At 58.9% G+C, this 130751-nt stretch overlaps 16 protein-coding genes across 18 annotated transcripts in view; all 16 read right to left on the reverse strand.

Annotated features, from left to right (window-relative positions):
- LOC138918882 (ral guanine nucleotide dissociation stimulator-like) overlaps positions 1-1785 on the reverse strand; it is a 4016-nt gene extending 2231 nt beyond the window's left edge. Inside the window, exon 1 of one of the 2 annotated variants that reach the window (XR_011428688.1) lies at positions 1-1785. This exon is cut by the window's left edge and continues 63 nt beyond it. The gene's annotated coding sequence lies outside the window, so the exon portion shown is untranslated. The other variant, XM_070242455.1, reaches the window with a different exon arrangement.
- Positions 1786-4034: 2249 nt separating this feature from the next.
- Positions 4035-8052, reverse strand: LOC138918883 (ral guanine nucleotide dissociation stimulator-like). The gene is made up of 6 exons (XM_070242456.1): positions 7853-8052; positions 7336-7446; positions 6203-6396; positions 5497-5556; positions 4603-4796; positions 4035-4338 (listed from the first exon to the last, which is right to left on the reverse strand). Exons 1-6 carry the CDS (start codon positions 7988-7990, stop codon positions 4175-4177), a joined length of 861 nt encoding a protein of 286 aa, XP_070098557.1. The 5' UTR covers positions 7991-8052; the 3' UTR covers positions 4035-4174.
- A 2247-nt stretch (positions 8053-10299) lies between these two features.
- On the reverse strand, positions 10300-14317 carry LOC138918884 (ral guanine nucleotide dissociation stimulator-like). Its single transcript, XM_070242457.1, has 6 exons — positions 14118-14317; positions 13601-13711; positions 12468-12661; positions 11762-11821; positions 10868-11061; positions 10300-10603 (listed from the first exon to the last, which is right to left on the reverse strand). Exons 1-6 carry the CDS (start codon positions 14253-14255, stop codon positions 10440-10442), a joined length of 861 nt encoding a protein of 286 aa, XP_070098558.1. The 5' UTR covers positions 14256-14317; the 3' UTR covers positions 10300-10439.
- Positions 14318-22828: 8511 nt separating this feature from the next.
- On the reverse strand, positions 22829-26853 carry LOC138918885 (ral guanine nucleotide dissociation stimulator-like). Its single transcript, XM_070242458.1, has 6 exons — positions 26645-26853; positions 26128-26238; positions 24996-25189; positions 24290-24349; positions 23397-23590; positions 22829-23132 (listed from the first exon to the last, which is right to left on the reverse strand). Exons 1-6 carry the CDS (start codon positions 26780-26782, stop codon positions 22969-22971), a joined length of 861 nt encoding a protein of 286 aa, XP_070098559.1. The 5' UTR covers positions 26783-26853; the 3' UTR covers positions 22829-22968.
- Positions 26854-35351: 8498 nt separating this feature from the next.
- LOC138918886 (ral guanine nucleotide dissociation stimulator-like) lies at positions 35352-39388 on the reverse strand. Its single transcript, XM_070242459.1, has 5 exons — positions 39171-39388; positions 38654-38764; positions 37520-37713; positions 35920-36113; positions 35352-35655 (listed from the first exon to the last, which is right to left on the reverse strand). Exons 1-5 carry the CDS (start codon positions 39306-39308, stop codon positions 35492-35494), a joined length of 801 nt encoding a protein of 266 aa, XP_070098560.1. The 5' UTR covers positions 39309-39388; the 3' UTR covers positions 35352-35491.
- Positions 39389-41619: 2231 nt separating this feature from the next.
- LOC138918887 (ral guanine nucleotide dissociation stimulator-like) lies at positions 41620-45646 on the reverse strand. Its single transcript, XM_070242460.1, has 4 exons — positions 44921-45646; positions 43082-43981; positions 42188-42381; positions 41620-41923 (listed from the first exon to the last, which is right to left on the reverse strand). Exons 2-4 carry the CDS (start codon positions 43165-43167, stop codon positions 41760-41762), a joined length of 444 nt encoding a protein of 147 aa, XP_070098561.1. The 5' UTR covers positions 43168-43981; positions 44921-45646; the 3' UTR covers positions 41620-41759.
- Positions 45647-47882: 2236 nt separating this feature from the next.
- LOC138918888 (ral guanine nucleotide dissociation stimulator-like) lies at positions 47883-51915 on the reverse strand. The gene is made up of 6 exons (XM_070242461.1): positions 51701-51915; positions 51184-51294; positions 50051-50244; positions 49345-49404; positions 48451-48644; positions 47883-48186 (listed from the first exon to the last, which is right to left on the reverse strand). Exons 1-6 carry the CDS (start codon positions 51836-51838, stop codon positions 48023-48025), a joined length of 861 nt encoding a protein of 286 aa, XP_070098562.1. The 5' UTR covers positions 51839-51915; the 3' UTR covers positions 47883-48022.
- Positions 51916-54143: 2228 nt separating this feature from the next.
- On the reverse strand, positions 54144-58180 carry LOC138918889 (ral guanine nucleotide dissociation stimulator-like). 2 transcript variants are annotated; one of them, XM_070242462.1, is made up of 6 exons: positions 57963-58162; positions 57446-57556; positions 56312-56505; positions 55606-55665; positions 54712-54905; positions 54144-54447 (listed from the first exon to the last, which is right to left on the reverse strand). In XM_070242462.1, exons 1-6 carry the CDS (start codon positions 58098-58100, stop codon positions 54284-54286), a joined length of 861 nt encoding a protein of 286 aa, XP_070098563.1. In that variant the 5' UTR covers positions 58101-58162; the 3' UTR covers positions 54144-54283. The 2 variants fall into 2 exon arrangements, with proteins under 2 accessions (XP_070098563.1, XP_070098564.1); XM_070242463.1 differs by lacking the exon at positions 55606-55665 and having other exon boundaries at positions 57963-58180.
- A 2229-nt stretch (positions 58181-60409) lies between these two features.
- On the reverse strand, positions 60410-64438 carry LOC138918890 (ral guanine nucleotide dissociation stimulator-like). Its single transcript, XM_070242464.1, has 6 exons — positions 64230-64438; positions 63713-63823; positions 62579-62772; positions 61873-61932; positions 60979-61172; positions 60410-60713 (listed from the first exon to the last, which is right to left on the reverse strand). The coding sequence occupies exons 1-6, from the start codon at positions 64365-64367 to the stop codon at positions 60550-60552; spliced, it is 861 nt and encodes a 286-aa protein (XP_070098565.1). The 5' UTR covers positions 64368-64438; the 3' UTR covers positions 60410-60549.
- Positions 64439-66672: 2234 nt separating this feature from the next.
- Positions 66673-70691, reverse strand: LOC138918891 (ral guanine nucleotide dissociation stimulator-like). Its single transcript, XM_070242465.1, has 6 exons — positions 70492-70691; positions 69975-70085; positions 68841-69034; positions 68135-68194; positions 67241-67434; positions 66673-66976 (listed from the first exon to the last, which is right to left on the reverse strand). Exons 1-6 carry the CDS (start codon positions 70627-70629, stop codon positions 66813-66815), a joined length of 861 nt encoding a protein of 286 aa, XP_070098566.1. The 5' UTR covers positions 70630-70691; the 3' UTR covers positions 66673-66812.
- A 2247-nt stretch (positions 70692-72938) lies between these two features.
- Positions 72939-76956, reverse strand: LOC138918892 (ral guanine nucleotide dissociation stimulator-like). The gene is made up of 6 exons (XM_070242466.1): positions 76757-76956; positions 76240-76350; positions 75107-75300; positions 74401-74460; positions 73507-73700; positions 72939-73242 (listed from the first exon to the last, which is right to left on the reverse strand). The coding sequence occupies exons 1-6, from the start codon at positions 76892-76894 to the stop codon at positions 73079-73081; spliced, it is 861 nt and encodes a 286-aa protein (XP_070098567.1). The 5' UTR covers positions 76895-76956; the 3' UTR covers positions 72939-73078.
- Positions 76957-79197: 2241 nt separating this feature from the next.
- LOC138918893 (ral guanine nucleotide dissociation stimulator-like) lies at positions 79198-83234 on the reverse strand. Its single transcript, XM_070242467.1, has 6 exons — positions 83017-83234; positions 82500-82610; positions 81366-81559; positions 80660-80719; positions 79766-79959; positions 79198-79501 (listed from the first exon to the last, which is right to left on the reverse strand). Exons 1-6 carry the CDS (start codon positions 83152-83154, stop codon positions 79338-79340), a joined length of 861 nt encoding a protein of 286 aa, XP_070098568.1. The 5' UTR covers positions 83155-83234; the 3' UTR covers positions 79198-79337.
- A 2223-nt stretch (positions 83235-85457) lies between these two features.
- On the reverse strand, positions 85458-89494 carry LOC138918894 (ral guanine nucleotide dissociation stimulator-like). Its single transcript, XM_070242468.1, has 6 exons — positions 89277-89494; positions 88760-88870; positions 87626-87819; positions 86920-86979; positions 86026-86219; positions 85458-85761 (listed from the first exon to the last, which is right to left on the reverse strand). The coding sequence occupies exons 1-6, from the start codon at positions 89412-89414 to the stop codon at positions 85598-85600; spliced, it is 861 nt and encodes a 286-aa protein (XP_070098569.1). The 5' UTR covers positions 89415-89494; the 3' UTR covers positions 85458-85597.
- Positions 89495-116754: 27260 nt separating this feature from the next.
- LOC138918895 (ral guanine nucleotide dissociation stimulator-like) lies at positions 116755-120767 on the reverse strand. The gene is made up of 6 exons (XM_070242469.1): positions 120574-120767; positions 120057-120167; positions 118923-119116; positions 118217-118276; positions 117323-117516; positions 116755-117058 (listed from the first exon to the last, which is right to left on the reverse strand). Exons 1-6 carry the CDS (start codon positions 120709-120711, stop codon positions 116895-116897), a joined length of 861 nt encoding a protein of 286 aa, XP_070098570.1. The 5' UTR covers positions 120712-120767; the 3' UTR covers positions 116755-116894.
- Positions 120768-123018: 2251 nt separating this feature from the next.
- LOC138918896 (ral guanine nucleotide dissociation stimulator-like) lies at positions 123019-127062 on the reverse strand. The gene is made up of 6 exons (XM_070242470.1): positions 126838-127062; positions 126321-126431; positions 125187-125380; positions 124481-124540; positions 123587-123780; positions 123019-123322 (listed from the first exon to the last, which is right to left on the reverse strand). The coding sequence occupies exons 1-6, from the start codon at positions 126973-126975 to the stop codon at positions 123159-123161; spliced, it is 861 nt and encodes a 286-aa protein (XP_070098571.1). The 5' UTR covers positions 126976-127062; the 3' UTR covers positions 123019-123158.
- Positions 127063-129278: 2216 nt separating this feature from the next.
- The window catches only part of LOC138918935 (ral guanine nucleotide dissociation stimulator-like), a 4044-nt gene continuing 2571 nt past the window's right edge, over positions 129279-130751 (reverse strand). Inside the window, exons 4-6 of the mRNA XM_070242502.1 lie at positions 130741-130751; positions 129847-130040; positions 129279-129582 (exon numbers count right to left, since the gene is read on the reverse strand). The exon at positions 130741-130751 is cut by the window's right edge and continues 49 nt beyond it. Coding sequence (XP_070098603.1) covers positions 129419-129582; positions 129847-130040; positions 130741-130751 — 369 coding nt within the window. The 3' untranslated portion in view covers positions 129279-129418. The remainder of the gene's footprint in view (positions 129583-129846; positions 130041-130740) is intronic.

Raw genomic sequence — 130751 nt, forward strand, 5'->3', positions numbered from 1 at the left:
CTGTGGACGTAGGCGGTGTCGCCCTCCAGGAAGGCGGGCACCAGGTGCTCCACTCGCTTCTGCCGCGTTCCAGCCTGGACGGTCCACACCAGGCGGGACGCTTTGCTCTTCGCTGGGGATGGATTTTCAGCCTGGGGTCAGACAGAGGGGCCGCTTGCCATCAGAGGCCGCACCGCGGGCCCCAGGAGTGCCGGGGACTGGAGGTCGCACCGAATGCCCAAGCCCGCGGTGACTTGTGGCCGGAAGTGGGCATCATTGCCCAGGGCAGGGAAGAATTCTCGGGATTCCAAGTAGGATGTGAGGTGGAGAAGGATTAAACCTCTTGGTCTCCTAGGTCTTTGTGCTGGCAGAGGAGTGACAGCCCCTCCCTGGATGAAGAGCATCAACCCTGGGGTGGCTGACCAACTGCCCATTCGAGACAGGAGAACACAGAGGCTTTTCGTGGGCTGGGAGGGATGAGGACGGGAGGACAGGCAGGGTGATCAGGGCGGTGCTGTGGAAATGGCAACAGAAGGTGCGGGTTCAGTGAAGGGCTGAGTCACTGGGCTAATGGGTCTCCCTTCTGGAAAGTTGGGCAGCCTGCTGAGGCCCGACGCCCTGACCTCGAGAGGCCACGTGGACGTGTTCCTCTGGACAGCAAAGGCAGAGGACCAGAAAGAACCCTGTGAGCCCCATGTCCTGTTGGGCAAAAAGCATGCCTATCCATCAGGATGCTGCGTCCGACTGGGAGAAGGTGGGGAAGGATTGCCAGGCCACATGGACACGTGAGGATGGGAGTTCAAACAGGAAAATCTCTACAGAACGCAAAAGGACTCTTGAACGCCCGTGAGCTGATGGGCTAGAAATGTCTCTGCTCTGCTACACCTCTGTGGACAGGGCCGTCTCCTGTGGCCAAGACGGGGGCTGGGCCCGCAGGGCAAGGTCGGGGGAAGAGATGGGGATTCAGATTCCTTTGGGAGCAGGGCTCCAGGCAGGAGCCCCGGGGCTGTCTCAGGGCCTTCGAAGACCTGGGGGTCCTCAGTGCTGTCTTGGGGCCCTGGGGCTTGGGTCTCCCCAGCACCTGCACTCACCCTGAGCCGGCCCTGGCCTCGCTTGGCAGCGTGGGGCACCTTCCCTTCCTGCAGGGTGGTGGAGTCGAGGGCGTCGTGGCTCAGCTGCTGGCCCGTCTCCTGAGTGACGCTCTGGAAAGACAGTGCCCGGCAGCCAGGCGGCAAGCCTCAGAGACCCGACTGGCTGTCTTTGCTGGCTCTCACACCTCTGTGACTCTCTCCACTCTGGACACACATGCCCCGCCCCACGGTCCACACAGACCTCCACCGAGGAGGGAAACACACGGCAGCCTGAGGGCCTGGAATGAGGAGGCAGCTTAGGGGTCCCCTTTCAGTCCTGCCAGCCCTGTCCTGGCTTGGGAACGTGACGGGAAAAGCAGGTTATTGCCAGCCCACCAACCTTCTGCGGCCAAGGGCAGATCCTGCCCACACGTCCCTCTGGCCCCCACACTCACGAGGACGGGATGAGGGCTGCCCTGGGAGGGCTCGGGGAGCTGGTCTGGCCTCGATTGGGCTGCTCTAGGCTTCCTCATGTTACCTGAGAGGACCTCCTGCCAAAGGTCCAGCGGTGGGGGGCGTGGGAGCTGAGCCAGCGTCCACAACGTCTCCAAAGGTTCTCCCTGCGGGCTTTCTGGGAACCAGAGCCCTGGTCAGGCGGGAGAAAGCAGGAGAACATGTTTCTCTATCAAGAGTCTCCAGCCAAGTGAGCTGGCTTTGCGCACGTGGCTGCCTAGTTGCGGGGGTTCCAAGTCTGTTGGGGTCTGTTGTCAAGGAAGTGACCTCATTTCCTGCAGTGCCCTTACCTGAGTGCCCCCCTCAGATACCACCCATGCAAACAGTCCTCTGGCCATGGCCTTGCTCACCCCCCTTCTCCATGCGACGTCGTAGGCGTACCCAGGAACACCAACACACCCGTCTCACAGGCTCCCTAGAGGGTCTGGGTGCGGCCGAGGTCCCAGCTTTGAGACTGACGCAGAAACAAGTCCTCTTCCTTACCTCTTCTGGATCCTGCATAAGCCGTTGTGTCTCTCAGGGCCTGTCGGCCTCCTGTCTGCACACTGGGGAGGACCGGAGCGTGGACTTGCTAGACATGTCCTCTGGCGTGTGTCCTACCTTAGAGGACGATACCTCTCAAACTGCAGGCGGGTGTCACTTGCAGGCAATGCCTCCCACCTCGTGTTTCTTCCTCTTGCCACTTGCCCTGTGTCTGCTTCTCTTCGGATCCCACCCTAGAGTCCATCCATGCATCCAAGGTCAATGTGTGTGTGTGTGTGTGTGTGTGTGTGTTTGTGTGTGTGTGCATGCGCGTGTGTGTGTGTGTTTGTGTGCGTCCGCGTGTTGTGTGCTCAGGGTGTGGAGGCCAAGAAGAAAACAGCTCCCACAAAAGGGAGGGATTGGCAAGAGCTTCTCAAGGTCTCATGGTTCCTAATTTCAGAAGCCAAGCCTCCGCGTGGGGTCCCAGTCTTGCCCTAGAAGGTCAGAACACACACTTACCCATTGGACTCACCCTGTCGAGGGCCATTCCCTACCCCTCTAGGGGCCTCAGTTTCCCAATGTTCCAGTGAGAGATTCAATTCAGGACTGCATAGGCCTGAGCTCAACAGAAAAGTGGCCGCCACTGCCTCCACCGTGGGTGTGATGTGGGCAGGGCTACAATCCAGGGTGCCCCGGACCTGGGCTCCTCCTCAAACAAGAACTGACCAAACGCCCGTGTACACTGCCGAATACTCCCCCTCACCCCCATGCCATCTCCAGATCTGTATGCACTTCCACCAACACAGCCTTCTCCAGAGGCCCCTGGGAATGCCTGTGTGCAGCCAGAGCCCCAGCCTTGAGGACGCAGAGCTGGCTTCCTCCCTGGCTCCGCCTTCTTCCTCATCTGGGATTCTGGGCAAGGCATTGAAGTTCTGGGGTCTTCTCCTTCTCCCGTCACTGGCCACCTGGGATCAGGACTTCCTGGTCTAGACCTCCTGCTGTAATCCCCTCCTCTTGAGTGTGGACTGACTGGAGCGATTCCACAGAGGACGGCAAAGCGATGCCGTGTCACTACTGAGATTTGGATGTGGTCAGTGGTCCCTGAGAACGCGCAAGGGGATAGGTGTGACTACTCACAGCCCACTGTGGGGCATCAGGTACCAGGAAGGAACAGCCCCAGGCTCCTTCCCGCACCACACCCTCACACACCCACACACCCACACCGCCCTCACACACAAACACACACACACTCACACACACACACACACACGCCCCCGCACCAGAGCTCAATGAAGAGCTCTGAAAAGCTGGCCACCCCTTGTTCTGAGCAGTTGTTTCTTGGTAGAACGAGGGCATCGTTTCTTATGACTCACCTTTAAGTCCTTCTTTTACCAAATTAACATTAATTATCTATCTCAAACGTTAAAACTTTGGGGAATATATTTTACTCCACGATACGCTTCTTATAAACGCCAGTGTTTCATATGCGATGAGAATATTTTTGAAATTTGCACATTTTGAAAACGTTACCAGGGCCCATCCAGGAAAGCGAAAGATTTGAAAGGGGTCTCCCTGGCCCCGACATTTCCCTCGCTGTTTCCAGCTCTGGTGTCACACCTCCAATGGGTCCCCATCCCCAGGAAGTGAAAAGAGGGAATAGCGGGGCATCCTCTTTGAGACAGAATCTTTGATCTGCGGGGGATTTTTCTTCTTAATGAAAACCGCTATCTCAATTTCAAACATCCGGAGTCACTCACCTCAGACCAGACCCAGCCAGGCACAGGAGGCCACCTCTGGAAGGCTGGCACTTCCATGCAAACTCCGGAGGAGGGAAACGCACGAAGTCCGACAGAAGGAAACTCAGTGGCTACCAGGGACTTGCGGTGGGAGGAAGGGAGACTGACTGCTTCCCAGGGACAGGGTTTCTCTTGGACAAAAATGGGCGGGTACTAGATGCGGATGACGTTGGTGTGACGTTGTGAGTCTGCTTCACGCCACTTCAGCGAACAATTGAAAAGAACCCAAGAACTAAACTTTATTGAACTGACGAGATAAAATACAGGGAAAGGTTAAGTAAAGAAAAACCAACAACAAAACTTTAAAACCCACGCCATGGCTAGGGGAAGGCGAGGATTCTCTGGGGCTGCAGCTCAGGAGCTGAGGGTAGTGGCTGGGATGCTGCCAGTGCTTGCTGAAGGTCTTGAGCCGGCTGTGGCTCGCAAGATGCCTGTGCGGCTCTGAGCTGGGCTGGGCCCGAGAGGGAGAGACGGTGCCGGATCTTCAGGGTCCTCCGCGTCTTTCGGTGGAGCTGCAGCTGGAGATGGAAGAAGAGAAAACGCCACCAACATGACTGCCCGCCCAAGTCATTCCAAAGAAAGGGACCCTCTGCCGCCAATCCAGCAGTCTCAGTCCAAGCACCACGTCCCCGAAAGTCTTCCCAGACTCGAGTCCCTGGCAAGAGTGATCTGAGCCCGCCCCTTGCTCCCAGCCGAACCCCAGCCTCTGGACACTCTGCTCCGGGGGGCGCAGCGCCATCCCCTCTGCACACGCCCACGTCACACACCCGAGTCCTCCTCACCCTCAGTCTTGGCATCAGTGTGCTCAGGCTGCTCCAGCCGGGAAAGAAGAACGCGGGCGCGGTGCTCCAGCTCCGAGCCGGGCATATTGAGACCGATGTAGGCCAAGAGCAGTTCCAGGCTGGGAACATCTGGGGGCTGGATAAAATCCTCAGGGTACCATCGGAGCCAGGCGCCCAGAATGAAGGAGATGGCCCTGAGGACGGACAGGTGGGCAGCAGAGTCAGAGAAGGGTCCTTTCCTTGCACGCTGGCCTCCCGGGCATCCCTGTGCGGGCCTGGGCTCCTGGGCCTCCCGCTCCTGGCTGTCCAGGGGCCAGTCCTACTTGGCGGCCACCTCCAATCTGGCAGTCTTGGCAGAGCTAGGCCAGGGCACCAAGGAGGGGCTAGGAAAACGCCTTTGGAAGGGGGAGCCCTGTGCCGTGGTGGCGTCACCTCTCCTAGGCCTCAGGGAAGCCTGACACACTGCTTGGAGCATCTCTCCGCCCACTGCCCACTGGAACGTCAGCTGCGTGAGGGCAGCGAGCGGTGCAGTCTCCTCTTTTCATTGCCCTCCCTGGCACACAGGAGGTGCTCCCAGAACATCTGACCAGTGAGGGAACAACGGACATTGTCTCCCGCCCATGCTTCCCAGGGCCCTCCTCTTGCCTCCAACTTTCCCTCCTGGGCCTACGTGCTGCCTGATTCACCAGGTGTCCCATGAGGGTCATGCTCCCCTGCCCCGTATCTCGACCAGGGAGGGGCTTATGTGGCCCCGGAGCACTCCCTGAGCCCCCTGAGCAGGAGCTGAGCACCCGCTGGGGAGCTTCTAGCAGATGAGTGAGCGGGACGCTGCAGGCAACTGCCCTCCAAGTGTGGACGCTGGGCGCCCTCCTAGGGATTCCAAAGCCCACTCACTTTTTGAGTTGGTCTAGGGGTCCGCCGTCCTCATCGCCATAGGCAAGGACACAACCGTATCTAGAAGACACAGGAGGACGTCGCATGGACTGGACTGTGGATCAGGCCTGCATGAGAAGCCTAGCGGCGCTGTCTCACTCCCAAGGAGAATGGAGCCCTGGAGGGCATGGCTGTCGCCTGCTCTGCGCACGGGATTCTGGTCAGTGCCTAGAAAACTTTCTGCACCTAGTGGGGACCACTGTGTGTGCGTGATGAAGGAAGGAGCTCCAACCGGCCCCTCACTCCTGCTAGAGTGGGTCGGGGGCCTCGGCTCAGCCCAGGGATCGCTGCTCTGGCTTCACCCAGGTCAGAGACCTAGAAGAGCTCTGCCATCTCCTTTTCCAAAGGGAAGACAACAACTCAGTGAAGGCCACGGGCACGCTGAGGGACGAGGCGGAGGCTTCGCCTTAGGCAAGAGGAATATCCTCAATGAGCACAACCACAGCCACTCCGCTCCAGTCGACCCTCCCAGAGGGTTAGGCTTCTCGAGAAGCCTTTGCAGGCAGCACCTGCCTGAGTCCCTACAATCTCCCCTGGAGGCTGATCCTCTCTTCAGCCCGCCTTGCAAGGAGCAAACCGAGGCTCGGGGAGGTGCCGTGACATCCCCAGCCTCACAGCTAGTAGGTGGCTGAATGCCCACAGTGCTGCGGAGGGGCACGGCACGCACCTTTGAAACAGAAGCTCCAGCACCTGTCGTGTGGTGGCAAAACCTCTATACGTGCACAGGAAGCTGTGGACGTAGGCGGTGTCGCCCTCCAGGAAGGCGGGCACCAGGTGCTCCACTCGCTTCTGCCGCGTTCCAGCCTGGACGGTCCACACCAGGCGGGACGCTTTGCTCTTCGCTGGGGATGGATTTTCAGCCTGGGGTCAGACAGAGGGGCCGCTTGCCATCAGAGGCCGCACCGCGGGCCCCAGGAGTGCCGGGGACTGGAGGTCGCACCGAATGCCCAAGCCCGCGGTGACTTGTGGCCGGAAGTGGGCATCATTGCCCAGGGCAGGGAAGAATTCTCGGGATTCCAAGTAGGATGTGAGGTGGAGAAGGATTAAACCTCTTGGTCTCCTAGGTCTTTGTGCTGGCAGAGGAGTGACAGCCCCTCCCTGGATGAAGAGCATCAACCCTGGGGTGGCTGACCAACTGCCCATTCGAGACAGGAGAACACAGAGGCTTTTCGTGGGCTGGGAGGGATGAGGACGGGAGGACAGGCAGGGTGATCAGGGCGGTGCTGTGGAAATGGCAACAGAAGGTGCGGGTTCAGTGAAGGGCTGAGTCACTGGGCTAATGGGTCTCCCTTCTGGAAAGTTGGGCAGCCTGCTGAGGCCCGACGCCCTGACCTCGAGAGGCCACGTGGACGTGTTCCTCTGGACAGCAAAGGCAGAGGACCAGAAAGAACCCTGTGAGCCCCATGTCCTGTTGGGCAAAAAGCATGCCTATCCATCAGGATGCTGCGTCCGACTGGGAGAAGGTGGGGAAGGATTGCCAGGCCACATGGACACGTGAGGATGGGAGTTCAAACAGGAAAATCTCTACAGAACGCAAAAGGACTCTTGAACGCCCGTGAGCTGATGGGCTAGAAATGTCTCTGCTCTGCTACACCTCTGTGGACAGGGCCGTCTCCTGTGGCCAAGACGGGGGCTGGGCCCGCAGGGCAAGGTCGGGGGAAGAGATGGGGATTCAGATTCCTTTGGGAGCAGGGCTCCAGGCAGGAGCCCCGGGGCTGTCTCAGGGCCTTCGAAGACCTGGGGGTCCTCAGTGCTGTCTTGGGGCCCTGGGGCTTGGGTCTCCCCAGCACCTGCACTCACCCTGAGCCGGCCCTGGCCTCGCTTGGCAGCGTGGGGCACCTTCCCTTCCTGCAGGGTGGTGGAGTCGAGGGCGTCGTGGCTCAGCTGCTGGCCCGTCTCCTGAGTGACGCTCTGGAAAGACAGTGCCCGGCAGCCAGGCGGCAAGCCTCAGAGACCCGACTGGCTGTCTTTGCTGGCTCTCACACCTCTGTGACTCTCTCCACTCTGGACACACATGCCCCGCCCCACGGTCCACACAGACCTCCACCGAGGAGGGAAACACACGGCAGCCTGAGGGCCTGGAATGAGGAGGCAGCTTAGGGGTCCCCTTTCAGTCCTGCCAGCCCTGTCCTGGCTTGGGAACGTGACGGGAAAAGCAGGTTATTGCCAGCCCACCAACCTTCTGCGGCCAAGGGCAGATCCTGCCCACACGTCCCTCTGGCCCCCACACTCACGAGGACGGGATGAGGGCTGCCCTGGGAGGGCTCGGGGAGCTGGTCTGGCCTCGATTGGGCTGCTCTAGGCTTCCTCATGTTACCTGAGAGGACCTCCTGCCAAAGGTCCAGCGGTGGGGGGCGTGGGAGCTGAGCCAGCGTCCACAACGTCTCCAAAGGTTCTCCCTGCGGGCTTTCTGGGAACCAGAGCCCTGGTCAGGCGGGAGAAAGCAGGAGAACATGTTTCTCTATCAAGAGTCTCCAGCCAAGTGAGCTGGCTTTGCGCACGTGGCTGCCTAGTTGCGGGGGTTCCAAGTCTGTTGGGGTCTGTTGTCAAGGAAGTGACCTCATTTCCTGCAGTGCCCTTACCTGAGTGCCCCCCTCAGATACCACCCATGCAAACAGTCCTCTGGCCATGGCCTTGCTCACCCCCCTTCTCCATGCGACGTCGTAGGCGTACCCAGGAACACCAACACACCCGTCTCACAGGCTCCCTAGAGGGTCTGGGTGCGGCCGAGGTCCCAGCTTTGAGACTGACGCAGAAACAAGTCCTCTTCCTTACCTCTTCTGGATCCTGCATAAGCCGTTGTGTCTCTCAGGGCCTGTCGGCCTCCTGTCTGCACACTGGGGAGGACCGGAGCGTGGACTTGCTAGACATGTCCTCTGGCGTGTGTCCTACCTTAGAGGACGATACCTCTCAAACTGCAGGCGGGTGTCACTTGCAGGCAATGCCTCCCACCTCGTGTTTCTTCCTCTTGCCACTTGCCCTGTGTCTGCTTCTCTTCGGATCCCACCCTAGAGTCCATCCATGCATCCAAGGTCAATGTGTGTGTGTGTGTGTGTGTGTGTGTGTTTGTGTGTGTGTGCATGCGCGTGTGTGTGTGTGTTTGTGTGCGTCCGCGTGTTGTGTGCTCAGGGTGTGGAGGCCAAGAAGAAAACAGCTCCCACAAAAGGGAGGGATTGGCAAGAGCTTCTCAAGGTCTCATGGTTCCTAATTTCAGAAGCCAAGCCTCCGCGTGGGGTCCCAGTCTTGCCCTAGAAGGTCAGAACACACACTTACCCATTGGACTCACCCTGTCGAGGGCCATTCCCTACCCCTCTAGGGGCCTCAGTTTCCCAATGTTCCAGTGAGAGATTCAATTCAGGACTGCATAGGCCTGAGCTCAACAGAAAAGTGGCCGCCACTGCCTCCACCGTGGGTGTGATGTGGGCAGGGCTACAATCCAGGGTGCCCCGGACCTGGGCTCCTCCTCAAACAAGAACTGACCAAACGCCCGTGTACACTGCCGAATACTCCCCCTCACCCCCATGCCATCTCCAGATCTGTATGCACTTCCACCAACACAGCCTTCTCCAGAGGCCCCTGGGAATGCCTGTGTGCAGCCAGAGCCCCAGCCTTGAGGACGCAGAGCTGGCTTCCTCCCTGGCTCCGCCTTCTTCCTCATCTGGGATTCTGGGCAAGGCATTGAAGTTCTGGGGTCTTCTCCTTCTCCCGTCACTGGCCACCTGGGATCAGGACTTCCTGGTCTAGACCTCCTGCTGTAATCCCCTCCTCTTGAGTGTGGACTGACTGGAGCGATTCCACAGAGGACGGCAAAGCGATGCCGTGTCACTACTGAGATTTGGATGTGGTCAGTGGTCCCTGAGAACGCGCAAGGGGATAGGTGTGACTACTCACAGCCCACTGTGGGGCATCAGGTACCAGGAAGGAACAGCCCCAGGCTCCTTCCCGCACCACACCCTCACACACCCACACACCCACACCGCCCTCACACACAAACACACACACACTCACACACACACACACACACGCCCCCGCACCAGAGCTCAATGAAGAGCTCTGAAAAGCTGGCCACCCCTTGTTCTGAGCAGTTGTTTCTTGGTAGAACGAGGGCATCGTTTCTTATGACTCACCTTTAAGTCCTTCTTTTACCAAATTAACATTAATTATCTATCTCAAACGTTAAAACTTTGGGGAATATATTTTACTCCACGATACGCTTCTTATAAACGCCAGTGTTTCATATGCGATGAGAATATTTTTGAAATTTGCACATTTTGAAAACGTTACCAGGGCCCATCCAGGAAAGCGAAAGATTTGAAAGGGGTCTCCCTGGCCCCGACATTTCCCTCGCTGTTTCCAGCTCTGGTGTCACACCTCCAATGGGTCCCCATCCCCAGGAAGTGAAAAGAGGGAATAGCGGGGCATCCTCTTTGAGACAGAATCTTTGATCTGCGGGGGATTTTTCTTCTTAATGAAAACCGCTATCTCAATTTCAAACATCCGGAGTCACTCACCTCAGACCAGACCCAGCCAGGCACAGGAGGCCACCTCTGGAAGGCTGGCACTTCCATGCAAACTCCGGAGGAGGGAAACGCACGAAGTCCGACAGAAGGAAACTCAGTGGCTACCAGGGACTTGCGGTGGGAGGAAGGGAGACTGACTGCTTCCCAGGGACAGGGTTTCTCTTGGACAAAAATGGGCGGGTACTAGATGCGGATGACGTTGGTGTGACGTTGTGAGTCTGCTTCACGCCACTTCAGCGAACAATTGAAAAGAACCCAAGAACTAAACTTTATTGAACTGACGAGATAAAATACAGGGAAAGGTTAAGTAAAGAAAAACCAACAACAAAACTTTAAAACCCACGCCATGGCTAGGGGAAGGCGAGGATTCTCTGGGGCTGCAGCTCAGGAGCTGAGGGTAGTGGCTGGGATGCTGCCAGTGCTTGCTGAAGGTCTTGAGCCGGCTGTGGCTCGCAAGATGCCTGTGCGGCTCTGAGCTGGGCTGGGCCCGAGAGGGAGAGACGGTGCCGGATCTTCAGGGTCCTCCGCGTCTTTCGGTGGAGCTGCAGCTGGAGATGGAAGAAGAGAAAACGCCACCAACATGACTGCCCGCCCAAGTCATTCCAAAGAAAGGGACCCTCTGCCGCCAATCCAGCAGTCTCAGTCCAAGCACCACGTCCCCGAAAGTCTTCCCAGACTCGAGTCCCTGGCAAGAGTGATCTGAGCCCGCCCCTTGCTCCCAGCCGAACCCCAGCCTCTGGACACTCTGCTCCGGGGGGCGCAGCGCCATCCCCTCTGCACACGCCCACGTCACACACCCGAGTCCTCCTCACCCTCAGTCTTGGCATCAGTGTGCTCAGGCTGCTCCAGCCGGGAAAGAAGAACGCGGGCGCGGTGCTCCAGCTCCGAGCCGGGCATATTGAGACCGATGTAGGCCAAGAGCAGTTCCAGGCTGGGAACATCTGGGGGCTGGATAAAATCCTCAGGGTACCATCGGAGCCAGGCGCCCAGAATGAAGGAGATGGCCCTGAGGACGGACAGGTGGGCAGCAGAGTCAGAGAAGGGTCCTTTCCTTGCACGCTGGCCTCCCGGGCATCCCTGTGCGGGCCTGGGCTCCTGGGCCTCCCGCTCCTGGCTGTCCAGGGGCCAGTCCTACTTGGCGGCCACCTCCAATCTGGCAGTCTTGGCAGAGCTAGGCCAGGGCACCAAGGAGGGGCTAGGAAAACGCCTTTGGAAGGGGGAGCCCTGTGCCGTGGTGGCGTCACCTCTCCTAGGCCTCAGGGAAGCCTGACACACTGCTTGGAGCATCTCTCCGCCCACTGCCCACTGGAACGTCAGCTGCGTGAGGGCAGCGAGCGGTGCAGTCTCCTCTTTTCATTGCCCTCCCTGGCACACAGGAGGTGCTCCCAGAACATCTGACCAGTGAGGGAACAACGGACATTGTCTCCCGCCCATGCTTCCCAGGGCCCTCCTCTTGCCTCCAACTTTCCCTCCTGGGCCTACGTGCTGCCTGATTCACCAGGTGTCCCATGAGGGTCATGCTCCCCTGCCCCGTATCTCGACCAGGGAGGGGCTTATGTGGCCCCGGAGCACTCCCTGAGCCCCCTGAGCAGGAGCTGAGCACCCGCTGGGGAGCTTCTAGCAGATGAGTGAGCGGGACGCTGCAGGCAACTGCCCTCCAAGTGTGGACGCTGGGCGCCCTCCTAGGGATTCCAAAGCCCACTCACTTTTTGAGTTGGTCTAGGGGTCCGCCGTCCTCATCGCCATAGGCAAGGACACAACCGTATCTAGAAGACACAGGAGGACGTCGCATGGACTGGACTGTGGATCAGGCCTGCATGAGAAGCCTAGCGGCGCTGTCTCACTCCCAAGGAGAATGGAGCCCTGGAGGGCATGGCTGTCGCCTGCTCTGCGCACGGGATTCTGGTCAGTGCCTAGAAAACTTTCTGCACCTAGTGGGGACCACTGTGTGTGCGTGATGAAGGAAGGAGCTCCAACCGGCCCCTCACTCCTGCTAGAGTGGGTCGGGGGCCTCGGCTCAGCCCAGGGATCGCTGCTCTGGCTTCACCCAGGTCAGAGACCTAGAAGAGCTCTGCCATCTCCTTTTCCAAAGGGAAGACAACAACTCAGTGAAGGCCACGGGCACGCTGAGGGACGAGGCGGAGGCTTCGCCTTAGGCAAGAGGAATATCCTCAATGAGCACAACCACAGCCACTCCGCTCCAGTCGACCCTCCCAGAGGGTTAGGCTTCTCGAGAAGCCTTTGCAGGCAGCACCTGCCTGAGTCCCTACAATCTCCCCTGGAGGCTGATCCTCTCTTCAGCCCGCCTTGCAAGGAGCAAACCGAGGCTCGGGGAGGTGCCGTGACATCCCCAGCCTCACAGCTAGTAGGTGGCTGAATGCCCACAGTGCTGCGGAGGGGCACGGCACGCACCTTTGAAACAGAAGCTCCAGCACCTGTCGTGTGGTGGCAAAACCTCTATACGTGCACAGGAAGCTGTGGACGTAGGCGGTGTCGCCCTCCAGGAAGGCGGGCACCAGGTGCTCCACTCGCTTCTGCCGCGTTCCAGCCTGGACGGTCCACACCAGGCGGGACGCTTTGCTCTTCGCTGGGGATGGATTTTCAGCCTGGGGTCAGACAGAGGGGCCGCTTGCCATCAGAGGCCGCACCGCGGGCCCCAGGAGTGCCGGGGACTGGAGGTCGCACCGAATGCCCAAGCCCGCGGTGACTTGTGGCCGGAAGTGGGCATCATTGCCCAGGGCAGGGAAGAATTCTCGGGATTCCAAGTAGGATGTGAGGTGGAGAAGGATTAAACCTCTTGGTCTCCTAGGTCTTTGTGCTGGCAGAGGAGTGACAGCCCCTCCCTGGATGAAGAGCATCAACCCTGGGGTGGCTGACCAACTGCCCATTCGAGACAGGAGAACACAGAGGCTTTTCGTGGGCTGGGAGGGATGAGGACGGGAGGACAGGCAGGGTGATCAGGGCGGTGCTGTGGAAATGGCAACAGAAGGTGCGGGTTCAGTGAAGGGCTGAGTCACTGGGCTAATGGGTCTCCCTTCTGGAAAGTTGGGCAGCCTGCTGAGGCCCGACGCCCTGACCTCGAGAGGCCACATGGACGTGTTCCTCTGGACAGCAAAGGCAGAGGACCAGAAAGAACCCTGTGAGCCCCATGTCCTGTTGGGCAAAAAGCATGCCTATCCATCAGGATGCTGCGTCCGACTGGGAGAAGGTGGGGAAGGATTGCCAGGCCACATGGACACGTGAGGATGGGAGTTCAAACAGGAAAATCTCTACAGAACGCAAAAGGACTCTTGAACGCCCGTGAGCTGATGGGCTAGAAATGTCTCTGCTCTGCTACACCTCTGTGGACAGGGCCGTCTCCTCTGGCCAAGACGGGGGCTGGGCCCGCAGGGCAAGGTCGGGGGAAGAGATGGGGATTCAGATTCCTTTGGGAGCAGGGCTCCAGGCAGGAGCCCCGGGGCTGTCTCAGGGCCTTCGAAGACCTGGGGGTCCTCAGTGCTGTCTTGGGGCCCTGGGGCTTGGGTCTCCCCAGCACCTGCACTCACCCTGAGCCGGCCCTGGCCTCGCTTGGCAGCGTGGGGCACCTTCCCTTCCTGCAGGGTGGTGGAGTCGAGGGCGTCGTGGCTCAGCTGCTGGCCCGTCTCCTGAGTGACGCTCTGGAAAGACAGTGCCCGGCAGCCAGGCGGCAAGCCTCAGAGACCCGACTGGCTGTCTTTGCTGGCTCTCACACCTCTGTGACTCTCTCCACTCTGGACACACATGCCCCGCCCCACGGTCCACACAGACCTCCACCGAGGAGGGAAACACACGGCAGCCTGAGGGCCTGGAATGAGGAGGCAGCTTAGGGGTCCCCTTTCAGTCCTGCCAGCCCTGTCCTGGCTTGGGAACGTGACGGGAAAAGCAGGTTATTGCCAGCCCACCAACCTTCTGCGGCCAAGGGCAGATCCTGCCCACACGTCCCTCTGGCCCCCACACTCACGAGGACGGGATGAGGGCTGCCCTGGGAGGGCTCGGGGAGCTGGTCTGGCCTCGATTGGGCTGCTCTAGGCTTCCTCATGTTACCTGAGAGGACCTCCTGCCAAAGGTCCAGCGGTGGGGGGCGTGGGAGCTGAGCCAGCGTCCACAACGTCTCCAAAGGTTCTCCCTGCGGGCTTTCTGGGAACCAGAGCCCTGGTCAGGCGGGAGAAAGCAGGAGAACATGTTTCTCTATCAAGAGTCTCCAGCCAAGTGAGCTGGCTTTGCGCACGTGGCTGCCTAGTTGCGGGGGTTCCAAGTCTGTTGGGGTCTGTTGTCAAGGAAGTGACCTCATTTCCTGCAGTGCCCTTACCTGAGTGCCCCCCTCAGATACCACCCATGCAAACAGTCCTCTGGCCATGGCCTTGCTCACCCCCCTTCTCCATGCGACGTCGTAGGCGTACCCAGGAACACCAACACACCCGTCTCACAGGCTCCCTAGAGGGTCTGGGTGCGGCCGAGGTCCCAGCTTTGAGACTGACGCAGAAACAAGTCCTCTTCCTTACCTCTTCTGGATCCTGCATAAGCCGTTGTGTCTCTCAGGGCCTGTCGGCCTCCTGTCTGCACACTGGGGAGGACCGGAGCGTGGACTTGCTAGACATGTCCTCTGGCGTGTGTCCTACCTTAGAGGACGATACCTCTCAAACTGCAGGCGGGTGTCACTTGCAGGCAATGCCTCCCACCTCGTGTTTCTTCCTCTTGCCACTTGCCCTGTGTCTGCTTCTCTTCGGATCCCACCCTAGAGTCCATCCCTGCATCCAAGGTCAATGTGTGTGTGTGTGTGTGTGTGTGTGTGTTTGTGTGTGTGTGCATGCGCGTGTGTGTGTGTGTTTGTGTGCGTCCGCGTGTTGTGTGCTCAGGGTGTGGAGGCCAAGAAGAAAACAGCTCCCACAAAAGGGAGGGATTGGCAAGAGCTTCTCAAGGTCTCATGGTTCCTAATTTCAGAAGCCAAGCCTCCGCGTGGGGTCCCAGTCTTGCCCTAGAAGGTCAGAACACACACTTACCCATTGGACTCACCCTGTCGAGGGCCATTCCCTACCCCTCTAGGGGCCTCAGTTTCCCAATGTTCCAGTGAGAGATTCAATTCAGGACTGCATAGGCCTGAGCTCAGCAGAAAAGTGGCCGCCACTGCCTCCACCGTGGGTGTGATGTGGGCAGGGCTACAATCCAGGGTGCCCCGGACCTGGGCTCCTCCTCAAACAAGAACTGACCAAACGCCCGTGTACACTGCCGAATACTCCCCCTCACCCCCATGCCATCTCCAGATCTGTATGCACTTCCACCAACACAGCCTTCTCCAGAGGCCCCTGGGAATGCCTGTGTGCAGCCAGAGCCCCAGCCTTGAGGACGCAGAGCTGGCTTCCTCCCTGGCTCCGCCTTCTTCCTCATCTGGGATTCTGGGCAAGGCATTGAAGTTCTGGGGTCTTCTCCTTCTCCCGTCACTGGCCACCTGGGATCAGCACTTCCTGGTCTAGACCTCCTGCTGTAATCCCCTCCTCTTGAGTGTGGACTGACTGGAGCGATTCCACAGAGGACGGCAAAGCGATGCCGTGTCACTACTGAGATTTGGATGTGGTCAGTGGTCCCTGAGAACGCGCAAGGGGATAGGTGTGACTACTCACAGCCCACTGTGGGGCATCAGGTACCAGGAAGGAACAGCCCCAGGCTCCTTCCCGCACCACACCCTCACACACCCACACACCCACACCGCCCTCACACACAAACACACACACACTCACACACACACACACACACGCCCCCGCACCAGAGCTCAATGAAGAGCTCTGAAAAGCTGGCCACCCCTTGTTCTGAGCAGTTGTTTCTTGGTAGAACGAGGGCATCGTTTCTTATGACTCACCTTTAAGTCCTTCTTTTACCAAATTAACATTAATTATCTATCTCAAACGTTAAAACTTTGGGGAATATATTTTACTCCACGATACGCTTCTTATAAACGCCAGTGTTTCATATGCGATGAGAATATTTTTGAAATTTGCACATTTTGAAAACGTTACCAGGGCCCATCCAGGAAAGCGAAAGATTTGAAAGGGGTCTCCCTGGCCCCGACATTTCCCTCGCTGTTTCCAGCTCTGGTGTCACACCTCCAATGGGTCCCCATCCCCAGGAAGTGAAAAGAGGGAATAGCGGGGCATCCTCTTTGAGACAGAATCTTTGATCTGCGGGGGATTTTTCTTCTTAATGAAAACCGCTATCTCAATTTCAAACATCCGGAGTCACTCACCTCAGACCAGACCCAGCCAGGCACAGGAGGCCACCTCTGGAAGGCTGGCACTTCCATGCAAACTCCGGAGGAGGGAAACGCACGAAGTCCGACAGAAGGAAACTCAGTGGCTACCAGGGACTTGCGGTGGGAGGAAGGGAGACTGACTGCTTCCCAGGGACAGGGTTTCTCTTGGACAAAAATGGGCGGGTACTAGATGCGGATGACGTTGGTGTGACGTTGTGAGTCTGCTTCACGCCACTTCAGCGAACAATTGAAAAGAACCCAAGAACTAAACTTTATTGAACTGACGAGATAAAATACAGGGAAAGGTTAAGTAAAGAAAAACCAACAACAAAACTTTAAAACCCACGCCATGGCTAGGGGAAGGCGAGGATTCTCTGGGGCTGCAGCTCAGGAGCTGAGGGTAGTGGCTGGGATGCTGCCAGTGCTTGCTGAAGGTCTTGAGCCGGCTGTGGCTCGCAAGATGCCTGTGCGGCTCTGAGCTGGGCTGGGCCCGAGAGGGAGAGACGGTGCCGGATCTTCAGGGTCCTCCGCGTCTTTCGGTGGAGCTGCAGCTGGAGATGGAAGAAGAGAAAACGCCACCAACATGACTGCCCGCCCAAGTCATTCCAAAGAAAGGGACCCTCTGCCGCCAATCCAGCAGTCTCAGTCCAAGCACCACGTCCCCGAAAGTCTTCCCAGACTCGAGTCCCTGGCAAGAGTGATCTGAGCCCGCCCCTTGCTCCCAGCCGAACCCCAGCCTCTGGACACTCTGCTCCGGGGGGCGCAGCGCCATCCCCTCTGCACACGCCCACGTCACACACCCGAGTCCTCCTCACCCTCAGTCTTGGCATCAGTGTGCTCAGGCTGCTCCAGCCGGGAAAGAAGAACGCGGGCGCGGTGCTCCAGCTCCGAGCCGGGCATATTGAGACCGATGTAGGCCAAGAGCAGTTCCAGGCTGGGAACATCTGGGGGCTGGATAAAATCCTCAGGGTACCATCGGAGCCAGGCGCCCAGAATGAAGGAGATGGCCCTGAGGACGGACAGGTGGGCAGCAGAGTCAGAGAAGGGTCCTTTCCTTGCACGCTGGCCTCCCGGGCATCCCTGTGCGGGCCTGGGCTCCTGGGCCTCCCGCTCCTGGCTGTCCAGGGGCCAGTCCTACTTGGCGGCCACCTCCAATCTGGCAGTCTTGGCAGAGCTAGGCCAGGGCACCAAGGAGGGGCTAGGAAAACGCCTTTGGAAGGGGGAGCCCTGTGCCGTGGTGGCGTCACCTCTCCTAGGCCTCAGGGAAGCCTGACACACTGCTTGGAGCATCTCTCCGCCCACTGCCCACTGGAACGTCAGCTGCGTGAGGGCAGCGAGCGGTGCAGTCTCCTCTTTTCATTGCCCTCCCTGGCACACAGGAGGTGCTCCCAGAACATCTGACCAGTGAGGGAAGAACGGACATTGTCTCCCGCCCATGCTTCCCAGGGCCCTCCTCTTGCCTCCAACTTTCCCTCCTGGGCCAAGTGCTGCCTGATTCACCAGGTGTCCCATGAGGGTCATGCTCCCCTGCCCCGTATCTCGACCAGGGAGGGGCTTATGTGGCCCCGGAGCACTCCCTGAGCCCCCTGAGCAGGAGCTGAGCACCCGCTGGGCAGCTTCTAGCAGATGAGTGAGCGGGACGCTGCAGGCAACTGCCCTCCAAGTGTGGACGCTGGGCGCCCTTCTGGGGATTCCAAAGCCCACTCACTTTTTGAGTTGGTCTAGGGGTCCGCCGTCCTCATCGCCATAGGCAAGGACACAACCGTATCTAGAAGACACAGGAGGACGTCGCATGGACTGGACTGTGGATCAGGCCTGCGTGAGAAGCCTAGCGGCGCTGTCTCACTCCCAAGGAGAATGGAGCCCTGGAGGGCATGGCTGTCGCCTGCTCTGCGCACGGGATTCTGGTCAGTGCCTAGAAAACTTTCTGCACCTAGTGGGGACCTCTGTGTGTGCGTGATGAAGGAAGGAGCTCCAACCGGCCCCTCACTCCTGCTTGAGTGGGTCGGGGGCCTCGGCTCAGCCCAGGGATCGCTGCTCTGGCTTCACCCAGGTCAGAGACCTAGAAGAGCTCTGCCATCTCCTTTTCCAAAGGGAAGACAACAACTCAGTGAAGGCCACGGGCACGCTGAGGGACGAGGCGGAGGCTTCGCCTTAGGCAAGAGGAATATCCTCAATGAGCACAACCACAGCCCCTCCGCTCCAGTCGACCCTCCCAGAGGGTTAGGCTTCTCGAGAAGCCTTTGCAGGCAGCACCTGCCTGAGTCCCTACAATCTCCCCTGGAGGCTGATCCTCTCTTCAGCCCGCCTTGCAAGGAGCAAACCGAGGCTCGGGGAGGTGCCGTGACATCCCCAGCCTCACAGCTAGTAGGTGGCTGAATGCCCACAGTGCTGCGGAGGGGCACGGCACGCACCTTTGAAACAGAAGCTCCAGCACCTGTCGTGTGGTGGCAAAACCTCTATACGTGCACAGGAAGCTGTGGACGTAGGCGGTGTCGCCCTCCAGGAAGGCGGGCACCAGGTGCTCCACTCGCTTCTGCCGCCTTCCAGCCTGGACGGTCCACACCAGGCGGGACGCTTTGCTCTTCGCTGGGGATGGATTTTCAGCCTGGGGTCAGACAGAGGGGCCGCTTGCCATCAGAGGCCGCACCGCGGGCCCCAGGAGTGCCGGGGACTGGAGGTCGCACCGAATGCCCAAGCCCGCGGTGACTTGTGGCCGGAAGTGGGCATCATTGCCCAGGGCAGGGAAGAATTCTCGGGATTCCAAGTAGGATGTGAGGTGGAGAAGGATTAAACCTCTTGGTCTCCTAGGTCTTTGTGCTGGCAGAGGAGTGACAGCCCCTCCCTGGATGAAGAGCATCAACCCTGGGGTGGCTGACCAACTGCCCATTCGAGACAGGAGAACACAGAGGCTTTTCGTGGGCTGGGAGGGATGAGGACGGGAGGACAGGCAGGGTGATCAGGGCGGTGCTGTGGAAATGGCAACAGAAGGTGCGGGTTCAGTGAAGGGCTGAGTCACTGGGCTAATGGGTCTCCCTTCTGGAAAGTTGGGCAGCCTGCTGAGGCCCGACGCCCTGACCTCGAGAGGCCACGTGGACGTGTTCCTCTGGACAGCAAAGGCAGAGGACCAGAAAGAACCCTGTGAGCCCCATGTCCTGTTGGGCAAAAAGCATGCCTATCCATCAGGATGCTGCGTCCGACTGGGAGAAGGTGGGGAAGGATTGCCAGGCCACATGGACACGTGAGGATGGGAGTTCAAACAGGAAAATCTCTACAGAACGCAAAAGGACTCTTGAACGCCCGTGAGCTGATGGGCTAGAAATGTCTCTGCTCTGCTACACCTCTGTGGACAGGGCCGTCTCCTCTGGCCAAGACGGGGGCTGGGCCCGCAGGGCAAGGTCGGGGGAAGAGATGGGGATTCAGATTCCTTTGGGAGCAGGGCTCCAGGCAGGAGCCCCGGGGCTGTCTCAGGGCCTTCGAAGACCTGGGGGTCCTCAGTGCTGTCTTGGGGCCCTGGGGCTTGGGTCTCCCCAGCACCTGCACTCACCCTGAGCCGGCCCTGGCCTCGCTTGGCAGCGTGGGGCACCTTCCCTTCCTGCAGGGTGGTGGAGTCGAGGGCGTCGTGGCTCAGCTGCTGGCCCGTCTCCTGAGTGACGCTCTGGAAAGACAGTGCCCGGCAGCCAGGCGGCAAGCCTCAGAGACCCGACTGGCTGTCTTTGCTGGCTCTCACACCTCTGTGACTCTCTCCACTCTGGACACACATGCCCCGCCCCACGGTCCACACAGACCTCCACCGAGGAGGGAAACACACGGCAGCCTGAGGGCCTGGAATGAGGAGGCAGCTTAGGGGTCCCCTTTCAGTCCTGCCAGCCCTGTCCTGGCTTGGGAACGTGACGGGAAAAGCAGGTTATTGCCAGCCCACCAACCTTCTGCGGCCAAGGGCAGATCCTGCCCACACGTCCCTCTGGCCCCCACACTCACGAGGACGGGATGAGGGCTGCCCTGGGAGGGCTCGGGGAGCTGGTCTGGCCTCGATTGGGCTGCTCTAGGCTTCCTCATGTTACCTGAGAGGACCTCCTGCCAAAGGTCCAGCGGTGGGGGGCGTGGGAGCTGAGCCAGCGTCCACAACGTCTCCAAAGGTTCTCCCTGCGGGCTTTCTGGGAACCAGAGCCCTGGTCAGGCGGGAGAAAGCAGGAGAACATGTTTCTCTATCAAGAGTCTCCAGCCAAGTGAGCTGGCTTTGCGCACGTGGCTGCCTAGTTGCGGGGGTTCCAAGTCTGTTGGGGTCTGTTGTCAAGGAAGTGACCTCATTTCCTGCAGTGCCCTTACCTGAGTGCCCCCCTCAGATACCACCCATGCAAACAGTCCTCTGGCCATGGCCTTGCTCACCCCCCTTCTCCATGCGACGTCGTAGGCGTACCCAGGAACACCAACACACCCGTCTCACAGGCTCCCTAGAGGGTCTGGGTGCGGCCGAGGTCCCAGCTTTGAGACTGACGCAGAAACAAGTCCTCTTCCTTACCTCTTCTGGATCCTGCATAAGCCGTTGTGTCTCTCAGGGCCTGTCGGCCTCCTGTCTGCACACTGGGGAGGACCGGAGCGTGGACTTGCTAGACATGTCCTCTGGCGTGTGTCCTACCTTAGAGGACGATACCTCTCAAACTGCAGGCGGGTGTCACTTGCAGGCAATGCCTCCCACCTCGTGTTTCTTCCTCTTGCCACTTGCCCTGTGTCTGCTTCTCTTCGGATCCCACCCTAGAGTCCATCCCTGCATCCAAGGTCAATGTGTGTGTGTGTGTGTGTGTGTGTGTGTTTGTGTGTGTGTGCATGCGCGTGTGTGTGTGTGTTTGTGTGCGTCCGCGTGTTGTGTGCTCAGGGTGTGGAGGCCAAGAAGAAAACAGCTCCCACAAAAGGGAGGGATTGGCAAGAGCTTCTCAAGGTCTCATGGTTCCTAATTTCAGAAGCCAAGCCTCCGCGTGGGGTCCCAGTCTTGCCCTAGAAGGTCAGAACACACACTTACCCATTGGACTCACCCTGTCGAGGGCCATTCCCTACCCCTCTAGGGGCCTCAGTTTCCCAATGTTCCAGTGAGAGATTCAATTCAGGACTGCATAGGCCTGAGCTCAGCAGAAAAGTGGCCGCCACTGCCTCCACCGTGGGTGTGATGTGGGAAGGGCTACAATCCAGGGTGCCCCGGACCTGGGCTCCTCCTCAAACAAGAACTGACCAAACGCCCGTGTACACTGCCGAATACTCCCCCTCACCCCCATGCCATCTCCAGATCTGTATGCACTTCCACCAACACAGCCTTCTCCAGAGGCCCCTGGGAATGCCTGTGTGCAGCCAGAGCCCCAGCCTTGAGGACGCAGAGCTGGCTTCCTCCCTGGCTCCGCCTTCTTCCTCATCTGGGATTCTGGGCAAGGCATTGAAGTTCTGGGGTCTTCTCCTTCTCCCGTCACTGGCCACCTGGGATCAGGACTTCCTGGTCTAGACCTCCTGCTGTAATCCCCTCCTCTTGAGTGTGGACTGACTGGAGCGATTCCACAGAGGACGGCAAAGCGATGCCGTGTCACTACTGAGATTTGGATGTGGTCAGTGGTCCCTGAGAACGCGCAAGGGGATAGGTGTGACTACTCACAGCCCACTGTGGGGCATCAGGTACCAGGAAGGAACAGCCCCAGGCTCCTTCCCGCACCACACCCTCACACACCCACACACCCACACCGCCCTCACACACAAACACACACACACTCACACACACACACACACACGCCCCCGCACCAGAGCTCAATGAAGAGCTCTGAAAAGCTGGCCACCCCTTGTTCTGAGCAGTTGTTTCTTGGTAGAACGAGGGCATCGTTTCTTATGACTCACCTTTAAGTCCTTCTTTTACCAAATTAACATTAATTATCTATCTCAAACGTTAAAACTTTGGGGAATATATTTTACTCCACGATACGCTTCTTATAAACGCCAGTGTTTCATATGCGATGAGAATATTTTTGAAATTTGCACATTTTGAAAACGTTACCAGGGCCCATCCAGGAAAGCGAAAGATTTGAAAGGGGTCTCCCTGGCCCCGACATTTCCCTCGCTGTTTCCAGCTCTGGTGTCACACCTCCAATGGGTCCCCATCCCCAGGAAGTGAAAAGAGGGAATAGCGGGGCATCCTCTTTGAGACAGAATCTTTGATCTCCGGGGGATTTTTCTTCTTAATGAAAACCGCTATCTCAATTTCAAACATCCGGAGTCACTCACCTCAGACCAGACCCAGCCAGGCACAGGAGGCCACCTCTGGAAGGCTGGCACTTCCATGCAAACTCCGGAGGAGGGAAACGCACGAAGTCCGACAGAAGGAAACTCAGTGGCTACCAGGGACTTGCGGTGGGAGGAAGGGAGACTGACTGCTTCCCAGGGACAGGGTTTCTCTTGGACAAAAATGGGCGGGTACTAGATGCGGATGACGTTGGTGTGACGTTGTGAGTCTGCTTCACGCCACTTCAGCGAACAATTGAAAAGAACCCAAGAACTAAACTTTATTGAACTGACGAGATAAAATACAGGGAAAGGTTAAGTAAAGAAAAACCAACAACAAATCTTTAAAACCCACGCCATGGCTAGGGGAAGGCGAGGATTCTCTGGGGCTGCAGCTCAGGAGCTGAGGGTAGTGGCTGGGATGCTGCCAGTGCTTGCTGAAGGTCTTGAGCCGGCTGTGGCTCGCAAGATGCCTGTGCGGCTCTGAGCTGGGCTGGGCCCGAGAGGGAGAGACGGTGCCGGATCTTCAGGGTCCTCCGCGTCTTTCGGTGGAGCTGCAGCTGGAGATGGAAGAAGAGAAAACGCCACCAACATGACTGCCCGCCCAAGTCATTCCAAAGAAAGGGACCCTCTGCCGCCAATCCAGCAGTCTCAGTCCAAGCACCACGTCCCCGAAAGTCTTCCCAGACTCGAGTCCCTGGCAAGAGTGATCTGAGCCCGCCCCTTGCTCCCAGCCGAACCCCAGCCTCTGGACACTCTGCTCCGGGGGGCGCAGCGCCATCCCCTCTGCACACGCCCACGTCACACACCCGAGTCCTCCTCACCCTCAGTCTTGGCATCAGTGTGCTCAGGCTGCTCCAGCCGGGAAAGAAGAACGCGGGCGCGGTGCTCCAGCTCCGAGCCGGGCATATTGAGACCGATGTAGGCCAAGAGCAGTTCCAGGCTGGGAACATCTGGGGGCTGGATAAAATCCTCAGGGTACCATCGGAGCCAGGCGCCCAGAATGAAGGAGATGGCCCTGAGGACGGACAGGTGGGCAGCAGAGTCAGAGAAGGGTCCTTTCCTTGCACGCTGGCCTCCCGGGCATCCCTGTGCGGGCCTGGGCTCCTGGGCCTCCCGCTCCTGGCTGTCCAGGGGCCAGTCCTACTTGGCGGCCACCTCCAATCTGGCAGTCTTGGCAGAGCTAGGCCAGGGCACCAAGGAGGGGCTAGGAAAACGCCTTTGGAAGGGGGAGCCCTGTGCCGTGGTGGCGTCACCTCTCCTAGGCCTCAGGGAAGCCTGACACACTGCTTGGAGCATCTCTCCGCCCACTGCCCACTGGAACGTCAGCTGCGTGAGGGCAGCGAGCGGTGCAGTCTCCTCTTTTCATTGCCCTCCCTGGCACACAGGAGGTGCTCCCAGAACATCTGACCAGTGAGGGAAGAACGGACATTGTCTCCCGCCCATGCTTCCCAGGGCCCTCCTCTTGCCTCCAACTTTCCCTCCTGGGCCAAGTGCTGCCTGATTCACCAGGTGTCCCATGAGGGTCATGCTCCCCTGCCCCGTATCTCGACCAGGGAGGGGCTTATGTGGCCCCGGAGCACTCCCTGAGCCCCCTGAGCAGGAGCTGAGCACCCGCTGGGGAGCTTCTAGCAGATGAGTGAGCGGGACGCTGCAGGCAACTGCCCTCCAAGTGTGGACGCTGGGCGCCCTCCTGGGGATTCCAAAGCCCACTCACTTTTTGAGTTGGTCTAGGGGTCCGCCGTCCTCATCGCCATAGGCAAGGACACAACCGTATCTAGAAGACACAGGAGGACGTCGCATGGACTGGACTGTGGATCAGGCCTGCGTGAGAAGCCTAGCGGCGCTGTCTCACTCCCAAGGAGAATGGAGCCCTGGAGGGCATGGCTGTCGCCTGCTCTGCGCACGGGATTCTGGTCAGTGCCTAGAAAACTTTCTGCACCTAGTGGGGACCTCTGTGTGTGCGTGATGAAGGAAGGAGCTCCAACCGGCCCCTCACTCCTGCTTGAGTGGGTCGGGGGCCTCGGCTCAGCCCAGGGATCGCTGCTCTGGCTTCACCCAGGTCAGAGACCTAGAAGAGCTCTGCCATCTCCTTTTCCAAAGGGAAGACAACAACTCAGTGAAGGCCACGGGCACGCTGAGGGACGAGGCGGAGGCTTCGCCTTAGGCAAGAGGAATATCCTCAATGAGCACAACCACAGCCCCTCCGCTCCAGTCGACCCTCCCAGAGGGTTAGGCTTCTCGAGAAGCCTTTGCAGGCAGCACCTGCCTGAGTCCCTACAATCTCCCCTGGAGGCTGATCCTCTCTTCAGCCCGCCTTGCAAGGAGCAAACCGAGGCTCGGGGAGGTGCCGTGACATCCCCAGCCTCACAGCTAGTAGGTGGCTGAATGCCCACAGTGCTGCGGAGGGGCACGGCACGCACCTTTGAAACAGAAGCTCCAGCACCTGTCGTGTGGTGGCAAAACCTCTATACGTGCACAGGAAGCTGTGGACGTAGGCGGTGTCGCCCTCCAGGAAGGCGGGCACCAGGTGCTCCACTCGCTTCTGCCGCCTTCCAGCCTGGACGGTCCACACCAGGCGGGACGCTTTGCTCTTCGCTGGGGATGGATTTTCAGCCTGGGGTCAGACAGAGGGGCCGCTTGCCATCAGAGGCCGCACCGCGGGCCCCAGGAGTGCCGGGGACTGGAGGTCGCACCGAATGCCCAAGCCCGCGGTGACTTGTGGCCGGAAGTGGGCATCATTGCCCAGGGCAGGGAAGAATTCTCGGGATTCCAAGTAGGATGTGAGGTGGAGAAGGATTAAACCTCTTGGTCTCCTAGGTCTTTGTGCTGGCAGAGGAGTGACAGCCCCTCCCTGGATGAAGAGCATCAACCCTGGGGTGGCTGACCAACTGCCCATTCGAGACAGGAGAACACAGAGGCTTTTTGTGGGCTGGGAGGGATGAGGACGGGAGGACAGGCAGGGTGATCAGGGCGGTGCTGTGGAAATGGCAACAGAAGGTGCGGGTTCAGTGAAGGGCTGAGTCACTGGGCTAATGGGTCTCCCTTCTGGAAAGTTGGGCAGCCTGCTGAGGCCCGACGCCCTGACCTCGAGAGGCCACGTGGACGTGTTCCTCTGGACAGCAAAGGCAGAGGACCAGAAAGAACCCTGTGAGCCCCATGTCCTGTTGGGCAAAAAGCATGCCTATCCATCAGGATGCTGCGTCCGACTGGGAGAAGGTGGGGAAGGATTGCCAGGCCACATGGACACGTGAGGATGGGAGTTCAAACAGGAAAATCTCTACAGAACGCAAAAGGACTCTTGAACGCCCGTGAGCTGATGGGCTAGAAATGTCTCTGCTCTGCTACACCTCTGTGGACAGGGCCGTCTCCTCTGGCCAAGACGGGGGCTGGGCCCGCAGGGCAAGGTCGGGGGAAGAGATGGGGATTCAGATTCCTTTGGGAGCAGGGCTCCAGGCAGGAGCCCCGGGGCTGTCTCAGGGCCTTCGAAGACCTGGGGTCCTCAGTGCTGTCTTGGGGCCCTGGGGCTTGGGTCTCCCCAGCACCTGCACTCACCCTGAGCCGGCCCTGGCCTCGCTTGGCAGCGTGGGGCACCTTCCCTTCCTGCAGGGTGGTGGAGTCGAGGGCGTCGTGGCTCAGCTGCTGGCCCGTCTCATGAGTGACACTCTGGAAAGACAGTGCCCGGCAGCCAGGCGGCAAGCCTCAGAGACCCGACTGGCTGTCTTTGCTGGCTCTCACACCTCTGTGACTCTCTCCACTCTGGACACACATGCCCCGCCCCACGTTCCACACAGACCTCCACCGAGGAGGGAAACACACGGCAGCCTGAGGGCCTGGAATGAGGAGGCAGCTTAGGGGTCCCCTTTCAGTCCTGCCAGCCCTGTCCTGGCTTGGGAACGTGACGGGAAAAGCAGGTTATTGCCAGCCCACCAACCTTCTGCGGCCAAGGGCAGATCCTGCCCACACGTCCCTCTGGCCCCCACACTCACGAGGACGGGATGAGGGCTGCCCTGGGAGGGCTCGGGGAGCTGGTCTGGCCTCGATTGGGCTGCTCTAGGCTTCCTCATGTTACCTGAGAGGACCTCCTGCCAAAGGTCCAGCGGTGGGGGGCGTGGGAGCTGAGCCAGCGTCCACAACGTCTCCAAAGGTTCTCCCTGCGGGCTTTCTGGGAACCAGAGCCCTGGTCAGGCGGGAGAAAGCAGGAGAACATGTTTCTCTATCAAGAGTCTCCAGCCAAGTGAGCTGGCTTTGCGCACGTGGCTGCCTAGTTGCGGGGGTTCCAAGTCTGTTGGGGTCTGTTGTCAAGGAAGTGACCTCATTTCCTGCAGTGCCCTTACCTGAGTGCCCCCCTCAGATACCACCCATGCAAACAGTCCTCTGGCCATGGCCTTGCTCACCCCCCTTCTCCATGCGACGTCGTAGGCGTACCCAGGAAGACCAACACACCCGTCTCACAGGCTCCCTGGAGGGTCTGGGTGCGGCCGAGGTCCCAGCTTTGAGACTGACGCAGAAACAAGTCCTCTGCCTTACCTCTTCTGGATCCTGCATAAGCCGTTGTGTCTCTCAGGGCCTGTCGGCCTCCTGTCTGCACACTGGGGAGGACCCGAGCGTGCACTTGCTAGACATGTCCTCTGGCGTGTGTCCTACCTTAGAGGACGATACCTCTCAAACTGCAGGCGGGTGTCACTTGCAGGCAATGCCTCCCACCTCGTGTTTCTTCCTCTTGCCACTTGCCCTGTGTCTGCTTCTCTTCGGATCCCACCCTAGAGTCCATCCTTGCATCCAAGGTCAATGTGTGTGTGTGTGTGTGTGTGTGTGTGTGTGCGTGCATGCGCGTGTGTGTGTGTGTTTGTGTGCGTCCGCGTGTTGTGTGCTCAGGTTGTGGAGGCCAAGAAGAAAACAGCTCCCACAAAAGGGAGGGATTGGCAAGAGCTTCTCAAGGTCTCATGGTTCCTAATTTCAGAAGCCAAGCCTCCGCGTGGGGTCCCAGTCTTGCCCTAGAAGGTCAGAACACACACTTACCCATTGGACTCATCCTGTCGAGGGCCATTCCCTACCCCTCTAGGGGCCTCAGTTTCCCAATGTTCCAGTGAGAGATTCAATTCAGGACTGCATAGGCCTGAGCTCAGCAGAAAAGTGGCCGCCACTGCCTCCACCGTGGGTGTGATGTGGGCAGGGCTACAATCCAGGGTGCCCCGGACCTGGGCTCCTCCTCAAACAAGAACTGACCAAATGCCCGTGTACACTGCCGAATACTCCCCCTCACCCCCATGCCATCTCCAGATCTGTATGCACTTCCACCAACATAGCCTTCTCCAGAGGCCCCTGGGAATGCCTGTGTGCAGCCAGAGCCCCAGCCTTGAGGACGCAGAGCTGGCTTCCACCCTGGCTCCGCCTTCTTCCTCATCTGGGATTCTGGGCAAGGCATTGAAGTTCTGGGGTCTTCTCCTTCTCCCGTCACTGGCCACCTGGGATCAGGACTTCCTGGTCTAGACCTCCTGCTGTAATCCCCTCCTCTTGAGTGTGGACTGACTGGAGCGATTCCACAGAGGACGGCAAAGCGATGCCGTGTCACTACTGAGATTTGGATGTGGTCAGTGGTCCCTGAGAACGCGCAAGGGGATAGGTGTGACTACTCACAGCCCACTGTGGGGCATCAGGTACCAGGAAGGAACAGCCCCAGGCTCCTTCCCGCACCACACCCTCACACACCCACACACCCACACCGCCCTCACACACAAACACACACACACTCACACACACACACACACACGCCCCCGCACCAGAGCTCAATGAAGAGCTCTGAAAAGCTGGCCACCCCTTGTTCTGAGCAGTTGTTTCTTGGTAGAACGAGGGCATCGTTTCTTATGACTCACCTTTAAGTCCTTCTTTTACCAAATTAACATTAATTATCTATCTCAAACGTTAAAACTTTGGGGAATATATTTTACTCCACGATACGCTTCTTATAAACGCCAGTGTTTCATATGCGATGAGAATATTTTTGAAATTTGCACATTTTGAAAACGTTACCAGGGCCCATCCAGGAAAGCGAAAGATTTGAAAGGGGTCTCCCTGGCCCCGACATTTCCCTCGCTGTTTCCAGCTCTGGTGTCACACCTCCAATGGGTCCCCATCCCCAGGAAGTGAAAAGAGGGAATAGCGGGGCATCCTCTTTGAGACAGAATCTTTGATCTGCGGGGGATTTTTCTTCTTAATGAAAACCGCTATCTCAATTTCAAACATCCGGAGTCACTCACCTCAGACCAGACCCAGCCAGGCACAGGAGGCCACCTCTGGAAGGCTGGCACTTCCATGCAAACTCCGGAGGAGGGAAACGCACGGAGTCCGACAGAAGGAAACTCAGTGGCTACCAGGGACTTGCGGTGGGAGGAAGGGAGACTGACTGCTTCCCAGGGACAGGGTTTCTCTTGGACAAAAATGGGCGGGTACTAGATGCGGATGACGTTGGTGTGACGTTGTGAGTCTGCTTCACGCCACTTCAGCGAACAATTGAAAAGAACCCAAGAACTAAACTTTATTGAACTGACGAGATAAAATACAGGGAAAGGTTAAGTAAAGAAAAACCAACAACAAAACTTTAAAACCCACGCCATGGCTAGGGGAAGGCGAGGATTCTCTGGGGCTGCAGCTCAGGAGCTGAGGGTAGTGGCTGGGATGCTGCCAGTGCTTGCTGAAGGTCTTGAGCCGGCTGTGGCTCGCAAGATGCCTGTGCGGCTCTGAGCTGGGATGGGCCCGAGAGGGAGAGACGGTGCCGGATCTTCAGGGTCTTCCGCGTCTTTCGGTGGAGCTGCAGCTGGAGATGGAAGAAGAGAAAACGCCACCAACATGACTGCCCGCCCAAGTCATTCCAAAGAAAGGGACCCTCTGCCGCCAATCCAGCAGTCTCAGTCCAAGCACCACGCCCCCGAAAGTCTTCCCAGACTCCAGTCCCTGGCAAGAGTGATCTGAGCCCGCCCCTTGCTCCCAGCCGAACCCCAGCCTCTGGACACTCTGCTCCGGGGGGGCGCAGCGCCATCCCCTCTGCACACGCCCACGTCACACACCCGAGTCCTCCTCACCCTCAGTCTTGGCATCAGTGTGCTCAGGCTGCTCCAGCCGGGAAAGAAGAACGCGGGCGCGGTGCTCCAGCTCCGAGCCGGGCATATTGAGACCGATGTAGGCCAAGAGCAGTTCCAGGCTGGGAACATCTGGGGGCTGGATAAAATCCTCAGGGTACCATCGGAGCCAGGCGCCCAGAATGAAGGAGATGGCCCTGAGGACGGACAGGTGGGCAGCAGAGTCAGAGAAGGGTCCTTTCCTTGCACGCTGGCCTCCCGGGCATCCCTGTGCGGGCCTGGGCTCCTGGGCCTCCCGCTCCTGGCTGTCCAGGGGCCAGTCCTACTTGGCGGCCACCTCCAATCTGGCAGTCTTGGCAGAGCTAGGCCAGGGCACCAAGGAGGGGCTAGGAAAACGCCTTTGGAAGGGGGAGCCCTGTGCCGTGGTGGCGTCACCTCTCCTAGGCCTCAGGGAAGCCTGACACACTGCTTGGAGCATCTCTCCGCCCACTGCCCACTGGAACGTCAGCTGCGTGAGGGCAGCGAGCGGTGCAGTCTCCTCTTTTCATTGCCCTCCCTGGCACACAGGAGGTGCTCCCAGAACATCTGACCAGTGAGGGAACAACGGACATTGTCTCCCGCCCATGCTTCCCAGGGCCCTCCTCTTGCCTCCAACTTTCCCTCCTGGGCCTACGTGCTGCCTGATTCACCAGGTGTCCCATGAGGGTCATGCTCCCCTGCCCCGTATCTCGACCAGGGAGGGGCTTATGTGGCCCCGGAGCACTCCCTGAGCCCCCTGAGCAGGAGCTGAGCACCCGCTGGGGAGCTTCTAGCAGATGAGTGAGCGGGACGCTGCAGGCAACTGCCCTCCAAGTGTGGACGCTGGGCGCCCTCCTAGGGATTCCAAAGCCCACTCACTTTTTGAGTTGGTCTAGGGGTCCGCCGTCCTCATCGCCACAGGCAAGGACACAACCCTATCTAGAAGACACAGGAGGACGTCGCATGGACTGGACTGTGGATCAGGCCTGCGTGAGAAGCCTAGCGGCGCTGTCTCACTCCCAAGGAGAATGGAGCCCTGGAGGGCATGGCTGTCGCCTGCTCTGCGCACGGGATTCTGGTCAGTGCCTAGAAAACTTTCTGCACCTAGTGGGGACCTCTGTGTGTGCGTGATGAAGGAAGGAGCTCCAACCGGCCCCTCACTCCTGCTTGAGTGGGTCGGGGGCCTCGGCTCAGCCCAGGGATCGCTGCTCTGGCTTCACCCAGGTCAGAGACCTAGAAGAGCTCTGCCATCTCCTTTTCCAAAGGGAAGACAACAACTCAGTGAAGGCCACGGGCACGCTGAGGGACGAGGCGGAGGCTTCGCCTTAGGCAAGAGGAATATCCTCAATGAGCACAACCACAGCCCCTCCGCTCCAGTCGACCCTCCCAGAGGGTTAGGCTTCTCGAGAAGCCTTTGCAGGCAGCACCTGCCTGAGTCCCTACAATCTCCCCTGGAGGCTGATCCTCTCTTCAGCCCGCCTTGCAAGGAGCAAACCGAGGCTCGGGGAGGTGCCGTGACATCCCCAGCCTCACAGCTAGTAGGTGGCTGAATGCCCACAGTGCTGCGGAGGGGCACGGCACGCACCTTTGAAACAGAAGCTCCAGCACCTGTCGTGTGGTGGCAAAACCTCTATACGTGCACAGGAAGCTGTGGACGTAGGCGGTGTCGCCCTCCAGGAAGGCGGGCACCAGGTGCTCCACTCGCTTCTGCCGCCTTCCAGCCTGGACGGTCCACACCAGGCGGGACGCTTTGCTCTTCGCTGGGGATGGATTTTCAGCCTGGGGTCAGACAGAGGGGCCGCTTGCCATCAGAGGCCGCACCGCGGGCCCCAGGAGTGCCGGGGACTGGAGGTCGCACCGAATGCCCAAGCCCGCGGTGACTTGTGGCCGGAAGTGGGCATCATTGCCCAGGGCAAGGGAAGAATTCTCGGGATTCCAAGTAGGATGTGAGGTGGAGAAGGATTAAACCTCTTGGTCTCCTAGGTCTTTGTGCTGGCAGAGGAGTGACAGCCCCTCCCTGGATGAAGAGCATCAACCCTGGGGTGGCTGACCAACTGCCCATTCGAGACAGGAGAACACAGAGGCTTTTCGTGGGCTGGGAGGGATGAGGACGGGAGGACAGGCAGGGTGATCAGGGCGGTGCTGTGGAAATGGCAACAGAAGGTGCGGGTTCATTGAAGGGCTGAGTCACTGGGCTAATGGGTCTCCCTTCTGGAAAGTTGGGCAGCCTGCTGAGGCCCGACGCCCTGACCTCGAGAGGCCACGTGGACGTGTTCCTCTGGACAGCAAAGGCAGAGGACCAGAAAGAACCCTGTGAGCCCCATGTCCTGTTGGGCAAAAAGCATGCCTATCCATCAGGATGCTGCGTCCGACTGGGAGAAGGTGGGGAAGGATTGCCAGGCCACATGGACATGTGAGGATGGGAGTTCAAACAGGAAAATCTCTACAGAACGCAAAAGGACTCTTGAACGCCCGTGAGCTGATGGGCTAGAAATGTCTCTGCTCTGCTACACCTCTGTGGACAGGGCCGTCTCCTCTGGCCAAGACGGGGGCTGGGCCCGCAGGGCAAGGTCGGGGGAAGAGATGGGGATTCAGATTCCTTTGGGAGCAGGGCTCCAGGCAGGAGCCCCGGGGCTGTCTCAGGGCCTTCGAAGACCTGGGGTCCTCAGTGCTGTCTTGGGGCCCTGGGGCTTGGGTCTCCCCAGCACCTGCACTCACCCTGAGCCGGCCCTGGCCTCGCTTGGCAGCGTGGGGCACCTTCCCTTCCTGCAGGGTGGTGGAGTCGAGGGCGTCGTGGCTCAGCTGCTGGCCCATCTCCTGAGTGACGCTCTGGAAAGACAGTGCCCGGCAGCCAGGCGGCAAGCCTCAGAGACCCGACTGGCTGTCTTTGCTGGCTCTCACACCTCTGTGACTCTCTCCACTCTGGACACACATACCCCGCCCCACGGTCCACACAGACCTCCACCGAGGAGGGAAACACACGGCAGCCTGAGGGCCTGGAATGAGGAGGCAGCTTAGGGGTCCCCTTTCAGTCCTGCCAGCCCTGTCCTGGCTTGGGAACGTGACGGGAAAAGCAGGTTATTGCCAGCCCACCAACCTTCTGCGGCCAAGGGCAGATCCTGCCCACACGTCCCTCTGGCCCCCACACTCACGAGGACGGGATGAGGGCTGCCCTGGGAGGGCTCGGGGAGCTGGTCTGGCCTCGATTGGGCTGCTCTAGGCTTCCTCATGTTACCTGAGAGGACCTCCTGCCAAAGGTCCAGCGGTGGGGGGCGTGGGAGCTGAGCCAGCGTCCACAACGTCTCCAAAGGTTCTCCCTGCGGGCTTTCTGGGAACCAGAGCCCTGGTCAGGCGGGAGAAAGCAGGAGAACATGTTTCTCTATCAAGAGTCTCCAGCCAAGTGAGCTGGCTTTGCGCACGTGGCTGCCTAGTTGCGGGGGTTCCAAGTCTGTTGGGGTCTGTTGTCAAGGAAGTGACCTCATTTCCTGCAGTGCCCTTACCTGAGTGCCCCCCTCAGATACCACCCATGCAAACAGTCCTCTGGCCATGGCCTTGCTCACCCCCCTTCTCCATGCGACGTCGTAGGCGTACCCAGGAACACCAACACACCCGTCTCACAGGCTCCCTAGAGGGTCTGGGTGCGGCCGAGGTCCCAGCTTTGAGACTGACGCAGAAACAAGTCCTCTTCCTTACCTCTTCTGGATCCTGCATAAGCCGTTGTGTCTCTCAGGGCCTGTCGGCCTCCTGTCTGCACACTGGGGAGGACCGGAGCGTGGACTTGCTAGACATGTCCTCTGGCGTGTGTCCTACCTTAGAGGACGATACCTCTCAAACTGCAGGCGGGTGTCACTTGCAGGCAATGCCTCCCACCTCGTGTTTCTTCCTCTTGCCACTTGCCCTGTGTCTGCTTCTCTTCGGATCCCACCCTAGAGTCCATCCTTGCATCCAAGGTCAATGTGTGTGTGTGTGTGTGTGTGTGTGTGTTTGTGTGTGTGTGCATGCGCGTGTGTGTGTGTGTTTGTGTGCGTCCACGTGTTGTGTGCTCAGGTTGTGGAGGCCAAGAAGAAAACAGCTCCCACAAAAGGGAGGGATTGGCAAGAGCTTCTCAAGGTCTCATGGTTCCTAATTTCAGAAGCCAAGCCTCCGCGTGGGGTCCCAGTCTTGCCCTAGAAGGTCAGAACACACACTTACCCATTGGACTCACCCTGTCGAGGGCCATTCCCTACCCCTCTAGGGGCCTCAGTTTCCCAATGTTCCAGTGAGAGATTCAATTCAGGACTGCATAGGCCTGAGCTCAGCAGAAAAGTGGCCGCCACTGCCTCCACCGTGGGTGTGATGTGGGCAGGGCTACAATCCAGGGTGCCCCGGACCTGGGCTCCTCCTCAAACAAGAACTGACCAAATGCCCGTGTACACTGCCGAATACTCCCCCTCACCCCCATGCCATCTCCAGATCTGTATGCACTTCCACCAACACAGCCTTCTCCAGAGGCCCCTGGGAATGCCTGTGTGCAGCCAGAGCCCCAGCCTTGAGGACGCAGAGCTGGCTTCCTCCCTGGCTCCGCCTTCTTCCTCATCTGGGATTCTGGGCAAGGCATTGAAGTTCTGGGGTCTTCTCCTTCTCCCGTCACTGGCCACCTGGGATCAGGACTTCCTGGTCTAGACCTCCTGCTGTAATCCCCTCCTCTTGAGTGTGGACTGACTGGAGCGATTCCACAGAGGACGGCAAAGCGATGCCGTGTCACTACTGAGATTTGGATGTGGTCAGTGGTCCCTGAGAACGCGCAAGGGGATAGGTGTGACTACTCACAGCCCACTGTGGGGCATCAGGTACCAGGAAGGAACAGCCCCAGGCTCCTTCCCGCACCACACCCTCACACACCCACACACCCACACCGCCCTCACACACAAACACACACACACTCACACACACACACACACACGCCCCCGCACCAGAGCTCAATGAAGAGCTCTGAAAAGCTGGCCACCCCTTGTTCTGGGCAGTTGTTTCTTGGTAGAACGAGGGCATCGTTTCTTATGACTCATCTTTAAGTCATCCTTTTACCAAATTAACATTAATTATCTATCTCAAACGTTAAAACTTTGGGGAATATATTTTACTCCACGATACGCTTCTTATAAACGCCAGTGTTTCATATGCGATGAGAATATTTTTGAAATTTGCACATTTTGAAAACGTTACCAGGGCCCATCCAGGAAAGCGAAAGATTTGAAAGGGGTCTCCCTGGCCCCGACATTTCCCTCGCTGTTTCCAGCTCTGGTGTCACACCTCCAATGGGTCCCCATCCCCAGGAAGTGAAAAGAGGGAATAGCGGGGCATCCTCTTTGAGACAGAATCTTTGATCTCCGGGGGATTTTTCTTCTTAATGAAAACCGCTATCTCAATTTCAAACATCCGGAGTCACTCACCTCAGACCAGACCCAGCCAGGCACAGGAGGCCACCTCTGGAAGGCTGGCACTTCCATGCAAACTCCGGAGGAGGGAAACGCACGGAGTCCGACAGAAGGAAACTCAGTGGCTACCAGGGACTTGCGGTGGGAGGAAGGGAGACTGACTGCTTCCCAGGGACAGGGTTTCTCTTGGACAAAAATGGGCGGGTACTAGATGCGGATGACGTTGGTGTGACGTTGTGAGTCTGCTTCACGCCACTTCAGCGAACAATTGAAAAGAACCCAAGAACTAAACTTTATTGAACTGACGAGATAAAATACAGGGAAAGGTTAAGTAAAGAAAAGCCAAAAACAAAACTTTAAAACCCACGCCATGGCTAGGGGAAGGCGAGGATTCTCTGGGGCTGCAGCTCAGGAGCTGAGGGTAGTGGCTGGGATGCTGCCAGTGCTTGCTGAAGGTCTTGAGCCGGCTGTGGCTCGCAAGATGCCTGTGCGGCTCTGAGCTGGGCTGGGCCCGAGAGGGAGAGACGGTGCCGGATCTTCAGGGTCTTCCGCGTCTTTCGGTGGAGCTGCAGCTGGAGATGGAAGAAGAGAAAACGCCACCAACATGACTGCCCGCCCAAGTCATTCCAAAGAAAGGGACCCTCTGCCGCCAATCCAGCAGTCTCAGTCCAAGCACCACGCCCCCGAAAGTCTTCCCAGACTCCAGTCCCTGGCAAGAGTGATCTGAGCCCGCCCCTTGCTCCCAGCCGAACCCCAGCCTCTGGACACTCTGCTCCGGGGGGCGCAGCGCCATCCCCTCTGCACACGCCCACGTCACACACCCGAGTCCTCCTCACCCTCAGTCTTGGCATCAGTGTGCTCAGGCTGCTCCAGCCGGGAAAGAAGAACGCGGGCGCGGTGCTCCAGCTCCGAGCCGGGCATATTGAGACCGATGTAGGCCAAGAGCAGTTCCAGGCTGGGAACATCTGGGGGCTGGATAAAATCCTCAGGGTACCATCGGAGCCAGGCGCCCAGAATGAAGGAGATGGCCCTGAGGACGGACAGGTGGGCAGCAGAGTCAGAGAAGGGTCCTTTCCTTGCACGCTGGCCTCCCGGGCATCCCTGTGCGGGCCTGGGCTCCTGGGCCTCCCGCTCCTGGCTGTCCAGGGGCCAGTCCTACTTGGCGGCCACCTCCAATCTGGCAGTCTTGGCAGAGCTAGGCCAGGGCACCAAGGAGGGGCTAGGAAAACGCCTTTGGAAGGGGGAGCCCTGTGCCGTGGTGGCGTCACCTCTCCTAGGCCTCAGGGAAGCCGGACACACTGCTTGGAGCATCTCTCCGCCCACTGCCCACTGGAACGTCAGCTGCGTGAGGGCAGCGAGCGGTGCAGTCTCCTCTTTTCATTGCCCTCCCTGGCACACAGGAGGTGCTCCCAGAACATCTGACCAGTGAGGGAACAACGGACATTGTCTCCCGCCCATGCTTCCCAGGGCCCTCCTCTTGCCTCCAACTTTCCCTCCTGGGCCTACGTGCTGCCTGATTCACCAGGTGTCCCATGAGGGTCATGCTCCCCTGCCCCGTATCTCGACCAGGGAGGGGCTTATGTGGCCCCGGAGCACTCCCTGAGCCCCCTGAGCAGGAGCTGAGCACCCGCTGGGGAGCTTCTAGCAGATGAGTGAGCGGGACGCTGCAGGCAACTGCCCTCCAAGTGTGGACGCTGGGCGCCCTCCTAGGGATTCCAAAGCCCACTCACTTTTTGAGTTGGTCTAGGGGTCCGCCGTCCTCATCGCCATAGGCAAGGACACAACCGTATCTAGAAGACACAGGAGGACGTCGCATGGACTGGACTGTGGATCAGGCCTGCGTGAGAAGCCTAGCGGCGCTGTCTCACTCCCAAGGAGAATGGAGCCCTGGAGGGCATGGCTGTCGCCTGCTCTGCGCACGGGATTCTGGTCAGTGCCTAGAAAACTTTCTGCACCTAGTGGGGACCTCTGTGTGTGCGTGATGAAGGAAGGAGCTCCAACCGGCCCCTCACTCCTGCTTGAGTGGGTCGGGGGCCTCGGCTCAGCCCAGGGATCGCTGCTCTGGCTTCACCCAGGTCAGAGACCTAGAAGAGCTCTGCCATCTCCTTTTCCAAAGGGAAGACAACAACTCAGTGAAGGCCACGGGCACGCTGAGGGACGAGGCGGAGGCTTCGCCTTAGGCAAGAGGAATATCCTCAATGAGCACAACCACAGCCCCTCCGCTCCAGTCGACCCTCCCAGAGGGTTAGGCTTCTCGAGAAGCCTTTGCAGGCAGCACCTGCCTGAGTCCCTACAATCTCCCCTGGAGGCTGATCCTCTCTTCAGCCCGCCTTGCAAGGAGCAAACCGAGGCTCGGGGAGGTGCCGTGACATCCCCAGCCTCACAGCTAGTAGGTGGCTGAATGCCCACAGTGCTGCGGAGGGGCACGGCACGCACCTTTGAAACAGAAGCTCCAGCACCTGTCGTGTGGTGGCAAAACCTCTATACGTGCACAGGAAGCTGTGGACGTAGGCGGTGTCGCCCTCCAGGAAGGCGGGCACCAGGTGCTCCACTCGCTTCTGCCGCCTTCCAGCCTGGACGGTCCACACCAGGCGGGACGCTTTGCTCTTCGCTGGGGATGGATTTTCAGCCTGGGGTCAGACAGAGGGGCCGCTTGCCATCAGAGGCCGCACCGCGGGCCCCAGGAGTGCCGGGGACTGGAGGTCGCACCGAATGCCCAAGCCCGCGGTGACTTGTGGCCGGAAGTGGGCATCATTGCCCAGGGCAAGGGAAGAATTCTCGGGATTCCAAGTAGGATGTGAGGTGGAGAAGGATTAAACCTCTTGGTCTCCTAGGTCTTTGTGCTGGCAGAGGAGTGACAGCCCCTCCCTGGATGAAGAGCATCAACCCTGGGGTGGCTGACCAACTGCCCATTCGAGACAGGAGAACACAGAGGCTTTTCGTGGGCTGGGAGGGATGAGGACGGGAGGACAGGCAGGGTGATCAGGGCGGTGCTGTGGAAATGGCAACAGAAGGTGCGGGTTCAGTGAAGGGCTGAGTCACTGGGCTAATGGGTCTCCCTTCTGGAAAGTTGGGCAGCCTGCTGAGGCCCGACGCCCTGACCTCGAGAGGCCACGTGGACGTGTTCCTCTGGACAGCAAAGGCAGAGGACCAGAAAGAACCCTGTGAGCCCCATGTCCTGTTGGGCAAAAAGCATGCCTATCCATCAGGATGCTGCGTCCGACTGGGAGAAGGTGGGGAAGGATTGCCAGGCCACATGGACATGTGAGGATGGGAGTTCAAACAGGAAAATCTCTACAGAACGCAAAAGGACTCTTGAACGCCCGTGAGCTGATGGGCTAGAAATGTCTCTGCTCTGCTACACCTCTGTGGACAGGGCCGTCTCCTCTGGCCAAGACGGGGGCTGGGCCCGCAGGGCAAGGTCGGGGGAAGAGATGGGGATTCAGATTCCTTTGGGAGCAGGGCTCCAGGCAGGAGCCCCGGGGCTGTCTCAGGGCCTTCGAAGACCTGGGGGTCCTCAGTGCTGTCTTGGGGCCCTGGGGCTTGGGTCTCCCCAGCACCTGCACTCACCCTGAGCCGGCCCTGGCCTCGCTTGGCAGCGTGGGGCACCTTCCCTTCCTGCAGGGTGGTGGAGTCGAGGGCGTCGTGGCTCAGCTGCTGGCCCGTCTCCTGAGTGACGCTCTGGAAAGACAGTGCCCGGCAGCCAGGCGGCAAGCCTCAGAGACCCGACTGGCTGTCTTTGCTGACTCTCACACCTCTGTGACTCTCTCCACTCTGGACACACATACCCCGCCCCACGGTCCACACAGACCTCCACCGAGGAGGGAAACACACGGCAGCCTGAGGGCCTGGAATGAGGAGGCAGCTTAGGGGTCCCCTTTCAGTCCTGCCAGCCCTGTCCTGGCTTGGGAACGTGACGGGAAAAGCAGGTTATTGCCAGCCCACCAACCTTCTGCGGCCAAGGGCAGATCCTGCCCACACGTCCCTCTGGCCCCCACACTCACGAGGACGGGATGAGGGCTGCCCTGGGAGGGCTCGGGGAGCTGGTCTGGCCTCGATTGGGCTGCTCTAGGCTTCCTCATGTTACCTGAGAGGACCTCCTGCCAAAGGTCCAGCGGTGGGGGGCGTGGGAGCTGAGCCAGCGTCCACAACGTCTCCAAAGGTTCTCCCTGCGGGCTTTCTGGGAACCAGAGCCCTGGTCAGGCGGGAGAAAGCAGGAGAACATGTTTCTCTATCAAGAGTCTCCAGCCAAGTGAGCTGGCTTTGCGCACGTGGCTGCCTAGTTGCGGGGGTTCCAAGTCTGTTGGGGTCTGTTGTCAAGGAAGTGACCTCATTTCCTGCAGTGCCCTTACCTGAGTGCCCCCCTCAGATACCACCCATGCAAACAGTCCTCTGGCCATGGCCTTGCTCACCCCCCTTCTCCATGCGACGTCGTAGGCGTACCCAGGAACACCAACACACCCGTCTCACAGGCTCCCTAGAGGGTCTGGGTGCGGCCGAGGTCCCAGCTTTGAGACTGACGCAGAAACAAGTCCTCTGCCTTACCTCTTCTGGATCCTGCATAAGCCGTTGTGTCTCTCAGGGCCTGTCGGCCTCCTGTCTGCACACTGGGGAGGACCCGAGCGTGGACTTGCTAGACATGTCCTCTGGCGTGTGTCCTACCTTAGAGGACGATACCTCTCAAACTGCAGGCGGGTGTCACTTGCAGGCAATGCCTCCCACCTCGTGTTTCTTCCTCTTGCCACTTGCCCTGTGTCTGCTTCTCTTCGGATCCCACCCTAGAGTCCATCCTTGCATCCAAGGTCAATGTGTGTGTGTGTGTGTGTGTGTGTGTGTTTGTGTGTGTGTGCATGCGCGTGTGTGTGTGTGTTTGTGTGCGTCCGCGTGTTGTGTGCTCAGGTTGTGGAGGCCAAGAAGAAAACAGCTCCCACAAAAGGGAGGGATTGGCAAGAGCTTCTCAAGGTCTCATGGTTCCTAATTTCAGAAGCCAAGCCTCCGCGTGGGGTCCCAGTCTTGCCCTAGAAGGTCAGAACACACACTTACCCATTGGACTCACCCTGTCGAGGGCCATTCCCTACCCCTCTAGGGGCCTCAGTTTCCCAATGTTCCAGTGAGAGATTCAATTCAGGACTGCATAGGCCTGAGCTCAGCAGAAAAGTGGCCGCCACTGCCTCCACCGTGGGTGTGATGTGGGCAGGGCTACAATCCAGGGTGCCCCGGACCTGGGCTCCTCCTCAAACAAGAACTGACCAAATGCCCGTGTACACTGCCGAATACTCCCCCTCACCCCCATGCCATCTCCAGATCTGTATGCACTTCCACCAACACAGCCTTCTCCAGAGGCCCCTGGGAATGCCTGTGTGCAGCCAGAGCCCCAGCCTTGAGGACGCAGAGCTGGCTTCCTCCCTGGCTCCGCCTTCTTCCTCATCTGGGATTCTGGGCAAGGCATTGAAGTTCTGGGGTCTTCTCCTTCTCCCGTCACTGGCCACCTGGGATCAGGACTTCCTGGTCTAGACCTCCTGCTGTAATCCCCTCCTCTTGAGTGTGGACTGACTGGAGCGATTCCACAGAGGACGGCAAAGCGATGCCGTGTCACTACTGAGATTTGGATGTGGTCAGTGGTCCCTGAGAACGCGCAAGGGGATAGGTGTGACTACTCACAGCCCACTGTGGGGCATCAGGTACCAGGAAGGAACAGCCCCAGGCTCCTTCCCGCACCACACCCTCACACACCCACACACCCACACCGCCCTCACACACAAACACACACACACTCACACACACACACACACACACGCCCCCACACCAGAGCTCAATGAAGAGCTCTGAAAAGCTGGCCACCCCTTGTTCTGGGCAGTTGTTTCTTGGTAGAACGAGGGCATCGTTTCTTATGACTCATCTTTAAGTCATTCTTTTACCAAATTAACATTAATTATCTATCTCAAACGTTAAAACTTTGGGGAATATATTTTACTCCACGATACGCTTCTTATAAACGCCAGTGTTTCATATGCGATGAGAATATTTTTGAAATTTGCACATTTTGAAAACGTTACCAGGGCCCATCCAGGAAAGCGAAAGATTTGAAAGGGGTCTCCCTGGCCCCGACATTTCCCTCGCTGTTTCCAGCTCTGGTGTCACACCTCCAATGGGTCCCCATCCCCAGGAAGTGAAAAGAGGGAATAGCGGGGCATCCTCTTTGAGACAGAATCTTTGATCTCCGGGGGATTTTTCTTCTTAATGAAAACCGCTATCTCAATTTCAAACATCCGGAGTCACTCACCTCAGACCAGACCCAGCCAGGCACAGGAGGCCACCTCTGGAAGGCTGGCACTTCCATGCAAACTCCGGAGGAGGGAAACGCACGGCGTCCGACAGAAGGAAACTCAGTGGCTACCAGGGACTTGCGGTGGGAGGAAGGGAGACTGACTGCTTCCCAGGGACAGGGTTTCTCTTGGACAAAAATGGGCGGGTACTAGATGCGGATGACGTTGGTGTGACGTTGTGAGTCTGCTTCACGCCACTTCAGCGAACAATTGAAAAGAACCCAAGAACTAAACTTTATTGAACTGACGAGATAAAATACAGGGAAAGGTTAAGTAAAGAAAAGCCAAAAACAAAACTTTAAAACCCACGCCATGGCTAGGGGAAGGCGAGGATTCTCTGGGGCTGCAGCTCAGGAGCTGAGGGTAGTGGCTGGGATGCTGCCAGTGCTTGCTGAAGGTCTTGAGCCGGCTGTGGCTCGCAAGATGCCTGTGCGGCTCTGAGCTGGGCTGGGCCCGAGAGGGAGAGACGGTGCCGGATCTTCAGGGTCTTCCGCGTCTTTCGGTGGAGCTGCAGCTGGAGATGGAAGAAGAGAAAACGCCACCAACATGACTGCCCGCCCAAGTCATTCCAAAGAAAGGGACCCTCTGCCGCCAATCCAGCAGTCTCAGTCCAAGCACCACGCCCCCGAAAGTCTTCCCAGACTCCAGTCCCTGGCAAGAGTGATCTGAGCCCGCCCCTTGCTCCCAGCCGAACCCCAGCCTCTGGACACTCTGCTCCGGGGGGCGCAGCGCCATCCCCTCTGCACACGCCCACGTCACACACCCGAGTCCTCCTCACCCTCAGTCTTGGCATCAGTGTGCTCAGGCTGCTCCAGCCGGGAAAGAAGAACGCGGGCGCGGTGCTCCAGCTCCGAGCCGGGCATATTGAGACCGATGTAGGCCAAGAGCAGTTCCAGGCTGGGAACATCTGGGGGCTGGATAAAATCCTCAGGGTACCATCGGAGCCAGGCGCCCAGAATGAAGGAGATGGCCCTGAGGACGGACAGGTGGGCAGCAGAGTCAGAGAAGGGTCCTTTCCTTGCACGCTGGCCTCCCGGGCATCCCTGTGCGGGCCTGGGCTCCTGGGCCTCCCGCTCCTGGCTGTCCAGGGGCCAGTCCTACTTGGCGGCCACCTCCAATCTGGCAGTCTTGGCAGAGCTAGGCCAGGGCACCAAGGAGGGGCTAGGAAAACGCCTTTGGAAGGGGGAGCCCTGTGCCGTGGTGGCGTCACCTCTCCTAGGCCTCAGGGAAGCCTGACACACTGCTTGGAGCATCTCTCCGCCCACTGCCCACTGGAACGTCAGCTGCGTGAGGGCAGCGAGCGGTGCAGTCTCCTCTTTTCATTGCCCTCCCTGGCACACAGGAGGTGCTCCCAGAACATCTGACCAGTGAGGGAACAACGGACATTGTCTCCCGCCCATGCTTCCCAGGGCCCTCCTCTTGCCTCCAACTTTCCCTCCTGGGCCTACGTGCTGCCTGATTCACCAGGTGTCCCATGAGGGTCATGCTCCCCTGCCCCGTATCTCGACCAGGGAGGGGCTTATGTGGCCCCGGAGCACTCCCTGAGCCCCCTGAGCAGGAGCTGAGCACCCGCTGGGGAGCTTCTAGCAGATGAGTGAGCGGGACGCTGCAGGCAACTGCCCTCCAAGTGTGGACGCTGGGCGCCCTCCTAGGGATTCCAAAGCCCACTCACTTTTTGAGTTGGTCTAGGGGTCCGCCGTCCTCATCGCCATAGGCAAGGACACAACCGTATCTAGAAGACACAGGAGGACGTCGCATGGACTGGACTGTGGATCAGGCCTGCGTGAGAAGCCTAGCGGCGCTGTCTCACTCCCAAGGAGAATGGAGCCCTGGAGGGCATGGCTGTCGCCTGCTCTGCGCACGGGATTCTGGTCAGTGCCTAGAAAACTTTCTGCACCTAGTGGGGACCTCTGTGTGTGCGTGATGAAGGAAGGAGCTCCAACCGGCCCCTCACTCCTGCTTGAGTGGGTCGGGGGCCTCGGCTCAGCCCAGGGATCGCTGCTCTGGCTTCACCCAGGTCAGAGACCTAGAAGAGCTCTGCCATCTCCTTTTCCAAAGGGAAGACAACAACTCAGTGAAGGCCACGGGCACGCTGAGGGACGAGGCGGAGGCTTCGCCTTAGGCAAGAGGAATATCCTCAATGAGCACAACCACAGCCCCTCCGCTCCAGTCGACCCTCCCAGAGGGTTAGGCTTCTCGAGAAGCCTTTGCAGGCAGCACCTGCCTGAGTCCCTACAATCTCCCCTGGAGGCTGATCCTCTCTTCAGCCCGCCTTGCAAGGAGCAAACCGAGGCTCGGGGAGGTGCCGTGACATCCCCAGCCTCACAGCTAGTAGGTGGCTGAATGCCCACAGTGCTGCGGAGGGGCACGGCACGCACCTTTGAAACAGAAGCTCCAGCACCTGTCGTGTGGTGGCAAAACCTCTATACGTGCACAGGAAGCTGTGGACGTAGGCGGTGTCGCCCTCCAGGAAGGCGGGCACCAGGTGCTCCACTCGCTTCTGCCGCCTTCCAGCCTGGACGGTCCACACCAGGCGGGACGCTTTGCTCTTCGCTGGGGATGGATTTTCAGCCTGGGGTCAGACAGAGGGGCCGCTTGCCATCAGAGGCCGCACCGCGGGCCCCAGGAGTGCCGGGGACTGGAGGTCGCACCGAATGCCCAAGCCCGCGGTGACTTGTGGCCGGAAGTGGGCATCATTGCCCAGGGCAAGGGAAGAATTCTCGGGATTCCAAGTAGGATGTGAGGTGGAGAAGGATTAAACCTCTTGGTCTCCTAGGTCTTTGTGCTGGCAGAGGAGTGACAGCCCCTCCCTGGATGAAGAGCATCAACCCTGGGGTGGCTGACCAACTGCCCATTCGAGACAGGAGAACACAGAGGCTTTTCGTGGGCTGGGAGGGATGAGGACGGGAGGACAGGCAGGGTGATCAGGGCGGTGCTGTGGAAATGGCAACAGAAGGTGCGGGTTCAGTGAAGGGCTGAGTCACTGGGCTAAAGGGTCTCCCTTCTGGAAAGTTGGGCAGCCTGCTGAGGCCCGACGCCCTGACCTCGAGAGGCCACGTGGACGTGTTCCTCTGGACAGCAAAGGCAGAGGACCAGAAAGAACCCTGTGAGCCCCATGTCCTGTTGGGCAAAAAGCATGCCTATCCATCAGGATGCTGCGTCCGACTGGGAGAAGGTGGGGAAGGATTGCCAGGCCACATGGACATGTGAGGATGGGAGTTCAAACAGGAAAATCTCTACAGAACGCAAAAGGACTCTTGAACGCCCGTGAGCTGATGGGCTAGAAATGTCTCTGCTCTGCTACACCTCTGTGGACAGGGCCGTCTCCTCTGGCCAAGACGGGGGCTGGGCCCGCAGGGCAAGGTCGGGGGAAGAGATGGGGATTCAGATTCCTTTGGGAGCAGGGCTCCAGGCAGGAGCCCCGGGGCTGTCTCAGGGCCTTCGAAGACCTGGGGTCCTCAGTGCTGTCTTGGGGCCCTGGGGCTTGGGTCTCCCCAGCACCTGCACTCACCCTGAGCCGGCCCTGGCCTCGCTTGGCAGCGTGGGGCACCTTCCCTTCCTGCAGGGTGGTGGAGTCGAGGGCGTCGTGGCTCAGCTGCTGGCCCGTCTCCTGAGTGACGCTCTGGAAAGACAGTGCCCGGCAGCCAGGCGGCAAGCCTCAGAGACCCGACTGGCTGTCTTTGCTGGCTCTCACACCTCTGTGACTCTCTCCACTCTGGACACACATACCCCGCCCCACGGTCCACACAGACCTCCACCGAGGAGGGAAACACACGGCAGCCTGAGGGCCTGGAATGAGGAGGCAGCTTAGGGGTCCCCTTTCAGTCCTGCCAGCCCTGTCCTGGCTTGGGAACGTGACGGGAAAAGCAGGTTATTGCCAGCCCACCAACCTTCTGCGGCCAAGGGCAGATCCTGCCCACACGTCCCTCTGGCCCCCACACTCACGAGGACGGGATGAGGGCTGCCCTGGGAGGGCTCGGGGAGCTGGTCTGGCCTCGATTGGGCTGCTCTAGGCTTCCTCATGTTACCTGAGAGGACCTCCTGCCAAAGGTCCAGCGGTGGGGGGCGTGGGAGCTGAGCCAGCGTCCACAACGTCTCCAAAGGTTCTCCCTGCGGGCTTTCTGGGAACCAGAGCCCCGGTCAGGCGGGAGAAAGCAGGAGAACATGTTTCTCTATCAAGAGTCTCCAGCCAAGTGAGCTGGCTTTGCGCACGTGGCTGCCTAGTTGCGGGGGTTCCAAGTCTGTTGGGGTCTGTTGTCAAGGAAGTGACCTCATTTCCTGCAGTGCCCTTACCTGAGTGCCCCCCTCAGATACCACCCATGCAAACAGTCCTCTGGCCATGGCCTTGCTCACCCCCCTTCTCCATGCGACGTCGTAGGCGTACCCAGGAACACCAACACACCCGTCTCACAGGCTCCCTAGAGGGTCTGGGTGCGGCCGAGGTCCCAGCTTTGAGACTGACGCAGAAACAAGTCCTCTTCCTTACCTCTTCTGGATCCTGCATAAGCCGTTGTGTCTCTCAGGGCCTGTCGGCCTCCTGTCTGCACACTGGGGAGGACCGGAGCGTGGACTTGCTAGACATGTCCTCTGGCGTGTGTCCTACCTTAGAGGACGATACCTCTCAAACTGCAGGCGGGTGTCACTTGCAGGCAATGCCTCCCACCTCGTGTTTCTTCCTCTTGCCACTTGCCCTGTGTCTGCTTCTCTTCGGATCCCACCCTAGAGTCCATCCTTGCATCCAAGGTCAATGTGTGTGTGTGTGTGTGTGTGTGTTTGTGTGTGTGTGCATGCGCGTGTGTGTGTGTGTTTGTGTGCGTCCGCGTGTTGTGTGCTCAGGTTGTGGAGGCCAAGAAGAAAACAGCTCCCACAAAAGGGAGGGATTGGCAAGAGCTTCTCAAGGTCTCATGGTTCCTAATTTCAGAAGCCAAGCCTCCGCGTGGGGTCCCAGTCTTGCCCTAGAAGGTCAGAACACACACTTACCCATTGGACTCACCCTGTCGAGGGCCATTCCCTACCCCTCTAGGGGCCTCAGTTTCCCAATGTTCCAGTGAGAGATTCAATTCAGGACTGCATAGGCCTGAGCTCAGCAGAAAAGTGGCCGCCACTGCCTCCACCGTGGGTGTGATGTGGGCAGGGCTACAATCCAGGGTGCCCCGGACCTGGGCTCCTCCTCAAACAAGAACTGACCAAATGCCCATGTACACTGCCGAATACTCCCCCTCACCCCCATGCCATCTCCAGATCTGTATGCACTTCCACCAACACAGCCTTCTCCAGAGGCCCCTGGGAATGCCTGTGTGCAGCCAGAGCCCCAGCCTTGAGGACGCAGAGCTGGCTTCCTCCCTGGCTCCGCCTTCTTCCTCATCTGGGATTCTGGGCAAGGCATTGAAGTTCTGGGGTCTTCTCCTTCTCCCGTCACTGGCCACCTGGGATCAGGACTTCCTGGTCTAGACCTCCTGCTGTAATCCCCTCCTCTTGAGTGTGGACTGACTGGAGCGATTCCACAGAGGACGGCAAAGCGATGCCGTGTCACTACTGAGATTTGGATGTGGTCAGTGGTCCCTGAGAACGCGCAAGGGGATAGGTGTGACTACTCACAGCCCACTGTGGGGCATCAGGTACCAGGAAGGAACAGCCCCAGGCTCCTTCCCGCACCACACCCTCACACACCCACACACCCACACCGCCCTCACACACAAACACACACACACTCACACACACACACACACACACGCCCCCACACCAGAGCTCAATGAAGAGCTCTGAAAAGCTGGCCACCCCTTGTTCTGGGCAGTTGTTTCTTGGTAGAACGAGGGCATCGTTTCTTATGACTCATCTTTAAGTCATTCTTTTACCAAATTAACATTAATTATCTATCTCAAACGTTAAAACTTTGGGGAATATATTTTACTCCACGATACGCTTCTTATAAACGCCAGTGTTTCATATGCGATGAGAATATTTTTGAAATTTGCACATTTTGAAAACGTTACCAGGGCCCATCCAGGAAAGCGAAAGATTTGAAAGGGGTCTCCCTGGCCCCGACATTTCCCTCGCTGTTTCCAGCTCTGGTGTCACACCTCCAATGGGTCCCCATCCCCAGGAAGTGAAAAGAGGGAATAGCGGGGCATCCTCTTTGAGACAGAATCTTTGATCTCCGGGGGATTTTTCTTCTTAATGAAAACCGCTATCTCAATTTCAAACATCCGGAGTCACTCACCTCAGACCAGACCCAGCCAGGCACAGGAGGCCACCTCTGGAAGGCTGGCACTTCAATGCAAACTCCGGAGGAGGGAAACGCACGGAGTCCGACAGAAGGAAACTCAGTGGCTACCAGGGACTTGCGGTGGGAGGAAGGGAGACTGACTGCTTCCCAGGGACAGGGTTTCTCTTGGACAAAAATGGGCGGGTACTAGATGCGGATGACGTTGGTGTGACGTTGTGAGTCTGCTTCACGCCACTTCAGCGAACAATTGAAAAGAACCCAAGAACTAAACTTTATTGAACTGACGAGATAAAATACAGGGAAAGGTTAAGTAAAGAAAAGCCAAAAACAAAACTTTAAAACCCACGCCATGGCTAGGGGAAGGCGAGGATTCTCTGGGGCTGCAGCTCAGGAGCTGAGGGTAGTGGCTGGGATGCTGCCAGTGCTTGCTGAAGGTCTTGAGCCGGCTGTGGCTCGCAAGATGCCTGTGCGGCTCTGAGCTGGGCTGGGCCCGAGAGGGAGAGACGGTGCCGGATCTTCAGGGTCTTCCGCGTCTTTCGGTGGAGCTGCAGCTGGAGATGGAAGAAGAGAAAACGCCACCAACATGACTGCCCGCCCAAGTCATTCCAAAGAAAGGGACCCTCTGCCGCCAATCCAGCAGTCTCAGTCCAAGCACCACGCCCCCGAAAGTCTTCCCAGACTCCAGTCCCTGGCAAGAGTGATCTGAGCCCGCCCCTTGCTCCCAGCCGAACCCCAGCCTCTGGACACTCTGCTCCGGGGGGCGCAGCGCCATCCCCTCTGCACACGCCCACGTCACACACCCGAGTCCTCCTCACCCTCAGTCTTGGCATCAGTGTGCTCAGGCTGCTCCAGCCGGGAAAGAAGAACGCGGGCGCGGTGCTCCAGCTCCGAGCCGGGCATATTGAGACCGATGTAGGCCAAGAGCAGTTCCAGGCTGGGAACATCTGGGGGCTGGATAAAATCCTCAGGGTACCATCGGAGCCAGGCGCCCAGAATGAAGGAGATGGCCCTGAGGACGGACAGGTGGGCAGCAGAGTCAGAGAAGGGTCCTTTCCTTGCACGCTGGCCTCCCGGGCATCCCTGTGCGGGCCTGGGCTCCTGGGCCTCCCGCTCCTGGCTGTCCAGGGGCCAGTCCTACTTGGCGGCCACCTCCAATCTGGCAGTCTTGGCAGAGCTAGGCCAGGGCACCAAGGAGGGGCTAGGAAAACGCCTTTGGAAGGGGGAGCCCTGTGCCGTGGTGGCGTCACCTCTCCTAGGCCTCAGGGAAGCCTGACACACTGCTTGGAGCATCTCTCCGCCCACTGCCCACTGGAACGTCAGCTGCGTGAGGGCAGCGAGCGGTGCAGTCTCCTCTTTTCATTGCCCTCCCTGGCACACAGGAGGTGCTCCCAGAACATCTGACCAGTGAGGGAACAACGGACATTGTCTCCCGCCCATGCTTCCCAGGGCCCTCCTCTTGCCTCCAACTTTCCCTCCTGGGCCTACGTGCTGCCTGATTCACCAGGTGTCCCATGAGGGTCATGCTCCCCTGCCCCGTATCTCGACCAGGGAGGGGCTTATGTGGCCCCGGAGCACTCCCTGAGCCCCCTGAGCAGGAGCTGAGCACCCGCTGGGGAGCTTCTAGCAGATGAGTGAGCGGGACGCTGCAGGCAACTGCCCTCCAAGTGTGGACGCTGGGCGCCCTCCTAGGGATTCCAAAGCCCACTCACTTTTTGAGTTGGTCTAGGGGTCCGCCGTCCTCATCGCCATAGGCAAGGACACAACCATATCTAGAAGACACAGGAGGACGTCGCATGGACTGGACTGTGGATCAGGCCTGCGTGAGAAGCCTAGCGGCGCTGTCTCACTCCCAAGGAGAATGGAGCCCTGGAGGGCATGGCTGTCGCCTGCTCTGCGCACGGGATTCTGGTCAGTGCCTAGAAAACTTTCTGCACCTAGTGGGGACCTCTGTGTGTGCGTGATGAAGGAAGGAGCTCCAACCGGCCCCTCACTCCTGCTTGAGTGGGTCGGGGGCCTCGGCTCAGCCCAGGGATCGCTGCTCTGGCTTCACCCAGGTCAGAGACCTAGAAGAGCTCTGCCATCTCCTTTTCCAAAGGGAAGACAACAACTCAGTGAAGGCCACGGGCACGCTGAGGGACGAGGCGGAGGCTTCGCCTTAGGCAAGAGGAATATCCTCAATGAGCACAACCACAGCCCCTCCGCTCCAGTCGACCCTCCCAGAGGGTTAGGCTTCTCGAGAAGCCTTTGCAGGCAGCACCTGCCTGAGTCCCTACAATCTCCCCTGGAGGCTGATCCTCTCTTCAGCCCGCCTTGCAAGGAGCAAACCGAGGCTCAGGGAGGTGCCGTGACATCCCCAGCCTCACAGCTAGTAGGTGGCTGAATGCCCACAGTGCTGCGGAGGGGCACGGCACGCACCTTTGAAACAGAAGCTCCAGCACCTGTCGTGTGGTGGCAAAACCTCTATACGTGCACAGGAAGCTGTGGACGTAGGCGGTGTCGCCCTCCAGGAAGGCGGGCACCAGGTGCTCCACTCGCTTCTGCCGCCTTCCAGCCTGGACGGTCCACACCAGGCGGGACGCTTTGCTCTTCGCTGGGGATGGATTTTCAGCCTGGGGTCAGACAGAGGGGCCGCTTGCCATCAGAGGCCGCACCGCGGGCCCCAGGAGTGCCGGGGACTGGAGGTCGCACCGAATGCCCAAGCCCGCGGTGACTTGTGGCCGGAAGTGGGCATCATTGCCCAGGGCAAGGGAAGAATTCTCGGGATTCCAAGTAGGATGTGAGGTGGAGAAGGATTAAACCTCTTGGTCTCCTAGGTCTTTGTGCTGGCAGAGGAGTGACAGCCCCTCCCTGGATGAAGAGCATCAACCCTGGGGTGGCTGACCAACTGCCCATTCGAGACAGGAGAACACAGAGGCTTTTCGTGGGCTGGGAGGGATGAGGACGGGAGGACAGGCAGGGTGATCAGGGCGGTGCTGTGGAAATGGCAACAGAAGGTGCGGGTTCAGTGAAGGGCTGAGTCACTGGGCTAATGGGTCTCCCTTCTGGAAAGTTGGGCAGCCTGCTGAGGCCCGACGCCCTGACCTCGAGAGGCCACGTGGACGTGTTCCTCTGGACAGCAAAGGCAGAGGACCAGAAAGAACCCTGTGAGCCCCATGTCCTGTTGGGCAAAAAGCATGCCTATCCATCAGGATGCTGCGTCCGACTGGGAGAAGGTGGGGAAGGATTGCCAGGCCACATGGACATGTGAGGATGGGAGTTCAAACAGGAAAATCTCTACAGAACGCAAAAGGACTCTTGAACGCCCGTGAGCTGATGGGCTAGAAATGTCTCTGCTCTGCTACACCTCTGTGGACAGGGCCGTCTCCTCTGGCCAAGACGGGGGCTGGGCCCGCAGGGCAAGGTCGGGGGAAGAGATGGGGATTCAGATTCCTTTGGGAGCAGGGCTCCAGGCAGGAGCCCCGGGGCTGTCTCAGGGCCTTCGAAGACCTGGGGTCCTCAGTGCTGTCTTGGGGCCCTGGGGCTTGGGTCTCCCCAGCACCTGCACTCACCCTGAGCCGGCCCTGGCCTCGCTTGGCAGCGTGGGGCACCTTCCCTTCCTGCAGGGTGGTGGAGTCGAGGGCGTCGTGGCTCAGCTGCTGGCCCGTCTCCTGAGTGACGCTCTGGAAAGACAGTGCCCGGCAGCCAGGCGGCAAGCCTCAGAGACCCGACTGGCTGTCTTTGCTGGCTCTCACACCTCTGTGACTCTCTCCACTCTGGACACACATACCCCGCCCCACGGTCCACACAGACCTCCACCGAGGAGGGAAACACACGGCAGCCTGAGGGCCTGGAATGAGGAGGCAGCTTAGGGGTCCCCTTTCAGTCCTGCCAGCCCTGTCCTGGCTTGGGAACGTGACGGGAAAAGCAGGTTATTGCCAGCCCACCAACCTTCTGCGGCCAAGGGCAGATCCTGCCCACACGTCCCTCTGGCCCCCACACTCACGAGGACGGGATGAGGGCTGCCCTGGGAGGGCTCGGGGAGCTGGTCTGGCCTCGATTGGGCTGCTCTAGGCTTCCTCATGTTACCTGAGAGGACCTCCTGCCAAAGGTCCAGCGGTGGGGGGCGTGGGAGCTGAGCCAGCGTCCACAACGTCTCCAAAGGTTCTCCCTGCGGGCTTTCTGGGAACCAGAGCCCCGGTCAGGCGGGAGAAAGCAGGAGAACATGTTTCTCTATCAAGAGTCTCCAGCCAAGTGAGCTGGCTTTGCGCACGTGGCTGCCTAGTTGCGGGGGTTCCAAGTCTGTTGGGGTCTGTTGTCAAGGAAGTGACCTCATTTCCTGCAGTGCCCTTACCTGAGTGCCCCCCTCAGATACCACCCATGCAAACAGTCCTCTGGCCATGGCCTTGCTCACCCCCCTTCTCCATGCGACGTCGTAGGCGTACCCAGGAACACCAACACACCCGTCTCACAGGCTCCCTAGAGGGTCTGGGTGCGGCCGAGGTCCCAGCTTTGAGACTGACGCAGAAACAAGTCCTCTTCCTTACCTCTTCTGGATCCTGCATAAGCCGTTGTGTCTCTCAGGGCCTGTCGGCCTCCTGTCTGCACACTGGGGAGGACCGGAGCGTGGACTTGCTAGACATGTCCTCTGGCGTGTGTCCTACCTTAGAGGACGATACCTCTCAAACTGCAGGCGGGTGTCACTTGCAGGCAATGCCTCCCACCTCGTGTTTCTTCCTCTTGCCACTTGCCCTGTGTCTGCTTCTCTTCGGATCCCACCCTAGAGTCCATCCTTGCATCCAAGGTCAATGTGTGTGTGTGTGTGTGTGTGTGTTTGTGTGTGTGTGCATGCGCGTGTGTGTGTGTGTTTGTGTGCGTCCGCGTGTTGTGTGCTCAGGTTGTGGAGGCCAAGAAGAAAACAGCTCCCACAAAAGGGAGGGATTGGCAAGAGCTTCTCAAGGTCTCATGGTTCCTAATTTCAGAAGCCAAGCCTCCGCGTGGGGTCCCAGTCTTGCCCTAGAAGGTCAGAACACACACTTACCCATTGGACTCACCCTGTCGAGGGCCATTCCCTACCCCTCTAGGGGCCTCAGTTTCCCAATGTTCCAGTGAGAGATTCAATTCAGGACTGCATAGGCCTGAGCTCAGCAGAAAAGTGGCCGCCACTGCCTCCACCGTGGGTGTGATGTGGGCAGGGCTACAATCCAGGGTGCCCCGGACCTGGGCTCCTCCTCAAACAAGAACTGACCAAATGCCCGTGTACACTGCCGAATACTCCCCCTCACCCCCATGCCATCTCCAGATCTGTATGCACTTCCACCAACACAGCCTTCTCCAGAGGCCCCTGGGAATGCCTGTGTGCAGCCAGAGCCCCAGCCTTGAGGACACAGAGCTGGCTTCCTCCCTGGCTCCGCCTTCTTCCTCATCTGGGATTCTGGGCAAGGCATTGAAGTTCTGGGGTCTTCTCCTTCTCCCGTCACTGGCCACCTGGGATCAGGACTTCCTGGTCTAGACCTCCTGCTGTAATCCCCTCCTCTTGAGTGTGGACTGACTGGAGCGATTCCACAGAGGACGGCAAAGCGATGCCGTGTCACTACTGAGATTTGGATGTGGTCAGTGGTCCCTGAGAACGCGCAAGGGGATAGGTGTGACTACTCACAGCCCACTGTGGGGCATCAGGTACCAGGAAGGAACAGCCCCAGGCTCCTTCCCGCACCACACCCTCACACACCCACAAACCCACACCGCCCTCACACACAAACACACACACACTCACACACACACACACACACGCCCCCGCACCAGAGCTCAATGAAGAGCTCTGAAAAGCTGGCCACCCCTTGTTCTGGGCAGTTGTTTCTTGGTAGAACGAGGGCATCGTTTCTTATGACTCATCTTTAAGTCATTCTTTTACCAAATTAACATTAATTATCTATCTCAAACGTTAAAACTTTGGGGAATATATTTTACTCCACGATACGCTTCTTATAAACGCCAGTGTTTCATATGCGATGAGAATATTTTTGAAATTTGCACATTTTGAAAACGTTACCAGGGCCCATCCAGGAAAGCGAAAGATTTGAAAGGGGTCTCCCTGGCCCCGACATTTCCCTCGCTGTTTCCAGCTCTGGTGTCACACCTCCAATGGGTCCCCATCCCCAGGAAGTGAAAAGAGGGAATAGCGGGGCATCCTCTTTGAGACAGAATCTTTGATCTCCGGGGGATTTTTCTTCTTAATGAAAACCGCTATCTCAATTTCAAACATCCGGAGTCACTCACCTCAGACCAGACCCAGCCAGGCACAGGAGGCCACCTCTGGAAGGCTGGCACTTCAATGCAAACTCCGGAGGAGGGAAACGCACGGAGTCCGACAGAAGGAAACTCAGTGGCTACCAGGGACTTGCGGTGGGAGGAAGGGAGACTGACTGCTTCCCAGGGACAGGGTTTCTCTTGGACAAAAATGGGCGGGTACTAGATGCGGATGACGTTGGTGTGACGTTGTGAGTCTGCTTCACGCCACTTCAGCGAACAATTGAAAAGAACCCAAGAACTAAACTTTATTGAACTGACGAGATAAAATACAGGGAAAGGTTAAGTAAAGAAAAGCCAAAAACAAAACTTTAAAACCCACGCCATGGCTAGGGGAAGGCGAGGATTCTCTGGGGCTGCAGCTCAGGAGCTGAGGGTAGTGGCTGGGATGCTGCCAGTGCTTGCTGAAGGTCTTGAGCCGGCTGTGGCTCGCAAGATGCCTGTGCGGCTCTGAGCTGGGCTGGGCCCGAGAGGGAGAGACGGTGCCGGATCTTCAGGGTCTTCCGCGTCTTTCGGTGGAGCTGCAGCTGGAGATGGAAGAAGAGAAAACGCCACCAACATGACTGCCCGCCCAAGTCATTCCAAAGAAAGGGACCCTCTGCCGCCAATCCAGCAGTCTCAGTCCAAGCACCACGCCCCCGAAAGTCTTCCCAGACTCCAGTCCCTGGCAAGAGTGATCTGAGCCCGCCCCTTGCTCCCAGCCGAACCCCAGCCTCTGGACACTCTGCTCCGGGGGGCGCAGCGCCATCCCCTCTGCACACGCCCACGTCACACACCCGAGTCCTCCTCACCCTCAGTCTTGGCATCAGTGTGCTCAGGCTGCTCCAGCCGGGAAAGAAGAACGCGGGCGCGGTGCTCCAGCTCCGAGCCGGGCATATTGAGACCGATGTAGGCCAAGAGCAGTTCCAGGCTGGGAACATCTGGGGGCTGGATAAAATCCTCAGGGTACCATCGGAGCCAGGCGCCCAGAATGAAGGAGATGGCCCTGAGGACGGACAGGTGGGCAGCAGAGTCAGAGAAGGGTCCTTTCCTTGCACGCTGGCCTCCCGGGCATCCCTGTGCGGGCCTGGGCTCCTGGGCCTCCCGCTCCTGGCTGTCCAGGGGCCAGTCCTACTTGGCGGCCACCTCCAATCTGGCAGTCTTGGCAGAGCTAGGCCAGGGCACCAAGGAGGGGCTAGGAAAACGCCTTTGGAAGGGGGAGCCCTGTGCCGTGGTGGCGTCACCTCTCCTAGGCCTCAGGGAAGCCTGACACACTGCTTGGAGCATCTCTCCGCCCACTGCCCACTGGAACGTCAGCTGCGTGAGGGCAGCGAGCGGTGCAGTCTCCTCTTTTCATTGCCCTCCCTGGCACACAGGAGGTGCTCCCAGAACATCTGACCAGTGAGGGAACAACGGACATTGTCTCCCGCCCATGCTTCCCAGGGCCCTCCTCTTGCCTCCAACTTTCCCTCCTGGGCCTACGTGCTGCCTGATTCACCAGGTGTCCCATGAGGGTCATGCTCCCCTGCCCCGTATCTCGACCAGGGAGGGGCTTATGTGGCCCCGGAGCACTCCCTGAGCCCCCTGAGCAGGAGCTGAGCACCCGCTGGGGAGCTTCTAGCAGATGAGTGAGCGGGACGCTGCAGGCAACTGCCCTCCAAGTGTGGAGGCTGGGCGCCCTCCTAGGGATTCCAAAGCCCACTCACTTTTTGAGTTGGTCTAGGGGTCCGCCGTCCTCATCGCCATAGGCAAGGACACAACCGTATCTAGAAGACACAGGAGGACGTCGCATGGACTGGACTGTGGATCAGGCCTGCGTGAGAAGCCTAGCGGCGCTGTCTCACTCCCAAGGAGAATGGAGCCCTGGAGGGCATGGCTGTCGCCTGCTCTGCGCCCGGGATTCTGGTCAGTGCCTAGAAAACTTTCTGCACCTAGTGGGGACCTCTGTGTGTGCGTGATGAAGGAAGGAGCTCCAACCGGCCCCTCACTCCTGCTTGAGTGGGTCGGGGGCCTCGGCTCAGCCCAGGGATCGCTGCTCTGGCTTCACCCAGGTCAGAGACCTAGAAGAGCTCTGCCATCTCCTTTTCCAAAGGGAAGACAACAACTCAGTGAAGGCCACGGGCACGCTGAGGGACGAGGCGGAGGCTTCGCCTTAGGCAAGAGGAATATCCTCAATGAGCACAACCACAGCCCCTCCGCTCCAGTCGACCCTCCCAGAGGGTTAGGCTTCTCGAGAAGCCTTTGCAGGCAGCACCTGCCTGAGTCCCTACAATCTCCCCTGGAGGCTGATCCTCTCTTCAGCCCGCCTTGCAAGGAGCAAACCGAGGCTCGGGGAGGTGCCGTGACATCCCCAGCCTCACAGCTAGTAGGTGGCTGAATGCCCACAGTGCTGCGGAGGGGCACGGCACGCACCTTTGAAACAGAAGCTCCAGCACCTGTCGTGTGGTGGCAAAACCTCTATACGTGCACAGGAAGCTGTGGACGTAGGCGGTGTCGCCCTCCAGGAAGGCGGGCACCAGGTGCTCCACTCGCTTCTGCCGCCTTCCAGCCTGGACGGTCCACACCAGGCGGGACGCTTTGCTCTTCGCTGGGGATGGATTTTCAGCCTGGGGTCAGACAGAGGGGCCGCTTGCCATCAGAGGCCGCACCGCGGGCCCCAGGAGTGCCGGGGACTGGAGGTCGCACCGAATGCCCAAGCCCGCGGTGACTTGTGGCCGGAAGTGGGCATCATTGCCCAGGGCAAGGGAAGAATTCTCGGGATTCCAAGTAGGATGTGAGGTGGAGAAGGATTAAACCTCTTGGTCTCCTAGGTCTTTGTGCTGGCAGAGGAGTGACAGCCCCTCCCTGGATGAAGAGCATCAACCCTGGGGTGGCTGACCAACTGCCCATTCGAGACAGGAGAACACAGAGGCTTTTCGTGGGCTGGGAGGGATGAGGACGGGAGGACAGGCAGGGTGATCAGGGCGGTGCTGTGGAAATGGCAACAGAAGGTGCGGGTTCAGTGAAGGGCTGAGTCACTGGGCTAATGGGTCTCCCTTCTGGAAAGTTGGGCAGCCTGCTGAGGCCCGACGCCCTGACCTCGAGAGGCCACGTGGACGTGTTCCTCTGGACAGCAAAGGCAGAGGACCAGAAAGAACCCTGTGAGCCCCATGTCCTGTTGGGCAAAAAGCATGCCTATCCATCAGGATGCTGCGTCCGACTGGGAGAAGGTGGGGAAGGATTGCCAGGCCACATGGACATGTGAGGATGGGAGTTCAAACAGGAAAATCTCTACAGAACGCAAAAGGACTCTTGAACGCCCGTGAGCTGATGGGCTAGAAATGTCTCTGCTCTGCTACACCTCTGTGGACAGGGCCGTCTCCTCTGGCCAAGACGGGGGCTGGGCCCGCAGGGCAAGGTCGGGGGAAGAGATGGGGATTCAGATTCCTTTGGGAGCAGGGCTCCAGGCAGGAGCCCCGGGGCTGTCTCAGGGCCTTCGAAGACCTGGGGGTCCTCAGTGCTGTCTTGGGGCCCTGGGGCTTGGGTCTCCCCAGCACCTGCACTCACCCTGAGCCGGCCCTGGCCTCGCTTGGCAGCGTGGGGCACCTTCCCTTCCTGCAGGGTGGTGGAGTCGAGGGCGTCGTGGCTCAGCTGCTGGCCCATCTCCTGAGTGACGCTCTGGAAAGACAGTGCCCGGCAGCCAGGCGGCAAGCCTCAGAGACCCGACTGGCTGTCTTTGCTGGCTCTCACACCTCTGTGACTCTCTCCACTCTGGACACACATACCCCGCCCCACGGTCCACACAGACCTCCACCGAGGAGGGAAACACACGGCAGCCTGAGGGCCTGGAATGAGGAGGCAGCTTAGGGGTCCCCTTTCAGTCCTGCCAGCCCTGTCCTGGCTTGGGAACGTGACGGGAAAAGCAGGTTATTGCCAGCCCACCAACCTTCTGCGGCCAAGGGCAGATCCTGCCCACACGTCCCTCTGGCCCCCACACTCACGAGGACGGGATGAGGGCTGCCCTGGGAGGGCTCGGGGAGCTGGTCTGGCCTCGATTGGGCTGCTCTAGGCTTCCTCATGTTACCTGAGAGGACCTCCTGCCAAAGGTCCAGCGGTGGGGGGCGTGGGAGCTGAGCCAGCGTCCACAACGTCTCCAAAGGTTCTCCCTGCGGGCTTTCTGGGAACCAGAGCCCCGGTCAGGCGGGAGAAAGCAGGAGAACATGTTTCTCTATCAAGAGTCTCCAGCCAAGTGAGCTGGCTTTGCGCACGTGGCTGCCTAGTTGCGGGGGTTCCAAGTCTGTTGGGGTCTGTTGTCAAGGAAGTGACCTCATTTCCTGCAGTGCCCTTACCTGAGTGCCCCCCTCAGATACCACCCATGCAAACAGTCCTCTGGCCATGGCCTTGCTCACCCCCCTTCTCCATGCGACGTCGTAGGCGTACCCAGGAACACCAACACACCCGTCTCACAGGCTCCCTAGAGGGTCTGGGTGCGGCCGAGGTCCCAGCTTTGAGACTGACGCAGAAACAAGTCCTCTTCCTTACCTCTTCTGGATCCTGCATAAGCCGTTGTGTCTCTCAGGGCCTGTCGGCCTCCTGTCTGCACACTGGGGAGGACCGGAGCGTGGACTTGCTAGACATGTCCTCTGGCGTGTGTCCTACCTTAGAGGACGATACCTCTCAAACTGCAGGCGGGTGTCACTTGCAGGCAATGCCTCCCACCTCGTGTTTCTTCCTCTTGCCACTTGCCCTGTGTCTGCTTCTCTTCGGATCCCACCCTAGAGTCCATCCTTGCATCCAAGGTCAATGTGTGTGTGTGTGTGTGTGTGTGTTTGTGTGTGTGTGCATGCGCGTGTGTGTGTGTGTTTGTGTGCGTCCGCGTGTTGTGTGCTCAGGTTGTGGAGGCCAAGAAGAAAACAGCTCCCACAAAAGGGAGGGATTGGCAAGAGCTTCTCAAGGTCTCATGGTTCCTAATTTCAGAAGCCAAGCCTCCGCGTGGGGTCCCAGTCTTGCCCTAGAAGGTCAGAACACACACTTACCCATTGGACTCACCCTGTCGAGGGCCATTCCCTACCCCTCTAGGGGCCTCAGTTTCCCAATGTTCCAGTGAGAGATTCAATTCAGGACTGCATAGGCCTGAGCTCAGCAGAAAAGTGGCCGCCACTGCCTCCACCGTGGGTGTGATGTGGGCAGGGCTACAATCCAGGGTGCCCCGGACCTGGGCTCCTCCTCAAACAAGAACTGACCAAATGCCCGTGTACACTGCCGAATACTCCCCCTCACCCCCATGCCATCTCCAGATCTGTATGCACTTCCACCAACACAGCCTTCTCCAGAGGCCCCTGGGAATGCCTGTGTGCAGCCAGAGCCCCAGCCTTGAGGACGCAGAGCTGGCTTCCTCCCTGGCTCCGCCTTCTTCCTCATCTGGGATTCTGGGCAAGGCATTGAAGTTCTGGGGTCTTCTCCTTCTCCCGTCACTGTCACTGGCCACCTGGGATCAGGACTTCCTGGTCTAGACCTCCTGCTGTAATCCCCTCCTCTTGAGTGTGGACTGACTGGAGCGATTCCACAGAGGACGGCAAAGCGATGCCGTGTCACTACTGAGATTTGGATGTGGTCAGTGGTCCCTGAGAACGCGCAAGGGGATAGGTGTGACTACTCACAGCCCACTGTGGGGCATCAGGTACCAGGAAGGAACAGCCCCAGGCTCCTTCCCGCACCACACCCTCACACACCCACACACCCACACCGCCCTCACACACAAACACACACACACTCACACACACACACACACGCCCCCGCACCAGAGCTCAATGAAGAGCTCTGAAAAGCTGGCCACCCCTTGTTCTGGGCAGTTGTTTCTTGGTAGAACGAGGGCATCGTTTCTTATGACTCATCTTTAAGTCATTCTTTTACCAAATTAACATTAATTATCTATCTCAAACGTTATAACTTTGGGGAATATATTTTACTCCACGATACGCTTCTTATAAACGCCAGTGTTTCATATGCGATGAGAATATTTTTGAAATTTGCACATTTTGAAAACATTACCAGGGCCCATCCAGGAAAGCGAAAGATTTGAAAGGGGTCTCCCTGGCCCCGACATTTCCCTCGCTGTTTCCAGCTCTGGTGTCACACCTCCAATGGGTCCCCATCCCCAGGAAGTGAAAAGAGGGAATAGCGGGGCATCCTCTTTGAGACAGAATCTTTGATCTCCGGGGGATTTTTCTTCTTAATGAAAACCGCTATCTCAATTTCAAACATCCGGAGTCACTCACCTCAGACCAGACCCAGCCAGGCACAGGAGGCCACCTCTGGAAGGCTGGCACTTCCATGCAAACTCCGGAGGAGGGAAACGCACGGAGTCCGACAGAAGGAAACTCAGTGGCTACCAGGGACTTGCGGTGGGAGGAAGGGAGACTGACTGCTTCCCAGGGACAGGGGTTCTCTTGGACAAAAATGGGCGGGTACTAGATGCGGATGACGTTGGTGTGACGTTGTGAGTCTGCTTCACGCCACTTCAGCGAACAATTGAAAAGAACCCAAGAACTAAACTTTATTGAACTGACGAGATAAAATACAGGGAAAGGTTAAGTAAAGAAAAACCAACAACAAAACTTTAAAACCCACGCCATGGCTAGGGGAAGGCGAGGATTCTCTGGGGCTGCAGCTCAGGAGCTGAGGGTAGTGGCTGGGATGCTGCCAGTGCTTGCTGAAGGTCTTGAGCCGGCTGTGGCTCGCAAGATGCCTGTGCGGCTCTGAGCTGGGCTGGGCCCGAGAGGGAGAGACGTTGCCGGATCTTCAGGGTCTTCCGCGTCTTTCGGTGGAGCTGCAGCTGGAGATGGAAGAAGAGAAAACGCCACCAACATGACTGCCCGCCCAAGTCATTCCAAAGAAAGGGACCCTCTGCCGCCAATCCAGCAGTCTCAGTCCAAGCACCACGCCCCCGAAAGTCTTCCCAGACTCGAGTCCCTGGCAAGAGTGATCTGAGCCCGCCCCTTGCTCCCAGCCGAACCCCAGCCTCTGGACACTCTGCTCCGGGGGGGCGCAGCGCCATCCCCTCTGCACACGCCCACGTCACACACCCGAGTCCTCCTCACCCTCAGTCTTGGCATCAGTGTGCTCAGGCTGCTCCAGCCGGGAAAGAAGAACGCGGGCGCGGTGCTCCAGCTCCGAGCCGGGCATATTGAGACCGATGTAGGCCAAGAGCAGTTCCAGGCTGGGAACATCTGGGGGCTGGATAAAATCCTCAGGGTACCATCGGAGCCAGGCGCCCAGAATGAAGGAGATGGCCCTGAGGACGGACAGGTGGGCAGCAGAGTCAGAGAAGGGTCCTTTCCTTGCACGCTGGCCTCCCGGGCATCCCTGTGCGGGCCTGGGCTCCTGGGCCTCCCGCTCCTGGCTGTCCAGGGGCCAGTCCTACTTGGCGGCCACCTCCAATCTGGCAGTCTTGGCAGAGCTAGGCCAGGGCACCAAGGAGGGGCTAGGAAAACGCCTTTGGAAGGGGGAGCCCTGTGCCGTGGTGGCGTCACCTCTCCTAGGCCTCAGGGAAGCCTGACACACTGCTTGGAGCATCTCTCCGCCCACTGCCCACTGGAACGTCAGCTGCGTGAGGGCAGCGAGCGGTGCAGTCTCCTCTTTTCATTGCCCTCCCTGGCACACAGGAGGTGCTCCCAGAACATCTGACCAGTGAGGGAACAACGGACATTGTCTCCCGCCCATGCTTCCCAGGGCCCTCCTCTTGCCTCCAACTTTCCCTCCTGGGCCTACGTGCTGCCTGATTCACCAGGTGTCCCATGAGGGTCATGCTCCCCTGCCCCGTATCTCGACCAGGGAGGGGCTTATGTGGCCCCGGAGCACTCCCTGAGCCCCCTGAGCAGGAGCTGAGCACCCGCTGGGGAGCTTCTAGCAGATGAGTGAGCGGGACGCTGCAGGCAACTGCCCTCCAAGTGTGGACGCTGGGCGCCCTCCTAGGGATTCCAAAGCCCACTCACTTTTTGAGTTGGTCTAGGGGTCCGCCGTCCTCATCGCCATAGGCAAGGACACAACCGTATCTAGAAGACACAGGAGGACGTCGCATGGACTGGACTGTGGATCAGGCCTGCGTGAGAAGCCTAGCGGCGCTGTCTCACTCCCAAGGAGAATGGAGCCCTGGAGGGCATGGCTGTCGCCTGCTCTGCGCACGGGATTCTGGTCAGTGCCTAGAAAACTTTCTGCACCTAGTGGGGACCTCTGTGTGTGCGTGATGAAGGAAGGAGCTCCAACCGGCCCCTCACTCCTGCTTGAGTGGGTCGGGGGCCTCGGCTCAGCCCAGGGATCGCTGCTCTGGCTTCACCCAGGTCAGAGACCTAGAAGAGCTCTGCCATCTCCTTTTCCAAAGGGAAGACAACAACTCAGTGAAGGCCACGGGCACGCTGAGGGACGAGGCGGAGGCTTCGCCTTAGGCAAGAGGAATATCCTCAATGAGCACAACCACAGCCCCTCCGCTCCAGTCGACCCTCCCAGAGGGTTAGGCTTCTCGAGAAGCCTTTGCAGGCAGCACCTGCCTGAGTCCCTACAATCTCCCCTGGAGGCTGATCCTCTCTTCAGCCCGCCTTGCAAGGAGCAAACCGAGGCTCGGGGAGGTGCCGTGACATCCCCAGCCTCACAGCTAGTAGGTGGCTGAATGCCCACAGTGCTGCGGAGGGGCACGGCACGCACCTTTGAAACAGAAGCTCCAGCACCTGTCGTGTGGTGGCAAAACCTCTATACGTGCACAGGAAGCTGTGGACGTAGGCGGTGTCGCCCTCCAGGAAGGCGGGCACCAGGTGCTCCACTCGCTTCTGCCGCCTTCCAGCCTGGACGGTCCACACCAGGCGGGACGCTTTGCTCTTCGCTGGGGATGGATTTTCAGCCTGGGGTCAGACAGAGGGGCCGCTTGCCATCAGAGGCCGCACCGCGGGCCCCAGGAGTGCCGGGGACTGGAGGTCGCACCGAATGCCCAAGCCCGCGGTGACTTGTGGCCGGAAGTGGGCATCATTGCCCAGGGCAAGGGAAGAATTCTCGGGATTCCAAGTAGGATGTGAGGTGGAGAAGGATTAAACCTCTTGGTCTCCTAGGTCTTTGTGCTGGCAGAGGAGTGACAGCCCCTCCCTGGATGAAGAGCATCAACCCTGGGGTGGCTGACCAACTGCCCATTCGAGACAGGAGAACACAGAGGCTTTTCGTGGGCTGGGAGGGATGAGGACGGGAGGACAGGCAGGGTGATCAGGGCGGTGCTGTGGAAATGGCAACAGAAGGTGCGGGTTCAGTGAAGGGCTGAGTCACTGGGCTAATGGGTCTCCCTTCTGGAAAGTTGGGCAGCCTGCTGAGGCCCGACGCCCTGACCTCGAGAGGCCACGTGGACGTGTTCCTCTGGACAGCAAAGGCAGAGGACCAGAAAGAACCCTGTGAGCCCCATGTCCTGTTGGGCAAAAAGCATGCCTATCCATCAGGATGCTGCGTCCGACTGGGAGAAGGTGGGGAAGGATTGCCAGGCCACATGGACATGTGAGGATGGGAGTTCAAACAGGAAAATCTCTACAGAACGCAAAAGGACTCTTGAACGCCCGTGAGCTGATGGGCTAGAAATGTCTCTGCTCTGCTACACCTCTGTGGACAGGGCCGTCTCCTCTGGCCAAGACGGGGGCTGGGCCCGCAGGGCAAGGTCGGGGGAAGAGATGGGGATTCAGATTCCTTTGGGAGCAGGGCTCCAGGCAGGAGCCCCGGGGCTGTCTCAGGGCCTTCGAAGACCTGGGGGTCCTCAGTGCTGTCTTGGGGCCCTGGGGCTTGGGTCTCCCCAGCACCTGCACTCACCCTGAGCCGGCCCTGGCCTCGCTTGGCAGCGTGGGGCACCTTCCCTTCCTGCAGGGTGGTGGAGTCGAGGGCGTCGTGGCTCAGCTGCTGGCCCATCTCCTGAGTGACGCTCTGGAAAGACAGTGCCCGGCAGCCAGGCGGCAAGCCTCAGAGACCCGACTGGCTGTCTTTGCTGGCTCTCACACCTCTGTGACTCTCTCCACTCTGGACACACATACCCCGCCCCACGGTCCACACAGACCTCCACCGAGGAGGGAAACACACGGCAGCCTGAGGGCCTGGAATGAGGAGGCAGCTTAGGGGTCCCCTTTCAGTCCTGCCAGCCCTGTCCTGGCTTGGGAACGTGACGGGAAAAGCAGGTTATTGCCAGCCCACCAACCTTCTGCGGCCAAGGGCAGATCCTGCCCACACGTCCCTCTGGCCCCCACACTCACGAGGACGGGATGAGGGCTGCCCTGGGAGGGCTCGGGGAGCTGGTCTGGCCTCGATTGGGCTGCTCTAGGCTTCCTCATGTTACCTGAGAGGACCTCCTGCCAAAGGTCCAGCGGTGGGGGGCGTGGGAGCTGAGCCAGCGTCCACAACGTCTCCAAAGGTTCTCCCTGCGGGCTTTCTGGGAACCAGAGCCCCGGTCAGGCGGGAGAAAGCAGGAGAACATGTTTCTCTATCAAGAGTCTCCAGCCAAGTGAGCTGGCTTTGCGCACGTGGCTGCCTAGTTGCGGGGGTTCCAAGTCTGTTGGGGTCTGTTGTCAAGGAAGTGACCTCATTTCCTGCAGTGCCCTTACCTGAGTGCCCCCCTCAGATACCACCCATGCAAACAGTCCTCTGGCCATGGCCTTGCTCACCCCCCTTCTCCATGCGACGTCGTAGGCGTACCCAGGAACACCAACACACCCGTCTCACAGGCTCCCTAGAGGGTCTGGGTGCGGCCGAGGTCCCAGCTTTGAGACTGACGCAGAAACAAGTCCTCTTCCTTACCTCTTCTGGATCCTGCATAAGCCGTTGTGTCTCTCAGGGCCTGTCGGCCTCCTGTCTGCACACTGGGGAGGACCGGAGCGTGGACTTGCTAGACATGTCCTCTGGCGTGTGTCCTACCTTAGAGGACGATACCTCTCAAACTGCAGGCGGGTGTCACTTGCAGGCAATGCCTCCCACCTCGTGTTTCTTCCTCTTGCCACTTGCCCTGTGTCTGCTTCTCTTCGGATCCCACCCTAGAGTCCATCCTTGCATCCAAGGTCAATGTGTGTGTGTGTGTGTGTGTGTGTGTTTGTGTGTGTGTGCATGCGCGTGTGTGTGTGTGTTTGTGTGCGTCCGCGTGTTGTGTGCTCAGGTTGTGGAGGCCAAGAAGAAAACAGCTCCCACAAAAGGGAGGGATTGGCAAGAGCTTCTCAAGGTCTCATGGTTCCTAATTTCAGAAGCCAAGCCTCCGCGTGGGGTCCCAGTCTTGCCCTAGAAGGTCAGAACACACACTTACCCATTGGACTCACCCTGTCGAGGGCCATTCCCTACCCCTCTAGGGGCCTCAGTTTCCCAATGTTCCAGTGAGAGATTCAATTCAGGACTGCATAGGCCTGAGCTCAGCAGAAAAGTGGCCGCCACTGCCTCCACCGTGGGTGTGATGTGGGCAGGGCTACAATCCAGGGTGCCCCGGACCTGGGCTCCTCCTCAAACAAGAACTGACCAAATGCCCGTGTACACTGCCGAATACTCCCCCTCACCCCCATGCCATCTCCAGATCTGTATGCACTTCCACCAACACAGCCTTCTCCAGAGGCCCCTGGGAATGCCTGTGTGCAGCCAGAGCCCCAGCCTTGAGGACGCAGAGCTGGCTTCCTCCCTGGCTCCGCCTTCTTCCTCATCTGGGATTCTGGGCAAGGCATTGAAGTTCTGGGGTCTTCTCCTTCTCCCGTCACTGGCCACCTGGGATCAGGACTTCCTGGTCTAGACCTCCTGCTGTAATCCCCTCCTCTTGAGTGTGGACTGACTGGAGCGATTCCACAGAGGACGGCAAAGCGATGCCGTGTCACTACTGAGATTTGGATGTGGTCAGTGGTCCCTGAGAACGCGCAAGGGGATAGGTGTGACTACTCACAGCCCACTGTGGGGCATCAGGTACCAGGAAGGAACAGCCCCAGGCTCCTTCCCGCACCACACCCTCACACACCCACACACCCACACCGCCCTCACACACAAACACACACACACTCACACACACACACACACGCCCCCGCACCAGAGCTCAATGAAGAGCTCTGAAAAGCTGGCCACCCCTTGTTCTGGGCAGTTGTTTCTTGGTAGAACGAGGGCATCGTTTCTTATGACTCATCTTTAAGTCATTCTTTTACCAAATTAACATTAATTATCTATCTCAAACGTTATAACTTTGGGGAATATATTTTACTCCACGATACGCTTCTTATAAACGCCAGTGTTTCATATGCGATGAGAATATTTTTGAAATTTGCACATTTTGAAAACATTACCAGGGCCCATCCAGGAAAGCGAAAGATTTGAAAGGGGTCTCCCTGGCCCCGACATTTCCCTCGCTGTTTCCAGCTCTGGTGTCACACCTCCAATGGGTCCCCATCCCCAGGAAGTGAAAAGAGGGAATAGCGGGGCATCCTCTTTGAGACAGAATCTTTGATCTCCGGGGGATTTTTCTTCTTAATGAAAACCGCTATCTCAATTTCAAACATCCGGAGTCACTCACCTCAGACCAGACCCAGCCAGGCACAGGAGGCCACCTCTGGAAGGCTGGCACTTCCATGCAAACTCCGGAGGAGGGAAACGCACGGAGTCCGACAGAAGGAAACTCAGTGGCTACCAGGGACTTGCGGTGGGAGGAAGGGAGACTGACTGCTTCCCAGGGACAGGGTTTCTCTTGGACAAAAATGGGCGGGTACTAGATGCGGATGACGTTGGTGTGACGTTGTGAGTCTGCTTCACGCCACTTCAGCGAACAATTGAAAAGAACCCAAGAACTAAACTTTATTGAACTGACGAGATAAAATACAGGGAAAGGTTAAGTAAAGAAAAACCAAAAACAAAACTTTAAAACCCACGCCATGGCTAGGGGAAGGCGAGGATTCTCTGGGGCTGCAGCTCAGGAGCTGAGGGTAGTGGCTGGGATGCTGCCAGTGCTTGCTGAAGGTCTTGAGCCGGCTGTGGCTCGCAAGATGCCTGTGCGGCTCTGAGCTGGGCTGGGCCCGAGAGGGAGAGACGGTGCCGGATCTTCAGGGTCTTCCGCGTCTTTCGGTGGAGCTGCAGCTGGAGATGGAAGAAGAGAAAACGCCACCAACATGACTGCCCGCCCAAGTCATTCCAAAGAAAGGGACCCTCTGCCGCCAATCCAGCAGTCTCAGTCCAAGCACCATGCCCCCGAAAGTCTTCCCAGACTCGAGTACCTGGCAAGAGTGATCTGAGCCCGCCCCTTGCTCCCAGCCGAACCCCAGCCTCTGGACACTCTGCTCCGGGGGGCGCAGCGCCATCCCCTCTGCACACGCCCACGTCACACACCCGAGTCCTCCTCACCCTCAGTCTTGGCATCAGTGTGCTCAGGCTGCTCCAGCCGGGAAAGAAGAACGCGGGCGCGGTGCTCCAGCTCCGAGCCGGGCATATTGAGACCGATGTAGGCCAAGAGCAGTTCCAGGCTGGGAACATCTGGGGGCTGGATAAAATCCTCAGGGTACCATCGGAGCCAGGCGCCCAGAATGAAGGAGATGGCCCTGAGGACGGACAGGTGGGCAGCAGAGTCAGAGAAGGGTCCTTTCCTTGCACGCTGGCCTCCCGGGCATCCCTGTGCGGGCCTGGGCTCCTGGGCCTCCCGCTCCTGGCTGTCCAGGGGCCAGTCCTACTTGGCGGCCACCTCCAATCTGGCAGTCTTGGCAGAGCTAGGCCAGGGCACCAAGGAGGGGCTAGGAAAACGCCTTTGGAAGGGGGAGCCCTGTGCCGTGGTGGCGTCACCTCTCCTAGGCCTCAGGGAAGCCTGACACACTGCTTGGAGCATCTCTCCGCCCACTGCCCACTGGAACGTCAGCTGCGTGAGGGCAGCGAGCGGTGCAGTCTCCTCTTTTCATTGCCCTCCCTGGCACACAGGAGGTGCTCCCAGAACATCTGACCAGTGAGGGAACAACGGACATTGTCTCCCGCCCATGCTTCCCAGGGCCCTCCTCTTGCCTCCAACTTTCCCTCCTGGGCCTACGTGCTGCCTGATTCACCAGGTGTCCCATGAGGGTCATGCTCCCCTGCCCCGTATCTCGACCAGGGAGGGGCTTATGTGGCCCCGGAGCACTCCCTGAGCCCCCTGAGCAGGAGCTGAGCACCCGCTGGGGAGCTTCTAGCAGATGAGTGAGCGGGACGCTGCAGGCAACTGCCCTCCAAGTGTGGACGCTGGGCGCCCTCCTAGGGATTCCAAAGCCCACTCACTTTTTGAGTTGGTCTAGGGGTCCGCCGTCCTCATCGCCATAGGCAAGGACACAACCGTATCTAGAAGACACAGGAGGACGTCGCATGGACTGGACTGTGGATCAGGCCTGCGTGAGAAGCCTAGCGGCGCTGTCTCACTCCCAAGGAGAATGGAGCCCTGGAGGGCATGGCTGTCGCCTGCTCTGCGCACGGGATTCTGGTCAGTGCCTAGAAAACTTTCTGCACCTAGTGGGGACCTCTGTGTGTGCGTGATGAAGGAAGGAGCTCCAACCGGCCCCTCACTCCTGCTTGAGTGGGTCGGGGGCCTCGGCTCAGCCCAGGGATCGCTGCTCTGGCTTCACCCAGGTCAGAGACCTAGAAGAGCTCTGCCATCTCCTTTTCCAAAGGGAAGACAACAACTCAGTGAAGGCCACGGGCACGCTGAGGGACGAGGCGGAGGCTTCGCCTTAGGCAAGAGGAATATCCTCAATGAGCACAACCACAGCCCCTCCGCTCCAGTCGACCCTCCCAGAGGGTTAGGCTTCTCGAGAAGCCTTTGCAGGCAGCACCTGCCTGAGTCCCTACAATCTCCCCTGGAGGCTGATCCTCTCTTCAGCCCGCCTTGCAAGGAGCAAACCGAGGCTCGGGGAGGTGCCGTGACATCCCCAGCCTCACAGCTAGTAGGTGGCTGAATGCCCACAGTGCTGCGGAGGGGCACGGCACGCACCTTTGAAACAGAAGCTCCAGCACCTGTCGTGTGGTGGCAAAACCTCTATACGTGCACAGGAAGCTGTGGACGTAGGCGGTGTCGCCCTCCAGGAAGGCGGGCACCAGGTGCTCCACTCGCTTCTGCCGCCTTCCAGCCTGGACGGTCCACACCAGGCGGGACGCTTTGCTCTTCGCTGGGGATGGATTTTCAGCCTGGGGTCAGACAGAGGGGCCGCTTGCCATCAGAGGCCGCACCGCGGGCCCCAGGAGTGCCGGGGACTGGAGGTCGCACCGAATGCCCAAGCCCGCGGTGACTTGTGGCCGGAAGTGGGCATCATTGCCCAGGGCAAGGGAAGAATTCTCGGGATTCCAAGTAGGATGTGAGGTGGAGAAGGATTAAACCTCTTGGTCTCCTAGGTCTTTGTGCTGGCAGAGGAGTGACAGCCCCTCCCTGGATGAAGAGCATCAACCCTGGGGTGGCTGACCAACTGCCCATTCGAGACAGGAGAACACAGAGGCTTTTCGTGGGCTGGGAGGGATGAGGACGGGAGGACAGGCAGGGTGATCAGGGCGGTGCTGTGGAAATGGCAACAGAAGGTGCGGGTTCAGTGAAGGGCTGAGTCACTGGGCTAATGGGTCTCCCTTCTGGAAAGTTGGGCAGCCTGCTGAGGCCCGACGCCCTGACCTCGAGAGGCCACGTGGACGTGTTCCTCTGGACAGCAAAGGCAGAGGACCAGAAAGAACCCTGTGAGCCCCATGTCCTGTTGGGCAAAAAGCATGCCTATCCATCAGGATGCTGCGTCCGACTGGGAGAAGGTGGGGAAGGATTGCCAGGCCACATGGACATGTGAGGATGGGAGTTCAAACAGGAAAATCTCTACAGAACGCAAAAGGACTCTTGAACGCCCGTGAGCTGATGGGCTAGAAATGTCTCTGCTCTGCTACACCTCTGTGGACAGGGCCGTCTCCTCTGGCCAAGACGGGGGCTGGGCCCGCAGGGCAAGGTCGGGGGAAGAGATGGGGATTCAGATTCCTTTGGGAGCAGGGCTCCAGGCAGGAGCCCCGGGGCTGTCTCAGGGCCTTCGAAGACCTGGGGGTCCTCAGTGCTGTCTTGGGGCCCTGGGGCTTGGGTCTCCCCAGCACCTGCACTCACCCTGAGCCGGCCCTGGCCTCGCTTGGCAGCGTGGGGCACCTTCCCTTCCTGCAGGGTGGTGGAGTCGAGGGCGTCGTGGCTCAGCTGCTGGCCCATCTCCTGAGTGACGCTCTGGAAAGACAGTGCCCGGCAGCCAGGCGGCAAGCCTCAGAGACCCGACTGGCTGTCTTTGCTGGCTCTCACACCTCTGTGACTCTCTCCACTCTGGACACACATACCCCGCCCCACGGTCCACACAGACCTCCACCGAGGAGGGAAACACACGGCAGCCTGAGGGCCTGGAATGAGGAGGCAGCTTAGGGGTCCCCTTTCAGTCCTGCCAGCCCTGTCCTGGCTTGGGAACGTGACGGGAAAAGCAGGTTATTGCCAGCCCACCAACCTTCTGCGGCCAAGGGCAGATCCTGCCCACACGTCCCTCTGGCCCCCACACTCACGAGGACGGGATGAGGGCTGCCCTGGGAGGGCTCGGGGAGCTGGTCTGGCCTCGATTGGGCTGCTCTAGGCTTCCTCATGTTACCTGAGAGGACCTCCTGCCAAAGGTCCAGCGGTGGGGGGCGTGGGAGCTGAGCCAGCGTCCACAACGTCTCCAAAGGTTCTCCCTGCGGGCTTTCTGGGAACCAGAGCCCCGGTCAGGCGGGAGAAAGCAGGAGAACATGTTTCTCTATCAAGAGTCTCCAGCCAAGTGAGCTGGCTTTGCGCACGTGGCTGCCTAGTTGCGGGGGTTCCAAGTCTGTTGGGGTCTGTTGTCAAGGAAGTGACCTCATTTCCTGCAGTGCCCTTACCTGAGTGCCCCCCTCAGATACCACCCATGCAAACAGTCCTCTGGCCATGGCCTTGCTCACCCCCCTTCTCCATGCGACGTCGTAGGCGTACCCAGGAACACCAACACACCCGTCTCACAGGCTCCCTAGAGGGTCTGGGTGCGGCCGAGGTCCCAGCTTTGAGACTGACGCAGAAACAAGTCCTCTTCCTTACCTCTTCTGGATCCTGCATAAGCCGTTGTGTCTCTCAGGGCCTGTCGGCCTCCTGTCTGCACACTGGGGAGGACCGGAGCGTGGACTTGCTAGACATGTCCTCTGGCGTGTGTCCTACCTTAGAGGACGATACCTCTCAAACTGCAGGCGGGTGTCACTTGCAGGCAATGCCTCCCACCTCGTGTTTCTTCCTCTTGCCACTTGCCCTGTGTCTGCTTCTCTTCGGATCCCACCCTAGAGTCCATCCTTGCATCCAAGGTCAATGTGTGTGTGTGTGTGTGTGTGTGTTTGTGTGTGTGTGCATGCGCGTGTGTGTGTGTGTTTGTGTGCGTCCGCGTGTTGTGTGCTCAGGTTGTGGAGGCCAAGAAGAAAACAGCTCCCACAAAAGGGAGGGATTGGCAAGAGCTTCTCAAGGTCTCATGGTTCCTAATTTCAGAAGCCAAGCCTCCGCGTGGGGTCCCAGTCTTGCCCTAGAAGGTCAGAACACACACTTACCCATTGGACTCACCCTGTCGAGGGCCATTCCCTACCCCTCTAGGGGCCTCAGTTTCCCAATGTTCCAGTGAGAGATTCAATTCAGGACTGCATAGGCCTGAGCTCAGCAGAAAAGTGGCCGCCACTGCCTCCACCGTGGGTGTGATGTGGGCAGGGCTACAATCCAGGGTGCCCCGGACCTGGGCTCCTCCTCAAACAAGAACTGACCAAATGCCCGTGTACACTGCCGAATACTCCCCCTCACCCCCATGCCATCTCCAGATCTGTATGCACTTCCACCAACACAGCCTTCTCCAGAGGCCCCTGGGAATGCCTGTGTGCAGCCAGAGCCCCAGCCTTGAGGACGCAGAGCTGGCTTCCTCCCTGGCTCCGCCTTCTTCCTCATCTGGGATTCTGGGCAAGGCATTGAAGTTCTGGGGTCTTCTCCTTCTCCCGTCACTGTCACTGGCCACCTGGGATCAGGACTTCCTGGTCTAGACCTCCTGCTGTAATCCCCTCCTCTTGAGTGTGGACTGACTGGAGCGATTCCACAGAGGACGGCAAAGCGATGCCGTGTCACTACTGAGATTTGGATGTGGTCAGTGGTCCCTGAGAACGCGCAAGGGGATAGGTGTGACTACTCACAGCCCACTGTGGGGCATCAGGTACCAGGAAGGAACAGCCCCAGGCTCCTTCCCGCACCACACCCTCACACACCCACACACCCACACCGCCCTCACACACAAACACACACACACTCACACACACACACACACGCCCCCGCACCAGAGCTCAATGAAGAGCTCTGAAAAGCTGGCCACCCCTTGTTCTGGGCAGTTGTTTCTTGGTAGAACGAGGGCATCGTTTCTTATGACTCATCTTTAAGTCATTCTTTTACCAAATTAACATTAATTATCTATCTCAAACGTTATAACTTTGGGGAATATATTTTACTCCACGATACGCTTCTTATAAACGCCAGTGTTTCATATGCGATGAGAATATTTTTGAAATTTGCACATTTTGAAAACATTACCAGGGCCCATCCAGGAAAGCGAAAGATTTGAAAGGGGTCTCCCTGGCCCCGACATTTCCCTCGCTGTTTCCAGCTCTGGTGTCACACCTCCAATGGGTCCCCATCCCCAGGAAGTGAAAAGAGGGAATAGCGGGGCATCCTCTTTGAGACAGAATCTTTGATCTCCGGGGGATTTTTCTTCTTAATGAAAACCGCTATCTCAATTTCAAACATCCGGAGTCACTCACCTCAGACCAGACCCAGCCAGGCACAGGAGGCCACCTCTGGAAGGCTGGCACTTCCATGCAAACTCCGGAGGAGGGAAACGCACGGAGTCCGACAGAAGGAAACTCAGTGGCTACCAGGGACTTGCGGTGGGAGGAAGGGAGACTGACTGCTTCCCAGGGACAGGGTTTCTCTTGGACAAAAATGGGCGGGTACTAGATGCGGATGACGTTGGTGTGACGTTGTGAGTCTGCTTCACGCCACTTCAGCGAACAATTGAAAAGAACCCAAGAACTAAACTTTATTGAACTGACGAGATAAAATACAGGGAAAGGTTAAGTAAAGAAAAACCAAAAACAAAACTTTAAAACCCACGCCATGGCTAGGGGAAGGCGAGGATTCTCTGGGGCTGCAGCTCAGGAGCTGAGGGTAGTGGCTGGGATGCTGCCAGTGCTTGCTGAAGGTCTTGAGCCGGCTGTGGCTCGCAAGATGCCTGTGCGGCTCTGAGCTGGGCTGGGCCCGAGAGGGAGAGACGGTGCCGGATCTTCAGGGTCTTCCGCGTCTTTCGGTGGAGCTGCAGCTGGAGATGGAAGAAGAGAAAACGCCACCAACATGACTGCCCGCCCAAGTCATTCCAAAGAAAGGGACCCTCTGCCGCCAATCCAGCAGTCTCAGTCCAAGCACCATGCCCCCGAAAGTCTTCCCAGACTCGAGTCCCTGGCAAGAGTGATCTGAGCCCGCCCCTTGCTCCCAGCCGAACCCCAGCCTCTGGACACTCTGCTCCGGGGGGCGCAGCGCCATCCCCTCTGCACACGCCCACGTCACACACCCGAGTCCTCCTCACCCTCAGTCTTGGCATCAGTGTGCTCAGGCTGCTCCAGCCGGGAAAGAAGAACGCGGGCGCGGTGCTCCAGCTCCGAGCCGGGCATATTGAGACCGATGTAGGCCAAGAGCAGTTCCAGGCTGGGAACATCTGGGGGCTGGATAAAATCCTCAGGGTACCATCGGAGCCAGGCGCCCAGAATGAAGGAGATGGCCCTGAGGACGGACAGGTGGGCAGCAGAGTCAGAGAAGGGTCCTTTCCTTGCACGCTGGCCTCCCGGGCATCCCTGTGCGGGCCTGGGCTCCTGGGCCTCCCGCTCCTGGCTGTCCAGGGGCCAGTCCTACTTGGCGGCCACCTCCAATCTGGCAGTCTTGGCAGAGCTAGGCCAGGGCACCAAGGAGGGGCTAGGAAAACGCCTTTGGAAGGGGGAGCCCTGTGCCGTGGTGGCGTCACCTCTCCTAGGCCTCAGGGAAGCCTGACACACTGCTTGGAGCATCTCTCCGCCCACTGCCCACTGGAACGTCAGCTGCGTGAGGGCAGCGAGCGGTGCAGTCTCCTCTTTTCATTGCCCTCCCTGGCACACAGGAGGTGCTCCCAGAACATCTGACCAGTGAGGGAACAACGGACATTGTCTCCCGCCCATGCTTCCCAGGGCCCTCCTCTTGCCTCCAACTTTCCCTCCTGGGCCTACGTGCTGCCTGATTCACCAGGTGTCCCATGAGGGTCATGCTCCCCTGCCCCGTATCTCGACCAGGGAGGGGCTTATGTGGCCCCGGAGCACTCCCTGAGCCCCCTGAGCAGGAGCTGAGCACCCGCTGGGGAGCTTCTAGCAGATGAGTGAGCGGGACGCTGCAGGCAACTGCCCTCCAAGTGTGGACGCTGGGCGCCCTCCTAGGGATTCCAAAGCCCACTCACTTTTTGAGTTGGTCTAGGGGTCCGCCGTCCTCATCGCCATAGGCAAGGACACAACCGTATCTAGAAGACACAGGAGGACGTCGCATGGACTGGACTGTGGATCAGGCCTGCGTGAGAAGCCTAGCGGCGCTGTCTCACTCCCAAGGAGAATGGAGCCCTGGAGGGCATGGCTGTCGCCTGCTCTGCGCACGGGATTCTGGTCAGTGCCTAGAAAACTTTCTGCACCTAGTGGGGACCTCTGTGTGTGCGTGATGAAGGAAGGAGCTCCAACCGGCCCCTCACTCCTGCTTGAGTGGGTCGGGGGCCTCGGCTCAGCCCAGGGATCGCTGCTCTGGCTTCACCCAGGTCAGAGACCTAGAAGAGCTCTGCCATCTCCTTTTCCAAAGGGAAGACAACAACTCAGTGAAGGCCACGGGCACGCTGAGGGACGAGGCGGAGGCTTCGCCTTAGGCAAGAGGAATATCCTCAATGAGCACAACCACAGCCCCTCCGCTCCAGTCGACCCTCCCAGAGGGTTAGGCTTCTCGAGAAGCCTTTGCAGGCAGCACCTGCCTGAGTCCCTACAATCTCCCCTGGAGGCTGATCCTCTCTTCAGCCCGCCTTGCAAGGAGCAAACCGAGGCTCGGGGAGGTGCCGTGACATCCCCAGCCTCACAGCTAGTAGGTGGCTGAATGCCCACAGTGCTGCGGAGGGGCACGGCACGCACCTTTGAAACAGAAGCTCCAGCACCTGTCGTGTGGTGGCAAAACCTCTATACGTGCACAGGAAGCTGTGGACGTAGGCGGTGTCGCCCTCCAGGAAGGCGGGCACCAGGTGCTCCACTCGCTTCTGCCGCCTTCCAGCCTGGACGGTCCACACCAGGCGGGACGCTTTGCTCTTCGCTGGGGATGGATTTTCAGCCTGGGGTCAGACAGAGGGGCCGCTTGCCATCAGAGGCCGCACCGCGGGCCCCAGGAGTGCCGGGGACTGGAGGTCGCACCGAATGCCCAAGCCCGCGGTGACTTGTGGCCGGAAGTGGGCATCATTGCCCAGGGCAAGGGAAGAATTCTCGGGATTCCAAGTAGGGTGTGAGGTGGAGAAGGATTAAACCTCTTGGTCTCCTAGGTCTTTGTGCTGGCAGAGGAGTGACAGCCCCTCCCTGGATGAAGAGCATCAACCCTGGGGTGGCTGACCAACTGCCCATTCGAGACAGGAGAACACAGAGGCTTTTCGTGGGCTGGGAGGGATGAGGACGGGAGGACAGGCAGGGTGATCAGGGCGGTGCTGTGGAAATGGCAACAGAAGGTGCGGGTTCAGTGAAGGGCTGAGTCACTGGGCTAATGGGTCTCCCTTCTGGAAAGTTGGGCAGCCTGCTGAGGCCCGACGCCCTGACCTCGAGAGGCCACGTGGACGTGTTCCTCTGGACAGCAAAGGCAGAGGACCAGAAAGAACCCTGTGAGCCCCATGTCCTGTTGGGCAAAAAGCATGCCTATCCATCAGGATGCTGCGTCCGACTGGGAGAAGGTGGGGAAGGATTGCCAGGCCACATGGACATGTGAGGATGGGAGTTCAAACAGGAAAATCTCTACAGAACGCAAAAGGACTCTTGAACGCCCGTGAGCTGATGGGCTAGAAATGTCTCTGCTCTGCTACACCTCTGTGGACAGGGCCGTCTCCTCTGGCCAAGACGGGGGCTGGGCCCGCAGGGCAAGGTCGGGGGAAGAGATGGGGATTCAGATTCCTTTGGGAGCAGGGCTCCAGGCAGGAGCCCCGGGGCTGTCTCAGGGCCTTCGAAGACCTGGGGTCCTCAGTGCTGTCTTGGGGCCCTGGGGCTTGGGTCTCCCCAGCACCTGCACTCACCCTGAGCCGGCCCTGGCCTCGCTTGGCAGCGTGGGGCACCTTCCCTTCCTGCAGGGTGGTGGAGTCGAGGGCGTCGTGGCTCAGCTGCTGGCCCGTCTCCTGAGTGACGCTCTGGAAAGACAGTGCCCGGCAGCCAGGCGGCAAGCCTCAGAGACCCGACTGGCTGTCTTTGCTGGCTCTCACACCTCTGTGACTCTCTCCACTCTGGACACACATACCCCGCCCCACGGTCCACACAGACCTCCACCGAGGAGGGAAACACACGGCAGCCTGAGGGCCTGGAATGAGGAGGCAGCTTAGGGGTCCCCTTTCAGTCCTGCCAGCCCTGTCCTGGCTTGGGAACGTGACGGGAAAAGCAGGTTATTGCCAGCCCACCAACCTTCTGCGGCCAAGGGCAGATCCTGCCCACACGTCCCTCTGGCCCCCACACTCACGAGGACGGGATGAGGGCTGCCCTGGGAGGGCTCGGGGAGCTGGTCTGGCCTCGATTGGGCTGCTCTAGGCTTCCTCATGTTACCTGAGAGGACCTCCTGCCAAAGGTCCAGCGGTGGGGGGCGTGGGAGCTGAGCCAGCGTCCACAACGTCTCCAAAGGTTCTCCCTGCGGGCTTTCTGGGAACCAGAGCCCCGGTCAGGCGGGAGAAAGCAGGAGAACATGTTTCTCTATCAAGAGTCTCCAGCCAAGTGAGCTGGCTTTGCGCACGTGGCTGCCTAGTTGCGGGGGTTCCAAGTCTGTTGGGGTCTGTTGTCAAGGAAGTGACCTCATTTCCTGCAGTGCCCTTACCTGAGTGCCCCCCTCAGATACCACCCATGCAAACAGTCCTCTGGCCATGGCCTTGCTCACCCCCCTTCTCCATGCGACGTCGTAGGCGTACCCAGGAACACCAACACACCCGTCTCACAGGCTCCCTAGAGGGTCTGGGTGCGGCCGAGGTCCCAGCTTTGAGACTGACGCAGAAACAAGTCCTCTTCCTTACCTCTTCTGGATCCTGCATAAGCCGTTGTGTCTCTCAGGGCCTGTCGGCCTCCTGTCTGCACACTGGGGAGGACCGGAGCGTGGACTTGCTAGACATGTCCTCTGGCGTGTGTCCTACCTTAGAGGACGATACCTCTCAAACTGCAGGCGGGTGTCACTTGCAGGCAATGCCTCCCACCTCGTGTTTCTTCCTCTTGCCACTTGCCCTGTGTCTGCTTCTCTTCGGATCCCACCCTAGAGTCCATCCTTGCATCCAAGGTCAATGTGTGTGTGTGTGTGTGTGTGTGTTTGTGTGTGTGTGCATGCGCGTGTGTGTGTGTGTTTGTGTGCGTCCGCGTGTTGTGTGCTCAGGTTGTGGAGGCCAAGAAGAAAACAGCTCCCACAAAAGGGAGGGATTGGCAAGAGCTTCTCAAGGTCTCATGGTTCCTAATTTCAGAAGCCAAGCCTCCGCGTGGGGTCCCAGTCTTGCCCTAGAAGGTCAGAACACACACTTACCCATTGGACTCACCCTGTCGAGGGCCATTCCCTACCCCTCTAGGGGCCTCAGTTTCCCAATGTTCCAGTGAGAGATTCAATTCAGGACTGCATAGGCCTGAGCTCAGCAGAAAAGTGGCCGCCACTGCCTCCACCGTGGGTGTGATGTGGGCAGGGCTACAATCCAGGGTGCCCCGGACCTGGGCTCCTCCTCAAACAAGAACTGACCAAATGCCCGTGTACACTGCCGAATACTCCCCCTCACCCCCATGCCATCTCCAGATCTGTATGCACTTCCACCAACACAGCCTTCTCCAGAGGCCCCTGGGAATGCCTGTGTGCAGCCAGAGCCCCAGCCTTGAGGGCGCAGAGCTGGCTTCCTCCCTGGCTCCGCCTTCTTCCTCATCTGGGATTCTGGGCAAGGCATTGAAGTTCTGGGGTCTTCTCCTTCTCCCGTCACTGGCCACCTGGGATCAGGACTTCCTGGTCTAGACCTCCTGCTGTAATCCCCTCCTCTTGAGTGTGGACTGACTGGAGCGATTCCACAGAGGACGGCAAAGCGATGCCGTGTCACTACTGAGATTTGGATGTGGTCAGTGGTCCCTGAGAACGCGCAAGGGGATAGGTGTGACTACTCACAGCCCACTGTGGGGCATCAGGTACCAGGAAGGAACAGCCCCAGGCTCCTTCCCGCACCACACCCTCACACACCCACACACCCACACCGCCCTCACACACAAACACACACACACTCACACACACACACACACGCCCCCGCACCAGAGCTCAATGAAGAGCTCTGAAAAGCTGGCCACCCCTTGTTCTGGGCAGTTGTTTCTTGGTAGAACGAGGGCATCGTTTCTTATGACTCATCTTTAAGTCATTCTTTTACCAAATTAACATTAATTATCTATCTCAAACGTTATAACTTTGGGGAATATATTTTACTCCACGATACGCTTCTTATAAACGCCAGTGTTTCATATGCGATGAGAATATTTTTGAAATTTGCACATTTTGAAAACATTACCAGGGCCCATCCAGGAAAGCGAAAGATTTGAAAGGGGTCTCCCTGGCCCCGACATTTCCCTCGCTGTTTCCAGCTCTGGTGTCACACCTCCAATGGGTCCCCATCCCCAGGAAGTGAAAAGAGGGAATAGCGGGGCATCCTCTTTGAGACAGAATCTTTGATCTCCGGGGGATTTTTCTTCTTAATGAAAACCGCTATCTCAATTTCAAACATCCGGAGTCACTCACCTCAGACCAGACCCAGCCAGGCACAGGAGGCCACCTCTGGAAGGCTGGCACTTCCATGCAAACTCCGGAGGAGGGAAACGCACGGAGTCCGACAGAAGGAAACTCAGTGGCTACCAGGGACTTGCGGTGGGAGGAAGGGAGACTGACTGCTTCCCAGGGACAGGGGTTCTCTTGGACAAAAATGGGCGGGTACTAGATGCGGATGACGTTGGTGTGACGTTGTGAGTCTGCTTCACGCCACTTCAGCGAACAATTGAAAAGAACCCAAGAACTAAACTTTATTGAACTGACGAGATAAAATACAGGGAAAGGTTAAGTAAAGAAAAACCAAAAACAAAACTTTAAAACCCACGCCATGGCTAGGGGAAGGCGAGGATTCTCTGGGGCTGCAGCTCAGGAGCTGAGGGTAGTGGCTGGGATGCTGCCAGTGCTTGCTGAAGGTCTTGAGCCGGCTGTGGCTCGCAAGATGCCTGTGCGGCTCTGAGCTGGGCTGGGCCCGAGAGGGAGAGACGGTGCCGGATCTTCAGGGTCTTCCGCGTCTTTCGGTGGAGCTGCAGCTGGAGATGGAAGAAGAGAAAACGCCACCAACATGACTGCCCGCCCAAGTCATTCCAAAGAAAGGGACCCTCTGCCGCCAATCCAGCAGTCTCAGTCCAAGCACCATGCCCCCGAAAGTCTTCCCAGACTCGAGTCCCTGGCAAGAGTGATCTGAGCCCGCCCCTTGCTCCCAGCCGAACCCCAGCCTCTGGACACTCTGCTCCGGGGGGCGCAGCGCCATCCCCTCTGCACACGCCCACGTCACACACCCGAGTCCTCCTCACCCTCAGTCTTGGCATCAGTGTGCTCAGGCTGCTCCAGCCGGGAAAGAAGAACGCGGGCGCGGTGCTCCAGCTCCGAGCCGGGCATATTGAGACCAATGTAGGCCAAGAGCAGTTCCAGGCTGGGAACATCTGGGGGCTGGATAAAATCCTCAGGGTACCATCGGAGCCAGGCGCCCAGAATGAAGGAGATGGCCCTGAGGACGGACAGGTGGGCAGCAGAGTCAGAGAAGGGTCCTTTCCTTGCACGCTGGCCTCCCGGGCATCCCTGTGCGGGCCTGGGCTCCTGGGCCTCCCGCTCCTGGCTGTCCAGGGGCCAGTCCTACTTGGCGGCCACCTCCAATCTGGCAGTCTTGGCAGAGCTAGGCCAGGGCACCAAGGAGGGGCTAGGAAAACGCCTTTGGAAGGGGGAGCCCTGTGCCGTGGTGGCGTCACCTCTCCTAGGCCTCAGGGAAGCCTGACACACTGCTTGGAGCATCTCTCCGCCCACTGCCCACTGGAACGTCAGCTGCGTGAGGGCAGCGAGCGGTGCAGTCTCCTCTTTTCATTGCCCTCCCTGGCACACAGGAGGTGCTCCCAGAACATCTGACCAGTGAGGGAACAACGGACATTGTCTCCCGCCCATGCTTCCCAGGGCCCTCCTCTTGCCTCCAACTTTCCCTCCTGGGCCTACGTGCTGCCTGATTCACCAGGTGTCCCATGAGGGTCATGCTCCCCTGCCCCGTATCTCGACCAGGGAGGGGCTTATGTGGCCCCGGAGCACTCCCTGAGCCCCCTGAGCAGGAGCTGAGCACCCGCTGGGGAGCTTCTAGCAGATGAGTGAGCGGGACGCTGCAGGCAACTGCCCTCCAAGTGTGGACGCTGGGCGCCCTCCTAGGGATTCCAAAGCCCACTCACTTTTTGAGTTGGTCTAGGGGTCCGCCGTCCTCATCGCCATAGGCAAGGACACAACCGTATCTAGAAGACACAGGAGGACGTCGCATGGACTGGACTGTGGATCAGGCCTGCGTGAGAAGCCTAGCGGCGCTGTCTCACTCCCAAGGAGAATGGAGCCCTGGAGGGCATGGCTGTCGCCTGCTCTGCGCCCGGGATTCTGGTCAGTGCCTAGAAAACTTTCTGCACCTAGTGGGGACCTCTGTGTGTGCGTGATGAAGGAAGGAGCTCCAACCGGCCCCTCACTCCTGCTTGAGTGGGTCGGGGGCCTCGGCTCAGCCCAGGGATCGCTGCTCTGGCTTCACCCAGGTCAGAGACCTAGAAGAGCTCTGCCATCTCCTTTTCCAAAGGGAAGACAACAACTCAGTGAAGGCCACGGGCACGCTGAGGGACGAGGCGGAGGCTTCGCCTTAGGCAAGAGGAATATCCTCAATGAGCACAACCACAGCCCCTCCGCTCCAGTCGACCCTCCCAGAGGGTTAGGCTTCTCGAGAAGCCTTTGCAGGCAGCACCTGCCTGAGTCCCTACAATCTCCCCTGGAGGCTGATCCTCTCTTCAGCCCGCCTTGCAAGGAGCAAACCGAGGCTCGGGGAGGTGCCGTGACATCCCCAGCCTCACAGCTAGTAGGTGGCTGAATGCCCACAGTGCTGCGGAGGGGCACGGCACGCACCTTTGAAACAGAAGCTCCAGCACCTGTCGTGTGGTGGCAAAACCTCTATACGTGCACAGGAAGCTGTGGACGTAGGCGGTGTCGCCCTCCAGGAAGGCGGGCACCAGGTGCTCCACTCGCTTCTGCCGCCTTCCAGCCTGGACGGTCCACACCAGGCGGGACGCTTTGCTCTTCGCTGGGGATGGATTTTCAGCCTGGGGTCAGACAGAGGGGCCGCTTGCCATCAGAGGCCGCACCGCGGGCCCCAGGAGTGCCGGGGACTGGAGGTCGCACCGAATGCCCAAGCCCGCGGTGACTTGTGGCCGGAAGTGGGCATCATTGCCCAGGGCAAGGGAAGAATTCTCGGGATTCCAAGTAGGATGTGAGGTGGAGAAGGATTAAACCTCTTGGTCTCCTAGGTCTTTGTGCTGGCAGAGGAGTGACAGCCCCTCCCTGGATGAAGAGCATCAACCCTGGGGTGGCTGACCAACTGCCCATTCGAGACAGGAGAACACAGAGGCTTTTCGTGGGCTGGGAGGGATGAGGACGGGAGGACAGGCAGGGTGATCAGGGCGGTGCTGTGGAAATGGCAACAGAAGGTGCGGGTTCAGTGAAGGGCTGAGTCACTGGGCTAATGGGTCTCCCTTCTGGAAAGTTGGGCAGCCTGCTGAGGCCCGACGCCCTGACCTCGAGAGGCCACGTGGACGTGTTCCTCTGGACAGCAAAGGCAGAGGACCAGAAAGAACCCTGTGAGCCCCATGTCCTGTTGGGCAAAAAGCATGCCTATCCATCAGGATGCTGCGTCCGACTGGGAGAAGGTGGGGAAGGATTGCCAGGCCACATGGACATGTGAGGATGGGAGTTCAAACAGGAAAATCTCTACAGAACGCAAAAGGACTCTTGAACGCCCGTGAGCTGATGGGCTAGAAATGTCTCTGCTCTGCTACACCTCTGTGGACAGGGCCGTCTCCTCTGGCCAAGACGGGGGCTGGGCCCGCAGGGCAAGGTCGGGGGAAGAGATGGGGATTCAGATTCCTTTGGGAGCAGGGCTCCAGGCAGGAGCCCCGGGGCTGTCTCAGGGCCTTCGAAGACCTGGGGGTCCTCAGTGCTGTCTTGGGGCCCTGGGGCTTGGGTCTCCCCAGCACCTGCACTCACCCTGAGCCGGCCCTGGCCTCGCTTGGCAGCGTGGGGCACCTTCCCTTCCTGCAGGGTGGTGGAGTCGAGGGCGTCGTGGCTCAGCTGCTGGCCCGTCTCCTGAGTGACGCTCTGGAAAGACAGTGCCCGGCAGCCAGGCGGCAAGCCTCAGAGACCCGACTGGCTGTCTTTGCTGGCTCTCACACCTCTGTGACTCTCTCCACTCTGGACACACATACCCCGCCCCACGGTCCACACAGACCTCCACCGAGGAGGGAAACACACGGCAGCCTGAGGGCCTGGAATGAGGAGGCAGCTTAGGGGTCCCCTTTCAGTCCTGCCAGCCCTGTCCTGGCTTGGGAACGTGACGGGAAAAGCAGGTTATTGCCAGCCCACCAACCTTCTGCGGCCAAGGGCAGATCCTGCCCACACGTCCCTCTGGCCCCCACACTCACGAGGACGGGATGAGGGCTGCCCTGGGAGGGCTCGGGGAGCTGGTCTGGCCTCGATTGGGCCGCTCTAGGCTTCCTCATGTTACCTGAGAGGACCTCCTGCCAAAGGTCCAGCGGTGGGGGGCGTGGGAGCTGAGCCAGCGTCCACAACGTCTCCAAAGGTTCTCCCTCCGGGCTTTCTGGGAACCAGAGCCCCGGTCAGGCGGGAGAAAGCAGGAGAACATGTTTCTCTATCAAGAGTCTCCAGCCAAGTGAGCTGGCTTTGCGCACGTGGCTGCCTAGTTGCGGGGGTTCCAAGTCTGTTGGGGTCTGTTGTCAAGGAAGTGACCTCATTTCCTGCAGTGCCCTTACCTGAGTGCCCCCCTCAGATACCACCCATGCAAACAGTCCTCTGGCCATGGCCTTGCTCACCCCCCTTCTCCATGCGACGTCGTAGGCGTACCCAGGAACACCAACACACCCGTCTCACAGGCTCCCTAGAGGGTCTGGGTGCGGCCGAGGTCCCAGCTTTGAGACTGACGCAGAAACAAGTCCTCTTCCTTACCTCTTCTGGATCCTGCATAAGCCGTTGTGTCTCTCAGGGCCTGTCGGCCTCCTGTCTGCACACTGGGGAGGACCGGAGCGTGGACTTGCTAGACATGTCCTCTGGCGTGTGTCCTACCTTAGAGGACGATACCTCTCAAACTGCAGGCGGGTGTCACTTGCAGGCAATGCCTCCCACCTCGTGTTTCTTCCTCTTGCCACTTGCCCTGTGTCTGCTTCTCTTCGGATCCCACCCTAGAGTCCATCCTTGCATCCAAGGTCAATGTGTGTGTGTGTGTGTGTGTGTGTTTGTGTGTGTGTGCATGCGCGTGTGTGTGTGTGTTTGTGTGCGTCCGCGTGTTGTGTGCTCAGGTTGTGGAGGCCAAGAAGAAAACAGCTCCCACAAAAGGGAGGGATTGGCAAGAGCTTCTCAAGGTCTCATGGTTCCTAATTTCAGAAGCCAAGCCTCCGCGTGGGGTCCCAGTCTTGCCCTAGAAGGTCAGAACACACACTTACCCATTGGACTCACCCTGTCGAGGGCCATTCCCTACCCCTCTAGGGGCCTCAGTTTCCCAATGTTCCAGTGAGAGATTCAATTCAGGACTGCATAGGCCTGAGCTCAGCAGAAAAGTGGCCGCCACTGCCTCCACCGTGGGTGTGATGTGGGCAGGGCTACAATCCAGGGTGCCCCGGACCTGGGCTCCTCCTCAAACAAGAACTGACCAAATGCCCGTGTACACTGCCGAATACTCCCCCTCACCCCCATGCCATCTCCAGATCTGTATGCACTTCCACCAACACAGCCTTCTCCAGAGGCCCCTGGGAATGCCTGTGTGCAGCCAGAGCCCCAGCCTTGAGGGCGCAGAGCTGGCTTCCTCCCTGGCTCCGCCTTCTTCCTCATCTGGGATTCTGGGCAAGGCATTGAAGTTCTGGGGTCTTCTCCTTCTCCCGTCACTGGCCACCTGGGATCAGGACTTCCTGGTCTAGACCTCCTGCTGTAATCCCCTCCTCTTGAGTGTGGACTGACTGGAGCGATTCCACAGAGGACGGCAAAGCGATGCCGTGTCACTACTGAGATTTGGATGTGGTCAGTGGTCCCTGAGAACGCGCAAGGGGATAGGTGTGACTACTCACAGCCCACTGTGGGGCATCAGGTACCAGGAAGGAACAGCCCCAGGCTCCTTCCCGCACCACACCCTCACACACCCACACACCCACACCGCCCTCACACACAAACACACACACACTCACACACACACACACACGCCCCCGCACCAGAGCTCAATGAAGAGCTCTGAAAAGCTGGCCACCCCTTGTTCTGGGCAGTTGTTTCTTGGTAGAACGAGGGCATCGTTTCTTATGACTCATCTTTAAGTCATTCTTTTACCAAATTAACATTAATTATCTATCTCAAACGTTATAACTTTGGGGAATATATTTTACTCCACGATACGCTTCTTATAAACGCCAGTGTTTCATATGCGATGAGAATATTTTTGAAATTTGCACATTTTGAAAACATTACCAGGGCCCATCCAGGAAAGCGAAAGATTTGAAAGGGGTCTCCCTGGCCCCGACATTTCCCTCGCTGTTTCCAGCTCTGGTGTCACACCTCCAATGGGTCCCCATCCCCAGGAAGTGAAAAGAGGGAATAGCGGGGCATCCTCTTTGAGACAGAATCTTTGATCTCCGGGGGATTTTTCTTCTTAATGAAAACCGCTATCTCAATTTCAAACATCCGGAGTCACTCACCTCAGACCAGACCCAGCCAGGCACAGGAGGCCACCTCTGGAAGGCTGGCACTTCCATGCAAACTCCGGAGGAGGGAAACGCACGGAGTCCGACAGAAGGAAACTCAGTGGCTACCAGGGACTTGCGGTGGGAGGAAGGGAGACTGACTGCTTCCCAGGGACAGGGGTTCTCTTGGACAAAAATGGGCGGGTACTAGATGCGGATGACGTTGGTGTGACGTTGTGAGTCTGCTTCACGCCACTTCAGCGAACAATTGAAAAGAACCCAAGAACTAAACTTTATTGAACTGACGAGATAAAATACAGGGAAAGGTTAAGTAAAGAAAAACCAAAAACAAAACTTTAAAACCCACGCCATGGCTAGGGGAAGGCGAGGATTCTCTGGGGCTGCAGCTCAGGAGCTGAGGGTAGTGGCTGGGATGCTGCCAGTGCTTGCTGAAGGTCTTGAGCCGGCTGTGGCTCGCAAGATGCCTGTGCGGCTCTGAGCTGGGCTGGGCCCGAGAGGGAGAGACGGTGCCGGATCTTCAGGGTCTTCCGCGTCTTTCGGTGGAGCTGCAGCTGGAGATGGAAGAAGAGAAAACGCCACCAACATGACTGCCCGCCCAAGTCATTCCAAAGAAAGGGACCCTCTGCCGCCAATCCAGCAGTCTCAGTCCAAGCACCATGCCCCCGAAAGTCTTCCCAGACTCGAGTCCCTGGCAAGAGTGATCTGAGCCCGCCCCTTGCTCCCAGCCGAACCCCAGCCTCTGGACACTCTGCTCCGGGGGGCGCAGCGCCATCCCCTCTGCACACGCCCACGTCACACACCCGAGTCCTCCTCACCCTCAGTCTTGGCATCAGTGTGCTCAGGCTGCTCCAGCCGGGAAAGAAGAACGCGGGCGCGGTGCTCCAGCTCCGAGCCGGGCATATTGAGACCAATGTAGGCCAAGAGCAGTTCCAGGCTGGGAACATCTGGGGGCTGGATAAAATCCTCAGGGTACCATCGGAGCCAGGCGCCCAGAATGAAGGAGATGGCCCTGAGGACGGACAGGTGGGCAGCAGAGTCAGAGAAGGGTCCTTTCCTTGCACGCTGGCCTCCCGGGCATCCCTGTGCGGGCCTGGGCTCCTGGGCCTCCCGCTCCTGGCTGTCCAGGGGCCAGTCCTACTTGGCGGCCACCTCCAATCTGGCAGTCTTGGCAGAGCTAGGCCAGGGCACCAAGGAGGGGCTAGGAAAACGCCTTTGGAAGGGGGAGCCCTGTGCCGTGGTGGCGTCACCTCTCCTAGGCCTCAGGGAAGCCTGACACACTGCTTGGAGCATCTCTCCGCCCACTGCCCACTGGAACGTCAGCTGCGTGAGGGCAGCGAGCGGTGCAGTCTCCTCTTTTCATTGCCCTCCCTGGCACACAGGAGGTGCTCCCAGAACATCTGACCAGTGAGGGAACAACGGACATTGTCTCCCGCCCATGCTTCCCAGGGCCCTCCTCTTGCCTCCAACTTTCCCTCCTGGGCCTACGTGCTGCCTGATTCACCAGGTGTCCCATGAGGGTCATGCTCCCCTGCCCCGTATCTCGACCAGGGAGGGGCTTATGTGGCCCCGGAGCACTCCCTGAGCCCCCTGAGCAGGAGCTGAGCACCCGCTGGGGAGCTTCTAGCAGATGAGTGAGCGGGACGCTGCAGGCAACTGCCCTCCAAGTGTGGACGCTGGGCGCCCTCCTAGGGATTCCAAAGCCCACTCACTTTTTGAGTTGGTCTAGGGGTCCGCCGTCCTCATCGCCATAGGCAAGGACACAACCGTATCTAGAAGACACAGGAGGACGTCGCATGGACTGGACTGTGGATCAGGCCTGCGTGAGAAGCCTAGCGGCGCTGTCTCACTCCCAAGGAGAATGGAGCCCTGGAGGGCATGGCTGTCGCCTGCTCTGCGCCCGGGATTCTGGTCAGTGCCTAGAAAACTTTCTGCACCTAGTGGGGACCTCTGTGTGTGCGTGATGAAGGAAGGAGCTCCAACCGGCCCCTCACTCCTGCTTGAGTGGGTCGGGGGCCTCGGCTCAGCCCAGGGATCGCTGCTCTGGCTTCACCCAGGTCAGAGACCTAGAAGAGCTCTGCCATCTCCTTTTCCAAAGGGAAGACAACAACTCAGTGAAGGCCACGGGCACGCTGAGGGACGAGGCGGAGGCTTCGCCTTAGGCAAGAGGAATATCCTCAATGAGCACAACCACAGCCCCTCCGCTCCAGTCGACCCTCCCAGAGGGTTAGGCTTCTCGAGAAGCCTTTGCAGGCAGCACCTGCCTGAGTCCCTACAATCTCCCCTGGAGGCTGATCCTCTCTTCAGCCCGCCTTGCAAGGAGCAAACCGAGGCTCGGGGAGGTGCCGTGACATCCCCAGCCTCACAGCTAGTAGGTGGCTGAATGCCCACAGTGCTGCGGAGGGGCACGGCACGCACCTTTGAAACAGAAGCTCCAGCACCTGTCGTGTGGTGGCAAAACCTCTATACGTGCACAGGAAGCTGTGGACGTAGGCGGTGTCGCCCTCCAGGAAGGCGGGCACCAGGTGCTCCACTCGCTTCTGCCGCCTTCCAGCCTGGACGGTCCACACCAGGCGGGACGCTTTGCTCTTCGCTGGGGATGGATTTTCAGCCTGGGGTCAGACAGAGGGGCCGCTTGCCATCAGAGGCCGCACCGCGGGCCCCAGGAGTGCCGGGGACTGGAGGTCGCACCGAATGCCCAAGCCCGCGGTGACTTGTGGCCGGAAGTGGGCATCATTGCCCAGGGCAAGGGAAGAATTCTCGGGATTCCAAGTAGGATGTGAGGTGGAGAAGGATTAAACCTCTTGGTCTCCTAGGTCTTTGTGCTGGCAGAGGAGTGACAGCCCCTCCCTGGATGAAGAGCATCAACCCTGGGGTGGCTGACCAACTGCCCATTCGAGACAGGAGAACACAGAGGCTTTTCGTGGGCTGGGAGGGATGAGGACGGGAGGACAGGCAGGGTGATCAGGGCGGTGCTGTGGAAATGGCAACAGAAGGTGCGGGTTCAGTGAAGGGCTGAGTCACTGGGCTAATGGGTCTCCCTTCTGGAAAGTTGGGCAGCCTGCTGAGGCCCGACGCCCTGACCTCGAGAGGCCACGTGGACGTGTTCCTCTGGACAGCAAAGGCAGAGGACCAGAAAGAACCCTGTGAGCCCCATGTCCTGTTGGGCAAAAAGCATGCCTATCCATCAGGATGCTGCGTCCGACTGGGAGAAGGTGGGGAAGGATTGCCAGGCCACATGGACATGTGAGGATGGGAGTTCAAACAGGAAAATCTCTACAGAACGCAAAAGGACTCTTGAACGCCCGTGAGCTGATGGGCTAGAAATGTCTCTGCTCTGCTACACCTCTGTGGACAGGGCCGTCTCCTCTGGCCAAGACGGGGGCTGGGCCCGCAGGGCAAGGTCGGGGGAAGAGATGGGGATTCAGATTCCTTTGGGAGCAGGGCTCCAGGCAGGAGCCCCGGGGCTGTCTCAGGGCCTTCGAAGACCTGGGGGTCCTCAGTGCTGTCTTGGGGCCCTGGGGCTTGGGTCTCCCCAGCACCTGCACTCACCCTGAGCCGGCCCTGGCCTCGCTTGGCAGCGTGGGGCACCTTCCCTTCCTGCAGGGTGGTGGAGTCGAGGGCGTCGTGGCTCAGCTGCTGGCCCGTCTCCTGAGTGACGCTCTGGAAAGACAGTGCCCGGCAGCCAGGCGGCAAGCCTCAGAGACCCGACTGGCTGTCTTTGCTGGCTCTCACACCTCTGTGACTCTCTCCACTCTGGACACACATACCCCGCCCCACGGTCCACACAGACCTCCACCGAGGAGGGAAACACACGGCAGCCTGAGGGCCTGGAATGAGGAGGCAGCTTAGGGGTCCCCTTTCAGTCCTGCCAGCCCTGTCCTGGCTTGGGAACGTGACGGGAAAAGCAGGTTATTGCCAGCCCACCAACCTTCTGCGGCCAAGGGCAGATCCTGCCCACACGTCCCTCTGGCCCCCACACTCACGAGGACGGGATGAGGGCTGCCCTGGGAGGGCTCGGGGAGCTGGTCTGGCCTCGATTGGGCCGCTCTAGGCTTCCTCATGTTACCTGAGAGGACCTCCTGCCAAAGGTCCAGCGGTGGGGGGCGTGGGAGCTGAGCCAGCGTCCACAACGTCTCCAAAGGTTCTCCCTCCGGGCTTTCTGGGAACCAGAGCCCCGGTCAGGCGGGAGAAAGCAGGAGAACATGTTTCTCTATCAAGAGTCTCCAGCCAAGTGAGCTGGCTTTGCGCACGTGGCTGCCTAGTTGCGGGGGTTCCAAGTCTGTTGGGGTCTGTTGTCAAGGAAGTGACCTCATTTCCTGCAGTGCCCTTACCTGAGTGCCCCCCTCAGATACCACCCATGCAAACAGTCCTCTGGCCATGGCCTTGCTCACCCCCCTTCTCCATGCGACGTCGTAGGCGTACCCAGGAACACCAACACACCCGTCTCACAGGCTCCCTAGAGGGTCTGGGTGCGGCCGAGGTCCCAGCTTTGAGACTGACGCAGAAACAAGTCCTCTTCCTTACCTCTTCTGGATCCTGCATAAGCCGTTGTGTCTCTCAGGGCCTGTCGGCCTCCTGTCTGCACACTGGGGAGGACCGGAGCGTGGACTTGCTAGACATGTCCTCTGGCGTGTGTCCTACCTTAGAGGACGATACCTCTCAAACTGCAGGCGGGTGTCACTTGCAGGCAATGCCTCCCACCTCGTGTTTCTTCCTCTTGCCACTTGCCCTGTGTCTGCTTCTCTTCGGATCCCACCCTAGAGTCCATCCTTGCATCCAAGGTCAATGTGTGTGTGTGTGTGTGTGTGTGTTTGTGTGTGTGTGCATGCGCGTGTGTGTGTGTGTTTGTGTGCGTCCGCGTGTTGTGTGCTCAGGTTGTGGAGGCCAAGAAGAAAACAGCTCCCACAAAAGGGAGGGATTGGCAAGAGCTTCTCAAGGTCTCATGGTTCCTAATTTCAGAAGCCAAGCCTCCGCGTGGGGTCCCAGTCTTGCCCTAGAAGGTCAGAACACACACTTACCCATTGGACTCACCCTGTCGAGGGCCATTCCCTACCCCTCTAGGGGCCTCATTTTCCCAATGTTCCAGTGAGAGATTCAATTCAGGACTGCATAGGCCTGAGCTCAGCAGAAAAGTGGCCGCCACTGCCTCCACCGTGGGTGTGATGTGGGCAGGGCTACAATCCAGGGTGCCCCGGACCTGGGCTCCTCCTCAAACAAGAACTGACCAAATGCCCGTGTACACTGCCGAATACTCCCCCTCACCCCCATGCCATCTCCAGATCTGTATGCACTTCCACCAACACAGCCTTCTCCAGAGGCCCCTGGGAATGCCTGTGTGCAGCCAGAGCCCCAGCCTTGAGGACGCAGAGCTGGCTTCCTCCCTGGCTCCGCCTTCTTCCTCATCTGGGATTCTGGGCAAGGCATTGAAGTTCTGGGGTCTTCTCCTTCTCCCGTCACTGGCCACCTGGGATCAGGACTTCCTGGTCTAGACCTCCTGCTGTAATCCCCTCCTCTTGAGTGTGGACTGACTGGAGCGATTCCACAGAGGACGGCAAAGCGATGCCGTGTCACTACTGAGATTTGGATGTGGTCAGTGGTCCCTGAGAACGCGCAAGGGGATAGGTGTGACTACTCACAGCCCACTGTGGGGCATCAGGTACCAGGAAGGAACAGCCCCAGGCTCCTTCCCGCACCACACCCTCACACACCCACACACCCACACCGCCCTCACACACAAACACACACACACTCACACACACACACACACGCCCCCGCACCAGAGCTCAATGAAGAGCTCTGAAAAGCTGGCCACCCCTTGTTCTGGGCAGTTGTTTCTTGGTAGAACGAGGGCATCGTTTCTTATGACTCATCTTTAAGTCATTCTTTTACCAAATTAACATTAATTATCTATCTCAAACGTTAAAACTTTGGGGAATATATTTTACTCCACGATACGCTTCTTATAAACGCCAGTGTTTCATATGCGATGAGAATATTTTTGAAATTTGCACATTTTGAAAACGTTACCATGGCCCATCCAGGAAAGCGAAAGATTTGAAAGGGGTCTCCCTGGCCCCGACATTTCCCTCGCTGTTTCCAGCTCTGGTGTCACACCTCCAATGGGTCCCCATCCCCAGGAAGTGAAAAGAGGGAATAGCGGGGCATCCTCTTTGAGACAGAATCTTTGATCTCCGGGGGATTTTTCTTCTTAATGAAAACCGCTATCTCAATTTCAAACATCCGGAGTCACTCACCTCAGACCAGACCCAGCCAGGCACAGGAGGCCACCTCTGGAAGGCTGGCACTTCCATGCAAACTCCGGAGGAGGGAAACGCACGGAGTCCGACAGAAGGAAACTCAGTGGCTACCAGGGACTTGCGGTGGGAGGAAGGGAGACTGACTGCTTCCCAGGGACAGGGTTTCTCTTGGACAAAAATGGGCGGGTACTAGATGCGGATGACGTTGGTGTGACGTTGTGAGTCTGCTTCACGCCACTTCAGCGAACAATTGAAAAGAACCCAAGAACTAAACTTTATTGAACTGACGAGATAAAATACAGGGAAAGGTTAAGTAAAGAAAAACCAACAACAAAACTTTAAAACCCACGCCATGGCTAGGGGAAGGCGAGGATTCTCTGGGGCTGCAGCTCAGGAGCTGAGGGTAGTGGCTGGGATGCTGCCAGTGCTTGCTGAAGGTCTTGAGCCGGCTGTGGCTCGCAAGATGCCTGTGCGGCTCTGAGCTGGGCTGGGCCCGAGAGGGAGAGACGGTGCCGGATCTTCAGGGTCTTCCACGTCTTTCGGTGGAGCTGCAGCTGGAGATGGAAGAAGAGAAAACGCCACCAACATGACTGCCCGCCCAAGTCATTCCAAAGAAAGGGACCCTCTGCCGCCAATCCAGCAGTCTCAGTCCAAGCACCACGCCCCCGAAAGTCTTCCCAGACTCCAGTCCCTGGCAAGAGTGATCTGAGCCCGCCCCTTGCTCCCAGCCGAACCCCAGCCTCTGGACACTCTGCTCCGGGGGGCGCAGCGCCATCCCCTCTGCACACGCCCACGTCACACACCCGAGTCCTCCTCACCCTCAGTCTTGGCATCAGTGTGCTCAGGCTGCTCCAGCCGGGAAAGAAGAACGCGGGCGCGGTGCTCCAGCTCCGAGCCGGGCATATTGAGACCGATGTAGGCCAAGAGCAGTTCCAGGCTGGGAACATCTGGGGGCTGGATAAAATCCTCAGGGTACCATCGGAGCCAGGCGCCCAGAATGAAGGAGATGGCCCTGAGGACGGACAGGTGGGCAGCAGAGTCAGAGAAGGGTCCTTTCCTTGCACGCTGGCCTCCCGGGCATCCCTGTGCGGGCCTGGGCTCCTGGGCCTCCCGCTCCTGGCTGTCCAGGGGCCAGTCCTACTTGGCGGCCACCTCCAATCTGGCAGTCTTGGCAGAGCTAGGCCAGGGCACCAAGGAGGGGCTAGGAAAACGCCTTTGGAAGGGGGAGCCCTGTGCCGTGGTGGCGTCACCTCTCCTAGGCCTCAGGGAAGCCTGACACACTGCTTGGAGCATCTCTCCGCCCACTGCCCACTGGAACGTCAGCTGCGTGAGGGCAGCGAGCGGTGCAGTCTCCTCTTTTCATTGCCCTCCCTGGCACACAGGAGGTGCTCCCAGAACATCTGACCAGTGAGGGAACAACGGACATTGTCTCCCGCCCATGCTTCCCAGGGCCCTCCTCTTGCCTCCAACTTTCCCTCCTGGGCCTACGTGCTGCCTGATTCACCAGGTGTCCCATGAGGGTCATGCTCCCCTGCCCCGTATCTCGACCAGGGAGGGGCTTATGTGGCCCCGGAGCACTCCCTGAGCCCCCTGAGCAGGAGCTGAGCACCCGCTGGGGAGCTTCTAGCAGATGAGTGAGCGGGACGCTGCAGGCAACTGCCCTCCAAGTGTGGACGCTGGGCGCCCTCCTAGGGATTCCAAAGCCCACTCACTTTTTGAGTTGGTCTAGGGGTCCGCCGTCCTCATCGCCATAGGCAAGGACACAACCGTATCTAGAAGACACAGGAGGACGTCGCATGGACTGGACTGTGGATCAGGCCTGCGTGAGAAGCCTAGCGGCGCTGTCTCACTCCCAAGGAGAATGGAGCCCTGGAGGGCATGGCTGTCGCCTGCTCTGCGCCCGGGATTCTGGTCAGTGCCTAGAAAACTTTCTGCACCTAGTGGGGACCTCTGTGTGTGCGTGATGAAGGAAGGAGCTCCAACCGGCCCCTCACTCCTGCTTGAGTGGGTCGGGGGCCTCGGCTCAGCCCAGGGATCGCTGCTCTGGCTTCACCCAGGTCAGAGACCTAGAAGAGCTCTGCCATCTCCTTTTCCAAAGGGAAGACAACAACTCAGTGAAGGCCACGGGCACGCTGAGGGACGAGGCGGAGGCTTCGCCTTAGGCAAGAGGAATATCCTCAATGAGCACAACCACAGCCCCTCCGCTCCAGTCGACCCTCCCAGAGGGTTAGGCTTCTCGAGAAGCCTTTGCAGGCAGCACCTGCCTGAGTCCCTACAATCTCCCCTGGAGGCTGATCCTCTCTTCAGCCCGCCTTGCAAGGAGCAAACCGAGGCTCGGGGAGGTGCCGTGACATCCCCAGCCTCACAGCTAGTAGGTGGCTGAATGCCCACAGTGCTGCGGAGGGGCACGGCACGCACCTTTGAAACAGAAGCTCCAGCACCTGTCGTGTGGTGGCAAAACCTCTATACGTGCACAGGAAGCTGTGGACGTAGGCGGTGTCGCCCTCCAGGAAGGCGGGCACCAGGTGCTCCACTCGCTTCTGCCGCCTTCCAGCCTGGACGGTCCACACCAGGCGGGACGCTTTGCTCTTCGCTGGGGATGGATTTTCAGCCTGGGGTCAGACAGAGGGGCCGCTTGCCATCAGAGGCCGCACCGCGGGCCCCAGGAGTGCCGGGGACTGGAGGTCGCACCGAATGCCCAAGCCCGCGGTGACTTGTGGCCGGAAGTGGGCATCATTGCCCAGGGCAAGGGAAGAATTCTCGGGATTCCAAGTAGGATGTGAGGTGGAGAAGGATTAAACCTCTTGGTCTCCTAGGTCTTTGTGCTGGCAGAGGAGTGACAGCCCCTCCCTGGATGAAGAGCATCAACCCTGGGGTGGCTGACCAACTGCCCATTCGAGACAGGAGAACACAGAGGCTTTTCGTGGGCTGGGAGGGATGAGGACGGGAGGACAGGCAGGGTGATCAGGGCGGTGCTGTGGAAATGGCAACAGAAGGTGCGGGTTCAGTGAAGGGCTGAGTCACTGGGCTAATGGGTCTCCCTTCTGGAAAGTTGGGCAGCCTGCTGAGGCCCGACGCCCTGACCTCGAGAGGCCACGTGGACGTGTTCCTCTGGACAGCAAAGGCAGAGGACCAGAAAGAACCCTGTGAGCCCCATGTCCTGTTGGGCAAAAAGCATGCCTATCCATCAGGATGCTGCGTCCGACTGGCAGAAGGTGGGGAAGGATTGCCAGGCCACATGGACATGTGAGGATGGGAGTTCAAACAGGAAAATCTCTACAGAACGCAAAAGGACTCTTGAACGCCCGTGAGCTGATGGGCTAGAAATGTCTCTGCTCTGCTACACCTCTGTGGACAGGGCCGTCTCCTCTGGCCAAGACGGGGGCTGGGCCCGCAGGGCAAGGTCGGGGGAAGAGATGGGGATTCAGATTCCTTTGGGAGCAGGGCTCCAGGCAGGAGCCCCGGGGCTGTCTCAGGGCCTTCGAAGACCTGGGGGTCCTCAGTGCTGTCTTGGGGCCCTGGGGCTTGGGTCTCCCCAGCACCTGCACTCACCCTGAGCCGGCCCTGGCCTCGCTTGGCAGCGTGGGGCACCTTCCCTTCCTGCAGGGTGGTGGAGTCGAGGGCGTCGTGGCTCAGCTGCTGGCCCGTCTCCTGAGTGACGCTCTGGAAAGACAGTGCCCGGCAGCCAGGCGGCAAGCCTCAGAGACCCGACTGGCTGTCTTTGCTGGCTCTCACACCTCTGTGACTCTCTCCACTCTGGACACACATACCCCGCCCCACGGTCCACACAGACCTCCACCGAGGAGGGAAACACACGGCAGCCTGAGGGCCTGGAATGAGGAGGCAGCTTAGGGGTCCCCTTTCAGTCCTGCCAGCCCTGTCCTGCCTTGGGAACGTGACGGGAAAAGCAGGTTATTGCCAGCCCACCAACCTTCTGCGGCCAAGGGCAGATCCTGCCCACACGTCCCTCTGGCCCCCACACTCACGAGGACGGGATGAGGGCTGCCCTGGGAGGGCTCGGGGAGCTGGTCTGGCCTCGATTGGGCCGCTCTAGGCTTCCTCATGTTACCTGAGAGGACCTCCTGCCAAAGGTCCAGCGGTGGGGGGCGTGGGAGCTGAGCCAGCGTCCACAACGTCTCCAAAGGTTCTCCCTCCGGGCTTTCTGGGAACCAGAGCCCCGGTCAGGCGGGAGAAAGCAGGAGAACATGTTTCTCTATCAAGAGTCTCCAGCCAAGTGAGCTGGCTTTGCGCACGTGGCTGCCTAGTTGCGGGGGTTCCAAGTCTGTTGGGGTCTGTTGTCAAGGAAGTGACCTCATTTCCTGCAGTGCCCTTACCTGAGTGCCCCCCTCAGATACCACCCATGCAAACAGTCCTCTGGCCATGGCCTTGCTCACCCCCCTTCTCCATGCGACGTCGTAGGCGTACCCAGGAACACCAACACACCCGTCTCACAGGCTCCCTAGAGGGTCTGGGTGCGGCCGAGGTCCCAGCTTTGAGACTGACGCAGAAACAAGTCCTCTTCCTTACCTCTTCTGGATCCTGCATAAGCCGTTGTGTCTCTCAGGGCCTGTCGGCCTCCTGTCTGCACACTGGGGAGGACCGGAGCGTGGACTTGCTAGACATGTCCTCTGGCGTGTGTCCTACCTTAGAGGACGATACCTCTCAAACTGCAGGCGGGTGTCACTTGCAGGCAATGCCTCCCACCTCGTGTTTCTTCCTCTTGCCACTTGCCCTGTGTCTGCTTCTCTTCGGATCCCACCCTAGAGTCCATCCTTGCATCCAAGGTCAATGTGTGTGTGTGTGTGTGTGTGTGTTTGTGTGTGTGTGCATGCGTGTGTGTGTGTGTGTTTGTGTGCGTCCGCGTGTTGTGTGCTCAGGTTGTGGAGGCCAAGAAGAAAACAGCTCCCACAAAAGGGAGGGATTGGCAAGAGCTTCTCAAGGTCTCATGGTTCCTAATTTCAGAAGCCAAGCCTCCGCGTGGGGTCCCAGTCTTGCCCTAGAAGGTCAGAACACACACTTACCCATTGGACTCACCCTGTCGAGGGCCATTCCCTACCCCTCTAGGGGCCTCAGTTTCCCAATGTTCCAGTGAGAGATTCAATTCAGGACTGCATAGGCCTGAGCTCAGCAGAAAAGTGGCCGCCACTGCCTCCACCGTGGGTGTGATGTGGGCAGGGCTACAATCCAGGGTGCCCCGGACCTGGGCTCCTCCTCAAACAAGAACTGACCAAATGCCCGTGTACACTGCCGAATACTCCCCCTCACCCCCATGCCATCTCCAGATCTGTATGCACTTCCACCAACACAGCCTTCTCCAGAGGCCCCTGGGAATGCCTGTGTGCAGCCAGAGCCCCAGCCTTGAGGACGCAGAGCTGGCTTCCTCCCTGGCTCCGCCTTCTTCCTCATCTGGGATTCTGGGCAAGGCATTGAAGTTCTGGGGTCTTCTCCTTCTCCCGTCACTGGCCACCTGGGATCAGGACTTCCTGGTCTAGACCTCCTGCTGTAATCCCCTCCTCTTGAGTGTGGACTGACTGGAGCGATTCCACAGAGGACGGCAAAGCGATGCCGTGTCACTACTGAGATTTGGATGTGGTCAGTGGTCCCTGAGAACGCGCAAGGGGATAGGTGTGACTACTCACAGCCCACTGTGGGGCATCAGGTACCAGGAAGGAACAGCCCCAGGCTCCTTCCCGCACCACACCCTCACACACCCACACACCCACACCGCCCTCACACACAAACACACACACACTCACACACACACACACACGCCCCCGCACCAGAGCTCAATGAAGAGCTCTGAAAAGCTGGCCACCCCTTGTTCTGGGCAGTTGTTTCTTGGTAGAACGAGGGCATCGTTTCTTATGACTCATCTTTAAGTCATCCTTTTACCAAATTAACATTAATTATCTATCTCAAACGTTAAAACTTTGGGGAATATATTTTACTCCACGATACGCTTCTTATAAACGCCAGTGTTTCATATGCGATGAGAATATTTTTGAAATTTGCACATTTTGAAAACGTTACCAGGGCCCATCCAGGAAAGCGAAAGATTTGAAAGGGGTCTCCCTGGCCCCGACATTTCCCTCGCTGTTTCCAGCTCTGGTGTCACACCTCCAATGGGTCCCCATCCCCAGGAAGTGAAAAGAGGGAATAGCGGGGCATCCTCTTTGAGACAGAATCTTTGATCTGCGGGGGATTTTTCTTCTTAATGAAAACCGCTATCTCAATTTCAAACATCCGGAGTCACTCACCTCAGACCAGACCCAGCCAGGCACAGGAGGCCACCTCTGGAAGGCTGGCACTTCCATGCAAACTCCGGAGGAGGGAAACGCACGGAGTCCGACAGAAGGAAACTCAGTGGCTACCAGGGACTTGCGGTGGGAGGAAGGGAGACTGACTGCTTCCCAGGGACAGGGTTTCTCTTGGACAAAAATGGGCGGGTACTAGATGCGGATGACGTTGGTGTGACGTTGTGAGTCTGCTTCACGCCACTTCAGCGAACAATTGAAAAGAACCCAAGAACTAAACTTTATTGAACTGACGAGATAAAATACAGGGAAAGGTTAAGTAAAGAAAAGCCAAAAACAAAACTTTAAAACCCACGCCATGGCTAGGGGAAGGCGAGGATTCTCTGGGGCTGCAGCTCAGGAGCTGAGGGTAGTGGCTGGGATGCTGCCAGTGCTTGCTGAAGGTCTTGAGCCGGCTGTGGCTCGCAAGATGCCTGTGCGGCTCTGAGCTGGGCTGGGCCCGAGAGGGAGAGACGTTGCCGGATCTTCAGGGTCTTCCGCGTCTTTCGGTGGAGCTGCAGCTGGAGATGGAAGAAGAGAAAACGCCACCAACATGACTGCCCGCCCAAGTCATTCCAAAGAAAGGGACCCTCTGCCGCCAATCCAGCAGTCTCAGTCCAAGCACCACGCCCCCGAAAGTCTTCCCAGACTCCAGTCCCTGGCAAGAGTGATCTGAGCCCGCCCCTTGCTCCCAGCCGAACCCCAGCCTCTGGACACTCTGCTCCGGGGGGCGCAGCGCCATCCCCTCTGCACACGCCCACGTCACACACCCGAGTCCTCCTCACCCTCAGTCTTGGCATCAGTGTGCTCAGGCTGCTCCAGCCGGGAAAGAAGAACGCGGGCGCGGTGCTCCAGCTCCGAGCCGGGCATATTGAGACCGATGTAGGCCAAGAGCAGTTCCAGGCTGGGAACATCTGGGGGCTGGATAAAATCCTCAGGGTACCATCGGAGCCAGGCGCCCAGAATGAAGGAGATGGCCCTGAGGACGGACAGGTGGGCAGCAGAGTCAGAGAAGGGTCCTTTCCTTGCACGCTGGCCTCCCGGGCATCCCTGTGCGGGCCTGGGCTCCTGGGCCTCCCGCTCCTGGCTGTCCAGGGGCCAGTCCTACTTGGCGGCCACCTCCAATCTGGCAGTCTTGGCAGAGCTAGGCCAGGGCACCAAGGAGGGGCTAGGAAAACGCCTTTGGAAGGGGGAGCCCTGTGCCGTGGTGGCGTCACCTCTCCTAGGCCTCAGGGAAGCCTGACACACTGCTTGGAGCATCTCTCCGCCCACTGCCCACTGGAACGTCAGCTGCGTGAGGGCAGCGAGCGGTGCAGTCTCCTCTTTTCATTGCCCTCCCTGGCACACAGGAGGTGCTCCCAGAACATCTGACCAGTGAGGGAACAACGGACATTGTCTCCCGCCCATGCTTCCCAGGGCCCTCCTCTTGCCTCCAACTTTCCCTCCTGGGCCTACGTGCTGCCTGATTCACCAGGTGTCCCATGAGGGTCATGCTCCCCTGCCCCGTATCTCGACCAGGGAGGGGCTTATGTGGCCCCGGAGCACTCCCTGAGCCCCCTGAGCAGGAGCTGAGCACCCGCTGGGGAGCTTCTAGCAGATGAGTGAGCGGGACGCTGCAGGCAACTGCCCTCCAAGTGTGGACGCTGGGCGCCCTCCTAGGGATTCCAAAGCCCACTCACTTTTTGAGTTGGTCTAGGGGTCCGCCGTCCTCATCGCCATAGGCAAGGACACAACCGTATCTAGAAGACACAGGAGGACGTCGCATGGACTGGACTGTGGATCAGGCCTGCGTGAGAAGCCTAGCGGCGCTGTCTCACTCCCAAGGAGAATGGAGCCCTGGAGGGCATGGCTGTCGCCTGCTCTGCGCCCGGGATTCTGGTCAGTGCCTAGAAAACTTTCTGCACCTAGTGGGGACCTCTGTGTGTGCGTGATGAAGGAAGGAGCTCCAACCGGCCCCTCACTCCTGCTTGAGTGGGTCGGGGGCCTCGGCTCAGCCCAGGGATCGCTGCTCTGGCTTCACCCAGGTCAGAGACCTAGAAGAGCTCTGCCATCTCCTTTTCCAAAGGGAAGACAACAACTCAGTGAAGGCCACGGGCACGCTGAGGGACGAGGCGGAGGCTTCGCCTTAGGCAAGAGGAATATCCTCAATGAGCACAACCACAGCCCCTCCGCTCCAGTCGACCCTCCCAGAGGGTTAGGCTTCTCGAGAAGCCTTTGCAGGCAGCACCTGCCTGAGTCCCTACAATCTCCCCTGGAGGCTGATCCTCTCTTCAGCCCGCCTTGCAAGGAGCAAACCGAGGCTCGGGGAGGTGCCGTGACATCCCCAGCCTCACAGCTAGTAGGTGGCTGAATGCCCACAGTGCTGCGGAGGGGCACGGCACGCACCTTTGAAACAGAAGCTCCAGCACCTGTCGTGTGGTGGCAAAACCTCTATACGTGCACAGGAAGCTGTGGACGTAGGCGGTGTCGCCCTCCAGGAAGGCGGGCACCAGGTGCTCCACTCGCTTCTGCCGCCTTCCAGCCTGGACGGTCCACACCAGGCGGGACGCTTTGCTCTTCGCTGGGGATGGATTTTCAGCCTGGGGTCAGACAGAGGGGCCGCTTGCCATCAGAGGCCGCACCGCGGGCCCCAGGAGTGCCGGGGACTGGAGGTCGCACCGAATGCCCAAGCCCGCGGTGACTTGTGGCCGGAAGTGGGCATCATTGCCCAGGGCAAGGGAAGAATTCTCGGGATTCCAAGTAGGATGTGAGGTGGAGAAGGATTAAACCTCTTGGTCTCCTAGGTCTTTGTGCTGGCAGAGGAGTGACAGCCCCTCCCTGGATGAAGAGCATCAACCCTGGGGTGGCTGACCAACTGCCCATTCGAGACAGGAGAACACAGAGGCTTTTCGTGGGCTGGGAGGGATGAGGACGGGAGGACAGGCAGGGTGATCAGGGCGGTGCTGTGGAAATGGCAACAGAAGGTGCGGGTTCATTGAAGGGCTGAGTCACTGGGCTAATGGGTCTCCCTTCTGGAAAGTTGGGCAGCCTGCTGAGGCCCGACGCCCTGACCTCGAGAGGCCACGTGGACGTGTTCCTCTGGACAGCAAAGGCAGAGGACCAGAAAGAACCCTGTGAGCCCCATGTCCTGTTGGGCAAAAAGCATGCCTATCCATCAGGATGCTGCGTCCGACTGGGAGAAGGTGGGGAAGGATTGCCAGGCCACATGGACATGTGAGGATGGGAGTTCAAACAGGAAAATCTCTACAGAACGCAAAAGGACTCTTGAACGCCCGTGAGCTGATGGGCTAGAAATGTCTCTGCTCTGCTACACCTCTGTGGACAGGGCCGTCTCCTCTGGCCAAGACGGGGGCTGGGCCCGCAGGGCAAGGTCGGGGGAAGAGATGGGGATTCAGATTCCTTTGGGAGCAGGGCTCCAGGCAGGAGCCCCGGGGCTGTCTCAGGGCCTTCGAAGACCTGGGGTCCTCAGTGCTGTCTTGGGGCCCTGGGGCTTGGGTCTCCCCAGCACCTGCACTCACCCTGAGCCGGCCCTGGCCTCGCTTGGCAGCGTGGGGCACCTTCCCTTCCTGCAGGGTGGTGGAGTCGAGGGCGTCGTGGCTCAGCTGCTGGCCCGTCTCCTGAGTGACGCTCTGGAAAGACAGTGCCCGGCAGCCAGGCGGCAAGCCTCAGAGACCCGACTGGCTGTCTTTGCTGGCTCTCACACCTCTGTGACTCTCTCCACTCTGGACACACATACCCCGCCCCACGGTCCACACAGACCTCCACCGAGGAGGGAAACACACGGCAGCCTGAGGGCCTGGAATGAGGAGGCAGCTTAGGGGTCCCCTTTCAGTCCTGCCAGCCCTGTCCTGGCTTGGGAACGTGACGGGAAAAGCAGGTTATTGCCAGCCCACCAACCTTCTGCGGCCAAGGGCAGATCCTGCCCACACGTCCCTCTGGCCCCCACACTCACGAGGACGGGATGAGGGCTGCCCTGGGAGGGCTCGGGGAGCTGGTCTGGCCTCGATTGGGCCGCTCTAGGCTTCCTCATGTTACCTGAGAGGACCTCCTGCCAAAGGTCCAGCGGTGGGGGGCGTGGGAGCTGAGCCAGCGTCCACAACGTCTCCAAAGGTTCTCCCTCCGGGCTTTCTGGGAACCAGAGCCCCGGTCAGGCGGGAGAAAGCAGGAGAACATGTTTCTCTATCAAGAGTCTCCAGCCAAGTGAGCTGGCTTTGCGCACGTGGCTGCCTAGTTGCGGGGGTTCCAAGTCTGTTGGGGTCTGTTGTCAAGGAAGTGACCTCATTTCCTGCAGTGCCCTTACCTGAGTGCCCCCCTCAGATACCACCCATGCAAACAGTCCTCTGGCCATGGCCTTGCTCACCCCCCTTCTCCATGCGACGTCGTAGGCGTACCCAGGAACACCAACACACCCGTCTCACAGGCTCCCTAGAGGGTCTGGGTGCGGCCGAGGTCCCAGCTTTGAGACTGACGCAGAAACAAGTCCTCTTCCTTACCTCTTCTGGATCCTGCATAAGCCGTTGTGTCTCTCAGGGCCTGTCGGCCTCCTGTCTGCACACTGGGGAGGACCGGAGCGTGGACTTGCTAGACATGTCCTCTGGCGTGTGTCCTACCTTAGAGGACGATACCTCTCAAACTGCAGGCGGGTGTCACTTGCAGGCAATGCCTCCCACCTCGTGTTTCTTCCTCTTGCCACTTGCCCTGTGTCTGCTTCTCTTCGGATCCCACCCTAGAGTCCATCCTTGCATCCAAGGTCAATGTGTGTGTGTGTGTGTGTGTGTGTTTGTGTGTGTGTGCATGCGTGTGTGTGTGTGTGTTTGTGTGCGTCCGCGTGTTGTGTGCTCAGGTTGTGGAGGCCAAGAAGAAAACAGCTCCCACAAAAGGGAGGGATTGGCAAGAGCTTCTCAAGGTCTCATGGTTCCTAATTTCAGAAGCCAAGCCTCCGCGTGGGGTCCCAGTCTTGCCCTAGAAGGTCAGAACACACACTTACCCATTGGACTCACCCTGTTGAGGGCCATTCCCTACCCCTCTAGGGGCCTCAGTTTCCCAATGTTCCAGTGAGAGATTCAATTCAGGACTGCATAGGCCTGAGCTCAGCAGAAAAGTGGCCGCCACTGCCTCCACCGTGGGTGTGATGTGGGCAGGGCTACAATCCAGGGTGCCCCGGACCTGGGCTCCTCCTCAAACAAGAACTGACCAAATGCCCGTGTACACTGCCGAATACTCCCCCTCACCCCCATGCCATCTCCAGATCTGTATGCACTTCCACCAACACAGCCTTCTCCAGAGGCCCCTGGGAATGCCTGTGTGCAGCCAGAGCCCCAGCCTTGAGGACGCAGAGCTGGCTTCCTCCCTGGCTCCGCCTTCTTCCTCATCTGGGATTCTGGGCAAGGCATTGAAGTTCTGGGGTCTTCTCCTTCTCCCGTCACTGGCCACCTGGGATCAGGACTTCCTGGTCTAGACCTCCTGCTGTAATCCCCTCCTCTTGAGTGTGGACTGACTGGAGCGATTCCACAGAGGACGGCAAAGCGATGCCGTGTCACTACTGAGATTTGGATGTGGTCAGTGGTCCCTGAGAACGCGCAAGGGGATAGGTGTGACTACTCACAGCCCACTGTGGGGCATCAGGTACCAGGAAGGAACAGCCCCAGGCTCCTTCCCGCACCACACCCTCACACACCCACACACCCACACCGCCCTCACACACAAACACACACACACTCACACACACACACACACGCCCCCGCACCAGAGCTCAATGAAGAGCTCTGAAAAGCTGGCCACCCCTTGTTCTGGGCAGTTGTTTCTTGGTAGAACGAGGGCATCGTTTCTTATGACTCATCTTTAAGTCATTCTTTTACCAAATTAACATTAATTATCTATCTCAAACGTTAAAACTTTGGGGAATATATTTTACTCCACGATACGCTTCTTATAAACGCCAGTGTTTCATATGCGATGAGAATATTTTTGAAATTTGCACATTTTGAAAACGTTACCAGGGCCCATCCAGGAAAGCGAAAGATTTGAAAGGGGTCTCCCTGGCCCCGACATTTCCCTCGCTGTTTCCAGCTCTGGTGTCACACCTCCAATGGGTCCCCATCCCCAGGAAGTGAAAAGAGGGAATAGCGGGGCATCCTCTTTGAGACAGAATCTTTGATCTGCGGGGGATTTTTCTTCTTAATGAAAACCGCTATCTCAATTTCAAACATCCGGAGTCACTCACCTCAGACCAGACCCAGCCAGGCACAGGAGGCCACCTCTGGAAGGCTGGCACTTCCATGCAAACTCCGGAGGAGGGAAACGCACGGAGTCCGACAGAAGGAAACTCAGTGGCTACCAGGGACTTGCGGTGGGAGGAAGGGAGACTGACTGCTTCCCAGGGACAGGGTTTCTCTTGGACAAAAATGGGCGGGTACTAGATGCGGATGACGTTGGTGTGACGTTGTGAGTCTGCTTCACGCCACTTCAGCGAACAATTGAAAAGAACCCAAGAACTAAACTTTATTGAACTGACGAGATAAAATACAGGGAAAGGTTAAGTAAAGAAAAACCAACAACAAAACTTTAAAACCCACGCCATGGCTAGGGGAAGGCGAGGATTCTCTGGGGCTGCAGCTCAGGAGCTGAGGGTAGTGGCTGGGATGCTGCCAGTGCTTGCTGAAGGTCTTGAGCCGGCTGTGGCTCGCAAGATGCCTGTGCGGCTCTGAGCTGGGCTGGGCCCGAGAGGGAGAGACGGTGCCGGATCTTCAGGGTCTTCCGCGTCTTTCGGTGGAGCTGCAGCTGGAGATGGAAGAAGAGAAAACGCCACCAACATGACTGCCCGCCCAAGTCATTCCAAAGAAAGGGACCCTCTGCCGCCAATCCAGCAGTCTCAGTCCAAGCACCACGCCCCCGAAAGTCTTCCCAGACTCCAGTCCCTGGCAAGAGTGATCTGAGCCCGCCCCTTGCTCCCAGCCGAACCCCAGCCTCTGGACACTCTGCTCCGGGGGGCGCAGCGCCATCCCCTCTGCACACGCCCACGTCACACACCCGAGTCCTCCTCACCCTCAGTCTTGGCATCAGTGTGCTCAGGCTGCTCCAGCCGGGAAAGAAGAACGCGGGCGCGGTGCTCCAGCTCCGAGCCGGGCATATTGAGACCAATGTAGGCCAAGAGCAGTTCCAGGCTGGGAACATCTGGGGGCTGGATAAAATCCTCAGGGTACCATCGGAGCCAGGCGCCCAGAATGAAGGAGATGGCCCTGAGGACGGACAGGTGGGCAGCAGAGTCAGAGAAGGGTCCTTTCCTTGCACGCTGGCCTCCCGGGCATCCCTGTGCGGGCCTGGGCTCCTGGGCCTCCCGCTCCTGGCTGTCCAGGGGCCAGTCCTACTTGGCGGCCACCTCCAATCTGGCAGTCTTGGCAGAGCTAGGCCAGGGCACCAAGGAGGGGCTAGGAAAACGCCTTTGGAAGGGGGAGCCCTGTGCCGTGGTGGCGTCACCTCTCCTAGGCCTCAGGGAAGCCGGACACACTGCTTGGAGCATCTCTCCGCCCACTGCCCACTGGAACGTCAGCTGCGTGAGGGCAGCGAGCGGTGCAGTCTCCTCTTTTCATTGCCCTCCCTGGCACACAGGAGGTGCTCCCAGAACATCTGACCAGTGAGGGAACAACGGACATTGTCTCCCGCCCATGCTTCCCAGGGCCCTCCTCTTGCCTCCAACTTTCCCTCCTGGGCCTACGTGCTGCCTGATTCACCAGGTGTCCCATGAGGGTCATGCTCCCCTGCCCCGTATCTCGACCAGGGAGGGGCTTATGTGGCCCCGGAGCACTCCCTGAGCCCCCTGAGCAGGAGCTGAGCACCCGCTGGGGAGCTTCTAGCAGATGAGTGAGCGGGACGCTGCAGGCAACTGCCCTCCAAGTGTGGACGCTGGGCGCCCTCCTAGGGATTCCAAAGCCCACTCACTTTTTGAGTTGGTCTAGGGGTCCGCCGTCCTCATCGCCATAGGCAAGGACACAACCGTATCTAGAAGACACAGGAGGACGTCGCATGGACTGGACTGTGGATCAGGCCTGCGTGAGAAGCCTAGCGGCGCTGTCTCACTCCCAACGAGAATGGAGCCCTGGAGGGCATGGCTGTCGCCTGCTCTGCGCCCGGGATTCTGGTCAGTGCCTAGAAAACTTTCTGCACCTAGTGGGGACCTCTGTGTGTGCGTGATGAAGGAAGGAGCTCCAACCGGCCCCTCACTCCTGCTTGAGTGGGTCGGGGGCCTCGGCTCAGCCCAGGGATCGCTGCTCTGGCTTCACCCAGGTCAGAGACCTAGAAGAGCTCTGCCATCTCCTTTTCCAAAGGGAAGACAACAACTCAGTGAAGGCCACGGGCACGCTGAGGGACGAGGCGGAGGCTTCGCCTTAGGCAAGAGGAATATCCTCAATGAGCACAACCACAGCCCCTCCGCTCCAGTCGACCCTCCCAGAGGGTTAGGCTTCTCGAGAAGCCTTTGCAGGCAGCACCTGCCTGAGTCCCTACAATCTCCCCTGGAGGCTGATCCTCTCTTCAGCCCGCCTTGCAAGGAGCAAACCGAGGCTCGGGGAGGTGCCGTGACATCCCCAGCCTCACAGCTAGTAGGTGGCTGAATGCCCACAGTGCTGCGGAGGGGCACGGCACGCACCTTTGAAACAGAAGCTCCAGCACCTGTCGTGTGGTGGCAAAACCTCTATACGTGCACAGGAAGCTGTGGACGTAGGCGGTGTCGCCCTCCAGGAAGGCGGGCACCAGGTGCTCCACTCGCTTCTGCCGCCTTCCAGCCTGGACGGTCCACACCAGGCGGGACGCTTTGCTCTTCGCTGGGGATGGATTTTCAGCCTGGGGTCAGACAGAGGGGCCGCTTGCCATCAGAGGCCGCACCGCGGGCCCCAGGAGTGCCGGGGACTGGAGGTCGCACCGAATGCCCAAGCCCGCGGTGACTTGTGGCCAGAAGTGGGCATCATTGCCCAGGGCAAGGGAAGAATTCTCGGGATTCCAAGTAGGATGTGAGGTGGAGAAGGATTAAACCTCTTGGTCTCCTAGGTCTTTGTGCTGGCAGAGGAGTGACAGCCCCTCCCTGGATGAAGAGCATCAACCCTGGGGTGGCTGACCAACTGCCCATTCGAGACAGGAGAACACAGAGGCTTTTCGTGGGCTGGGAGGGATGAGGACGGGAGGACAGGCAGGGTGATCAGGGCGGTGCTGTGGAAATGGCAACAGAAGGTGCGGGTTCAGTGAAGGGCTGAGTCACTGGGCTAATGGGTCTCCCTTCTGGAAAGTTGGGCAGCCTGCTGAGGCCCGACGCCCTGACCTCGAGAGGCCACGTGGACGTGTTCCTCTGGACAGCAAAGGCAGAGGACCAGAAAGAACCCTGTGAGCCCCATGTCCTGTTGGGCAAAAAGCATGCCTATCCATCAGGATGCTGCGTCCGACTGGGAGAAGGTGGGGAAGGATTGCCAGGCCACATGGACATGTGAGGATGGGAGTTCAAACAGGAAAATCTCTACAGAACGCAAAAGGACTCTTGAACGCCCGTGAGCTGATGGGCTAGAAATGTCTCTGCTCTGCTACACCTCTGTGGACAGGGCCGTCTCCTCTGGCCAAGACGGGGGCTGGGCCCGCAGGGCAAGGTCGGGGGAAGAGATGGGGATTCAGATTCCTTTGGGAGCAGGGCTCCAGGCAGGAGCCCCGGGGCTGTCTCAGGGCCTTCGAAGACCTGGGGTCCTCAGTGCTGTCTTGGGGCCCTGGGGCTTGGGTCTCCCCAGCACCTGCACTCACCCTGAGCCGGCCCTGGCCTCGCTTGGCAGCGTGGGGCACCTTCCCTTCCTGCAGGGTGGTGGAGTCGAGGGCGTCGTGGCTCAGCTGCTGGCCCATCTCCTGAGTGACGCTCTGGAAAGACAGTGCCCGGCAGCCAGGCGGCAAGCCTCAGAGACCCGACTGGCTGTCTTTGCTGGCTCTCACACCTCTGTGACTCTCTCCACTCTGGACACACATACCCCGCCCCACGGTCCACACAGACCTCCACCGAGGAGGGAAACACACGGCAGCCTGAGGGCCTGGAATGAGGAGGCAGCTTAGGGGTCCCCTTTCAGTCCTGCCAGCCCTGTCCTGCCTTGGGAACGTGACGGGAAAAGCAGGTTATTGCCAGCCCACCAACCTTCTGCGGCCAAGGGCAGATCCTGCCCACACGTCCCTCTGGCCCCCACACTCACGAGGACGGGATGAGGGCTGCCCTGGGAGGGCTCGGGGAGCTGGTCTGGCCTCGATTGGGCTGCTCTAGGCTTCCTCATGTTACCTGAGAGGACCTCCTGCCAAAGGTCCAGCGGTGGGGGGCGTGGGAGCTGAGCCAGCGTCCACAACGTCTCCAAAGGTTCTCCCTCCGGGCTTTCTGGGAACCAGAGCCCCGGTCAGGCGGGAGAAAGCAGGAGAACATGTTTCTCTATCAAGAGTCTCCAGCCAAGTGAGCTGGCTTTGCGCACGTGGCTGCCTAGTTGCGGGGGTTCCAAGTCTGTTGGGGTCTGTTGTCAAGGAAGTGACCTCATTTCCTGCAGTGCCCTTACCTGAGTGCCCCCCTCAGATACCACCCATGCAAACAGTCCTCTGGCCATGGCCTTGCTCACCCCCCTTCTCCATGCGACGTCGTAGGCGTACCCAGGAACACCAACACACCCGTCTCACAGGCTCCCTAGAGGGTCTGGGTGCGGCCGAGGTCCCAGCTTTGAGACTGACGCAGAAACAAGTCCTCTTCCTTACCTCTTCTGGATCCTGCATAAGCCGTTGTGTCTCTCAGGGCCTGTCGGCCTCCTGTCTGCACACTGGGGAGGACCGGAGCGTGGACTTGCTAGACATGTCCTCTGGCGTGTGTCCTACCTTAGAGGACGATACCTCTCAAACTGCAGGCGGGTGTCACTTGCAGGCAATGCCTCCCACCTCGTGTTTCTTCCTCTTGCCACTTGCCCTGTGTCTGCTTCTCTTCGGATCCCACCCTAGAGTCCATCCTTGCATCCAAGGTCAATGTGTGTGTGTGTGTGTGTGTGTGTTTGTGTGTGTGTGCATGCGTGTGTGTGTGTGTGTTTGTGTGTGTCCGCGTGTTGTGTGCTCAGGTTGTGGAGGCCAAGAAGAAAACAGCTCCCACAAAAGGGAGGGATTGGCAAGAGCTTCTCAAGGTCTCATGGTTCCTAATTTCAGAAGCCAAGCCTCCGCGTGGGGTCCCAGTCTTGCCCTAGAAGGTCAGAACACACACTTACCCATTGGACTCACCCTGTTGAGGGCCATTCCCTACCCCTCTAGGGGCCTCAGTTTCCCAATGTTCCAGTGAGAGATTCAATTCAGGACTGCATAGGCCTGAGCTCAGCAGAAAAGTGGCCGCCACTGCCTCCACCGTGGGTGTGATGTGGGCAGGGCTACAATCCAGGGTGCCCCGGACCTGGGCTCCTCCTCAAACAAGAACTGACCAAATGCCCGTGTACACTGCCGAATACTCCCCCTCACCCCCATGCCATCTCCAGATCTGTATGCACTTCCACCAACACAGCCTTCTCCAGAGGCCCCTGGGAATGCCTGTGTGCAGCCAGAGCCCCAGCCTTGAGGACGCAGAGCTGGCTTCCTCCCTGGCTCCGCCTTCTTCCTCATCTGGGATTCTGGGCAAGGCATTGAAGTTCTGGGGTCTTCTCCTTCTCCCGTCACTGGCCACCTGGGATCAGGACTTCCTGGTCTAGACCTCCTGCTGTAATCCCCTCCTCTTGAGTGTGGACTGACTGGAGCGATTCCACAGAGGACGGCAAAGCGATGCCGTGTCACTACTGAGATTTGGATGTGGTCAGTGGTCCCTGAGAACGCGCAAGGGGATAGGTGTGACTACTCACAGCCCACTGTGGGGCATCAGGTACCAGGAAGGAACAGCCCCAGGCTCCTTCCCGCACCACACCCTCACACACCCACACACCCACACCGCCCTCACACACAAACACACACACACTCACACACACACACACACGCCCCCGCACCAGAGCTCAATGAAGAGCTCTGAAAAGCTGGCCACCCCTTGTTCTGGGCAGTTGTTTCTTGGTAGAACGAGGGCATCGTTTCTTATGACTCATCTTTAAGTCATTCTTTTACCAAATTAACATTAATTATCTATCTCAAACGTTAAAACTTTGGGGAATATATTTTACTCCACGATACGCTTCTTATAAACGCCAGTGTTTCATATGCGATGAGAATATTTTTGAAATTTGCACATTTTGAAAACGTTACCAGGGCCCATCCAGGAAAGCGAAAGATTTGAAAGGGGTCTCCCTGGCCCCGACATTTCCCTCGCTGTTTCCAGCTCTGGTGTCACACCTCCAATGGGTCCCCATCCCCAGGAAGTGAAAAGAGGGAATAGCGGGGCATCCTCTTTGAGACAGAATCTTTGATCTGCGGGGGATTTTTCTTCTTAATGAAAACCGCTATCTCAATTTCAAACATCCGGAGTCACTCACCTCAGACCAGACCCAGCCAGGCACAGGAGGCCACCTCTGGAAGGCTGGCACTTCCATGCAAACTCCGGAGGAGGGAAACGCACGGAGTCCGACAGAAGGAAACTCAGTGGCTACCAGGGACTTGCGGTGGGAGGAAGGGAGACTGACTGCTTCCCAGGGACAGGGTTTCTCTTGGACAAAAATGGGCGGGTACTAGATGCGGATGACGTTGGTGTGACGTTGTGAGTCTGCTTCACGCCACTTCAGCGAACAATTGAAAAGAACCCAAGAACTAAACTTTATTGAACTGACGAGATAAAATACAGGGAAAGGTTAAGTAAAGAAAAACCAACAACAAAACTTTAAAACCCACGCCATGGCTAGGGGAAGGCGAGGATTCTCTGGGGCTGCAGCTCAGGAGCTGAGGGTAGTGGCTGGGATGCTGCCAGTGCTTGCTGAAGGTCTTGAGCCGGCTGTGGCTCGCAAGATGCCTGTGCGGCTCTGAGCTGGGCTGGGCCCGAGAGGGAGAGACGGTGCCGGATCTTCAGGGTCTTCCGCGTCTTTCGGTGGAGCTGCAGCTGGAGATGGAAGAAGAGAAAACGCCACCAACATGACTGCCCGCCCAAGTCATTCCAAAGAAAGGGACCCTCTGCCGCCAATCCAGCAGTCTCAGTCCAAGCACCACGCCCCCGAAAGTCTTCCCAGACTCCAGTCCCTGGCAAGAGTGATCTGAGCCCGCCCCTTGCTCCCAGCCGAACCCCAGCCTCTGGACACTCTGCTCCGGGGGGCGCAGCGCCATCCCCTCTGCACACGCCCACGTCACACACCCGAGTCCTCCTCACCCTCAGTCTTGGCATCAGTGTGCTCAGGCTGCTCCAGCCGGGAAAGAAGAACGCGGGCGCGGTGCTCCAGCTCCGAGCCGGGCATATTGAGACCAATGTAGGCCAAGAGCAGTTCCAGGCTGGGAACATCTGGGGGCTGGATAAAATCCTCAGGGTACCATCGGAGCCAGGCGCCCAGAATGAAGGAGATGGCCCTGAGGACGGACAGGTGGGCAGCAGAGTCAGAGAAGGGTCCTTTCCTTGCACGCTGGCCTCCCGGGCATCCCTGTGCGGGCCTGGGCTCCTGGGCCTCCCGCTCCTGGCTGTCCAGGGGCCAGTCCTACTTGGCGGCCACCTCCAATCTGGCAGTCTTGGCAGAGCTAGGCCAGGGCACCAAGGAGGGGCTAGGAAAACGCCTTTGGAAGGGGGAGCCCTGTGCCGTGGTGGCGTCACCTCTCCTAGGCCTCAGGGAAGCCGGACACACTGCTTGGAGCATCTCTCCGCCCACTGCCCACTGGAACGTCAGCTGCGTGAGGGCAGCGAGCGGTGCAGTCTCCTCTTTTCATTGCCCTCCCTGGCACACAGGAGGTGCTCCCAGAACATCTGACCAGTGAGGGAACAACGGACATTGTCTCCCGCCCATGCTTCCCAGGGCCCTCCTCTTGCCTCCAACTTTCCCTCCTGGGCCTACGTGCTGCCTGATTCACCAGGTGTCCCATGAGGGTCATGCTCCCCTGCCCCGTATCTCGACCAGGGAGGGGCTTATGTGGCCCCGGAGCACTCCCTGAGCCCCCTGAGCAGGAGCTGAGCACCCGCTGGGGAGCTTCTAGCAGATGAGTGAGCGGGACGCTGCAGGCAACTGCCCTCCAAGTGTGGACGCTGGGCGCCCTCCTAGGGATTCCAAAGCCCACTCACTTTTTGAGTTGGTCTAGGGGTCCGCCGTCCTCATCGCCATAGGCAAGGACACAACCGTATCTAGAAGACACAGGAGGACGTCGCATGGACTGGACTGTGGATCAGGCCTGCGTGAGAAGCCTAGCGGCGCTGTCTCACTCCCAAGGAGAATGGAGCCCTGGAGGGCATGGCTGTCGCCTGCTCTGCGCCCGGGATTCTGGTCAGTGCCTAGAAAACTTTCTGCACCTAGTGGGGACCTCTGTGTGTGCGTGATGAAGGAAGGAGCTCCAACCGGCCCCTCACTCCTGCTTGAGTGGGTCGGGGGCCTCGGCTCAGCCCAGGGATCGCTGCTCTGGCTTCACCCAGGTCAGAGACCTAGAAGAGCTCTGCCATCTCCTTTTCCAAAGGGAAGACAACAACTCAGTGAAGGCCACGGGCACGCTGAGGGACGAGGCGGAGGCTTCGCCTTAGGCAAGAGGAATATCCTCAATGAGCACAACCACAGCCCCTCCGCTCCAGTCGACCCTCCCAGAGGGTTAGGCTTCTCGAGAAGCCTTTGCAGGCAGCACCTGCCTGAGTCCCTACAATCTCCCCTGGAGGCTGATCCTCTCTTCAGCCCGCCTTGCAAGGAGCAAACCGAGGCTCGGGGAGGTGCCGTGACATCCCCAGCCTCACAGCTAGTAGGTGGCTGAATGCCCACAGTGCTGCGGAGGGGCACGGCACGCACCTTTGAAACAGAAGCTCCAGCACCTGTCGTGTGGTGGCAAAACCTCTATACGTGCACAGGAAGCTGTGGACGTAGGCGGTGTCGCCCTCCAGGAAGGCGGGCACCAGGTGCTCCACTCGCTTCTGCCGCCTTCCAGCCTGGACGGTCCACACCAGGCGGGACGCTTTGCTCTTCGCTGGGGATGGATTTTCAGCCTGGGGTCAGACAGAGGGGCCGCTTGCCATCAGAGGCCGCACCGCGGGCCCCAGGAGTGCCGGGGACTGGAGGTCGCACCGAATGCCCAAGCCCGCGGTGACTTGTGGCCGGAAGTGGGCATCATTGCCCAGGGCAAGGGAAGAATTCTCGGGATTCCAAGTAGGATGTGAGGTGGAGAAGGATTAAACCTCTTGGTCTCCTAGGTCTTTGTGCTGGCAGAGGAGTGACAGCCCCTCCCTGGATGAAGAGCATCAACCCTGGGGTGGCTGACCAACTGCCCATTCGAGACAGGAGAACACAGAGGCTTTTCGTGGGCTGGGAGGGATGAGGACGGGAGGACAGGCAGGGTGATCAGGGCGGTGCTGTGGAAATGGCAACAGAAGGTGCGGGTTCAGTGAAGGGCTGAGTCACTGGGCTAATGGGTCTCCCTTCTGGAAAGTTGGGCAGCCTGCTGAGGCCCGACGCCCTGACCTCGAGAGGCCACGTGGACGTGTTCCTCTGGACAGCAAAGGCAGAGGACCAGAAAGAACCCTGTGAGCCCCATGTCCTGTTGGGCAAAAAGCATGCCTATCCATCAGGATGCTGCGTCCGACTGGGAGAAGGTGGGGAAGGATTGCCAGGCCACATGGACATGTGAGGATGGGAGTTCAAACAGGAAAATCTCTACAGAACGCAAAAGGACTCTTGAACGCCCGTGAGCTGATGGGCTAGAAATGTCTCTGCTCTGCTACACCTCTGTGGACAGGGCCGTCTCCTCTGGCCAAGACGGGGGCTGGGCCCGCAGGGCAAGGTCGGGGGAAGAGATGGGGATTCAGATTCCTTTGGGAGCAGGGCTCCAGGCAGGAGCCCCGGGGCTGTCTCAGGGCCTTCGAAGACCTGGGGTCCTCAGTGCTGTCTTGGGGCCCTGGGGCTTGGGTCTCCCCAGCACCTGCACTCACCCTGAGCCGGCCCTGGCCTCGCTTGGCAGCGTGGGGCACCTTCCCTTCCTGCAGGGTGGTGGAGTCGAGGGCGTCGTGGCTCAGCTGCTGGCCCATCTCCTGAGTGACGCTCTGGAAAGACAGTGCCCGGCAGCCAGGCGGCAAGCCTCAGAGACCCGACTGGCTGTCTTTGCTGGCTCTCACACCTCTGTGACTCTCTCCACTCTGGACACACATACCCCGCCCCACGGTCCACACAGACCTCCACCGAGGAGGGAAACACACGGCAGCCTGAGGGCCTGGAATGAGGAGGCAGCTTAGGGGTCCCCTTTCAGTCCTGCCAGCCCTGTCCTGGCTTGGGAACGTGACGGGAAAAGCAGGTTATTGCCAGCCCACCAACCTTCTGCGGCCAAGGGCAGATCCTGCCCACACGTCCCTCTGGCCCCCACACTCACGAGGACGGGATGAGGGCTGCCCTGGGAGGGCTCGGGGAGCTGGTCTGGCCTCGATTGGGCTGCTCTAGGCTTCCTCATGTTACCTGAGAGGACCTCCTGCCAAAGGTCCAGCGGTGGGGGGCGTGGGAGCTGAGCCAGCGTCCACAACGTCTCCAAAGGTTCTCCCTCCGGGCTTTCTGGGAACCAGAGCCCCGGTCAGGCGGGAGAAAGCAGGAGAACATGTTTCTCTATCAAGAGTCTCCAGCCAAGTGAGCTGGCTTTGCGCACGTGGCTGCCTAGTTGCGGGGGTTCCAAGTCTGTTGGGGTCTGTTGTCAAGGAAGTGACCTCATTTCCTGCAGTGCCCTTACCTGAGTGCCCCCCTCAGATACCACCCATGCAAACAGTCCTCTGGCCATGGCCTTGCTCACCCCCCTTCTCCATGCGACGTCGTAGGCGTACCCAGGAACACCAACACACCCGTCTCACAGGCTCCCTAGAGGGTCTGGGTGCGGCCGAGGTCCCAGCTTTGAGACTGACGCAGAAACAAGTCCTCTTCCTTACCTCTTCTGGATCCTGCATAAGCCGTTGTGTCTCTCAGGGCCTGTCGGCCTCCTGTCTGCACACTGGGGAGGACCGGAGCGTGGACTTGCTAGACATGTCCTCTGGCGTGTGTCCTACCTTAGAGGACGATACCTCTCAAACTGCAGGCGGGTGTCACTTGCAGGCAATGCCTCCCACCTCGTGTTTCTTCCTCTTGCCACTTGCCCTGTGTCTGCTTCTCTTCGGATCCCACCCTAGAGTCCATCCTTGCATCCAAGGTCAATGTGTGTGTGTGTGTGTGTGTGTGTTTGTGTGTGTGTGCATGCGTGTGTGTGTGTGTGTTTGTGTGTGTCCGCGTGTTGTGTGCTCAGGTTGTGGAGGCCAAGAAGAAAACAGCTCCCACAAAAGGGAGGGATTGGCAAGAGCTTCTCAAGGTCTCATGGTTCCTAATTTCAGAAGCCAAGCCTCCGCGTGGGGTCCCAGTCTTGCCCTAGAAGGTCAGAACACACACTTACCCATTGGACTCACCCTGTTGAGGGCCATTCCCTACCCCTCTAGGGGCCTCAGTTTCCCAATGTTCCAGTGAGAGATTCAATTCAGGACTGCATAGGCCTGAGCTCAGCAGAAAAGTGGCCGCCACTGCCTCCACCGTGGGTGTGATGTGGGCAGGGCTACAATCCAGGGTGCCCCGGACCTGGGCTCCTCCTCAAACAAGAACTGACCAAATGCCCGTGTACACTGCCGAATACTCCCCCTCACCCCCATGCCATCTCCAGATCTGTATGCACTTCCACCAACACAGCCTTCTCCAGAGGCCCCTGGGAATGCCTGTGTGCAGCCAGAGCCCCAGCCTTGAGGACGCAGAGCTGGCTTCCTCCCTGGCTCCGCCTTCTTCCTCATCTGGGATTCTGGGCAAGGCATTGAAGTTCTGGGGTCTTCTCCTTCTCCCGTCACTGGCCACCTGGGATCAGGACTTCCTGGTCTAGACCTCCTGCTGTAATCCCCTCCTCTTGAGTGTGGACTGACTGGAGCGATTCCACAGAGGACGGCAAAGCGATGCCGTGTCACTACTGAGATTTGGATGTGGTCAGTGGTCCCTGAGAACGCGCAAGGGGATAGGTGTGACTACTCACAGCCCACTGTGGGGCATCAGGTACCAGGAAGGAACAGCCCCAGGCTCCTTCCCGCACCACACCCTCACACACCCACACACCCACACCGCCCTCACACACAAACACACACACACTCACACACACACACACACGCCCCCGCACCAGAGCTCAATGAAGAGCTCTGAAAAGCTGGCCACCCCTTGTTCTGGGCAGTTGTTTCTTGGTAGAACGAGGGCATCGTTTCTTATGACTCATCTTTAAGTCATTCTTTTACCAAATTAACATTAATTATCTATCTCAAACGTTAAAACTTTGGGGAATATATTTTACTCCACGATACGCTTCTTATAAACGCCAGTGTTTCATATGCGATGAGAATATTTTTGAAATTTGCACATTTTGAAAACGTTACCAGGGCCCATCCAGGAAAGCGAAAGATTTGAAAGGGGTCTCCCTGGCCCCGACATTTCCCTCGCTGTTTCCAGCTCTGGTGTCACACCTCCAATGGGTCCCCATCCCCAGGAAGTGAAAAGAGGGAATAGCGGGGCATCCTCTTTGAGACAGAATCTTTGATCTCCGGGGGATTTTTCTTCTTAATGAAAACCGCTATCTCAATTTCAAACATCCGGAGTCACTCACCTCAGACCAGACCCAGCCAGGCACAGGAGGCCACCTCTGGAAGGCTGGCACTTCCATGCAAACTCCGGAGGAGGGAAACGCACGGAGTCCGACAGAAGGAAACTCAGTGGCTACCAGGGACTTGCGGTGGGAGGAAGGGAGACTGACTGCTTCCCAGGGACAGGGTTTCTCTTGGACAAAAATGGGCGGGTACTAGATGCGGATGACGTTGGTGTGACGTTGTGAGTCTGCTTCACGCCACTTCAGCGAACAATTGAAAAGAACCCAAGAACTAAACTTTATTGAACTGACGAGATAAAATACAGGGAAAGGTTAAGTAAAGAAAAACCAACAACAAAACTTTAAAACCCACGCCATGGCTAGGGGAAGGCGAGGATTCTCTGGGGCTGCAGCTCAGGAGCTGAGGGTAGTGGCTGGGATGCTGCCAGTGCTTGCTGAAGGTCTTGAGCCGGCTGTGGCTCGCAAGATGCCTGTGCGGCTCTGAGCTGGGCTGGGCCCGAGAGGGAGAGACGGTGCCGGATCTTCAGGGTCTTCCGCGTCTTTCGGTGGAGCTGCAGCTGGAGATGGAAGAAGAGAAAACGCCACCAACATGACTGCCCGCCCAAGTCATTCCAAAGAAAGGGACCCTCTGCCGCCAATCCAGCAGTCTCAGTCCAAGCACCACGCCCCTGAAAGTCTTCCCAGACTCCAGTCCCTGGCAAGAGTGATCTGAGCCCGCCCCTTGCTCCCAGCCGAACCCCAGCCTCTGGACACTCTGCTCCGGGGGGCGCAGCGCCATCCCCTCTGCACACGCCCACGTCACACACCCGAGTCCTCCTCACCCTCAGTCTTGGCATCAGTGTGCTCAGGCTGCTCCAGCCGGGAAAGAAGAACGCGGGCGCGGTGCTCCAGCTCCGAGCCGGGCATATTGAGACCGATGTAGGCCAAGAGCAGTTCCAGGCTGGGAACATCTGGGGGCTGGATAAAATCCTCAGGGTACCATCGGAGCCAGGCGCCCAGAATGAAGGAGATGGCCCTGAGGACGGACAGGTGGGCAGCAGAGTCAGAGAAGGGTCCTTTCCTTGCACGCTGGCCTCCCGGGCATCCCTGTGCGGGCCTGGGCTCCTGGGCCTCCCGCTCCTGGCTGTCCAGGGGCCAGTCCTACTTGGCGGCCACCTCCAATCTGGCAGTCTTGGCAGAGCTAGGCCAGGGCACCAAGGAGGGGCTAGGAAAACGCCTTTGGAAGGGGGAGCCCTGTGCCGTGGTGGCGTCACCTCTCCTAGGCCTCAGGGAAGCCGGACACACTGCTTGGAGCATCTCTCCGCCCACTGCCCACTGGAACGTCAGCTGCGTGAGGGCAGCGAGCGGTGCAGTCTCCTCTTTTCATTGCCCTCCCTGGCACACAGGAGGTGCTCCCAGAACATCTGACCAGTGAGGGAACAACGGACATTGTCTCCCGCCCATGCTTCCCAGGGCCCTCCTCTTGCCTCCAACTTTCCCTCCTGGGCCTACGTGCTGCCTGATTCACCAGGTGTCCCATGAGGGTCATGCTCCCCTGCCCCGTATCTCGACCAGGGAGGGGCTTATGTGGCCCCGGAGCACTCCCTGAGCCCCCTGAGCAGGAGCTGAGCACCCGCTGGGGAGCTTCTAGCAGATGAGTGAGCGGGACGCTGCAGGCAACTGCCCTCCAAGTGTGGACGCTGGGCGCCCTCCTAGGGATTCCAAAGCCCACTCACTTTTTGAGTTGGTCTAGGGGTCCGCCGTCCTCATCGCCATAGGCAAGGACACAACCGTATCTAGAAGACACAGGAGGACGTCGCATGGACTGGACTGTGGATCAGGCCTGCGTGAGAAGCCTAGCGGCGCTGTCTCACTCCCAAGGAGAATGGAGCCCTGGAGGGCATGGCTGTCGCCTGCTCTGCGCACGGGATTCTGGTCAGTGCCTAGAAAACTTTCTGCACCTAGTGGGGACCTCTGTGTGTGCGTGATGAAGGAAGGAGCTCCAACCGGCCCCTCACTCCTGCTTGAGTGGGTCGGGGGCCTCGGCTCAGCCCAGGGATCGCTGCTCTGGCTTCACCCAGGTCAGAGACCTAGAAGAGCTCTGCCATCTCCTTTTCCAAAGGGAAGACAACAACTCAGTGAAGGCCACGGGCACGCTGAGGGACGAGGCGGAGGCTTCGCCTTAGGCAAGAGGAATATCCTCAATGAGCACAACCACAGCCCCTCCGCTCCAGTCGACCCTCCCAGAGGGTTAGGCTTCTCGAGAAGCCTTTGCAGGCAGCACCTGCCTGAGTCCCTACAATCTCCCCTGGAGGCTGATCCTCTCTTCAGCCCGCCTTGCAAGGAGCAAACCGAGGCTCGGGGAGGTGCCGTGACATCCCCAGCCTCACAGCTAGTAGGTGGCTGAATGCCCACAGTGCTGCGGAGGGGCACGGCACGCACCTTTGAAACAGAAGCTCCAGCACCTGTCGTGTGGTGGCAAAACCTCTATACGTGCACAGGAAGCTGTGGACGTAGGCGGTGTCGCCCTCCAGGAAGGCGGGCACCAGGTGCTCCACTCGCTTCTGCCGCCTTCCAGCCTGGACGGTCCACACCAGGCGGGACGCTTTGCTCTTCGCTGGGGATGGATTTTCAGCCTGGGGTCAGACAGAGGGGCCGCTTGCCATCAGAGGCCGCACCGCGGGCCCCAGGAGTGCCGGGGACTGGAGGTCGCACCGAATGCCCAAGCCCGCGGTGACTTGTGGCCGGAAGTGGGCATCATTGCCCAGGGCAAGGGAAGAATTCTCGGGATTCCAAGTAGGATGTGAGGTGGAGAAGGATTAAACCTCTTGGTCTCCTAGGTCTTTGTGCTGGCAGAGGAGTGACAGCCCCTCCCTGGATGAAGAGCATCAACCCTGGGGTGGCTGACCAACTGCCCATTCGAGACAGGAGAACACAGAGGCTTTTCGTGGGCTGGGAGGGATGAGGACGGGAGGACAGGCAGGGTGATCAGGGCGGTGCTGTGGAAATGGCAACAGAAGGTGCGGGTTCAGTGAAGGGCTGAGTCACTGGGCTAATGGGTCTCCCTTCTGGAAAGTTGGGCAGCCTGCTGAGGCCCGACGCCCTGACCTCGAGAGGCCACGTGGACGTGTTCCTCTGGACAGCAAAGGCAGAGGACCAGAAAGAACCCTGTGAGCCCCATGTCCTGTTGGGCAAAAAGCATGCCTATCCATCAGGATGCTGCGTCCGACTGGGAGAAGGTGGGGAAGGATTGCCAGGCCACATGGACATGTGAGGATGGGAGTTCAAACAGGAAAATCTCTACAGAACGCAAAAGGACTCTTGAACGCCCGTGAGCTGATGGGCTAGAAATGTCTCTGCTCTGCTACACCTCTGTGGACAGGGCCGTCTCCTCTGGCCAAGACGGGGGCTGGGCCCGCAGGGCAAGGTCGGGGGAAGAGATGGGGATTCAGATTCCTTTGGGAGCAGGGCTCCAGGCAGGAGCCCCGGGGCTGTCTCAGGGCCTTCGAAGACCTGGGGGTCCTCAGTGCTGTCTTGGGGCCCTGGGGCTTGGGTCTCCCCAGCACCTGCACTCACCCTGAGCCGGCCCTGGCCTCGCTTGGCAGCGTGGGGCACCTTCCCTTCCTGCAGGGTGGTGGAGTCGAGGGCGTCGTGGCTCAGCTGCTGGCCCATCTCCTGAGTGACGCTCTGGAAAGACAGTGCCCGGCAGCCAGGCGGCAAGCCTCAGAGACCCGACTGGCTGTCTTTGCTGGCTCTCACACCTCTGTGACTCTCTCCACTCTGGACACACATACCCCGCCCCACGGTCCACACAGACCTCCACCGAGGAGGGAAACACACGGCAGCCTGAGGGCCTGGAATGAGGAGGCAGCTTAGGGGTCCCCTTTCAGTCCTGCCAGCCCTGTCCTGCCTTGGGAACGTGACGGGAAAAGCAGGTTATTGCCAGCCCACCAACCTTCTGCGGCCAAGGGCAGATCCTGCCCACACGTCCCTCTGGCCCCCACACTCACGAGGACGGGATGAGGGCTGCCCTGGGAGGGCTCGGGGAGCTGGTCTGGCCTCGATTGGGCTGCTCTAGGCTTCCTCATGTTACCTGAGAGGACCTCCTGCCAAAGGTCCAGCGGTGGGGGGCGTGGGAGCTGAGCCAGCGTCCACAACGTCTCCAAAGGTTCTCCCTGCGGGCTTTCTGGGAACCAGAGCCCCGGTCAGGCGGGAGAAAGCAGGAGAACATGTTTCTCTATCAAGAGTCTCCAGCCAAGTGAGCTGGCTTTGCGCACGTGGCTGCCTAGTTGCGGGGGTTCCAAGTCTGTTGGGGTCTGTTGTCAAGGAAGTGACCTCATTTCCTGCAGTGCCCTTACCTGAGTGCCCCCCTCAGATACCACCCATGCAAACAGTCCTCTGGCCATGGCCTTGCTCACCCCCCTTCTCCATGCGACGTCGTAGGCGTACCCAGGAACACCAACACACCCGTCTCACAGGCTCCCTAGAGGGTCTGGGTGCGGCCGAGGTCCCAGCTTTGAGACTGACGCAGAAACAAGTCCTCTTCCTTACCTCTTCTGGATCCTGCATAAGCCGTTGTGTCTCTCAGGGCCTGTCGGCCTCCTGTCTGCACACTGGGGAGGACCGGAGCGTGGACTTGCTAGACATGTCCTCTGGCGTGTGTCCTACCTTAGAGGACGATACCTCTCAAACTGCAGGCGGGTGTCACTTGCAGGCAATGCCTCCCACCTCGTGTTTCTTCCTCTTGCCACTTGCCCTGTGTCTGCTTCTCTTCGGATCCCACCCTAGAGTCCATCCTTGCATCCAAGGTCAATGTGTGTGTGTGTGTGTGTGTGTGTGTGTTTGTGTGTGTGTGCATGCGTGTGTGTGTGTGTGTTTGTGTGTGTCCGCGTGTTGTGTGCTCAGGTTGTGGAGGCCAAGAAGAAAACAGCTCCCACAAAAGGGAGGGATTGGCAAGAGCTTCTCAAGGTCTCATGGTTCCTAATTTCAGAAGCCAAGCCTCCGCGTGGGGTCCCAGTCTTGCCCTAGAAGGTCAGAACACACACTTACCCATTGGACTCACCCTGTCGAGGGCCATTCCCTACCCCTCTAGGGGCCTCAGTTTCCCAATGTTCCAGTGAGAGATTCAATTCAGGACTGCATAGGCCTGAGCTCAGCAGAAAAGTGGCCGCCACTGCCTCCACCGTGGGTGTGATGTGGGCAGGGCTACAATCCAGGGTGCCCCGGACCTGGGCTCCTCCTCAAACAAGAACTGACCAAATGCCCGTGTACACTGCCGAATACTCCCCCTCACCCCCATGCCATCTCCAGATCTGTATGCACTTCCACCAACACAGCCTTCTCCAGAGGCCCCTGGGAATGCCTGTGTGCAGCCAGAGCCCCAGCCTTGAGGACGCAGAGCTGGCTTCCTCCCTGGCTCCGCCTTCTTCCTCATCTGGGATTCTGGGCAAGGCATTGAAGTTCTGGGGTCTTCTCCTTCTCCCGTCACTGGCCACCTGGGATCAGGACTTCCTGGTCTAGACCTCCTGCTGTAATCCCCTCCTCTTGAGTGTGGACTGACTGGAGCGATTCCACAGAGGACGGCAAAGCGATGCCGTGTCACTACTGAGATTTGGATGTGGTCAGTGGTCCCTGAGAACGCGCAAGGGGATAGGTGTGACTACTCACAGCCCACTGTGGGGCATCAGGTACCAGGAAGGAACAGCCCCAGGCTCCTTCCCGCACCACACCCTCACACACCCACACACCCACACCGCCCTCACACACAAACACACACACACTCACACACACACACACACGCCCCCGCACCAGAGCTCAATGAAGAGCTCTGAAAAGCTGGCCACCCCTTGTTCTGGGCAGTTGTTTCTTGGTAGAACGAGGGCATCGTTTCTTATGACTCATCTTTAAGTCATTCTTTTACCAAATTAACATTAATTATCTATCTCAAACGTTAAAACTTTGGGGAATATATTTTACTCCACGATACGCTTCTTATAAACGCCAGTGTTTCATATGCGATGAGAATATTTTTGAAATTTGCACATTTTGAAAACGTTACCAGGGCCCATCCAGGAAAGCGAAAGATTTGAAAGGGGTCTCCCTGGCCCCGACATTTCCCTCGCTGTTTCCAGCTCTGGTGTCACACCTCCAAGGGGTCCCCATCCCCAGGAAGTGAAAAGAGGGAATAGCGGGGCATCCTCTTTGAGACAGAATCTTTGATCTGCGGGGGATTTTTCTTCTTAATGAAAACCGCTATCTCAATTTCAAACATCCGGAGTCACTCACCTCAGACCAGACCCAGCCAGGCACAGGAGGCCACCTCTGGAAGGCTGGCACTTCCATGCAAACTCCGGAGGAGGGAAACGCACGGAGTCCGACAGAAGGAAACTCAGTGGCTACCAGGGACTTGCGGTGGGAGGAAGGGAGACTGACTGCTTCCCAGGGACAGGGTTTCTCTTGGACAAAAATGGGCGGGTACTAGATGCGGATGACGTTGGTGTGACGTTGTGAGTCTGCTTCACGCCACTTCAGCGAACAATTGAAAAGAACCCAAGAACTAAACTTTATTGAACTGACGAGATAAAATACAGGGAAAGGTTAAGTAAAGAAAAACCAACAACAAAACTTTAAAACCCACGCCATGGCTAGGGGAAGGCGAGGATTCTCTGGGGCTGCAGCTCAGGAGCTGAGGGTAGTGGCTGGGATGCTGCCAGTGCTTGCTGAAGGTCTTGAGCCGGCTGTGGCTCGCAAGATGCCTGTGCGGCTCTGAGCTGGGCTGGGCCCGAGAGGGAGAGACGGTGCCGGATCTTCAGGGTCTTCCGCGTCTTTCGGTGGAGCTGCAGCTGGAGATGGAAGAAGAGAAAACGCCACCAACATGACTGCCCGCCCAAGTCATTCCAAAGAAAGGGACCCTCTGCCGCCAATCCAGCAGTCTCAGTCCAAGCACCACGCCCCTGAAAGTCTTCCCAGACTCCAGTCCCTGGCAAGAGTGATCTGAGCCCGCCCCTTGCTCCCAGCCGAACCCCAGCCTCTGGACACTCTGCTCCGGGGGGCGCAGCGCCATCCCCTCTGCACACGCCCACGTCACACACCCGAGTCCTCCTCACCCTCAGTCTTGGCATCAGTGTGCTCAGGCTGCTCCAGCCGGGAAAGAAGAACGCGGGCGCGGTGCTCCAGCTCCGAGCCGGGCATATTGAGACCGATGTAGGCCAAGAGCAGTTCCAGGCTGGGAACATCTGGGGGCTGGATAAAATCCTCAGGGTACCATCGGAGCCAGGCGCCCAGAATGAAGGAGATGGCCCTGAGGACGGACAGGTGGGCAGCAGAGTCAGAGAAGGGTCCTTTCCTTGCACGCTGGCCTCCCGGGCATCCCTGTGCGGGCCTGGGCTCCTGGGCCTCCCGCTCCTGGCTGTCCAGGGGCCAGTCCTACTTGGCGGCCACCTCCAATCTGGCAGTCTTGGCAGAGCTAGGCCAGGGCACCAAGGAGGGGCTAGGAAAACGCCTTTGGAAGGGGGAGCCCTGTGCCGTGGTGGCGTCACCTCTCCTAGGCCTCAGGGAAGCCGGACACACTGCTTGGAGCATCTCTCCGCCCACTGCCCACTGGAACGTCAGCTGCGTGAGGGCAGCGAGCGGTGCAGTCTCCTCTTTTCATTGCCCTCCCTGGCACACAGGAGGTGCTCCCAGAACATCTGACCAGTGAGGAAACAACGGACATTGTCTCCCGCCCATGCTTCCCAGGGCCCTCCTCTTGCCTCCAACTTTCCCTCCTGGGCCTACGTGCTGCCTGATTCACCAGGTGTCCCATGAGGGTCATGCTCCCCTGCCCCGTATCTCGACCAGGGAGGGGCTTATGTGGCCCCGGAGCACTCCCTGAGCCCCCTGAGCAGGAGCTGAGCACCCGCTGGGGAGCTTCTAGCAGATGAGTGAGCGGGACGCTGCAGGCAACTGCCCTCCAAGTGTGGACGCTGGGCGCCCTCCTAGGGATTCCAAAGCCCACTCACTTTTTGAGTTGGTCTAGGGGTCCGCCGTCCTCATCGCCATAGGCAAGGACACAACCGTATCTAGAAGACACAGGAGGACGTCGCATGGACTGGACTGTGGATCAGGCCTGCGTGAGAAGCCTAGCGGCGCTGTCTCACTCCCAAGGAGAATGGAGCCCTGGAGGGCATGGCTGTCGCCTGCTCTGCGCACGGGATTCTGGTCAGTGCCTAGAAAACTTTCTGCACCTAGTGGGGACCTCTGTGTGTGCGTGATGAAGGAAGGAGCTCCAACCGGCCCCTCACTCCTGCTTGAGTGGGTCGGGGGCCTCGGCTCAGCCCAGGGATCGCTGCTCTGGCTTCACCCAGGTCAGAGACCTAGAAGAGCTCTGCCATCTCCTTTTCCAAAGGGAAGACAACAACTCAGTGAAGGCCACGGGCACGCTGAGGGACGAGGCGGAGGCTTCGCCTTAGGCAAGAGGAATATCCTCAATGAGCACAACCACAGCCCCTCCGCTCCAGTCGACCCTCCCAGAGGGTTAGGCTTCTCGAGAAGCCTTTGCAGGCAGCACCTGCCTGAGTCCCTACAATCTCCCCTGGAGGCTGATCCTCTCTTCAGCCCGCCTTGCAAGGAGCAAACCGAGGCTCGGGGAGGTGCCGTGACATCCCCAGCCTCACAGCTAGTAGGTGGCTGAATGCCCACAGTGCTGCGGAGGGGCACGGCACGCACCTTTGAAACAGAAGCTCCAGCACCTGTCGTGTGGTGGCAAAACCTCTATACGTGCACAGGAAGCTGTGGACGTAGGCGGTGTCGCCCTCCAGGAAGGCGGGCACCAGGTGCTCCACTCGCTTCTTCCGCCTTCCAGCCTGGACGGTCCACACCAGGCGGGACGCTTTGCTCTTCGCTGGGGATGGATTTTCAGCCTGGGGTCAGACAGAGGGGCCGCTTGCCATCAGAGGCCGCACCGCGGGCCCCAGGAGTGCCGGGGACTGGAGGTCGCACCGAATGCCCAAGCCCGCGGTGACTTGTGGCCGGAAGTGGGCATCATTGCCCAGGGCAAGGGAAGAATTCTCGGGATTCCAAGTAGGATGTGAGGTGGAGAAGGATTAAACCTCTTGGTCTCCTAGGTCTTTGTGCTGGCAGAGGAGTGACAGCCCCTCCCTGGATGAAGAGCATCAACCCTGGGGTGGCTGACCAACTGCCCATTCGAGACAGGAGAACACAGAGGCTTTTCGTGGGCTGGGAGGGATGAGGACGGGAGGACAGGCAGGGTGATCAGGGCGGTGCTGTGGAAATGGCAACAGAAGGTGCGGGTTCAGTGAAGGGCTGAGTCACTGGGCTAATGGGTCTCCCTTCTGGAAAGTTGGGCAGCCTGCTGAGGCCCGACGCCCTGACCTCGAGAGGCCACGTGGACGTGTTCCTCTGGACAGCAAAGGCAGAGGACCAGAAAGAACCCTGTGAGCCCCATGTCCTGTTGGGCAAAAAGCATGCCTATCCATCAGGATGCTGCGTCCGACTGGGAGAAGGTGGGGAAGGATTGCCAGGCCACATGGACATGTGAGGATGGGAGTTCAAACAGGAAAATCTCTACAGAACGCAAAAGGACTCTTGAACGCCCGTGAGCTGATGGGCTAGAAATGTCTCTGCTCTGCTACACCTCTGTGGACAGGGCCGTCTCCTCTGGCCAAGACGGGGGCTGGGCCCGCAGGGCAAGGTCGGGGGAAGAGATGGGGATTCAGATTCCTTTGGGAGCAGGGCTCCAGGCAGGAGCCCCGGGGCTGTCTCAGGGCCTTCGAAGACCTGGGGGTCCTCAGTGCTGTCTTGGGGCCCTGGGGCTTGGGTCTCCCCAGCACCTGCACTCACCCTGAGCCGGCCCTGGCCTCGCTTGGCAGCGTGGGGCACCTTCCCTTCCTGCAGGGTGGTGGAGTCGAGGGCGTCGTGGCTCAGCTGCTGGCCCATCTCCTGAGTGACGCTCTGGAAAGACAGTGCCCGGCAGCCAGGCGGCAAGCCTCAGAGACCCGACTGGCTGTCTTTGCTGGCTCTCACACCTCTGTGACTCTCTCCACTCTGGACACACATACCCCGCCCCACGGTCCACACAGACCTCCACCGAGGAGGGAAACACACGGCAGCCTGAGGGCCTGGAATGAGGAGGCAGCTTAGGGGTCCCCTTTCAGTCCTGCCAGCCCTGTCCTGGCTTGGGAACGTGACGGGAAAAGCAGGTTATTGCCAGCCCACCAACCTTCTGCGGCCAAGGGCAGATCCTGCCCACACGTCCCTCTGGCCCCCACACTCACGAGGACGGGATGAGGGCTGCCCTGGGAGGGCTCGGGGAGCTGGTCTGGCCTCGATTGGGCTGCTCTAGGCTTCCTCATGTTACCTGAGAGGACCTCCTGCCAAAGGTCCAGCGGTGGGGGGCGTGGGAGCTGAGCCAGCGTCCACAACGTCTCCAAAGGTTCTCCCTGCGGGCTTTCTGGGAACCAGAGCCCCGGTCAGGCGGGAGAAAGCAGGAGAACATGTTTCTCTATCAAGAGTCTCCAGCCAAGTGAGCTGGCTTTGCGCACGTGGCTGCCTAGTTGCGGGGGTTCCAAGTCTGTTGGGGTCTGTTGTCAAGGAAGTGACCTCATTTCCTGCAGTGCCCTTACCTGAGTGCCCCCCTCAGATACCACCCATGCAAACAGTCCTCTGGCCATGGCCTTGCTCACCCCCCTTCTCCATGCGACGTCGTAGGCGTACCCAGGAACACCAACACACCCGTCTCACAGGCTCCCTAGAGGGTCTGGGTGCGGCCGAGGTCCCAGCTTTGAGACTGACGCAGAAACAAGTCCTCTTCCTTACCTCTTCTGGATCCTGCATAAGCCGTTGTGTCTCTCAGGGCCTGTCGGCCTCCTGTCTGCACACTGGGGAGGACCGGAGCGTGGACTTGCTAGACATGTCCTCTGGCGTGTGTCCTACCTTAGAGGACGATACCTCTCAAACTGCAGGCGGGTGTCACTTGCAGGCAATGCCTCCCACCTCGTGTTTCTTCCTCTTGCCACTTGCCCTGTGTCTGCTTCTCTTCGGATCCCACCCTAGAGTCCATCCTTGCATCCAAGGTCAATGTGTGTGTGTGTGTGTGTGTGTGTTTGTGTGTGTGTGCATGCGCGTGTGTGTGTGTGTTTGTGTGCGTCCGCGTGTTGTGTGCTCAGGTTGTGGAGGCCAAGAAGAAAACAGCTCCCACAAAAGGGAGGGATTGGCAAGAGCTTCTCAAGGTCTCATGGTTCCTAATTTCAGAAGCCAAGCCTCCGCGTGGGGTCCCAGTCTTGCCCTAGAAGGTCAGAACACACACTTACCCATTGGACTCACCCTGTCGAGGGCCATTCCCTACCCCTCTAGGGGCCTCAGTTTCCCAATGTTCCAGTGAGAGATTCAATTCAGGACTGCATAGGCCTGAGCTCAGCAGAAAAGTGGCCGCCACTGCCTCCACCGTGGGTGTGATGTGGGCAGGGCTACAATCCAGGGTGCCCCGGACCTGGGCTCCTCCTCAAACAAGAACTGACCAAATGCCCGTGTACACTGCCGAATACTCCCCCTCACCCCCATGCCATCTCCAGATCTGTATGCACTTCCACCAACACAGCCTTCTCCAGAGGCCCCTGGGAATGCCTGTGTGCAGCCAGAGCCCCAGCCTTGAGGACGCAGAGCTGGCTTCCTCCCTGGCTCCGCCTTCTTCCTCATCTGGGATTCTGGGCAAGGCATTGAAGTTCTGGGGTCTTCTCCTTCTCCCGTCACTGGCCACCTGGGATCAGGACTTCCTGGTCTAGACCTCCTGCTGTAATCCCCTCCTCTTGAGTGTGGACTGACTGGAGCGATTCCACAGAGGACGGCAAAGCGATGCCGTGTCACTACTGAGATTTGGATGTGGTCAGTGGTCCCTGAGAACGCGCAAGGGGATAGGTGTGACTACTCACAGCCCACTGTGGGGCATCAGGTACCAGGAAGGAACAGCCCCAGGCTCCTTCCCGCACCACACCCTCACACACCCACACACCCACACCGCCCTCACACACAAACACACACACACTCACACACACACACACACGCCCCCGCACCAGAGCTCAATGAAGAGCTCTGAAAAGCTGGCCACCCCTTGTTCTGGGCAGTTGTTTCTTGGTAGAACGAGGGCATCGTTTCTTATGACTCATCTTTAAGTCATTCTTTTACCAAATTAACATTAATTATCTATCTCAAACGTTAAAACTTTGGGGAATATATTTTACTCCACGATACGCTTCTTATAAACGCCAGTGTTTCATATGCGATGAGAATATTTTTGAAATTTGCACATTTTGAAAACGTTACCAGGGCCCATCCAGGAAAGCGAAAGATTTGAAAGGGGTCTCCCTGGCCCCGACATTTCCCTCGCTGTTTCCAGCTCTGGTGTCACACCTCCAAGGGGTCCCCATCCCCAGGAAGTGAAAAGAGGGAATAGCGGGGCATCCTCTTTGAGACAGAATCTTTGATCTCCGGGGGATTTTTCTTCTTAATGAAAACCGCTATCTCAATTTCAAACATCCGGAGTCACTCACCTCAGACCAGACCCAGCCAGGCACAGGAGGCCACCTCTGGAAGGCTGGCACTTCCATGCAAACTCCGGAGGAGGGAAACGCACGGAGTCCGACAGAAGGAAACTCAGTGGCTACCAGGGACTTGCGGTGGGAGGAAGGGAGACTGACTGCTTCCCAGGGACAGGGTTTCTCTTGGACAAAAATGGGCGGGTACTAGATGCGGATGACGTTGGTGTGACGTTGTGAGTCTGCTTCACGCCACTTCAGCGAACAATTGAAAAGAACCCAAGAACTAAACTTTATTGAACTGACGAGATAAAATACAGGGAAAGGTTAAGTAAAGAAAAACCAACAACAAAACTTTAAAACCCACGCCATGGCTAGGGGAAGGCGAGGATTCTCTGGGGCTGCAGCTCAGGAGCTGAGGGTAGTGGCTGGGATGCTGCCAGTGCTTGCTGAAGGTCTTGAGCCGGCTGTGGCTCGCAAGATGCCTGTGCGGCTCTGAGCTGGGCTGGGCCCGAGAGGGAGAGACGGTGCCGGATCTTCAGGGTCTTCCGCGTCTTTCGGTGGAGCTGCAGCTGGAGATGGAAGAAGAGAAAACGCCACCAACATGACTGCCCGCCCAAGTCATTCCAAAGAAAGGGACCCTCTGCCGCCAATCCAGCAGTCTCAGTCCAAGCACCACGCCCCTGAAAGTCTTCCCAGACTCCAGTCCCTGGCAAGAGTGATCTGAGCCCGCCCCTTGCTCCCAGCCGAACCCCAGCCTCTGGACACTCTGCTCCGGGGGGCGCAGCGCCATCCCCTCTGCACACGCCCACGTCACACACCCGAGTCCTCCTCACCCTCAGTCTTGGCATCAGTGTGCTCAGGCTGCTCCAGCCGGGAAAGAAGAACGCGGGCGCGGTGCTCCAGCTCCGAGCCGGGCATATTGAGACCGATGTAGGCCAAGAGCAGTTCCAGGCTGGGAACATCTGGGGGCTGGATAAAATCCTCAGGGTACCATCGGAGCCAGGCGCCCAGAATGAAGGAGATGGCCCTGAGGACGGACAGGTGGGCAGCAGAGTCAGAGAAGGGTCCTTTCCTTGCACGCTGGCCTCCCGGGCATCCCTGTGCGGGCCTGGGCTCCTGGGCCTCCCGCTCCTGGCTGTCCAGGGGCCAGTCCTACTTGGCGGCCACCTCCAATCTGGCAGTCTTGGCAGAGCTAGGCCAGGGCACCAAGGAGGGGCTAGGAAAACGCCTTTGGAAGGGGGAGCCCTGTGCCGTGGTGGCGTCACCTCTCCTAGGCCTCAGGGAAGCCGGACACACTGCTTGGAGCATCTCTCCGCCCACTGCCCACTGGAACGTCAGCTGCGTGAGGGCAGCGAGCGGTGCAGTCTCCTCTTTTCATTGCCCTCCCTGGCACACAGGAGGTGCTCCCAGAACATCTGACCAGTGAGGGAACAACGGACATTGTCTCCCGCCCATGCTTCCCAGGGCCCTCCTCTTGCCTCCAACTTTCCCTCCTGGGCCTACGTGCTGCCTGATTCACCAGGTGTCCCATGAGGGTCATGCTCCCCTGCCCCGTATCTCGACCAGGGAGGGGCTTATGTGGCCCCGGAGCACTCCCTGAGCCCCCTGAGCAGGAGCTGAGCACCCGCTGGGGAGCTTCTAGCAGATGAGTGAGCGGGACGCTGCAGGCAACTGCCCTCCAAGTGTGGACGCTGGGCGCCCTCCTAGGGATTCCAAAGCCCACTCACTTTTTGAGTTG

The sequence above is a fragment of the Equus caballus genome, chromosome 19 (genome assembly GCF_041296265.1).
Source record: "Equus caballus isolate H_3958 breed thoroughbred chromosome 19, TB-T2T, whole genome shotgun sequence".
Taxonomy (NCBI): Eukaryota; Metazoa; Chordata; class Mammalia; order Perissodactyla; family Equidae; genus Equus; species Equus caballus.

What these genes read in the sequence shown, in the direction of transcription:
- LOC138918883 (XM_070242456.1), bottom strand. Translation starts at nt 7,990, where the DNA reads ATGTTCTCCTGCTTTCTCCCGCCTGACCAGGGCTCTGGTTCCCAGAAA. An exon ending in GAGGCCAGGGCCGGCTCAGG is followed by an intron (nt 6,397 to 7,335) that starts GTGAGTGCAGGT and finishes GTCTGACCCCAG; the next exon opens with GCTGAAAATCCATCCCCAGC. An exon ending in CCCCTAGACCAACTCAAAAA is followed by an intron (nt 4,797 to 5,496) that starts GTGAGTGGGCTT and finishes GTCCGTCCTCAG; the next exon opens with GGCCATCTCCTTCATTCTGG.
- LOC138918884 (XM_070242457.1), bottom strand. Translation starts at nt 14,255, where the DNA reads ATGTTCTCCTGCTTTCTCCCGCCTGACCAGGGCTCTGGTTCCCAGAAA. An exon ending in TTGGCAGGAGGTCCTCTCAG is followed by an intron (nt 13,712 to 14,117) that starts GTAACATGAGGA and finishes CTGTCTTTCCAG; the next exon opens with AGCGTCACTCAGGAGACGGG. An exon ending in CACTGATGCCAAGACTGAGG is followed by an intron (nt 10,604 to 10,867) that starts GTGAGGAGGACT and finishes TTCCATCTCCAG; the next exon opens with CTGCAGCTCCACCGAAAGAC.
- LOC138918885 (XM_070242458.1), bottom strand. Translation starts at nt 26,782, where the DNA reads ATGTTCTCCTGCTTTCTCCCGCCTGACCAGGGCTCTGGTTCCCAGAAA. An exon ending in TTGGCAGGAGGTCCTCTCAG is followed by an intron (nt 26,239 to 26,644) that starts GTAACATGAGGA and finishes CTGTCTTTCCAG; the next exon opens with AGTGTCACTCATGAGACGGG. An exon ending in CACTGATGCCAAGACTGAGG is followed by an intron (nt 23,133 to 23,396) that starts GTGAGGAGGACT and finishes TTCCATCTCCAG; the next exon opens with CTGCAGCTCCACCGAAAGAC.
- LOC138918886 (XM_070242459.1), bottom strand. Translation starts at nt 39,308, where the DNA reads ATGTTCTCCTGCTTTCTCCCGCCTGACCAGGGCTCTGGTTCCCAGAAA. An exon ending in CTGGAGCTTCTGTTTCAAAG is followed by an intron (nt 36,114 to 37,519) that starts GTGCGTGCCGTG and finishes GTCCGTCCTCAG; the next exon opens with GGCCATCTCCTTCATTCTGG. An exon ending in CACTGATGCCAAGACTGAGG is followed by an intron (nt 35,656 to 35,919) that starts GTGAGGAGGACT and finishes TTCCATCTCCAG; the next exon opens with CTGCAGCTCCACCGAAAGAC.
- LOC138918887 (XM_070242460.1), bottom strand. Translation starts at nt 43,167, where the DNA reads ATGCGACGTCCTCCTGTGTCTTCTAGATACGGTTGTGTCCTTGCCTAT. An exon ending in CCCCTAGACCAACTCAAAAA is followed by an intron (nt 42,382 to 43,081) that starts GTGAGTGGGCTT and finishes GTCCGTCCTCAG; the next exon opens with GGCCATCTCCTTCATTCTGG. An exon ending in CACTGATGCCAAGACTGAGG is followed by an intron (nt 41,924 to 42,187) that starts GTGAGGAGGACT and finishes TTCCATCTCCAG; the next exon opens with CTGCAGCTCCACCGAAAGAC.
- LOC138918888 (XM_070242461.1), bottom strand. Translation starts at nt 51,838, where the DNA reads ATGTTCTCCTGCTTTCTCCCGCCTGACCGGGGCTCTGGTTCCCAGAAA. An exon ending in TTGGCAGGAGGTCCTCTCAG is followed by an intron (nt 51,295 to 51,700) that starts GTAACATGAGGA and finishes CTGTCTTTCCAG; the next exon opens with AGCGTCACTCAGGAGACGGG. An exon ending in GAGGCCAGGGCCGGCTCAGG is followed by an intron (nt 50,245 to 51,183) that starts GTGAGTGCAGGT and finishes GTCTGACCCCAG; the next exon opens with GCTGAAAATCCATCCCCAGC.
- LOC138918889 (XM_070242462.1), bottom strand. Translation starts at nt 58,100, where the DNA reads ATGTTCTCCTGCTTTCTCCCGCCTGACCGGGGCTCTGGTTCCCAGAAA. An exon ending in TTGGCAGGAGGTCCTCTCAG is followed by an intron (nt 57,557 to 57,962) that starts GTAACATGAGGA and finishes CTGTCTTTCCAG; the next exon opens with AGCGTCACTCAGGAGATGGG. An exon ending in GAGGCCAGGGCCGGCTCAGG is followed by an intron (nt 56,506 to 57,445) that starts GTGAGTGCAGGT and finishes GTCTGACCCCAG; the next exon opens with GCTGAAAATCCATCCCCAGC.
- LOC138918890 (XM_070242464.1), bottom strand. Translation starts at nt 64,367, where the DNA reads ATGTTCTCCTGCTTTCTCCCGCCTGACCGGGGCTCTGGTTCCCAGAAA. An exon ending in TTGGCAGGAGGTCCTCTCAG is followed by an intron (nt 63,824 to 64,229) that starts GTAACATGAGGA and finishes CTGTCTTTCCAG; the next exon opens with AGCGTCACTCAGGAGATGGG. An exon ending in CTGGAGCTTCTGTTTCAAAG is followed by an intron (nt 61,933 to 62,578) that starts GTGCGTGCCGTG and finishes TGTGTCTTCTAG; the next exon opens with ATACGGTTGTGTCCTTGCCT.
- LOC138918891 (XM_070242465.1), bottom strand. Translation starts at nt 70,629, where the DNA reads ATGTTCTCCTGCTTTCTCCCGCCTGACCGGGGCTCTGGTTCCCAGAAA. An exon ending in CTGGAGCTTCTGTTTCAAAG is followed by an intron (nt 68,195 to 68,840) that starts GTGCGTGCCGTG and finishes TGTGTCTTCTAG; the next exon opens with ATACGGTTGTGTCCTTGCCT. An exon ending in CCCCTAGACCAACTCAAAAA is followed by an intron (nt 67,435 to 68,134) that starts GTGAGTGGGCTT and finishes GTCCGTCCTCAG; the next exon opens with GGCCATCTCCTTCATTCTGG.
- LOC138918892 (XM_070242466.1), bottom strand. Translation starts at nt 76,894, where the DNA reads ATGTTCTCCTGCTTTCTCCCGCCTGACCGGGGCTCTGGTTCCCAGAAA. An exon ending in CTGGAGCTTCTGTTTCAAAG is followed by an intron (nt 74,461 to 75,106) that starts GTGCGTGCCGTG and finishes TGTGTCTTCTAG; the next exon opens with ATACGGTTGTGTCCTTGCCT. An exon ending in CACTGATGCCAAGACTGAGG is followed by an intron (nt 73,243 to 73,506) that starts GTGAGGAGGACT and finishes TTCCATCTCCAG; the next exon opens with CTGCAGCTCCACCGAAAGAC.
- LOC138918893 (XM_070242467.1), bottom strand. Translation starts at nt 83,154, where the DNA reads ATGTTCTCCTGCTTTCTCCCGCCTGACCGGGGCTCTGGTTCCCAGAAA. An exon ending in CCCCTAGACCAACTCAAAAA is followed by an intron (nt 79,960 to 80,659) that starts GTGAGTGGGCTT and finishes GTCCGTCCTCAG; the next exon opens with GGCCATCTCCTTCATTCTGG. An exon ending in CACTGATGCCAAGACTGAGG is followed by an intron (nt 79,502 to 79,765) that starts GTGAGGAGGACT and finishes TTCCATCTCCAG; the next exon opens with CTGCAGCTCCACCGAAAGAC.
- LOC138918894 (XM_070242468.1), bottom strand. Translation starts at nt 89,414, where the DNA reads ATGTTCTCCTGCTTTCTCCCGCCTGACCGGGGCTCTGGTTCCCAGAAA. An exon ending in CTGGAGCTTCTGTTTCAAAG is followed by an intron (nt 86,980 to 87,625) that starts GTGCGTGCCGTG and finishes TGTGTCTTCTAG; the next exon opens with ATACGGTTGTGTCCTTGCCT. An exon ending in CCCCTAGACCAACTCAAAAA is followed by an intron (nt 86,220 to 86,919) that starts GTGAGTGGGCTT and finishes GTCCGTCCTCAG; the next exon opens with GGCCATCTCCTTCATTCTGG.
- LOC138918895 (XM_070242469.1), bottom strand. Translation starts at nt 120,711, where the DNA reads ATGTTCTCCTGCTTTCTCCCGCCTGACCGGGGCTCTGGTTCCCAGAAA. An exon ending in TTGGCAGGAGGTCCTCTCAG is followed by an intron (nt 120,168 to 120,573) that starts GTAACATGAGGA and finishes CTGTCTTTCCAG; the next exon opens with AGCGTCACTCAGGAGATGGG. An exon ending in CTGGAGCTTCTGTTTCAAAG is followed by an intron (nt 118,277 to 118,922) that starts GTGCGTGCCGTG and finishes TGTGTCTTCTAG; the next exon opens with ATACGGTTGTGTCCTTGCCT.
- LOC138918896 (XM_070242470.1), bottom strand. Translation starts at nt 126,975, where the DNA reads ATGTTCTCCTGCTTTCTCCCGCCTGACCGGGGCTCTGGTTCCCAGAAA. An exon ending in CTGGAGCTTCTGTTTCAAAG is followed by an intron (nt 124,541 to 125,186) that starts GTGCGTGCCGTG and finishes TGTGTCTTCTAG; the next exon opens with ATACGGTTGTGTCCTTGCCT. An exon ending in CACTGATGCCAAGACTGAGG is followed by an intron (nt 123,323 to 123,586) that starts GTGAGGAGGACT and finishes TTCCATCTCCAG; the next exon opens with CTGCAGCTCCACCGAAAGAC.